Source organism: Haliotis rufescens, unplaced genomic scaffold (assembly GCF_023055435.1).
Source record: "Haliotis rufescens isolate VD_foot unplaced genomic scaffold, xgHalRufe1.0.p SCAF_18, whole genome shotgun sequence".
In the NCBI taxonomy this organism is placed as follows: Eukaryota; Metazoa; Mollusca; class Gastropoda; order Lepetellida; family Haliotidae; genus Haliotis; species Haliotis rufescens.
In genome coordinates this window covers 28,572,259-28,713,868 of record NW_025963868.1, presented here as the reverse complement: position 1 = coordinate 28,713,868, position 141,610 = coordinate 28,572,259, and the positions used below count along the sequence as shown (strand labels likewise).

General features: G+C 44.2%; 7 protein-coding genes and 2 long non-coding RNA genes across 11 annotated transcripts; 3 read left to right on the top strand and 6 right to left on the bottom strand.

Moving 5' to 3' along the window:
- Positions 1-1,334: 1,334 nt before the first annotated feature.
- Positions 1,335-13,224, bottom strand: LOC124148906 (protein Flattop homolog). Its single transcript, XM_046520160.2, has 5 exons — positions 13,069-13,224; positions 10,345-10,401; positions 7,375-7,510; positions 3,990-4,099; positions 1,335-2,838 (listed from the first exon to the last, which is right to left on the bottom strand). The coding sequence occupies exons 1-5, from the start codon at positions 13,093-13,095 to the stop codon at positions 2,401-2,403; spliced, it is 768 nt and encodes a 255-aa protein (XP_046376116.2). The 5' UTR covers positions 13,096-13,224; the 3' UTR covers positions 1,335-2,400.
- A 175-nt stretch (positions 13,225-13,399) lies between these two features.
- On the top strand, positions 13,400-29,009 carry LOC124148907 (transmembrane protein 147-like). Its single transcript, XM_048398552.1, has 6 exons — positions 13,400-13,559; positions 16,929-17,064; positions 20,272-20,408; positions 22,833-22,917; positions 23,919-24,040; positions 28,020-29,009. The coding sequence occupies exons 1-6, from the start codon at positions 13,483-13,485 to the stop codon at positions 28,153-28,155; spliced, it is 693 nt and encodes a 230-aa protein (XP_048254509.1). The 5' UTR covers positions 13,400-13,482; the 3' UTR covers positions 28,156-29,009.
- A 100-nt stretch (positions 29,010-29,109) lies between these two features.
- LOC125381557 lies at positions 29,110-31,935 on the top strand. Its single transcript, XR_007221899.1, has 2 exons — positions 29,110-29,363; positions 29,511-31,935. It is a non-coding gene; the product is annotated as an uncharacterized LOC125381557 (long non-coding RNA).
- Positions 31,936-43,391: 11,456 nt separating this feature from the next.
- On the bottom strand, positions 43,392-47,854 carry LOC124148909 (GPI-linked NAD(P)(+)--arginine ADP-ribosyltransferase 1-like). The gene is made up of 4 exons (XM_046520165.2): positions 47,771-47,854; positions 45,314-45,370; positions 44,867-44,892; positions 43,392-44,358 (listed from the first exon to the last, which is right to left on the bottom strand). The coding sequence occupies exons 2-4, from the start codon at positions 45,357-45,359 to the stop codon at positions 43,552-43,554; spliced, it is 879 nt and encodes a 292-aa protein (XP_046376121.2). The 5' UTR covers positions 45,360-45,370; positions 47,771-47,854; the 3' UTR covers positions 43,392-43,551.
- A 6,079-nt stretch (positions 47,855-53,933) lies between these two features.
- On the bottom strand, positions 53,934-62,312 carry LOC124148908 (GPI-linked NAD(P)(+)--arginine ADP-ribosyltransferase 1-like). 2 transcript variants are annotated; one of them, XM_046520163.2, is made up of 4 exons: positions 62,060-62,312; positions 59,165-59,221; positions 58,460-58,485; positions 53,934-55,140 (listed from the first exon to the last, which is right to left on the bottom strand). In XM_046520163.2, the coding sequence occupies exons 2-4, from the start codon at positions 59,208-59,210 to the stop codon at positions 54,319-54,321; spliced, it is 894 nt and encodes a 297-aa protein (XP_046376119.2). In that variant the 5' UTR covers positions 59,211-59,221; positions 62,060-62,312; the 3' UTR covers positions 53,934-54,318. The 2 variants fall into 2 exon arrangements, with proteins under 2 accessions (XP_046376119.2, XP_048254508.1); XM_048398551.1 differs by lacking the exon at positions 62,060-62,312 and adding an exon at positions 61,878-61,902.
- A 4,815-nt stretch (positions 62,313-67,127) lies between these two features.
- Positions 67,128-113,472, top strand: LOC124148910. 2 transcript variants are annotated; one of them, XM_046520167.2, is made up of 6 exons: positions 67,128-67,270; positions 100,598-100,735; positions 101,456-101,482; positions 101,808-104,180; positions 109,614-109,640; positions 109,954-113,472. In XM_046520167.2, the coding sequence occupies exons 2-6, from the start codon at positions 100,648-100,650 to the stop codon at positions 112,881-112,883; spliced, it is 5,445 nt and encodes a 1,814-aa protein (XP_046376123.2). In that variant the 5' UTR covers positions 67,128-67,270; positions 100,598-100,647; the 3' UTR covers positions 112,884-113,472. The 2 variants fall into 2 exon arrangements, with proteins under 2 accessions (XP_046376123.2, XP_046376124.2); XM_046520168.2 differs by lacking the exons at positions 67,128-67,270; positions 100,598-100,735; positions 101,456-101,482 and having other exon boundaries at positions 102,181-102,316; positions 102,592-104,180.
- Positions 113,473-118,910: 5,438 nt separating this feature from the next.
- On the bottom strand, positions 118,911-134,891 carry LOC124148911. The gene is made up of 2 exons (XM_048398550.1): positions 134,380-134,891; positions 118,911-119,422 (listed from the first exon to the last, which is right to left on the bottom strand). The coding sequence occupies exons 1-2, from the start codon at positions 134,867-134,869 to the stop codon at positions 118,914-118,916; spliced, it is 999 nt and encodes a 332-aa protein (XP_048254507.1). The 5' UTR covers positions 134,870-134,891; the 3' UTR covers positions 118,911-118,913.
- On the bottom strand, positions 130,843-132,819 carry LOC124148912. The gene has a single exon (XM_046520170.2). The coding sequence runs from the start codon at positions 132,128-132,130 to the stop codon at positions 131,066-131,068; it is 1,065 nt and encodes a 354-aa protein (XP_046376126.2). The 5' UTR covers positions 132,131-132,819; the 3' UTR covers positions 130,843-131,065.
- Positions 132,906-134,063, bottom strand: LOC125381556. Its single transcript, XR_007221898.1, has 2 exons — positions 133,361-134,063; positions 132,906-132,967 (listed from the first exon to the last, which is right to left on the bottom strand). It is a non-coding gene; the product is annotated as an uncharacterized LOC125381556 (long non-coding RNA).
- Positions 134,892-141,610: the final 6,719 nt, after the last annotated feature.

Here is a 141,610-nt window from a genome sequence, read left to right as displayed (position 1 = left end):
GGACTATAAATCGGCATCAGTCTGGACTAGTACAAGCAGCCACACACACGTACACGTGCATGCACGTCGCTATATAAGTGCAATAATCTTGGACGCAATGTTAAACCCCATTTCACCTCATCTATCTCTCGTCTCTCACAACATGGGCTGTTCAACCAAAGGCATAGGGTCGACAGGATCTGAGTGTACAACCCAACTTCAGGGGAACAGGTTTTGAACATAGCTAGCTATGATCATCTGAGAGTTCGTGGGTTTGTTTCCATGTAAATGCTATACAATGTTAACAATCCCGCCACATCCCACAAGCAGCAAGCACCATTTCAACAGAAGGTAGGGGCGGTCGGGTAGCCTAGTGGTTAAAGCGTTCGCTCGTCATGCCAAAGACCCGGGTTCGAATCCCGACATGGGTACAATGTGTGAAGCCCATTTCTGGTGTCCCCCGCCGTGATATTGCTGGAATATTGCTAAAAGCGGCGTAAAATCAAACTCACTCACTCAACAGAAGATACCAACATGAGGGAACAAGAGATTTTTCCCCGAATCATTTTCTTATCTTTCACCAATGTTATTTTAATCCCAGATTGAAAAGTACAATTTAAGCATTGAATAATTTACTGAATTTAAATGAAGTGTATCTGGTATTGTAGAAATTAATATTGTGGTGTTCTTTTGAATAGCTTTGGTCATCCTGGCAGCAGTAAACTTGTATTGTGAATAGTATGTAGAGACAAATATTGTGGTACACTTGTGAATAGCTTTGGTCATCCTGGCAGCAGTAGACTTGTATTGTGAATAGAATGCAGAGAGAAATATTGCGGTACACTTGTGAATACATGTAGGTTTGGTCATCGTGGCGGCAGGAGACTTGTACTGTGAATAGTGAGTGAGTGAGTGAATTGGGTTTAACGCCGCTTTAACAGTATTCCAGTTATATCGGGGCGTGTCAGCTTAATGTGGGAGGAAAGCCCGATGTGATGCAGGTCTCAGGCGTTTACCACTTCGGTGAAACCCACGAGCACGGGTATGGTGCTGACAAACCTAGAAACATAATCGGGGCGAACCGGGATTTGAACCCACAATCATAGGTTTCTGGCGTGCCCAAGGACGCAACTCTGCACAGCGAATCGCGGCGCCTTAGACGACTGGCCCACCCGTGCCCCAGTACTGTGAATAGAATGTAGAGAAAAATATTGAGGTACACTTGTGAATAGCTTTGGTCATCCTTGCAGAAGGAGACTTGTATTGTGAATAGAATGTAGAGAAAAATATTGCGGTACACTTGTGAATAGCATTGGTCATCCTGGCAGCAAAGGTTGTTCAGAATGCAACACAAATTTGTTTTAACAGTTTTATTAACAAAGCTTGAGGTAAAAGAAGTTTGGACAAGACGAGAACACAGAACATGTGACGTGCCGAGTACAGAACATTCTAAAATGTTGACAGCTGAAATGATTCAGTCTGGCTAACTAATGAGACGTACCTACTCCAATAAGGGAAATAGTCAGGGAAAAAACATGGAGAAATTATTCTTTTTTCAGTGATGGTAACATTTCATTTACCTCAAAATAATAATTATACCATTGTTCTTGGTAATATTCATACAAAATTTATCCTTATACAATCAGATTATTTTCAAACATTTACATACTTTCGTTTGTGACTCATTACGAAGAAACAAAGGGATTGCTGTATTGCTATATCACAGTGTGAAGCCTTGAAGAGAGCAGCACGATGTTCAAATTCAAAGTTATTTGACGGACACAATGTGCTGCCTATACCATCCCCACAACTCAACCCCACCAGCCCACATTAACCATAAATATATCTTCAACTTTAAAGCATCATGACTCAAGATGTCATCTTTTATATACAGAGATCTTGTCACATGCACATTTAAACATTGAATCATAATTCTGATTTTACAAAATCTTTCTCAACTTTCAGAATGATATTAGTAAGACATCACTAAACTTGCACAGTTTGTTGTTAGAACAAAAAAACACTGGTTAAAACTCACATGCTTACAAAAATAAAAACAGATCGTAAAAGAAACAGAATATCACATGTGCTTTTGTAAGATCTTAAACATTCAAACTGCTTTCTAAAGGTTTAAGGGCTTATTTCAAGAGAGGATATAAATGTCTTTAATCTAACAACAATCTGATGTGAAAGTAAATATTTTCATGATTGAATTACAAATAGCACTGACAATGTATTTCCATGTAAGTCAATTAAAAAATCTTTCAGAGTTCCTTTATATCTGAGTCAAAATAACTATCAGAGAAAATTTACAAATCATAATTTATCAATTTGAGGACATTTGGGAACATTTTAATTTAGATTGAGTTCAAAGTTGAAAACTACTTCCCAAATTTTAAATTCCCCTGAAGTCTTGAACCACTAAACTTGGGGTGGTTCCGTAGATTTGGGCATATGCCATGTCACCATTCCTGCAGGGGAGATACCTCTCTGCAGAGCCTGGAGTTCCGGTTCTGGGGTTCCGACCATGTTCGCTGCAAAACCTGCCGCCGCAATCTCCGCAGGACATGTGGGCACAGAGGGGGATGGTGGTTTGGATGTATGGGATGATGGCCGCTGTGCTCTCTCCATGCGCGATTCTCCCGGACGTGGCCAGTCGATGGACTTGAGTGAATTGTTACAGCCCGGGATAGGGTTCATTGCTCCAGATCGGATCCGGGACTCCACGGCGGGCTCCCCGGCACCTGATAATCTCCCTGAGGCGAATTTGGGCGTGGCTGATTTGGGCGTGGCTGGTTTCAGAGTTGTGGCTGCTAAGATGGTTTCAACATCATCCTGAACCCGCTGTGGTGGAGGGATCTGTACAAGTAGAATAAGATGACATTATTATTTAAATCAACACTCTACAAATACATTTTTCACCTACATTTAAGCCTGTCTCTAAAACAATTGCGAACCAACTGATCATTTCCCAAGTTTATTAACATATATCATAGGCTCAGTACACTAGTGATTCACTGAGTGAGTGAGTGAGATGGGTTTAACAACGCTTTGATGTATTCCAGTTATATCATGGTGTGTCCGCTTCATGTATGGTCTGGAAGGTAATTTAAGGTACCGACGTTTACTACAATATCTGAAAAACTATCGGATCTACTCCAGTCAAAGTTGGTATGAGATTATTAAACAGTCATACATAACTGGATATTACATTTAAAGACAATCGGTGCATGAATAAAAAATCTGTCTATTTAGCTATCACTATATTTCATCAACAACCAGACCTGTTTGTCACGGGTGGAACGAGCATTCATTGAAACAGCCATCTGCATAATGCTACCCCTGCGTCACAGGGCCATATGACACAGTTGAACCAATCAACTCAACTCGAAAGGGTGCACGGGAATCACGCACGTTGAGACGCCCAATGCTAACACTGTATTCGTGCGTGCGTGATTCCCGTGCACCCTTTCGAGTTGAGTTGTAGTATTGTAGTAAACGTCGGTACCTTAAATTACCTTCCAGACTATAGGAGGAGGGCCTCAAGTGATGCAGGTATGAGGTGTTTACTTCGATGAAACACACAAGGACTTGGTCCTACAACTTTGCCATCCGACAAAATCAACTTATCTGATTTTTTTTGTTAACTTACCTAAGAAAAACTCTGATCCTATTTATATTCATATGCTGTTAGTTGTCATTAAATACATCCGGCCTTGCCAAGTGGTAGGGTAAGCCCTTCTAGTGCAGTGCGTAATATAGAAAGGCATTTTTGATAAAAAAAAACAACCTACAAATGATTTTCAACACCAAGTAAATAAACCTAAGTCAATAATCGTTCTGAACCAGCAGAGCTCAAGAATTCCACATTTTCAGAATTAAATGTTTGGGGGTTGGGGAATGTCTAAAACTTAAGGATACAGTTTTTTTTATCAGACATAAAACTTTTGAATGGTCCCTTATCTTGCAATGATGGGCTGCTTCATTATGTTGAGAGTTGTCTCCCTTACCCTGCACCTCTTGAGATGCCCATTCAGGATAATCTCCCCATCTGTCTTCATCCTGTCCAACTTCGTAATGGCTTGTCCAGACCGGGCAGTGCTGTTGGTGATGTTGTTTCCTAGAAACAAGGGAGGGAACTCTGTCAGTTATACATCTGGGGATAAATCTAAGTTAAATGTCAGGCAAGGAAATTACTCACAAGCGGAAGCCTTTTATGGCCAGGTGTTTTTTCATTTTTTTCGATACTATCTTGAAATTTCAAGATAATAAGTTGAAATTTCAAGATACTATCTCGAAATTTCAAGATACAGAAGTTGAAATTTCAAGATACTAAGTTGAAATTACAAGATACTATACTTCTATTTCAAGAAGTTTAAATTTCAAGATACAGAAGTTGAAAATTTTATTATAAATTGTATATTTATATACTTATCCTATCTCACACTTATTATCTTATTATCTTGAGGGGGGCATGGGTGGCCCAGTCTTCTAAGACCCTGCGATTCGCTATGCAAAGTTGCGTCCCTTGGGCACGCCAGAAACCTATGATTGTTGGTTCGAAACCTGGTTCGCCACAATTATGTTTCAAGGTTTGTCAGCACCATACCCGTGCTCGTGGGTTTCACCGAAGTGGTAAACGTCTGAGACCTGCATCACTTTGGGCTTTCCTCCCACATAAAGCTGACACGCCCTGATATAACTGGAATACTGTTAAAAGCTGCGTTAAACCAAAACTCACTCACTCACTATTATCTTGAAATTTCAACTTAGTATCTCGAAATTTCAACTTAATATCTTAGATAGTATCGAAAAAAACAAATGGCCCTAAAAGGCTTCCGAAGGAATGGACTACAACATTGCAGCAAGGAATCTTCAGATTAACAATACTGGGTTTCTGACATGAAATGAAAAATGCAGACCAGCATTTCAGAGCAAGACAGGTGTTCTAATAATAATCGGGGCGGTCGGGTAGCCTTGTGGTTAAAGCGTTCGCTCATCACGCCGAAGACCCGGGTTCAATTCCCGACATGGGTACAATGTGTGAAGCCCATTTCTGGTGTCCCCCGCCGTGATATTGCTGGAATATTGCTAAAAGCGGCGTAAAACCAAAATCACCCACTCACACACTCTAATAATAATCACAAATCCACTTTCAGTAAGCGATCCATGTTTTTATGTGTACCCCCTTCCGGATTTTGTATTCGCCCACCACATGGCTACAGTAAACAAGGTCACTCTATCTTATGACATGCCTTGTACTTTATGATGTACACGACATTATAACAACAGGTACCCTTGTCCTATATTTCCAGTCCTGAGTGCTGTTCCACCCGTAATAGCACTATGACCTAAACCATGTTGTAGGGCCACTTCGAAGAGGTCATAGCAACAACACACTTTCATCAAGTGGCACCCAGTGTTTAACAGGTTACTGGACAGTTGATCCAAAAGTAGGAGTGTTGGGTGTGTTGTCTGCATTACTAAAGACGAAATAATAACTTTCAATGCCAGGCTTGCCTTGACAAACCCAATCTTATTAATATCAGTTCTTGCCAAGGCTGCAAGGGTCATGTCAGAACGACCCTTCATGCACATTGACTGACCAATGAAATGAGCAACAAGAAGTCGACATAAGCCAATCAGAAAGCAGCTTCTCGAGCTACCGGTATACGGCACTAGTTTCAAACTGGTAACTCACTCTTTGAAAAATATTTGACATACCGTATCCGACGTAATAAGCGCCCCGCTCTAATAAGCGCCCATGGCGATATCTGCTAATATAATGGCTAGTGAACAATCCCAATTAGCACCCTTTCCGATTGATCAATGTACAAATGACTTACTTATTCGCATACAATACGCACTCGTGTGTTATATGAACCCATAGTTATGGGCAATTAAGTTCTGGAAAAATATATCTGTCTATATAAACATTTCAGGCTGTCAGCATAAACCACGGAATTTATCTTTCAACTCTGTTTTTTTTTCACCAAAATAATATTCTAATAAGAGCCCCCTGTTTCTAATTTTGAGAGCACCCTGGGCGCTTATGACGTCGAATACGGTAGTTCTTAATGCAAAATTTGAAAAGTGAACAAAATAACATGCTGGAATAGCTAAGGCTTCAAGTGATAAAAGGATTGGTTCTCTGGCAATAGCTTTTGAAAATGGCGATGTTTTTTTGTTGTTGTTCAAACTAGTATGTAACCAAATAAACAGTTGTGTAACCAAATAAACAGTTGTGTACAATCAACCTGGGAAAGGGCCTCTCTACATGTATTCCTTGATGAGTAAAATACTTGAATACAGTATTTGACTACTGATGGATATTTAAGGATTTTTCTGGGTTTTTTTGAAAGGAAATAAAACAAAACATGCAGTGAACTTTATGATGATGCGGGCAGTGCCCGAGAAACAAGACTTTTATTTTTTTTAGCCTAATAGGTTGCCTAGATCGCATGGCAGTACTTTGCACGGGTAATGCAAAGTCTCTTCGTTCAAATGTTGATCCCATTGAAGCGAAGTCCGTGACTGTCGTTCAGAATACACTGTGTTAAACTTTTCGGGGTTGCATGATTGAAAACATGTTCTGATTGTCACTTTCCTGATCTGGTAAGCGGTCTGATTGGTCAGATGAAGGTCGTGACGTGACCTGTGATGGGAAGTCCTCAGATCTTCGTTTAGCAGTAGCAAGAACAAACATCTTATTTTAATGAGATCGCACCAAACCAGTGGTTGATAGCATGAGTAATGACTCATGCCGATGGTCACGGAAGTCGAAGCTTACAGTAACATGGGTTACTGTCAGCATAAACCACGAAATTTATCTTTCAACTCTGTTTTTTTCACCAAAATAATATTCTAATAAGAGCCCCCATATTTCTAATTTTGAGAGTGCCCTGGGCGCTTATTACGTCGAATACGGTAAGTTGGACATTTTCAGGACGTGGAAATTCGGATATCACACAAAACGCAAAGCCCGGTAACAATATCCAAAGAAAATTTTCTTTTTGGTTATTTATGGAACAACCACCTTATCATTTTTAGTCAAAACAAATCATTTTCAACTTTAGAAATAATAACTATCCACCAAAAGCCCAATTTATCCGTAAGGAGCTCACTGAATTAACAAAGTTAACAAAGTATACGTCCATCATTAATTGAAATAGAGATTACTTCAATAAGCTTTAATTAGCTTTGGTCAAGCTGACATGCCTTATTTCTTTAAATATATTGTTATGCAAACCATGTTAATGCTCTAGAAAAATAAACAAATTATTAAATTTAAAAAAAATAAATAAATAAAAAAAATAAATAAATAAAAAAATAATAATTAAATTTTAAAAAAAATAAATTAAAAAGATAATTAAAAAATCGGTATGTGTTCCTCACCTGGTACTTTGGTGGGCATGTCCCAAGTGCCAACGAATGCGCCCCATGGCGATGACCGGTCTCTTGTCACGCCAGGTCGCAGGTGCCCTCTGTCTGAAGCGATGATCTGAGTAAATCCCTCACGAGACGATGGGTACTGAAAACACACACAAACTGTGATAACAGATTATTTTTTCTTTCTTTGACAATTTTTGGCATATTCTGATAAAGAAGAATTTCATAAACACTGTACGTCTGCAAAGTTACGTTCAAGCTGAACACATCCACTCTCATCCACTGACAACCTCATCCCTGTTTTTGTCAATCTCATTAAAATCGTATCTTAGTTCTTGCTAAACAAAGATCTGAGGACATCCCATTACGGGTCACGTCAGAATGACCTTTCGCAAATTTTGACCGACCAATGAAATGACTGACAAGAAATCGACATTAGCCAATCAGAAGGCAGCTTTCTCGAGCTTTACGACACTAGTTGCAAACTGGCGACTACGCTTCGAAACATATTTTGACGTATTCTCGTCTACATGGTCTAATGGTAGAGTATGTATGTACAAAGTTCAGTGTCGGCGTACCCATCTGTTTGTGTTTGTATGTACAAAGTTCAGTGTCCCCGTACCCATCTGTTTGTGTTTGTATGTACAAAGTTCAGTGTCGGCGTACCCATCTGTTTGTGTCTGTATGTACATAGTTCAGTGTCGGCGTACCCCTCTGTTTGTGTTTGTATGTACAAAGTTCACTGTCAGCGTACCCATCTGTTTGTGTTTGTATGTACAAAGTTCAGTTTCGGCGTACCCATCTGTTTGTGTCTGTATGTACAATGTTCAGTGTCGGCGTACCCATCTGTTTGTGTCTGTATGTACAAAGTTCAGTGTCGGCGTACCCATCTGTTTGTGTCTGTATGTACAAAGTTCAGTGTCGGCGTACCCGTCTGTGTTTGTATGTACAAAGTTCAGTGTCGGCGTACCCATCTGTTTGTGTTTGTATGTACACAGTTCAGTGTCGGCGTACCCATCTGTTTGTGTTTGTATGTACAAAGTTCAGTGTCGGCGTACCCATCTGTTTGTGTTTGTATGTACAAAGTTCAGTGTCGGCGTACCCATCTGTTTGTGTTTGTATGTACAAAGTTCAGTTTCGGCGTACCCATCTGTTTGTGTCTGTATGTACAATGTTCAGTGTCGGCGTACCCATCTGTTTGTGTCTGTATGTACAAAGTTCAGTGTCGGCGTACCCATCTGTTTGTGTCTGTATGTACAAAGTTCAGTGTCGGCGTACCCGTCTGTGTTTGTATGTACAAAGTTCAGTGTCGGCGTACCCATCTGTTTGTGTTTGTATGTACACAGTTCAGTGTCGGCGTACCCATCTGTTTGTGTTTGTATGTACACAGTTCAGTGTCGGCGTACCCATCTGTTTGTGTTTGTATGTACAAAGTTCAGTGTCGGCGTACCCATCTGTTTGTGTCTGTATGTACAAAGTTCAGTGTCGGCGTACCCATCTGTTTGTGTTTGTATGTACACAGTTCAGTGTCGGCGTACCCATCTGTTTGTGTTTGTATGTACAAAGTTCAGTGTCGGCGTACCCATCTGTTTGTGTTTGTATGTACACAGTTCAGTGTCGGCGTACCCATCTGTTTGTGTTTGTATGTACAAAGTTCAGTGTCGGCGTACGCATCTGTTTGTGTTTGTATGTACAAAGTTCAGTGTCGGCGTACCCATCTGTTTGTGTTTGTATGTACATAGTTCAGTGTCGGCGTACCCATCTGTTTGTGTTTGTATGTACAAAGTTCAGTGTCGGCGTACCCATCTGTTTGTGTTTGTATGTACAAAGTTCAGTGTCGGCGTACCCATCTGTTTGTGTTTGTATGTACACAGTTCAGTGTCGGTGTACCCATCTGTTTGTGTTTGTATGTACAAAGTTCAGTATCCCCGTACCCATCTGTTTGTGTTTGTATGTACAAAGTTCAGTATCCCCATACCCATCTGTTTGTGTTTGTATGTACAAAGTTCAGTGTCGGCGTACCCATCTGTTTGTGTTTGTATGTACAAAGTTCAGTGTCAGCGTACCCATCTGTTTGTGTTTGTATGTACAAAGTTCAGTGTCGGCGTACCCATCTGTTTGTGTCTGTATGTACAAAGTTCAGTGTCGGCGTACCCATCTGTTTGTGTTTGTATGTACAAAGTTCAGTGTCGGCGTACCCATCTGTTTGTGTCTGTATGTACAAAGTTCAGTGTCAGTGTACCCATCTGTTTGTGTTTGTATGTACAAAGTTCAGTGTCGGCGTACCCATCTGTTTGTGTCTGTATGTACAAAGTTCAGTGTCAGCGTACACATCTGTTTGTGTTTGTATGTACAAAGTTCAGTGTCGGCGTACCCATCTGTTTGTGTTTGTATGTACATAGTTCAGTGTCGGCGTACCCATCTGTTTGTGTCTGTATGTACAAAGTTCAGTGTCAGCGTACTCATCTGTTTGTGTCTGTATGTACAAAGTTCAGTGTCGGCGTACCCATCTGTTTGTGTTTGTATGTACATAGTTCAGTGACGGCGTACCCATCTGTTTGTGTTTGTATGTACAAAGTTCAGTGTCGGCGTACCCATCTGTTTGTGTTTGTATGTACAAAGTTCAGTGTCGGCGTACCCATCTGTTTGTGTTTGTATGTACATAGTTCAGTGTTGGTGTACCCATCTGTTTGTGTTTGTATGTACATAGTTCAGTGTCGGCGTACCCATCTGTTTGTGTTTGTATGTACAAAGTTCAGTGTCGGCGTACCCATCTGTTTGTGTTTGTATGTACAAAGTTCAGTGTCGGCGTACCCATCTGTTTGTGTTTGTATGTACATAGTTCAGTGTCGGCGTACCCATCTGTTTGTGTCTGTATGTACATAGTTCAGTGTCGGCGTACCCATCTGTTTGTGTCTGTATGTACAAAGTTCAGTTATCGGCGTACACAGCCGAGAGGGAAAGAGTATTACTCACGCGACCAAACCCTGTTGGCACTTCCCAGTTCTTCAAAGTCTTGAATGCATTTTCATACTGAAAAGAAAAGAAAGATATTTAGAAAAAATAACAAAATGATAACAGAGCCAGTGCATCAAGTAAGATGTAAAATACTTACCATTCGAAACATATATCCAGTTGTCCCATTAGGGTTTTCGGGTACTCGGGTCGGGTGGGTCCTGGGTAGGACCTGGGAACCCACAGTACTTCCCGGACCCGTGGTTATTCACTTGACTATGAGTCGCTAATGTTCGCATTTCTTTCTGACGATGCACACATTCCTTTTGACTTATATATGTTTGAGTAAAGATAAAGCTTCAGTCAACTTCTGTGTACGCATGATCTGATCGTTTGAAACATGTATCTAAATAGTTTGGCCAGGGCTATGGTCAGACATTATGTGCCCAGCTCTTGAGACCTACAGTGGGTGCCCGGGTAGGGCTGGGCTGTGGTCAAACATTCCCAATCAGATATTATGTGCCCAGCTCTTGAGACCTACAGTGGGTGCCCGGGTAGGGCTGGGCTGTGGTCAAACATTCCCAATCAGACATTATGTGCCCAGCTCTTGACACCTACAGTGGGTGCCCGGGTAGGGCTGGGCTGTGGTCAAACATTCCCAATCAGACATTATGTGCCCAGCTCTTGAGACCTACAGTGGGTGCTCGGGTAGGGCTGGGCTGTGGTCAAACGATCACCAATCAGACATTATGTGCCCAGCTCTTGAGACCTACAGTGGATGCCCGGGTAGGGCTGGGTAATAGGGGGTTGGGCACCCGGGTAGTAAATTTACCATCACACAACCTGCTTGAAATAGGACAACCTGGATCCACCACATACTGCTTGTTTATCAACAATGTGTTGATCCCCCACCCCTATCAAATAATTTATATTCCTAAACAATTTTGGGGGAGATTGAAGCATTTTGGCAATAAGTAAATTAAAGTCAACAAATACCTGACTAGAGTCTGTATGTGATTGTGAATTACATTTCTCATTCAAACATCAGGCTGAGCACCAGACAGGGTAACAACAAGTACCATCTTTTAACGTCTTTTGGTATGACGCGGCCGGGGATCGAGCCCCCGACATTCCGCTCTCCGGGCGGACGCTCTACCACTAGACCACAGAGGCGGTCTCAAAATGCATGAGAGTAATTTGGGTGTATCCATAGTTGAGTAACCATTCTTTTAAGGCAAATGATGGATTAGTTTGTGTGTTTATGAGGAGCAGACAGAAAAGAGTAGTCTCTCCTACAAAACTTGAAATAAAATTATTTGAAAACTCCCAAGCAAGTCAACAATATTTTCAAAAGTCTATTTTTCTTCATAATCTGAAAAGGAAGAGATTACCTAGGCTCATAAATATTAAATGTTAAAAGATTTGGTTCACTTGCACAGATTTTTGATGCACTAACATACTGAAAATATTGACCCTCCCCTAATGCTTGTCTTATTTTTAAATGACGCTCCCCATATCTTTGTACATTTCTTTCATAACCCTTCCTGAAATGACATAATACATGTATCATATATTTTATTATAAAATGTCAATTTTTATTATCCTCAGCAAACCTGTATTTTATTATGACACTCCCCTAGAGACTGTCAATTTTGTTTTGTGACCCTCCGCTTATTCCTCTCACCGGGTTATAGCTAAAACAGCACCTCAGCAAAATATGTCACCAGCGAAAACGTCACCTATAAGTGAAAACGTCACCTCGCCTCAAGCGAAAAACGGCTACTGTTGCCTGGGGAAAACGGCACCTTATTCTTTTGTTTTACCTTTGTAAAATAAATGAAATTAAACTTACATGGTCACTTGCAAACACCAATAATTGTGAAATGTTAAATCAAGTTTACATTAGAAATTAGCCCCCTACTCCAATTTACAGTATGATCTTCTCAAAGCATGAGACAATACATAAAATAAATTTTGTCTAAAGTAATAAAAATAATTAGTTTTAGCAGGTACACTTTATCAAGAACAAAACAGTATTATTTTTTTATTATTTATCACGAAAATTTGCTAAAATAATTATTTTTGGAAAAGTTCTAAATCCATTGTTGTCATAATGGGTAAACGTGTAAATACATCAAATACATAAAATAACCTGTAAATAAACCATATATATACTACGTTATTAAAAATAGAGGTGCCATTTTCGCTCGACACATAGTAGTCATTTTCGTCAATTGCATGCCGTTTTCGCATAGAAATCGGTGACGTTTTGCTGAGGTGCTGTTTTAACCTGCACCCCTCTCACCCACCCCTATAATCCTATAATCAATGACCGGTCCCTCATAAAAGTATTTTCACCAGGAACCCAAACACCTTTATTTAGCAGGATGACTAAATGTCTTGGCAGATAAAAAAATTCGAAACCGTTTCTAAGAAAAGAGCTTGAGCATCTGCAATGTAGCCATAGATTTAACCAAAATATCTGTAAAATATACTTCACAGACGTTAATGTTAGTCCTGAGAAAGATGTTAATCTAATTATAGTATGCAACAACAACATATCCTGAGCCCACTCTTGACGTTTCACAAACCCAAATTGTAAAAAACGCGTTTAATTTACAACATATGATATTTGGGGCCCCATATATGAAAGCATACAGACATTACGAAGTGCAGAACTTCATTGTTCTTTAGAAGTCATTTTAACTGATTATGTACCAGTCACAAAATAATGTGATTGTTTACCTGGTTTGCACTGAAATTGATGCTCATCTTGTCCGGTCGCTGGGTAAGAAGCGGTCCCCTAAATTGCCAGATTCACTTTTCCCAGGAAGTGACAGTGAACTTCTCCCCGCTTACCCGCTGCTTACCACGTTGTCAAAACAACCATTCCCGTCTCCAAGTACTCCGCAGTAAATGAATATCAACTTCCGTTTTGAAATATATGTGCTTTTTTCACATTCAAACACTCATGATTTGAAAGTAAAGGGGCCACGTAAAGTAACGAATAGATTATGATGAAATATAATAAGTATTTTTAAATACCTAAATCACATTATAATTATATTTTATGCTGAACTACAATTGACAACCCCACGCGTTTCCGGTTTGGACGAAGCCAGAAAGTGATCGGATAATTTGAGGAAATATTTACCGAAAATGACATTTTTTCACTTTGGAAATTGTGTTGCTCTTGCTTACATTCCATATGTAATCCTGTACAAGTGTTCTGGACTGTAAGTTGGAAGAATTTGTCATCAATGCGATACATATTAACGAGTTAATCGAACCATTTCTAACCGGCTCACACGGTAATGGCTTGTAGTATTGTTGACAACATCTGAACATTACTTGCATTCCCTGAAATCGGCTGGTCCATTTATTCTGATCGGAAAAGACGACAACTGTAAACTGATATGAGCCTGAAAAATGGAATCATTAATATATTTGTAAAATTATACGGAGACCATTATGAAATGTCGACTAGTTGTTGCTGAAACTAAAGCCTATTTGTCAACTTTTTGTCATCTCTGAGCAGTAGCAGAACATCTCCAGAAAATAATCAGTGTAGTGCGGGATTCATTTTTTTAACTTCTCAGTTATGGTTCTGAATTTCTGGGGCAGAATTACTCATGATTACTTAGAAGTTGTGGAATTTTGCTGTGGACTGCTCTGCTTTTACTTTCTGATGTAACCCCACACATTTCCAGAAAGTGATCGGATAATTGCTTGCTGTAAAAGGCGACTTACTTGTCGTAAGAGGTGACGACTAACGGGATCGGGTGGTCAGGCTCGCTGACTTGGTTGATGCATGTCATCGATCCAAATTGCAGAAAGTGATTGGATAATTGCTTGCTGTAAAAGGCGACTTACTTGTCGTAAGAGGTAACTAACGGGATCGGGTGGTCAGACTCGCTGACTTTGTTGATGCATGTCATTGTATCCCATTTGTGTGGATCGATGCTCATCATGTCAATCACTCGAATATTGCTGACCACCCGATCCCGTTAGTCGCCTCTTACCATGCCTACGATAAGGATAGTTGCCTGTTTCGGCAAACATGGGTTGCTGAAGACCTGTTCTACCCTGGATCTTCACGGGTCAACTGGTTGATGTCAACATATTGGGTTCAAATGTTTAATCGTGTAGCATTTTGGCAGGGGTGTCTTTGATGGGAAAGTTTAGTATCGATTGTATCAACTCAAAAGTATCACAGTTTATCAGTATATTGATTTATGACAAAATACATTACTCTGTACGTGTTAGAATAATAACTTCAAACTTAATCATGTTAATCAGTAGAGGACGTAATGTGTAGGCGAGACGGCTCTCCCGTCTCGCGTACAAGTGACCACCTGTGAGGGGGTCACTCGTATGCGTGACGGCCTGTCAGTGGACCATGGATTTCTGCATGTTGCACAAAAATGTCTCTACAAGCGTTATTTGTGAAAATAATAAAACAAAATTAAGTACAGTTATTGATCATTCTACTAGTTATCGAATGACATGAGAAAAATGTCATAAGAAAAATAATAAACGGTCAAATTGGGAGAAAAATGTGCAAAAATCGAGCAAAATGTTCTGTTTTTGACAGCGATTTTCTCCTATGTACATATTTTTCAGAAACTAACAGATAGTATTTTCTAAAAGCTTATTCATCGTAGAGTTACAAAATATATAATGCTCAATATGAACTAGGCTGATCCATCAGATGTTCAAAATTTATCTTTTGGCCTTTTACTATCCATCTTAACCATGGTAATCTTAGCAAATGTAGACCCGTGAAGATTCCGGGGTAGAATAGGTCTTCAGCAACCCATGCTTGCCGTAAAAGGTGACTATGCTTGTCGTAAAAGGCGACTAACGGGATCGGGTGGTCAGGCTCGCTTACTTGGTTAATGCATGTCATCGATCCCAATTGCGTGGATCAATGCTCATGATAATAATCACTGGATTGTCTGGTCCAGACTCGATTATTTACAGACCGCCACCATATAGCTGTAATATTGCTGAGCGCGGCGTTAAACAACAAACCAACCAGCCAACCTAGCAAATGTAAACGTTTCTTTGGCAGTGAATTATTAACTTAGTATTGATATTCATAAATTTGTATCACTGTAGCATTCACATTAACAACTGATTGATACATCAATATTGAGATATTCGACGAAATCCCTACATTTTGGAATCAGTTCAATATGCCATATGTTATGATGGTTATAGACCATGTAGACTTGACAGATTATTAATAAGTATATTTGTTGAACCTGATCTCAACATGCTCATAGTTAACCGGGGGCACGGGTGGCCCAGTCGTCTAAGGCGCCGCGAATTGCTGTGCAGAGTTGCGTCCCTGGACACGCCAGAAACCTATGATTGTGGGTTCGAATCCCGGTTCGCCCCGATTATGTTTCTAGGTTTGTCAGCACCATACCCGTGCTCGTGGGTTTCACCGAAGTGGTAAACGTCTGAGACCTGCATCAGTTCGGGCTTTCCTCCCACATTAAGCTGACACGCCGAGATATAACTTGAATACTGTTTAAAGCGGCGTTAAACCCAGCTCACTCACTCACTCACTCACTCATAGTTAACCATCCATATTGATTTCTGGCAGCCTTTTAATATGTTGAATACTGTTACTGATTGGGTTTATAACTATTAGAAGCCATGTGATTTCTTTGAAATAAATAAATTTGGAGTCCAAATTTGTCCAGTTTCCTTTGCAGGTTGATGTGATATTTTATGCAGAAAGGCCAACATGCTCCAAAAAACACTATATTTCAGGGCAGAGTACAGTGCGTTCAACGAAATCCCTACATTTTAGAATCAGTTCAATATGCCATGTGTTATGATGGTTATACACCATGTAGACTTGACAGATTATTATAGCATTAATTAGTATATTTGTTGAGCCTGATTTCTGGCAGCCTTTTGATATGTTGAATACTATTACTGATTGGGTTTATAACTATTAGAAGCCATGTGACTTCTCAATCTCATTAAAATCAGATCTTAGTTCTCGCTATCGCTAAACAAAGATCCGAGGACATCCAATTACGGGTCACGTCAGACCGACCTTTCGCGAACTTTGACCAACCAATGGAATGACCAATCAGAAGGCAGCTTTCTCATGCTTTACGGCACTAATTTCAAATTGGCGACTACGTTTCGAAACATATTGTGACAAATTCTCGATTAAAAATTTGAATCCTGAACAAACAAACATTCTGGAATCGCTAAGCATGCTAAGAGATGGTTTAGGTTGTATGGATTCAGAAGTTAAACCCGTAGCTATTGTTCGGAATACCCTGTGTTAAAGTTTTCGAGGATGCATGATTAGAAAACACATTCCGTCCATCACTTTAATGATCTGGTAAGCAACGCTCTGATTGGTCGGATGAAAGGTCGTTCTGATGTGACCCGTAATGGGATGTCCTCAGATCTTTGTTTAGCGATAGCGAGAACTTAGATATGATTTTAATGAGATTGTGTGACTTCTTTGAAAGTAAGAAATTTGGAGTCCAAATTTGTCCCGTTTCCTTTGCATGTTGATGTGATATTTTATGCAGAAAGGCTAACATGCTCCACAAAACACTATATTTCAGGGCAGAGTACAGTGCGTTCTGGAAATGTGTGCAGGCAGGTGGAGCGTACATGTTCACTCAGCTGGTGAAGATGTTGATCCTTGCCACATTCTTCCCAGCATCAGAAGTGCCGATTGGCGGGCTGGACGTCACAGGGGTAAGTCAATTACACAGAGACCGCCTCCGTGGTCTAGTGGTAGATCGTTCGCCCGCAGAGTGGAAGGTCTGGGGTGTAATTCCCGGGCGCATCATACCAAAAGATGTTAAAAGATGGTACTTGTTGTTACCCTGTCTGGCGCTCGGCATTAAGGGGCTAAAACAAGGACTGGTCGGCTCGGAGTCAATATACTGTGTCTGAGTGGGGTATTCATGTTAAACTGCGGCATGGTATCTCAGCATGCTCAGTGGGCTAGCACTATAAATCAGCATCAGTCCGGACTAGTACAAGCAGCCACACACACATACACATATGCACACATGCAATCACATCGCTATATAAGTGCAATAATCTTGGATGCGATGTTAAACCCCATTACAACTCACCTCACCTCAATTGCCTACAATTACCTCCTGTAAAGTACATTTTGTATTGAGCACTGAGATAAAACTAGCAAATCCAGACTAGTACTTTTCCAGTTGTTTTGTTATTTCGTATTTACATCTATGTAATGCTTTGTGTCGATTATTAAATCCAGCAAAACAGTTTTTTTCCATTTCCATGAGTACTTTAGTTTCAAATTGCCGACTTGCATTCCCAACTATGCCTTATAAAGTATTTTAAGTCAGACATACAGTCCGTATCAGTAGTTTTTGAAAACGTATTCCGCTAACATTGTAACATAACAATATGATTATTTCCTTTTTTATTACGAGTTTGAATCGTTATCGATCGTGTAGTTGTCCGATTTTCGATCACGAACGTTAAAGTGAGTGAGTGAGTATGGTTTTACGCCGCTTTTAGCAATATTCCAGCAATATCACGGCGGGGGACACCAGAAATGGGCTTCACACATTGTACCCATGTCGGGAATCGAACCCGGGTCTTCGGCGTGACGAGCGAACGCTTTAACCACTAGGCTACCCGACCGCCCCCACGAACGTTAAAACAACCTAATTTCGTTTATAATAAATAACGGTAGAAACGATGAAACATACATGTAAACACGCGCGCGCACTGAATATCACAGGCAACATTGTGTGTAGAAAAACATACTGTCCAAGTTAGCCAATGGAATTTATGCCCGGGTAAAAATATTTGCATAAAGCGAATTCCGACCTGTCGACAACGGACAAGTACGTAAACCATCTGTCTTGTCATTGAATAAGATCATGTTTTCTTCCCCATTTATATTTATACTTAATGTTATTATTCTTGCAATTGCTATAGTGTAAATTATAGCTTATTCAACATATTGTTGCCATAACACGCGCAATTGAACTTGCAACAAACACCCGCCTGAAACACGTGGTGCTCTTTGTGATGCTGATGTATCCCATAATTATTATTGTTCGTGTTCACTAATAAATGGAGCTGTTGATGACATCTGAACACGATTTCAGAATGAACATATATATTTGGTGGGACTAAATATTTCATAAAGCAAAGAAACAAGACAACAGGCGTACGGATTTCTTCTGTTGACTTTTATTTCTAACATCCTCAAATAAACGATCAAAACGATATGCCTTAACTGTTCCATGACGGATGAAATAACTAATCAGCTGCTACCGTATTTTCTTGAGTATAGTGCGCAATATTTGTCCAAAAAACATAGCTGTGTAGAAGAGGGTGCGCAATATACACGAAATAATGACTTTTGATGATTTTTTTCCCCCATGGAAAGATATTGCCGTGGGCACGTAACACCGGAAATACCATGTCAACAATTCCATACTAAAGTACGCAAATTAATAATGTAATTACACTGTCTGGCTATAAAAAGTGTTGTTTTTTTATATCTGGACTTATGTATGTAACTTATTTCATTAATTCTATTCAAAATTCCTTTAAATATTGTTTTAATTAATTTCGGCGAAATCGCGTGCGAAGCGAGCGAAAGATTGCGCAACTCACCTTTTATTAACAGCGACCACGGTCAGATTACCGCTATTGACGCCTTGAAACGAACTTTAATTGACAGAGAATGGATACATATATCATAAATGCCATACTTTGACTCGTTAAAAGTCATATTTGTTATAGTTTGACGATTCTATGTCAACACGTAGTTCTGGCGATCACGTGCGCGAGAGCCTTGACGGTGACTGGTCAGACTGGTTCCATGTGAAAAATTATTACCCGGCAATAGCGATCAGCTGCTTCGCTTAGGGTTATTATTATTTAAAATATGTTTAGTAAAAGCTGCAACTAAATTAACAAGATATTGGGATATATTATTACTGATAAAAAATAGTTTCAGATACAATTTTTGCCGATCCTTGCATTAAAATACTGTAAAGTTATATATCATTGGGTGTGTCTTGACCGTATCACCGGTAGATTCCAAGAAAACGTGTGTAAAGCTGATAGCTGTGTCCGGCTTGGTTTACGAGAAAATACACAAGGTAATCTTAATCCCTGGATGTAAAACAATGCCTGGCAGAACAAAAAATACAATTTAAACGGTAAATAAATTTGTCTGGTGATTTTTTATCTCAAATTTTGAATTTGTACTGACCAAGTTTCTCATCACCCGTTCGTTTACCGGAATTCGCTGAAGGGGTAGATCTACAGTGTAATTTATTTCTGCACTTGACATTCGATTTTTCCCCCTAAAATACTGAATCCGCTAGAGGGGGTTGCGCACTATACTCAAGAAAATACTGGTAATTGATATAGGAAATACCCACACACTTGTGTGAACATCTACTGAATGTCGTATTGAATCGTAGACCATTCATTGTGTGCTATGATGAATAGATAAACCACTAAACTCGTGAAGTTCACGTAATAATTTTCAAACAATCCTGATAGTGCAACAAGTTAATTTTAAATCACACACATTCAAGTACACACACGTCTTTCCATGTATCCACATTCACCCGCTAACCGCACAGGCCGCAGACACCTAAACGAGCCTCCTGGTGGTAATGAAGGCCGGGAATCAACCAAGCGCTAACGGTGAAGTGACACCAATACACAGGACATTCAAAGTCCTTTTACACGCGCTTCAGTGACTTTGCCCACGCACGCGAAAAACCGGGTCCTGCAGTAGGAATTGAAAATCCACATCCCAGAGAGGCCACCCTGACTGATTACACAGAAAACATTTTTTTCAAGTTTAACGCACCAGCCAGCCAGAGATACACACATGGTACAAAACAGAGGCTGGTAGATGAAAAGCTTTCCAATGTTTTGCTTCAGGAGTTCCTCAAGTGCACCGTTGACTTGGCCGACCTGGTGGGCATCCACTTCGTCATGTCCCGGATTGCAGGGAAGGGTCAGCTCAAGTTCATGATAGCAGGCATGGGGTGGGCAACCGCAGAACTCGTCATGACCAGGTACTGTCCCCAGTTGGGGTTCCGGGTGGCAGTCAGACCCCGGAGACCGATGCTGGTTGTAATAGGCAGGGATGAGAATCTTCCACAGATCAGCAAATTTTAGTGACCACAAAATTTGTAAAATATGATGGCTTCCCTCAGATTATGTACCTTGCTCCATTGCAACATGTTGCAAAGATGTTTAAGCTGAAAGGGAAAATATCCATTCTCATCCCTGAATAGGTGACTTGTATGATGACATGGATGTCATACTACCCCGATTGTGTCCGTGTGAAGATCCAGGTTAGATGAGGTCCTCAGCAACCCATGCTTGCTGTAAAAGGTGACTATGCTTGTCGTAAAAGGCGACCAACAGGATCGGGTGGTCAGGCTCGCTGACTTGGTTGATGCATGTCATCGATCCCAATTGCGTGGATCGATGCTCATGATATTAATCACTGGATTGTCTGGTCATCATGTTACAGTTGCATGTCAGTCACTTGACTGATGGTCCGGGCTCGATTATTTACAGACCATCCTGCCCGACAGGTAGCACCCGTCACAAACACATGCAAAGGCCGTGATGTAGCTGGAATATTGCAACAAACAGACAAAACCCTGATCGTGTGGATTGTTGCTCACAATATCAATCATTAGACTCTATTATTTACCTTGTTTCCATATAGCTGCGATGTTGCAAACTGTGGTGTTAAACAACACATGCACTACCATATGCACTAACACTGGTCTGCTGGTCCGAGTCTAGCATATTAAGGACCAGTAAAATTAAATAAATGCTGGTCTGATGGTCTAGTGTTATTTTGGGGACAAACAAATAATTTCAGTTTGTACGACTTTGAATCTGAGAATGATCGACTCTAAATTCTGAGCGAAACCAGCAATGGAAACATCCCTGCGTGGTACAGTGGTATCTTCTTGGGTAGTTTCTCACTCTATTTGCACAAAGAAGTAAAACCTTTTAAAACCTTTTTAGTCGGATCCATTGTGTCCAGTAGATATACACCAGGACCAGTAGATTTTTCTATGTGCTGGTCCTTTGGGCCACTGAGGTATTTTGGTCAGTGTCCAACAATGACACATACATACACTACAAGGTACTAGCTGGCCATCATTAAAATCAGATTCAAGATGTCGCAACCGGTGAACAAAGGTAGGGGTCACGTCAGAACGACCTTTCATCTGACCAATCAGTGCATCCATTACCAGATTAAGAAAGTGACAGTCGGAATGTGTTTTCTAATCATGCAACCTTGAAAATGTTAACACAGGGTATTCTGAATAACCGTTATGGTCTGTATCACTTATTCCGTCAAATCATCTCTCGATTCAGTTGGATAAACATTTGAACGGAAGAGACGATGCATAGTACGTGAGAAGTACTGCCATTGTCTATTTTAGGCATTCCAGAATGTTCTTTTGTTCAGTTTTCAAATGTTTAATCGAGAATTTTGTCAACAAATGTTTAAACATAGTCTGAAATGGATATCACCAGTTTGAAACTAGCTCAAGAAAGCTGCTTTCAATGTCGACTTCTTGTTAGTCATTTCATTGGTCGATCAAAGTTTGCGAAAGATCATTCTGACATGGCCTGTAATGGGATGTCCTCAGATCTTTGCTAAGCGGCAGTGAGAAATATGATCTGTTTTCAATGAGATTGGCCATCCTGAACAATTTAAACAGTGTATTTCCAGACTTTCTTGTAGTAAGAGTTATTGTCATTGCTTATTCATTATTTATTGGGGGCACAGGTGGCCCAGTTGTCTAAGGCCCCACGATTAGCTGTGAAGAGTTGGGTCCCTTGGGCATGCCAGAAACCTATGATTGTGGGTTTGAATCCGATGTTTCTATGTTTGTCAGCACCATACCCGTGCTCGTGGGTTTCACCGAAGTGGTAAACACCTGAGACCTGCATCACGTCGGGCTTTCCTCCCACATTAAGCGGCGTTAAACCCAACTCACTCACTCACTCACTCACTCACTCACTCACTCACTCACTCACTGATTGTGGGTTTGAATCCGATGTTTCTAGGTTTGTTAGCACCATACCCGTGCTCGTGGGTTTCACCGAAGTGGTAAACACCTGAGACCTGCATCACGTCGGGCTTTCCTCCCACATTAAGCGGCGTTAAACCCAACTCACTCACTCACTCACTCACTCACTCAATCACTCACCCACCCACCCACCCACCCACTCACTCACTCACTCACTCACTCACTCACTCACCCACCCACCCACCCACCCACCCACTCACTCACTCACTCACTCACTCACTCACTCACTATTGAAATTGTTATGAAAAGTCTCCCTTTGTATTTTGTTCTAGTCTGTGTATTTAAGTCTTTGATTGCTATTTGGAATTATGAGGACTATGTAGAAACTCATCCACTGGCCCTGCTGACATATTCTTTAATGTTTGTGTACAGGTTTCTGCCCCTCTGGGTCGGAGCAAGAGGAGTGGAGTTCGACTGGAAGTATGTGCAGATGAGCTTTGATTCCAACGTCAGTCTGGTGAGTGTACCATCACACTGGAAAATGGCTCACATCATGAAGTTGAAGATCAAATGATCAAAATTTCCAGAATGCAATTTTTTTCTTTCAACACTGTTCATTGAACGAGAGAAGTTCCTTAGCGTTCTTGTGTTGGCGTCTAATGTACTGTAAATCTTGATATTAATGTGTCTAAAAATCAATACGACTGCCGACCCCTAGCCCAAAATGCGACTCCCCTCATCCAATCCCTAGTGGAATGATACATATCCTTATCTTAATCCAACCTTAAATTAATCCAATCAAACACAAATAGCACCGCTGAGAAAAGCATTCCATAAAAACAATTAGGTGTTTTCCTAAAAACAACACACAGTTTATATGTTTATTCGGTCAATATTCGGCTCAATAAACCATGTTTGTGTTTATATTCAAGTTGGTATTTCCGCTATCCAAAGTGTGCAGTGCGACCGTCTTATTGTTGATTGTCATGTTGAAAGAGATTAATGCGAAGTTTCATTAATGCGAACAAAGACCAATCGCATTTTTCGCATTTAATTCACGCTCGCGTTAATTTCAAAATTTACAGTATTTAAACTGATGTGAAAGCAGTATTGTTTAAATCATTAAATAGGAGCAGTATCTTATTTTATCTATCCTCCCCTCGTGACCAAATCCTTGAAATGTTTTCTTGGAATTTATTATTGTCAGTCAGTCTCCATCTACATCATTGTAACTCACAATTTTGAGTGCTTGAGAGAGGTGGTACATTTTGCTGTACAGAGTTCCGTCCCTTAGCTGTTCCAGGATCTGGATTTGAATCCTAGATTCTCCTTGACATGACCCTTGGTCTGTCAGCACCGTTGCCTCATTCATGGATTTCACCGAAGTTGTAACCATCAACAAGTTGTGTCCCTTCGGAGTAATGGGCCTTGATAGAACTGAAACACTCTTCAAATAGAGTAACACTCACTCACACTTGCAATATTCCATTTTGACTGTCATTAATTTGTTTGTTTCAGATCCACCACATCAGTATGGCCATGTTGGTTTGGCTGTACTGCCGTAGTGACCTGCAGAAGTCACTCGTCCCCATCGTCATGTCCCTGCTGGCCCTCGGATGTTACAGACCCCTCATTGTAGAGTGAGTACTGGTGTTATAGTGGGGTAGTCTGGCTGTTACAGGCCCCTCATTGTAGAGTGAGTACCGGTGTTATAGTGGGATAGTCTGGCTGTTACAGGCCCCTCATTGTTGAGTGAGTATCGGTGTTATAGTGGGGTGGTCTGGCTGTTACAGGCCCCTCATTGTAGAGTGAGTACCAGTGTTATAGTTCGGTGGTCTGGCTGTTACAGGCCCCTCATTGTAGAGTGTGTACCGGTGTTATAGTTTTGTGGTCTGGCTGTTACAGGCCCCTCATTGTAGAGTGAGTACCGGTGTTATAGTGGGATAGTCTAGCTGTTACAGGCCCTGATTGTTGAGTGAGTACCGGTGATATAGTGGGATAGTCTGACTGTTACAGGCCCCTCATTGTAGAGTGAGTACCGGTGTTATAGTGGGGTAGTCTGACTGTTACAGGCCCCTCATTGTAGAGTGAGTACCGGTGATATAGTGGGGTAGTCTGGCTGTTACAGGCCCTGATTGTTGAGTGAGTACCGGTGTTATAGTGGGGTAGTCTGACTGTTACAGGCCCCTCATTGTAGAGTGAGTACCGGTGTTATAGTGGGGTAGTCTGGCTGTTACAGGCCCCTCATTGTAGAGTGTGTACCGGTGTTATAGTGGGATAGTCGGGCTGTTACAGGCCCTTCATTGTTGAGTGAGTACCAGTGTTAAAGTGGGATGGTCTGGCTGTTACAGACCCCTCATTGTTGAGTGAGTACCGGTGTTATAGTGGGGTAGTCTGACTGTTACAGGCCCCTCATTGTAGAGTGAGTACCGGTGATATAGTGGGGTAGTCTGGCTGTTACAGGCCCTGATTGTTGAGTGAGTACCGGTGTTATAGTGGGGTAGTCTGACTGTTACAGGCCCCTCATTGTAGAGTGAGTACCGGTGTTATAGTGGGGTAGTCTGGCTGTTACAGGCCCCTCATTGTAGAGTGTGTACCGGTGTTATAGTGGGATAGTCGGGCTGTTACAGGCCCTTCATTGTAGAGTGTGTACCGGTGTTAAAGTGGGATGGTCTGGCTGTTACAGACCCCTCATTGTTGAGTGAGTACCGGTGTTATAGTGGGATAGTCTGGCTGTTACAGGCCCCTCATTGTTGAGTGAGTACCAGTGTTAAAGTGGGATGGTCTGGCTGTTACAGGCCCCTCATTGTAGAGTGAGTACCGGTGTTATAGTGGGGTAGTCTGACTGTTACAGGCCCCTCATTGTAGAGTGAGTACCGGTGTTATAGTGGGGTAGTCTGGCTGTTACAGGCCCTGATTGTTGAGTGAGTACCGGTGTTATAGTGGGGTAGTCTGACTGTTACAGGCCCCTCATTGTAGAGTGAGTACCGGTGTTATAGTGGGGTAGTCTGGCTGTTACAGGCCCCTCATTGTAGAGTGTGTACCGGTGTTATAGTGGGGTAGTCTGGCTGTTACAGGCCCCTCATTGTAGAGTGTGTACCGGTGTTATAGTGGGATAGTCAGGCTGTTACAGGCCCCTCATTGTTGAGTGAGTACCGGTGTTATAGTGGGATAGTCAGGCTGTTACAGGCCCCTCATTGTTGAGTGAGTACCGGTGTTATAGTGGGGTGGTCTGGCTGTTACAGGCCCCTGATTGTAGAGTGAGTACCGGTGTTATAGTGGGATAGTCTGGCTGTTACAGACCCTGATTGTTGAGTGAGTACCGGTGCTATAGTGGGGTAGTCTGGCTGTTACAGACCCTGATTGTTGAGTGAGTACCGGTGATATAGTGGGGTAGTCTGGCTGTTACAGACTCCTCATTGTAGAGTGAGTACCTGTGCTATAGTGGGGTAGTCTAGCTGTTACAGGCCCTCATTGTAGAGTGAGTACCAGTGTTATAGTTGGGTAGTCTGACTGTTACAGGCCCTCATTGTAGAGTGAGTACCGGTATTATAGTGGGGTAGTCTAGCTGTTACAGGGCCTCATTGTAGAGTGAGTACCAGTGTTATAGTGGGGTAGTCTGACTGATACAGGCCCTCATTGTAGAGTGAGTACCGATGTTATAGTGGGGTAGTCTAGCTGTTACAGGGCCTCATTGTAGAGTGAGTACCGGTGTTATAGTGGGGTAGTATGACTGTTACAGGCCCTCATTGTAGCGTGAGTACCGGTGATATAGTGGGATAGTCTGACTGTTAAAGGCCCTCATTGTAGAGTGAGTACCGGTGTTATAGTGGGGTAGTCTGACTGTTACAGGCCCCTCATTGTAGAGTGAGTGCCGGTGTTATAGTGGGGTAGTCTGACTGTTACAGGCCCCTCATTGTAGAGTGAGTACTGGTGTTATAGTGGGGAAGTCTGGCTGTTACAGACCCCTCATTGTTGAGTGAGTACCAGTGTTATAGTGGGATAGTCGGGCTGTTACAGACCCTCATTGTTGAGTGAGTACCAGTGTTAAAGTGGGATGGTCTGGCTGTTGCCATGGTTACAGACCCCTGATTGTAAAATACCCCTGAATGTACAGATATAAGGACTTTTCACATCAGTATGGCCATGTTGGTTTGGCTGTACTGCCGTAGTGACCTGCAGAAGTCACTGGTCCCCATCGTCATGTCCCTGCTGGCCCTCGGATGTTACAGACCCCTCATTGTAGAGTGAGTACCGGTGTTATAGTGGGGTAGTCTGGCTGTTACAGGCCCTGATTGTTGAGTGAGTACTGGTGCTATAGTGGGGTAGTCTGGCTGTTACAGGCCCTGATTGTTGAGTGAGTACCAGTATTAAAGTGGGATGGTCTGGCTGTAACAGACCCCTCATTGTAGAGTGTGTACTGGTGTTATAGTGGGATAGTCGGGCTGTTACAGACCCCTCATTGTTGAGTGAGTATCGGTGTTATAGTGGGATGGTCTGGCTGTTACAGGCCCCTCATCGTTGAGTGAGTACCGGTGTTATAGTGGGGTGGTCTGGCTGTTACAGGCCCTGATTGTTGAGTGAGTACCAGTATTAAAGTGGGATGGTCTGGCTGTAACAGACCCCTCATTGTAGAGTGTGTACTGGTGTTATAGTGGGATAGTCGGGCTGTTACAGACCCCTCATTGTTGAGTGAGTATCGGTGTTATAGTGGGATGGTCTGGCTGTTACAGGCCCCTCATCGTTGAGTGAGTACCGGTGTTATAGTGGGGTGGTCTGGCTGTTACAGGCCCCTAATTGTAGAGTGAGTACCAGTGTTACAGTAATAAGGACTTTTCAGAAGTTCCCAAATTTTGAAATTTTTTAATTTGTTACCAATTGTCTGCAAAAGGCACATAGTATGGAATCCTAGATAAATCCCTGACATATCTTGTAAAATACAAAGAATAAATGACTGTACCCCAAAACACATGAAACAAAACAGCAACACTAGTACAACAACACCGTGCATGATTACCAAGTGTAGCCTGCTCACCGTGGACTCAACAGCATTAGGGGCGGTCGGGTAGCCTAGTGGTTAAAGCGTCAGTTCGTCACGCCGAAGATCCAGGTTCGATTCCTGACATGGGCACAATGTGTGAAGCCCATTTCCGGTGACCCCCGCCGTGATATTGCTGGAATATTGCTAAAAGCGGTGTAAAACCATACTCACTCACTTACTCCACAGCATTGACTAAGAATTCAGACACGTACATCACTGCAGTGAACTTCTGTAGCATGCAACACACTTGGGCAGCACACACTTCTAGCATGCAGCTTACCATGCTTGCGGTAAAAGGCGACTATGCTTGTAGTAAGAGGCGAATAACAGGATCGGGTGGTCAGGCTCGCTGACTTGGTTGATGCATGTCATCGTACCTGAACTGCGTGAATCGATGCTCGTGATGTCAATCACTGGATTGTCTTGTCCAGATTTGATATTCACAGACTGTCGTCATACAGCTGGACTATTGCTGAGTGCGGCGTTAAACATCAAACAAATAAACAAACAAACAAACAAGGTGTCACCTCCAGTTATTTAATGTGTATGATACTGAAGATTTTTTTCGTCTCTTTCAGAATTCTCATCCATGCTGTTGGGTTCGGATCATGGACATTGCTGATATCTAAAGCCGTTTTCACAGCCTGTGTTTCCATGGTTTCGCTGCAGATGTATCTCGGAATCCCATCTCAACTCCAGAATTCCTTCTATTGAGCTATACCAACACAACAGTTATCTCCCTTGTACAATGATGTAGTCGGCCAGTATGAACAAGATGGTAGGGTAGAACTTTCCACCAGCCTACAGACCAGGGCAGTTTGCCTCATGTTAATGGTATCCCAAAGTCCAGTCAAACTGGTATCAAGTCTATATTTCTGTTTGTTTTTGGAATATTTATAACATTTCAAGACTACAAGCTAAGTGCTTGCCTGTTACTTGTTTCACTGGCTTGGAACAAAAAACAGAATCTGATAAATATTTTAATGATACAAATAAGAATAATGTTTTGGTTGAGGGATTTTTAGAATGTTTATTTGCATGGCTTTTTTTGTATTTCCACGTAATTTCATTCCTAAAAGACATGATTAGTAGGAGTGAATATCAAGGGTTGTTTCTCACTATCATGAAAGTTTGTGTACTATCTCATACCTATATGATTATGCAAAACAATATGTAAATGCTCAAAAAGGCTTGCATTAGGCCAATCTGTTCTGATTTCAGAACAAGCATGTTTGTTTACAAACGAGAGAAAAGTCTTGTTTGATAGGCTTACTTAGAAGCTGACGGATGACAAAGTAGACACAATTTATGGATAACAATTTCTTTAATATTGTAAAGGCGACGTTTCGGTATAGATCCTTATACCGTTCTATTACAAAACGTCGCCTTGGATCAGGGTATGAAACTCCCAAAACTTTCAGCCAGTCCACAGGACTGGCTACCTGAAATACTTGCCAGCCCTGACCAAAACCTGCCTGCCCACTATAATCATGTGTTTCTCAGGATAAGCTTACGGGGTTTCTTTTTGGTTACATTTTATCATTCATCTTTACATGTGAATTAATGATTATCATCGGGAAATATTTAGAATATTTTCACATATGAAATATAACCCGACCGTCGGGCAGGGGGATTTGAAAATCTGGCAGCCCGAGTTGAAATCAACCCGTCTCGGATGGTCGGGCAGGCAGGTATTTCGAACACTGCTTGGATAAATTGTATCTACTTTGTCGAGAAAAGTCTGGTCACGTGACAAGCAAATTAGCCTGTGGTGTTATGCTTAGTCACCATTGCGCCGGAGTGGGACCTCATGCATGGAGGCAGCCATTGTGGTCAACTACAAAAGTGAAACTGGCTACTGGTTGTTTGTAAAACCAGGACTGATCTGACTGCAACAAATGAAATGAACTAGGCATTATCAGGTGTGAGAAGTTACAGTGGAGTGTTATAGAATAGTCTATACAACCCAACATGGGGCGTCTGTTCATGATCCATAACATGCTGGCTACTGGTTGTTTGTAAAACTAAGACTGATCTGACAAATGAAATGAACTAGGCACTTCTATCAGGTGTGAGAAGTTACAGTGGAGTGTTATAGAATAGTCTATACAACCCAACATGGGGCGTCTGTACATGATCCATAACATGATGACTACTGGTTGTTTGTAAAACTAGGACTGATCTGACTGCAACAAATGAAATGAACTAGGCACTATCAGGTGTGAGAAGTAACAGTGGAGTGTTATAGAATAGTCTATACAACCCAACATGTACATAATCCATAACATGCTGGCTACTGGTTGTTTGTAAAACTAGGACTGATCTGACTGCAACAAATGAAATGAACTAGGCACTATCAGGTGACATGGGGCGTCTGTACATAATCCATAACATGCTGGCTAGCGTCGGCAGCAGGCTTGGTGGAAACTGGTTTCCACACAACATCCTATTCATATCTGTGCTCTATGTTGTATTCCAGACAACTGTGTATATATATATGATGAGGCTGCAAGTCAGGAGAGGGTAAGATGATGTATGTGTTAATGTGTCTGACTGGATGTGTACATCATAGGTTTGTTGAAACTTCTGTTTGAGAGAGAATGAAAGTCACAAATTCATACATTTATGTCATAAAATCATGCAAGAGACAATTTGTGTATCATCCAAAGTACTCATTTCAAGAGCCAAAAATGTTGAAGTGTATTGATATATTTATCTAAAGTTTAGGCAAGTTAAATGTCACAGTCATAAGTGGCATCTTTTGATAACAAAAAAAAAGAAAGTATTTTCAACTTTAGGATGCCTTATAAGGATAGTACCTGTTTATTAGTTTGTAGTGAATCTCTTACAAGAAGACTAAATAACTTAGGTGTGAGCACTTTTTTAGCCATTGACGTCACTCTCACTCTGGGTGGACACACCTTGCTGAGTTATCTCCCTTTAGGTGCCAGGATCTGATGATTATGGATCCCTGTCTGACCCAAATCCTTGGCACAAGCGGGATTGGGTGGTCAGGCTCGCTGACTTGGTTGATACATGTCATTGTATCCCAATTGCGTGGATCGACGCTCTTGATGTCAATCACTGGATTATCTGCACCAGACTTGATTATTTACAGACTGCGGTTCATAGCTAGAATAGTCCTGAGTGTGGTGTTAATAAACAAACAAACAAATTATGGATCCCTGGACACCATGTGTGGCGGTGTCAACCTGTATGATTTAAAGCATTGCTTCCAAATTAAGCTGACACAGCAAATATATGAAGCAGCATTAACGATACACTGCATGCTTCCTTGATTCAAGGAAGGATACATTATTTTATATGGTACAGTCTGTGCCAAAACACTTTGTATCCGCCAGCCCTATTAAGGGTCCAAGCATCAGTAGAGGTCAGTGGTATTTGGGCTGTCATTACAAGACCTTACTATACTGAACAAAATTGTACTTGACTCGGGCAGGTGACTAACAGACTGTTCTAGGTAGTTTGTACTCTACTCTTCTCAAAGTCCAATTGTGCTGAGCCCCCTTGGTGTGTAGAAAGTCCTCTCTAGCCTAAATACTGTTACTATCACCCCCTACGCCAAACATTATTTCTGTGCACGCCACAAACCTACGAGCCAGAAACCTACAATCGTTGGTTCAAATCCCAGTTGGGGCACTGGTGGCCCAGTTGTCTAAGGCATGCAAGAAACCTATGATCGTGGGTTCGAATCCCGGTTCGTCCCGATTGTGTTTCTAGGTTTGTCAGGACCATATTTGGGTTTCACCGAAGTGAAGACCTTCACGTCTGAGGCCTGAGGCCTGCATCACTTCGGGCTTTCCTCTCAAATTAAACTGACATGCTGCGATGTAACTGTAATACTGTTAAAAGCGGAGTTAATCCCAACTCACTCACTCACTCACTTGAATCCCGGTTCACCCATGTTATGTTACTAGGTTTGTCCACACCATACCCGTGCTGATGGGTTACACCAAAACCTGCATCATTTCGGTCTTTCCACCACATTAGGCTGATAGGCCAGATATAACAGGAATACTGTTAAAAGCTGCATTAAACCCAACTCATTCAGTCAGGTCATAGTACAATACAATGAAGTGTGTAAGTATACAGGTCACCAAGGTGTGCTTCAAACGAAACTGGAGTAGCATCTGAAACTGAAAGGAAGGGAGATAACTCCGAAGTTATTTAACCCAACTTAGCTGAGGCACCCCATGCTCTGTACCTAGGTCCTATAACCTTATAGTAATGACTAGCTGTGAGACTGTAACCAGATGTGTATATTGTGTGCTTGTGCCGAAGTGTTTGTTCTTATATTTATATTATTATCATCACGATGATCTCATGGTCATTGTTTGCACTGGATTGTTAAAAGTCCACTTTGACTGTCGGTTAATTCCCTTGCCTCGGGAAGATGAGCCAACTCCGCATGTCTAGTGGACTGTGTGTGTATGGTCGGTTATGTCATGTAATAAATGTTTTATGTAAACAGAATTGAAGTGTTTCTGATTTTTTAAACTGGACTGGTTTGAGGACTGCTACATAAGGGGGTGAGGTGTTTGTCATAATCAGGTTTGGGTTGGACAAACCTGTGATTGATATTATGACCACAATCGCTCTCCATCGGGATACCACCGTGATTTAATTGGAATAATGTTCATAGCCTGTTGTATGAGGTGACTAACGGGATCAGGTGGTCAGGCTCGCTGACTTGGTTAATGCATGTCATCGGTCCCAATTGCGTGGACCGTGAAGATCCAGGGTAGAATAGGTCTTCAGCAACCCATGCTTGCCGTTAAAGGTGACTATGCTTGTCGTAAGAGCCGACTAACGGGATTGGGTGGTCAGGCTCGCTGACTTGGTTGATGCATGTCATCGGTCCCAATTGCGTGGATCCATGCTCATGATATTAATCACTGGATTGTCTGGTCCAGACTCGATTATTTACAGACCGCCGTCATATAGCTGGAATATTGCTGAGTGCGGCGTACAACAACAAACCAACCAAACCAATCGTGTGGATTGATGCTCATGATATTGATCACTGGATTGTCTGGTCCAGACTCGATTATTTACAGACCGCCGTCATATAGCTGGAATATTGCTGAGTGCACCTTTAAACAACAAACCAACCAAACCAATCATAGTGTGTTAAAACAACTCAATCACTCACCCCTCTACGATGTCCACCATCCAAGGTAATGAGCTTGACCATATTTGCCTTGTGGTATATAGTAACAGGAAGAATGCTGATGCGTGTTAAGCAATGCCCATTGAGTGATACAAGAAACAAAATGGGACGACAATCGACCTGGTGCTTTAACTGTAATAGCTCAGGGAAAATGTACTTGTTTACACTGAACTTTGGGGTAGGGCGAGCGTTCTTTCAAGATCAAGGGCACCCAGTGTACTTTAACCTGCGACAAAGTACATGTACACTATATGATTTTCGTCATAATTGGCTGGCACCAGGACACTGTTCAAAAGTTCACCCCCAACCCCACCACCACCATTATATGGCCAAATATTGTCAACCATCTCTCGTACTGTGGGCTTCACCAAAATATATCAAGCACCCATGATTGTTCTAGGGCGTTGGTGGATTCGGAATTGTGTTTGTCTCTGAACACAGGCATGAACAATCCCAATCTCATTAAAATCAGATCTTCGTTTTCGCTACCGCTAAACACGTCAGAACGAACTTTCGCGAATTTTGACGGACCAATGAAATGACTGACAAGAAATCGACATTAGCCAATAAGAAGGCAGCTTTCTCGAGCTTTACGACACTAGTTTCAAACTGGCGACTACGCTTCGAAACAAATTGACGTATTCTCGATTAAAAAAAAAAAAAATGATAAGAAGAACATTCTGGAATGGCTTTTGGATGGCCTAGATTGTATGGATAAAATCATAAAACCCGTAACTGTCGTTTGGAATACCGTGTAACTGTTAAATATTTCGTGGTTGCATGATTAGAAAACACATTCCGACTGTCATTCTCATGATCTGGTAAGCGACGCTCTGATTGGTTGGATGAAAGGTCTTTCTGACCTGACCCTTAATGGGATGTCCTCTGATCTTGTTAGCATTGCGAGAACTAAGATCTGATTTTAATGAGATTGGAACAATCCTTGCAAAGTTAATAAAGGTAAATAAAACCGACGGCTGTTGTTCTTCCTCCACCATGGTCGTCCCACGGCGACGCCATATCGCTTGCCAGAACGTCGAGTCACGTTAACGTTGGTTTGCATGTCTTGTATGGCAAACAACTTGGTAAACACAGTACTTCCTGGCTTGCAAGTGCTGCAGTCTGCTACCACGAGTGACTGAAGACACTCAACTCACAATAACCAGCTACACTTCTGGAATGTTTCGAGCCATGTAATAACTGAAGCAAATTATTATCAATTCATACAAAAACTTCACATGTTTTTAAAATTTCTTTTTATAGCAGTATGGATTCATGGATAATCACACACTGAACAGATAACAAAATGTTACTTAGCCATAACCATAAACACCAATCTTTCTGTTTTTTTAAATATTTTAACATGTCTGAAAGTACGTCTCTTAACAAAAGGGGGCAGACAATTAGGTGGAACAGCCACCGTCAATTGACCCTCATCAGGGATTTTGATTTTATTACCCACTTGGTGAAGACACAAGTGTAGTGGTAAGATACTTAATCCGTACGTAACACGTGTGTAGTACAAGGTTGACATCGTTTTATTCGCTTTGATTGGATAACCGCGTGACCTCTGTCACACCGGGACGACTTTTTTCATTCATAAAAAACACGAGACGTCATTCATTTTGCAAGGCAGAACTGAGACAATCTCATAAAAGCGAGAGATATGTCTACATATCCATTTACAATGTAAGATCATCTTATTTTGAGGGTCCCCATGAGCGTGACGCACCCGACCACTTTCCCATCTTTCAACGTAAAAAGATAAGCGTGGTGAAATGAAGTCAGTTTAGATATCTAGACTTACTTGGGATGTTCCGGTTGTGCCATCGGTGTCCCCTTTGAAGCGTATTTTCCGGCGCTGTTTCGGGAGTCGTTCGTTCACGACTGCTCGACCAGATCACTAAACGTGAACATTTCCGATACAAATCATTCGAAAACTCCGTAGAAGTGTGCCTGACTTCTGATTATGTGGCCAAAAACATCCCAAATGTGAACAATAACATTCCCTATCTCTAGCGTAAAGCGCTGTGAGAAGATGACGGTTGTCTTTTCTTATTCCGGTGGTAACCTTGCCCTTCGATCGTTCGAAGCTGTCACTGACATGCAAGCAGACTTGAGATTGTTGATTTTCACGTCTTCAGTATAGGGTGTAGGGCTGGGACGAGTCCAAATTTACTACCCGGGTACCCATCCCCCTATTACCCGACCCTACCCGGGTACCCATTGTATACGTAGGTCTCAAGAGATACAAAATGTCCGACTGGGAAATTGTTTTTACCACAGCAATTGCAAAACATATTTAGATACATGTATTAAACAATCTGGTCATTCATACACTGAAGTTGAATTAAGTTATATCTTTATTCAACCATATGAAAAATCAGAAGGAATGGGTGCATAGTCAGAAAGAAATGCGAACATTAGTGACATGTAGTGTAACCATAGAGTTCTAGATATTTTTTGGGCTAACCACGGGTCCGGGTAGTCCTGTAGGTACCCGGGTCCTACTTAGTACCCATCCGACCCGAGTACCCGAGTAACCCGTCCCAGCCCAAATAGGGTACGTGGTACAGTTAAGATGAATATCATTGGCGAACCCTCTTCCAAAATGGTACGGACATGATATAAATTCAGCTGATAGATCAAGAAACCCGAACCATTATGATATCACAGTCGGGACCCCGGCAGTGCGAGTGACCGGCTGTTGGTCCGATATTCAAAGCGCGGCGCTGATATATGTGACTTTTCAAATTTTCTTATAAGTGTCCTGCGTACCAACAACATGGTGCTTGGATTACCATATAAGTTGAAGAATGTCTTCCAAAAGGACCTTTAGCGTCGGTCCTGTTACGTTTGCAAACACAACTGCAGGCGCATGTTATTAATGCGTATGCATAGAAATGTCAACAATGCCCATATTTGGGCATATATCAATATTCATGCACAACCAGATTTTGCAACCGGTTTCAGTTTGGTCTGACAACGAACGAAAATTGTTATGTATTTACACTTAAATATATATTTAACGTGGCTAATAAATAAAATACCACACTCATTCTCGTATTGTATTATTTTTACGATGCCATAGAAAGTCCGCTCGTTTCGTAAAAACGGTATCCAACGAGAATGAATGTAGTATTCTCTATTTGCAGCACATTTAACTTTTTAAGAATTAATGCAATGCCTTATTTCAGATTTTATTCTGAACCCATCTCCAATAAAACACAAGGTTAATCTTACATTCTGCATCGTAGAAAAGTAACAGTCTGCTCTAGCCCACTTTCAGATAGGGGTAGTCGAAAACAAGGTGCTTTTCAGCGTGAAAACGGCATTAGTAAATTATTCATTCTAGAGTGCTTTTGTGTCCATTTTATCTTACGTCGCCTGGCGCCGTGCTTTACTTGTTATGGGGTTGAGAATGAGTGAGTGAGTTGGGTTTAACGCCGCTTTTAGCAGTATTCCAGTTATATCGCGGCGTGTCAGCTTAATGTGGGAGGAAAGCCCGAAGTGATGTATGTCTCAGACGTTTACCACTTCGGTGAAACCCAAGAGCACGGGTATGGTGCTGACAAACCTAGAAACATAATCGGTGCGAACCGGGTTTCGAACCAACAATCATAGGTTTCTGGCGTATCCAAGGGACGCAACTCTGCACAGCGAATCGCGGCGCCTTAGACGACTTGGCCACCCAGGCCCCCTATGGGGTTGAGGAAAGTGCATGGGCCATGGGGATGAGTAATCGTTGGAAAGATATGTAACCAAACTTTTAAAAGAAACTTTATCTTTGCCTCAATGTGTTAATTGATATGCGTACATGGAAATATTTGTTAACAAAGCAACAATCATAACAGGGAGCCACGTCCTGTCCTAGACTGGTTTATCTGCTCTAGAGCGCATGCGCTCCACGCCTGCAGCCGCGAGGAGGCGATCGGCAGGGTACCAGTCTAGCTCTGTCGGACGTATTTCCACATGCAGCATTTCACGCGGTGAAACGTTGACCCATTTCCGTGAAGCGGGTCTGTCTGTCGAGAGGGACAGAAACAGGCCCACAGCATATCGCTATGCTGGAAACGCTGAAAACTGAAATGAAGCATCTTCTCGTACCTGATTCTGAAGGTACCCCAAGCAAATTAAAAATACAACTTGTTTTACCATAAATTCTGGGTTACGCTTTTCGATTTATGACAGTATAGGTACTTGAATCAACAGGTAGGTATGCTACAATAATTCTTTGCCCCGTGTTAATCATGTGGATCAAAGTTATCTTGTTAGGCTATTTTAGGATTTGTATCAGGTGAGGTGAAATGGGGTTTAACGTCGCGTCAAAGATTATTGCACTTATATAGCGACGTGCATGTACGTGTGTGTTTGTGTGGCTGCTTTTACTAGTCCGGACTGATGCCGATTTATAGTACTAGCACACTGCGATACCATGCCGCATTTTAACATGAATACCCCACTAAGAGACAGTATAATGACTCCGAGCCGACCAGTCCTTGTTTTAGCCCCTTAACGCCGAGCGCCAGACAGGGTAACAACAAGTACCATCTTTTAACGTCTTTTGGTATGACGCGGTCGGGGATCGAACCCGGGACCTATACGCTCTCCGGGCGGACGCTCTACCACTAGATTACGGTGGCTGTCGGCTATTTTAGGATTTGTATCAATGTATCACCTTTGTGTGATGAATATGTTCTGAACTATTACTACGTCAATGCGCATGCACTCGGACGCATGCGTCTTCGTGCTTTAACTATACAACATGGCAGGGCAACATATACTTCATAACACATCTTATTTCTGAAGTACTAGTAACTCGTAGGATAATCGATTCTTAACTATGTCATAGAAATGATCGAAAGCAACCATATCGATCTTGAAAAGGCTCGACTGGTATATGAAAAGAAGAAACTTGATGTGAGGCCTCTAAACACGATTTTGAACTTAAGAAAATGGACAGGAAAGTGGAACTAAAATCAGCCGACCGAGACCACCAGATCAGAATGTTTCAAATGATCCTAGACAAGCGCCCTTAGTTTCCCCGTCCAGGGCCAAATGCATTTGATGGCCCAGGTGCACCCACACAGAAAAGTTGCCAACCTTACAACTCACACAGTCAACAGGGTATGCAGACAGCTCCAAGAAGAAACATAGACGACTCAGTGGAGGATGAAACAAACAAACAAACAAACTATACTGTAGCATTGGTGTCTGATGTTTGTTTCCCATCGTATGTTTAAAACAGATGCTATATTTGCGAAGATAACATTTTTCTATTTGAAAATTTCAGATTAAATTTCAATCTAATTGTCCACCTGTTGTCTGTGTTCATTGAACACCCTGTGATATATGGCTTCGCAGACGTTGATACACACTGTTGACCTGACTATTCCAAACAGGTTACCGATAGTTGGGTACTCCACTGCTGTGGCCAAGAAGGACACAGCTACTGCAATGCAATGTTCAAGGTGGTCAAAGTTTCTCTGACGTTTAATGAACGGCGCAAATCTGGCTCCAATTGTAGGCAGATGACTTGGAACATGGCTTGAGACATCCTGAAATCTTCAAGCCATTGATCTTCATCAAATGTTTTTAAAACAATATCGAACCACCGACTTCTGCTTCTTTCTTTCATCCTGATTAATCTTTCTCGTAGAAAAGACGAGCTTATTGCAAGAGCATTAAACGTTGCCTCTCTATAGTTAAACTAATCAAACCAAACCATTTGTTAACGGTCTAGACAAAAACTTACCACGCTCTATGGAAACGCTGTTTTGTTACAGATCCTTGGCGTTTGGTCTCTTACAATGCCTTATTCATTAGGTTCGTGGGTTTGTTGTTTTACGCAGCGCTCAGCAATATTCTAGCTATATGACGGCGGTCTGTAAATAATCGAGTCTGGACCAGACAATCCAGCATCGATCCACGCGATTGGGATACCATGACATGTATCAACCAAGTCAGCGAGTTTGACCACCCGTCCCGTTAGTCTCCTCTTACGAAAAGCATAGTCACCTTTTACAGCAAGCATGGGCTGCAGCAGATCTATTCTAAGCCGGATCGTCACGGGCCAGACAGGGTAACAACAAGTACCATCTTTAACGTCTTTTGGTATGACACGGCCGGGGATCGAACCCCGGAGCTTCCGCTCTCTGGGCGGACGCTGTACCACTAGACCACGGAGGCGATCCCCAGCTTGTATAGGGTGTTGTCATATTGAAAGGTAATGCCTGGGCCATGACGACGCAAAAACGATAGAACAACAGGGCAGATAATCTCGTCGCGGTAGCGCTGTCCTTTGACATTTCCTTCTACCACTATCAAACGGGTCCTCTGTCATGCTGTAATCCCACCCCATACCATAACGCTGCCGCCCCCGAACCGATCTTCTTCCATGACACAATGATTTACGTAACGTTCACCTCGACGTCGATACATTCGAATCCGTCCATCGCTGTGGCTGAGGTGAAACCGAGACTCGTCAGAGAATAGTCAGTTTAACATGAATACCCCACTCAGGCACAGTATACTGACTCCCAGCCGACCAGTCCTTGTTTTAGCCCCTTAATGCCGAGCGCCAGACAGGGTAACAACAAGTACCATCCTTAACGTCTTTTGGTATGACGCGGCCGGGGATCGAACCCCGCAGCTTCCGCTCTCCGGGCAGACGCTCTACCACTAGGCCACGGAGGCGGTCCACAACTTGTATATGGTGGGTGATTTGGGGTTAACAGTATTCCAGTTATATCACGGCGTGTCAGCTTAATGTAGCAGGAAAGCCCGAAGTGATGCAGGTCTCAGACGTTTACCACTTCGGTGAAACCCAAGAGCACGGATATGGTGCTGACAAACCTAGGAACATAATCGGGGCGAACCGGGATTCGAACCCACAATCATAGGTTTCTGGCGTGCCCAAGGGACGCAACTCGGCACAGCGAATCGCGGCGCTTAGACGCGAACTTGTATAGAGGTTGAATTTTGATTTAAGGGAAGCATATATCCCACAGAAATACCTGCGTTTGCCAAATTTGTATTCATGTAAATCCCTGTTGAATTCTAATGATGGAAAAATAATTCTTAGGTTAGCACTATTTGTTCCATGAACTTTGCCGGAGCAAGGACTTTTTGTATCGTGACGTCACTTTGTAAAATAATTGTGAACATTATCTGAACTGATGTATTGTACTCACTGATATTATATCTTAGTTCTCTTGTTTGGTAAATGGCCCGGGGCGGTCGGGTAGCCTAGTTGTTAAAGCGTTCGCACGCCACGCTGAAGACCCGGGTTCGATTCCCGACATGTGTGAAGCCCATTTCTGGTGTCCCCCGCCGTGATATTGCTGGAATATTGCTAAAAACGGCGTAAAACCACACTCACTCACTCATTGTATGTGGGCCGAAGACCTTTAGTCCAAAAACCAACTTAATGACCTTGAAGGGGCGGTCGGGTAGCCTAGTGGTTTAAGCGTTAGCTCGTCACGCCGAAGACCCGGGTTCGATTCCCGACATGGGTACAATGTGTGAAGCCCACTTCTGGTGTCCCCCGCCGTGATATTGCTGGAATATTGCTAAAAACGGCGTAAAACCACACTCACTCATTGTAGGCCTTTAGTACAACAAAACAACTTAATGACCTTGAACAAGCGACTTGATCTTACATAGCGCAGTTCTGATTCTCGGGGAAAGATGTGTGCAATACCGAGCCTGTCGGGGCCTGTTTACTGACTGATAAGACGTAACTAAGGCTCGATAGGCATAACAGAAGCTTGATAGATTACGAGGGGTGGGCCTGCTTACAGTCTGCATTTGAACCAGATACACGACCAGGCAGTACATTTCTGCAGGCGTCTCTAGGCACACAGCAGGTGCAATTGACATAACTTTAGTATTCAATCTTACACGAGATTAAACCCTAATTTAAACTGTCTACACCGCACATGGCCACATACACGTGTGCACATCACTGTGTTCACCACACATGACCACATACACGTGTGCACATCACTGTGTTTACCAAATATGACCACATACACGTGTACACATCGCTGTGTTACCACAAATGACCACATACACGTGTACACATCACTGTGTTCACCACATATGACCACATACACGTGTACACATCACTGTGTTCACCTCACATGCCCACATACACGTGTACACATCGCTGTGTTAACCTCACATGACCACATACACGTGTACACATCACTGTGTTCACCTCACATGACCACATACACGTGTACACATCACTGTGTTCACCTCACATGACCACATACACGTGTACACATCACTGTGTTCACCTCACATGACCACATACACGTGTGCACATCACTGTGTTCACCTCACTTGGCCACATACACGTGTACACATCACTGTGTTCACTACACATGGCCACATACACATGTACACATCACTGTGTTCACCTCACATGACCACATACACGTGTACACATCACTGTGTTCAACAATTATGACCACATACACGTGTACACATCACTGTGTTACCACAAATGACCACATACACGTGTTCACATCACTGTGTTAACCTCACATGGCCACATACACGTGTACACATCACTGTGTTCACCTCACATGGCCACATACACGTGTACACATCACTGTGTTCACCTCACATGGCCACATACACGTGTACACATCACTGTGTTCACCTCACATGGCCACATACACATGTACATATCACAGCGTTCAACACACATGACAAATACACGTGTACACATCACTGTGTTCACCTCACATGGCCACATACACGTGTAAACATCACTGTGTTCACCTCACATGGCCACATACATGTGTACACATCACTGTGTTCACCACACATGACCACATACACGTGTACACATCGCTGTGTTCACCTCACATGGCCACATACACGTGTACACATCACTGTGTTAACCTCACATGGCCACATACACTTGTACACATCACTGTGTTCACCTCACATGACCACATACACGTGTACACATCACTGTGTTCACCACACATGACCACATACACGTGTACACATCACTGTGTTCACCTCACATGACCACATACACTTGTACACATCACTGTGTTCACCACACATGACCACATAAACGTGTTCACATCACTGTGTTCACCTCACATCGCCACATACATGTGTACACATCATTGTGTTCACCTCACATCGCCACATACATGTGTACACATCACTGTGTTCACCTCACATCGCCACATACATGTGTACACATCACTTTGATGATCTCACATGGCCACATACATGTGTACACATAACTTTGATCATCTCACATGGCCACATACATGTGTACACATAACTTTGATCATCTCACATGTCCACATACATGTGTACACATCACCTTGATCATCTCACATGGCCACATACACGCGTAAACATCACTGTGTTCACCTCTCGTGGCCACACACACGTGTACACACCAATGTGTTATTATGCCACGAAAATGATGAACAAGCTGAACAAGATGATATTGATGATGCAGATTTTATTTCTCTGAATAGGTATGGTTATATATATCGATAATCACAATAATCAACAAAGCAATGATTGGTTCTACTTAAGTGAGTGAGTATGTTTTTACGCCGCTTTTAGCAATATTCCAGCAATATGACGGCAAATGTGAACGAAGACTGGATGGCGTTAGCTCGTTATCAACACTCGAGTGCGTGAATTCACATTTCTTTCATTGACCAAACAGCTTTGAGAATAGAGAATAGAGAATTCTATGCACATGTAGAAAAAATGGTATTTAAAAAATCATAACAATTGATAACTCGAACCTTGTCGGTAATTTCTGCTCATTGTATAACGGTTTTAGAAGCACAATACCCGTTATTATTGTGTGTTGTATGTTCTGTAGAGTAAGAATCCTGCATTCCCTTCACGAAATCCAGAACTGTCTTGACAATCATGTGCTTCGTTGTCACAGTTGATTTGTCAATCACATTTGCTGTTAATGTTTGCTGGAACTAAATTCATATGAGCACAGTGACACAATTGAGCTCATGTCAAAATCAGTTCTTAACAAGGACATAGACTACAGGATAGACACCAAGGACAGTCCAGTGCATCAGCAGCGGCATGCCTCCATTAAATCCCTGCCTGCAGCACTGACACAACCCCCATGTGTCAACGCTTCCACACTTCTCCCCGATACTTTCCAGGTCGATGAGCAGACCTTTGTCATCTATTCTGACAGTGGTGACTTTGAAACTTTCATGAGGGGGAATAAGAACATCAGCTTCCGAAGTATACAATGAAAAGCCCGAGATGTCAGCTCCAAACGTAACTCCCCTCAGACGAATCAATGTTCCTTTGGCGCCTCTAAAACTTTCAGCTACCGAAGGTCTGGTAGAGGTTGAGGTGTTCCCTGGAAGACGCAGAGCAGTCCTTTGTTTTGCCGAGAAAATCTTCCCAGCACCTCTATACAGATATACCGCGAGGGTTTGCTTCACGCGAATCTTCCCGATGGCGGAAATCAAGAGGAAGTGAAACACTTGGAAAGATGTGTCATATTTGGAGGTATCGCTCTCTCTCAGTATTCTGTTGAATTCGCTATACACAGGTGTTGTGTATACCATTGCTGCTAGAGAGTCCTCATCCGTCAGGCCGAATGTTTCCCCCGCTAGGACTTTGTTATGTGGTGAACGCAGTGATCTGTGCACATGTGGAACTGGTGGTATTGGAAAGTCAGAACAATCGACACCTCGGACCTTGTCGGTCATTCATGCACATAATTAACATTGTAATTTCTGTAGACATATAAGAAAATTTCAGAATTGTCTTGACAATCATTTGCTTCGTGTACACGGTGAATTATCCATCGCATTTAGTATCAATTATGTGCTGCTACTTAATTTAAATCAGCACAGTGCCATAATGCGAAGTAATGCACCTGAAAATCAATTAACAATGACAAAGACTGCAAGAGGGACGACAAGGACAACCCAGCCCATCTGCAGTGGCACGTCTCCATTAAGTGGCTGTCTGCAGCACCGGCACGGCCCTCCTGTGTAGCGACGTCTACGGAGGTCATGGTTGACGGCTCCACACTTCTGCCCGATACTTTCCAGGTAGATGAGCGGGCCTTTGCCATCTGTGCTGACATTAGTGACTTTGAAACTTTCATAAGGGGGAATCAGGATTTCAGATTCTTTCGTAAGTACTGAGAAGCCCGAAATATCAGCTCCAAACATAACGCCCTTTAAACGAATCAATGTTCCCTTGTTGCCTCTAAAGATAGTACTATTAGCTACCGAAATGTTGGTTGAGGTTGATGTATACCCTGGAAGACGAAGCTCAGTCCCCTGTGCTGCGAAAAAAATAATGTTGACACCTCTGTACAGATATTCCGCGAGGGTTTGCTTCACGCGAATCTTCTCAATGGCGGAAATCAAGAGGAAGTGAAACACTTGGAAAGATGTGACGTATTTAGAGGTATCGCCCTCTCTCAGTATTCTGTTGAATTCTCCATACACAGCGTTTGTCGTGTATATCATTACAGCCAGGGATTCCTCATCAGTCATTCCGAAAGTTTTCCCCCGTGCAAGGACTGTAGCACGTTTCCTGGAAGTTTGTTGGTAAGCGTGTTTAAAGTTACTGTACTTGTTGACGACGTCCATCAGGGTCGTATTGAGCTGCCTGTATTCTGCTTCAGTAATAGAAGCATATATGCTTTTACTTGTTGCGGCTAGAGGAAGTCCTGACTCCTGAAAGAATATTGAATTAATGTTTGAATTTGAATATTTCATATCTGCTTAATGTACTTATTCAGGTCGAATAACACCTTTGATGAGAATATCTGCTAAACGTGCTCACGACAAAACTAGGGCGGAATCCCATCAGTGGCCTCCTCCCCCTATACCACATATATAGCAACGTGCATGCACGTGTGTGTGTGTGCGTGTGTGCGTGTGTGTGCGTGTGTGCGTGTGTGTGTGTGTGTGATAGTGCTCGCTCACTGAGATACCATGTCGCGGTTTATCATGAATACCTGACTCAGACACAGTATACTGAGTGCGAAGGGACTAGACAAGGTAACAAGAAGAACCATCTTTTGGTATGACGCGACGGCGGATCGAACCCCGGACCTTCCGCTCTCCAGGCGGACGCTCTACCACTAGACCACAGAGGCGGTCTTTATCTTTATAGATAAATAAGACGTAATATAGGACACACATGTTTCACTCATCTTCAACTTTATACACAAATACTTACAGCAGTGGAACACAGATGAAATCCACCTGAAGATAAAACAATGAAATCCTTGTAAGTACTTGCAGTTTTACGAATCTAAACCACAATCACTCCAACACAAAACTTCTGTACACATTAACCGATTAAGGGTCCAAGTGAAACAGTCAATGAAAACCTTTATTTCTTAAATGTTTCGATGTAGATCCTTGTACCCCCAACCCGGAGGACAATGTACAGACACCCTCCCAAGCCTTTCCCCACCTAACTCCGCTTTTATTGCATGGACAATTTACAGCCATTCCCCACCACTACTCCAAAACCTAAGGAATTCTGATTTTAATCTGACATCGAACTTTTGAACTGTTTCCTGGCTATGATTTGGTATTTAGTGTCCAGTCAAATGTTTCTCCTTAAAAACGAAGCGTTCGGGTTTAACGGGTAGCGCGGAGAGAGTCAGAGGCATCTTACCAATGAGAACCAGAAGCACGTGGGTGGCATGGAAGTCATTGGCCATGATGATCACTTCTGAAATAACAAAAGCATCAGGATCAATGTCACATATATTTCGTTAATAACACCATTGAATTTAACTTGCCGCATAAAGCTTAAGAACTAAGTAATAATGTTTTGTAGGTAGGAAGGGGTATAAATCTACATGCCACAAAGGCAACAGCAGATCCAAAATGGACGACTAAACGAAGGTGCCACAATAATTCGTTGTGCAAAAAAGACGTTGGCTGTTGAATACAGATTTTGTTGGAATATATAATGTCTGAAACTTGTTCACTTCGTTCAGGGCGGTGGGGTAGCCTAGTGGTTTAAGCCTCCGCTCGTCACGCCGAAGACCCAGGTTCGATTCCTGACATGGGTACAATGTGTGAAGCCCATTACTGGTGTCCCCCGCCGTGATATTGCTGGAATATTGCTAAAAGCTGCGTAAAACCATACTCACTGACTGATTTCGTTCAGGGCTTTGTAAACGGAAATATGGTTAATTTGAAACTAAATAGAAGCATGACATGAGGTTTGGTATCCCCTTTCTACATACAGTCAACATCTCAATGACGGACACAATATAGCTGGAATACTGACGATGTGACAGCAATATTTAACTCACTCACTCACTCAAGGGCTGCAAGGGCTGATATGGACTGACCACATTGCGATGCGTTCCTTTTATTATAGTCCTGGGCCCCGTTTCACAAAGCGATCTTAGTTCTACGTTGATCGTAAGCCTATAATAAAGAATGGGAGTTACGACCAACTTAGCGCTCAGTTCGCTTTGTGAAACAAGTTCCAACATCCATGACTGTGGAATATATATTTTTAGGTGATATTTTTTTACTAAAACCCTAGTCAAATCAAGATCCAATTAACAAAGTCTAGTTTGCTTTGGTATCTCCTTTCTATATACAGTCAACGTCTCAATGCCGGTACCAATTTAGCCGGAATATTGACAATGTGACAGCAATATTTAACTCACTCACTCAATGTTGGGTTAGCAAGGGCTTCAAGGGCTGATATGGATTGACCACATTGCGATTCGTTCCTTTTATTATGGTCCTGCACCATGACTGTGGAATTTATATTTTTTAAGTGATATTTTTTTACTAAGACCCTAGACAAATCTAGATAAAATTAACCAAGTCCAGTTTATTTGATTCCACATATGAAACAGCAGAAGAGGAAAGGTTCTTTCGAAAATATATTTTGATTATTTTAAAGACATGTTTTCACTGACTTAGTGTTAGTCTTTGAAAACAGCAGAAGAGGAAAGGTTCTTTCGAAATTATTTTATTATTATTTTAAAGACATGTTTTCATTGACTAAGTGTTAGTCTACTTTTATTACTGATTAATAATGTTTAATGCGACGACACACAATACTCACTTACTAGATCACTCATGATTCACGCAATGAGTGAGTGAGTATGGTTTTACGCCGCTTTTAGCATTATTCCAGCAATATTCACGCAATGCATGAACTGATGAACGCCGCTTTGCAGTTAAAATTCATAGCTTGTTTCATTCTTAAAGTACTTCCAGCCACACACATGAGGACATTCATCAATGCATCAAAATTAATATGTTTCTTATCATGTTATTAAATGGACATGAAATAATAAATGATTGTGTTTGTTGTTGTGTTAAGGAACGCTCGTTCCAGCCATAATACGACGGCATTCTGAATACAAGCGCTAGTTCAGAGCTGAAGAAACAGACATTGTTCCCTATTTCAATTCTCCAAATCATAATGCCGCCAGTTCTAAATTTGCTCATTTGGGTCATAAAAGGCTGTTTACTGAGACGGTGTTTATCTCTTAGTGATGTTGACCATATGGCTTCCAGTATACGATAAACACATAGGGTAGTAGATGTTATGTTGGGCTTTATTCCTTTTCTTTTGTACTTCATGCACGTCAAATAGAATAAATGGCAAGACTGGTTACCCATGTCAAATTATGTTCTCTACACCAGATGCATGTTTGTTGTTTAACGCTGTACTCAGCAATATTCCAACTATATGACGGCAGTCTGTAAATAGTCTGGCCAGACAATTCAGTGATTGATATCATGACCAAAGATCCAAGCAATGGGGGACACGATGACCTGCATCAACCAAGTCAGCGAGCCTTACAGAATCATACTCAGAAAATATGGTATGAACTCAAAGTTGTTTGCTCTCATAGATATTAAAGAAGAATATATATGATGTGAACAGTTCATATGGTGTGCTCATTTAATGATACCTGCAATTGAATGTGTTTGACCATGTAGGCCAGTCAAACCAGAATAACAGTAAGTGTCAAGACAGGGATGTGATCAGCAAAACAACTGATCATATCACATCACCAAATAGTTATAGACCTGTCTTCTCCCGGGTAAGTTAGCTCATAAGAAATAATGTATAGAAACATATATTTACCTCACTGAAATGTTTTGTGTGGACACCGAATCGTTCCCAGAGAGTGGCCTGTTGAACAAGCGACGAGAGATTATATAGTGAAGGGCCCACTTGCACAAAGCGATCTTAGCGCTAAGACTACCGTAAGCCTATGTTAACGTTTGGGAGTTACAATCATCTTAGCGCTAAGATCGCTTTGTGCAAGTAGGCCCAGGTCTGTTTCCTGGGGAAAGGCCTTCATTTTTTTCTCCGAATGACGTGCACACACACTTAGATTTCGACACTGTTTACTGTTATCAATGACCAATGATATACAGTAAACTACGGTTATAACGAACACGCTTATAACGAACTGACGGATATAACGAACTTACTTTTTGGTCCCGACTATTTGCTGTAGTTATGCTGTATATATGCTTATAACGAACTACGGTTATAACGAACTAAAATTAGTAGTCCCTTTGAGTTTCGTTATAACCGTACTTTACTGTAACTGGATCTTGAATTCATGAAATTGATTAACAGTTACAAAGGTTAATGGTTGATTGATAAAGTAAACAAGAGAAAGAGGCCAACTGTACATTGTGGGGTATAAATATACAGTGCTGATAGGATTCATTACATGGTACAGATGATAGCAGGAGGGATGAGTGTTTTATCAGGATGATGAGATGAGGTATCCTCAATCTCTGAAAGAAGGCTTTTGTCGGCAGATTTGAACTGATTCTGCTAGTTTTCGTTTGGTGAAATCATGGGCATTGTTTGAAAAACATGGAAAACATTTGAAAACATGAATAATTCAATGGCTAAATGTGACGGGGTTCAGATTGTGGCAATCCCCTGGCATATTTCTGGCTTATGTATGTCAAAAGGTTAATTCCCTTGGGTGTTAAGTTACTTTTTTAGGCGGTAACCAAATAACCCATTGGGCCTTTATTGTACGATGAATCTCATCATGAAGGTACTGTCACCCGCTATAGTTTTAATGCTAATGCTCACGTGGTTTTTAAGGTGAACAATTGGTAGTTTTTAAGGTGAACAATTGACTTGCCAGGTCATGTGTTTGTGACGCGTGAGGCAGGATAAGCTTACCTTTACGCGAGGTGAGGTGAGGTGAAATTGGGTTTAACGTCGCGTCCAAGATTATCGCACTTATATAGCGACGTGCATGCACGTGTATGTGTGTGTGTGGCAGCTTGTACTAGTCCGGACTGATGCCGATTTATAGTGCTAGCTCACTGAGATACCATGCCGCAGTTTAACATGAATACCCCACTCAGACACAGTATACTGACTCCGAGCCGACCAGTCCTTGTTTTAGCCCCTTAATGCCGAGCGCCAGACAGGGTAACAACAAGTACAATCTTTTAACGTCTTTTTGTATGACGCGGCCCGGGATCGAACCCCGGACCTTCCGCTCTCCGGGCGGACGCTCTACCACTAGACCACGGAGGCGGTCACCTTTACGCGAACACCTGGTACCATTACAATTTGATAGTGATTCATAAACACATTCTCGTGATGAAGTATGAATTGATTTCTTAAGGAGTCTTGTCGCTTCTATTGTCATAAAGCCTAAATAGTTTGTTTCTTGAATTAATTTGCTTTCTTAAATAATCCCAGCCACCACTGATATCAGGGTTGGACATAACAATGGAAAGGTACTGAACCATGTGAATCAAATCTCTTATTATATGTATCAAATGTCATATTTGTGATAACACTTTCTGAGTAAAGTGCAGATTCTTGTACCCCTCTGACAAGTGTAATCCCGAACGGAAAGTAGGAGAATCTGTACTTTACTCAGAAAGTGTTATCCCAAATATGATATTTGTTACATTTGACCACTTTCCAAATTGCATTGTGTGGTCATAGCTTTCGGCCATGGGAGCCGTGCCAATTTACACTTGTCAGAGGGGTACACAAAGTACGTGATCTAGACTACCAGTTGTCGGACTTTCATTTTGTGGAAGCCTTGGTGGCTGAGTGGGTTAGATCCTGACTTTGTGTGCTGACGGTGATGCAACCCCAAAAAGTACGGGAATCTGTTCTAACCCTAACCCTCACCCTAACCCTGCTTCAGCGGATAACCGAGACCAATTTTTCACTGGCGTTTTTATTTATGACCCTAATCCTATCCCTAACCCTGTTTCAGCAGATAACCGAGACCGATTTTTCTCTGGCGTTCTGATTTATTACTCTAACCCTTACCCTTACCCTAACCCTAACTCTAACCCTAACCCTAACTCTAACCCTAACCCTAACCCTAACCCTAACCCAACCCTAACCCTAACCCTAACTCTTACCCTAACCCTAACCCTAAACCTAACCCTAAACCTAAACCTAACAGCATGAGCAACCACCTGTCAGGAGATGCACTGAACTGCAGGTACTTGGTTCAAAAAGGACAATATAAGATACTTTTAAGATAAACATACTAAATGAGGCCGATGACGTCTCACATGTTTTCACCTCTTCAATTTCACCACTTCTCTCTTTAATTTGTCCTCCAGTTCAGATAATGATTTGATCAACGGAGGCATTGTGAAGCCACCCCGCCTGCGTTAACACAAACAGTAAGTCATAATATTCCCCGAGAATCAGCCACAACTGTGACTTGTCATGAATTGCATCTCATTTGATTTGCAAGTCACGCGACAGCAAGGTTCATAATGTCAAACCAGTCTCCGTATGATTATACGCCGCTTGTATCAATATTCCAACTAATTTACAGCAGGGACACCAGATATGCCCTTAATAAATATGTTGAATCGGATGTCTTTAGCATTGACAAATTATGCAACGAGGGTCTAGGTATGTGTTTGTAAAAATGTGGTGTACTTAAGAAATAAACGACGAGTGGGAGTTGTTCATCGTACTTATAGCTTTGAATAACCTGTAAAATATATTAAAGCACAAACAGTCAGCTGTTAAATAGCCATAGGGCGATGGGCAGTATAAAATATTTGTATTAATGTTTGACACTCACCAGCTTACATAACCAAGATCATACCTGATAATCACACCATTTTTCACAAAGTAGGTATTCCGAATGTTGGTAAAAACACTTAAGCACAATTTGTTGACACGCGAGTAGTACAAAATAATATGTAACATTCAAGAAAAAACAACAAGCATACCTTGTTTGTGAGGAAGTGTCAACTTGCCAAATATTCAGATACAATACTGAGATATACCTTGAATTGAAAAGAGATTGTTGCTCTTTTATGCAAAAGTGGTAACATATGATGCATATTTGAATCCCAACTATCAAGCTTAATTAATATTTTGGCTGCAAAATATAACGAAGAAAATTCACGTTTTCTGGCCATTGTCATGGCAAAACAATCTAATGTCAAATAGAAAGCTTAAAGCAAATAATGCCACGTCAAGACAGTACAACTGCATGATGAAAAAAATACATATGACCTTCTTTTCATCCTGTAAGTGCTTATCACAAGCTTGTCTAAAAATATGACTCCTGATTGTGACCAGACCGACAATAAAACACTGCGGGGAGAATAAACCATGAGGGCGCAACCCCGAGTGGTTTATTCTCCATTCAGTGTTTTATTGAACGATAAACAACGACCACGAGTCGTTTATTTCTTACATGAGAGATCAACGTTCTGTACAGCATTCTTAAGGATGATGATACAATGTACAAGCTTTAGAAATATTTACCCATATTTTAATAATGACGACTCCCTCAATAGAATCCGACATCGGCAATGTCGGACAAGTCCATTTCATGCACAGGTGGGTATTTTCCGCACATTCTCACAATCCTCACGTTGATGACCTGTACCTTTTCTCCCAATACCTAGTGTCACATCTCTCCCGCCTTCGGATGCGATCGTTCGGCCATCGCCGCTATCAGCGTAGCCATCTACATCTATGGGGATTAACTCACGAAACACTCTCCTCTCAAATATAACGTCGTCCACTTTACGACGTCAGCAAGCTGCGCCCCTCGTGGTTTATTCTCCCTGCAGTGTTTTATTGAACGATGAACATCTCACACTCGTCCTTTATTTCATAAATACAAAATACATCTCTGTCATTGTCACGCCAATAATATAACTAGGTCTGTGGAAGCGGTACGGATATTTTCATGATATTGTTAGCAAGACACGTGACGTCCGTATCACTTGTAAATGTGTGTCTTCAGAAATCATGTGTGAATGAGGGGCGATTAACACTGATTTTCGTTATTTAAAGGAAGCATCTCAGCTTAATCGAGGGAATAGCCAAAAGAAACTTTTGCCACGTGGATTAAACCCAGGGACACGGTGCAGACAAACCAACAAAAGAGGTCGAACCTTGGCTTCGAACCAACAATCAACCTGCTGGCAAATTATGGATTTTGTTTCTTTGTTTGTTTTTTGTTTAACGCGACAATCAGCAATATTCCAGCGATATGACGATGGTCTGTAAATAATAGAGTCTGGAAAGACAATCCAGTGATTGACATCATGAGCATCGATTTACGCAATTGGGATACGATGACATGCATCAACCAAGTCTGACCACCCGATCCCGCTTCGTCGACCCCATGAGCGCCCTGTCTCACATAACTCATTATTTGTGCGGGGCGGCCGGGTAGCCTAGTGGTTAAAGCGTTCGCGCGTCCCGCCGAAGACCCGGGTTCGATTCCCGACATGGGTACAATGTGTGAAGCCCATTTCTGGTGTCCCCCGCCGTGATATTGCTGGAATATTGCTAAAAGCGGCGTAAATCCACTCACTTACTCACAGGTTATTCCAACAACTCCCACTCCTCGTCTTTTCTTAAGTAAATCACATTTTTACAAACACATACATAGACCATCGTTGCATAATTTCACTCACTCACTCACTCATTATTTGTGTACACGTCGATTCAGTGCAAGGCTGCGGTGTGCCCAGCAGCAGATGGAAACACGACACTTTCTGAATGACAAACTCTTTAATTGTGATAAAAAGACAACAAGGCATACATTGTCATCAAGAAGTAAAAAAACACACAATAATGAATGAAGCAAACTGGAACACAAAGTCAAATATACTGATTGTCTTTTTCAACGACTGACAATGCTGCAGGTCTATGTGTAGGTCTCGCCACTGAAATGATGTCAAAACACTTGGATTGACAGAAAATATTTGCAGTCTGAAATTTGGGTAAATGGAATACTCTCTTGAAACGGGCCAAAACTTGCTAATTCAACGAAAATCTGTATACACACATGAAAATGTTTATTAAGTGGTACTGTACTGTATTGTTTGAACTGCTTGCTGTGGGATGAGATCACTATATACCGACCGTATGAACCATCACACAGATGCTGATGACATTCCAGTTCATCTGTTGCGGGACACGTTCATTCGGGGCTGCCCGGAATACAGGTAGTGGCTTTCTACAGCATCGGCACCGCTTCCTCCGTCGACGACCTCCACACTTGTCCCCAAAACTCTACAGGTCGATGAGGCGTCCTTTGAAATCGATGCTGATGTTGACGTCTTCTCCCCGATACTTTCCAGGTAGATGAGTGGGCCTTTGCTATCTGTGCTGACAGTAGTGACTTTGAAACTTCCATAAGGGGGAATCAGGATTTCGGATTCACCCGGAAATACTGAGAAGCGCGAGATATCAGCTCCAAACTTGACGCCCTTAAAGGGCAAGTTCACACGGAAATTAACCTATTTTTCTTGTACTTTTTCCACATTAAAAGTGTTAACCTAGAAGTGTCATAGACAAAAATATAAAAATATCACAATTAATTAACATATTTTTCGTATTAAAACGATTTATATTTTTCACATTTACCAAGTGTTCTATTTCCACACCAAAACTACCATGGCTTATGCCCCTTGCAATATGACGTCATTGGTGCCAATTGATAAACATTATGACGTCATCATGCTTTGTTAGAGCCGCTTCACGTGGTGTAGGTCTAGGTGTGTGATTCTAGCGTCTCAGATGCCAGCCAGCATAGTGTTATGCTGAGTCACCACTGCGCCGGAGTGTGTCGTAGGCCATGTTGTTTTACCGCAAACTGGTACTTGATATCTTTTGCGTTGAGGATAGACAGGGACCCAGTTGAATTGGCACCAATTACGTCATAATCTAAGGGGGATAACTCAGGCCTGTTTAGCTCGAAAAACGAAGGCCTCATAACGGCATATCATTTTCACACTATTGTGAGCTTCCTACTTTCACTGTGAAAAAAATGAGTGTATATTTTCAAACACAGATACTAATTAATTCTAAAATTGCGTTTTGTTTAGAAAAAGAAAGAAAGTCATTTTTGCGTGTACACTTCCCCTTTAAACGTATCAATGTCCCCTTGTTGCCCACTTTTATATATATGGAAACGTCATAGAACAAACCAGATGACGACACTATTGAACGTGACGTCACCTATCCCTGTCCTATGACGTCACTTAACAACGGGCGTGATAATGGCCCGTCGTCAAGTAATATGAGGGCATTATCAAGTTACAGTGGCCCGCGCATTCCTGATAACATGCGGGCGTTTTAATGATAATTCTATCCATTTTAGTTATAATGCAAAGTAATGCACCTGAAAATCAATTAACAATGAGATAGACTGCAAGAGGGACGGCAAGGACAGCCCAGCCCGTCTGCAGTGGCACGTCTCCATTAAGCGGCTCGTTAAGTGCCTTAAGTGGCTGTCTGCAGCACCGGCACGGCCCTCCTGTGTAGCGACGTCTACGGAGGTCATCGTGACCGGCTCCGCATTTCTCCCCGATACTTTCCAGGTAGATGAGTGGGCCTTTACTATCTGTGCTGACAGTAGCGACTTTGAAACTTTCATAAGGGGGAATCAGGATTTCAGCTTCTCCCGGAAATACTGAGAAGCCCGAGATATCAGCTCCAAACTTAACGCCCTTTAAACGAATCAATGTCCCCTTGTTGCCTCTAAAACCTTCAGCCACCCCCTTTTTGGTTGAGGTTGAGGTGTACCCCGGAAGACGCAGCGCAGCCCCTTGTGTTGCCGAGAAAATCTTCCCAGCACCTCTGTACAGATATACCGCGAGGGTCTGCTTCACGCGAATCTTCTCGATGGCGGAAATCAAGAGGAAGTGAAACACTTGGAAAGATGTGTCGTATTTGGAGGTATCGCCCTCTCTCAGTATTCTGTTGAATTCGCTATGCACAGCTGTTGTCGTGTATATCATTGCTGCTAGAGATTCCTCATCCGTCAAGCCTAACTTTTTCCCCATCGCTAGGACTGAAGCACGTTTACTGGAAGTTTGTTGGTAAGCCTGTTTAAAGTTACTGTACTTGTTGACGACGTCCATCAGGGTCGTATTGAGCTGCCTGTATTCTGCTTCAGTAATAGAAGCAGAGATGCTTTTACTGGTTGCTGCTAGAGGAATTGCTGACTCCTGAAAAAGTCATTGAATGAGTGTCTGTTACAACTTTGAACAGTATTCAAGCCTCATAATGTAAGAGACCGCCTCCGTGGTCTAGTGGTAGAGCGTCCGCCCGGAGGGCGGAAGGTCCGGGGTTCGATCCCCGGCCGCGTCATACCAAAAGACGTTAAAAGATGGTACTTGATGTTACCCTGTCTGGCGCTCGGCATTAAGGGGCTAAAACAAGGACTGGTCGGCTCGGAGTCAGCATACTGTGTCTGAGTGGGGTATTCACGTTAAACTGCGGCATGGTATCTCAGTGTGCTAGCACTATAAATCGGCATCAGTCCGGACTAGTACAAGCAGCCACACACACACACACACACACACACACGTGCATGCACGTCGCTATATAAGTGCAATAATCTTGGACGCGACGTTAAACCCAATTACCCTCACCTCACCTCACCTCATATTGTAAGAGATGGGTTTGTTGGTTGGTTGTTGTTTAACGCGCACTCAGCAATATTCCAGCTATATGACAGCGGTCTGTAAAATAATCGAGTATGGACCAGATAATCCAGTGATTAATATCATGAGCATCGATCCACGCACTTGGGGTCGATGACATGCATCAACAAAGTCAGTGAGCCTGACCGCCCGATCTGGTTGGTCGCCTTTTACGACAAGTGTAGTCGCCTTTTACGGCAAGCATGGGTTGCTGAAGACCTGTTCTACCCCGGATCTTTACGGGTCATAATGCAAGAGAGAATTGATGCATGGACCCCCAACTTGGGGTCATCTCCAATGGCCTGCATAATGCAAGAGAAAATTTATGCATGGACCCCTAGCTTTGGGTCTTCTCCAATGGTCTGCATAATGCAAGAGAGAATTTATGCATGGACCCCCAACTTGGGGTCATCTCCAATGGCCTGCATAATGCAAGAGAGAATTTATGCATGGACCCCTAGCTTTGGGTTATCTCCAATGGTCTGCATAATGCAAGAGAGAATTTATGCATGGACCCCTAGCTTTGGGTTTTATCAAATGGCCTGCATAATGCAAGAGAGAATTTATGCATGGACCCCTAGCTTTGGGTTATCTCCAATGGCCTGCATCATGCAAGAGAGAATTTATGCATGGACCCCTAGCTTTGGGTTTTATCAAATGGCCTGCATAATGCAAGAGAGAATTTATGCATGGATCCCTAGCTTTGGGTTATCTCCAATGGCCTGCATCATGCAAGAGAGAATTTATGCATGGACCCCTAGCTTTGGGTTTTATCAAATGGTCTCCATAATGCAAGAGAGAATTTATGCATGGACCCCTAGCTTTGGGTTTTCTCCAATGGCCTGCATAATGCAAGAGAGAATTTATGTATGGATCCCTAGCTTTGGGTTTTCTCCAATGGCCTGCATCATGCAAGAGAGAATTTATGCATGGACCCCTAGCTTTGGGTTTTATCCAATGGCCTGCATCATGCAAGAGAGAATTTATGCATGGACCCCTAGCTTTGGGTTTTCTCCAATGGCCTGCATCATGCAAGAGAGAATTTATGCATGGACCCCTAGCTTTGGGTTTTCTCCAATGGCCTGCATCATGCAAGAGAGAATTTATGCATGGACCCCTAGCTTTGGGTTTTATCCAATGGCCTGCATAATGCAAGAGAGAATTTATGCATGGACCCCTAGCTTTAGGTTATCTCCAATGGCCTGCATAATGCAAGAGAGAATTTATGCATGGATCCCTAGCTTTGGGTTTTATCCAATGGCCTGCATAATGCAAGAGAGAATTTATGCATGGACCCCTAGCTTTGGGTTATCTCCAATGGCCTGCATCATGCAAGAGAGAATTTATGCATGGACCCCTAGCTTTGGGTTTTATCAAATGGTCTCCATAATGCAAGAGAGAATTTATGCATGGACCCCTAGCTTTGGGTTATCTCCAATGGTCTGCATAATGCAAGAGAGAATTTATGCATGGACCCCTAGCTTTGGGTTTTATCCAATGGCCTGCATAATGCAAGAGAGAATTTATGCATGGACCCCTAGCTTTAGGTTATCTCCAATGGCCTGCATAATGCAAGAGAGAATTTATGCATGGACCCCTAGCTTTGGGTTTTATCCAATGGCCTGCATAATGCAAGAGAGAATTTATGCATGGACCCCTAGCTTTAGGTTATCTCCAATGGCCTGCATAATGCAAGAGAGAATTTATGCATGGACCCCTAGCTTTGGGTTTTATCAAATGGTCTGCATAATGCAAGAGAGAATTTATGCATGGACCCCTAGCTTTGGGTTTTCTCCAATGGCCTGCATCATGCAAGAGAGAATTTATGCATGGACCCCTAGCTTTGGGTTTTATCCAATGGCCTGCATAATGCAAGAGAGAATTTATGCATGGACCCCTAGCTTTGGGTTTTCTCCAATGGCCTGCATCATGCAAGAGAGAATTTATGCATGGACCCCTAGCTTTGGGTTTTATCCAATGGCCTGCATCATGCAAGAGAGAATTTATGCATGGATCCCTAGCTTTGGGTTATCTCCAATGGCCTGCATAATTCAAGAGAGAATTTATGCATGGACCCCTAGCTTTGGGTTATCTCCAATGGCCTGCATAATTCAAGAGAGAATTTATGCATGGACCCCTAGCTTTGGGTTTTATCCAATGGCCTGCATAATGCAAGAGAGAATTTATGCATGGATCCCTAGCTTTGGGTTATCTCCAATGGCCTGCATAATGCAAGAGAGAATTTATGCATGGACCCCTAGCTTTGGGTTATCTCCAATGGCCTGCATAATTCAAGAGAGAATTTATGCATGGACCCCTAGCTTTGGGTTTTATCCAATGGCCTGCATAATGCAAGAGAGAATTTATGCATGGATCCCTAGCTTTGGGTTTTCTCCAATGGCCTGCATAATGCAAGAGAGAATTTATGCATGGATCCCTAGCTTTGGGTTATCTCCAATGGCCTGCATAATTCAAGAGAGAATTTATGCAGGTCATTGGACGTAACCCAAAGCTAGGGGTCCATAGATGTAGATGATGATATAATTTAGGATAAGGTACGGAGAAATAGTGTTCAACATCGAGTTCAAGATTACTGCACTTATATAGCGACGTGCATGCTTGTATGTGTATGGCTTCTTGTAGAAGTCCAGAATAATGTTTCATAGTTCTTGCCATTTTTTAACGTCTTTTGTTATGGCACGACCAGGGATCGAACCAGAGAACTTTAGCACTCCGGGCAGACGCCCTCTCCTCTGGACCAGAAGGTGGTCGATTTAAGAATGGTCAGCCTCACTTCACTTCTATTCTACGTTATATCAGAACTTAATTAGCAAATACTTACAGCAGTGAAGCACAGACGTAGTCCACCTGAATGAAGGGAAATAAAAAAACGTATGTAGGAACTTTATAGTATTCGCCCAGCTCATGTAAACCACAATCACTCCAAGCCAAATCTTTATTGTCTGAGGGGCGGTCAGGTAGCCTAGTGGTTAAAGCGTTCGCTCGTCACGCCGAAGACCGGGTTCGATTTCCGACATGGGTACAATGTGTGAAGCCCATTTCTGGTGTCCCCCGCCGTGATATTGTTGTAAAATCCTTTAAAACGGCGTAAAACCATACTCATTCACCCACTCACTCAAAGTTTTAATGTACGTCAGTTTAATCTAACTAGGTTTCCCGACTCACTCAGGCACTCAATCACTCACTCACTCACTCACTCACTCACTCACTCACTCACTCACTCACTCACTCACTCACTCAATCAATCAACCAATCAATCAATCAATCAATCAAAGTTCAATGTAAATCAGTTCAATCTAACCAGATGTCCCGAGGTTAGGTCAAATGCAGCAGGCACCTCTCGAAGGTGAAAGTTTCTGGTCATATGTAAATTTCATTTACAAGATAATTATTTTACTGCGTTTTATCCTTGGAGGTGGTCAATTACACTGCATTTTTACAGGAACCATTTATGTATGTAGTATTTCGTGTAAATGATTCTCCAAACACGCCTTAAATACCCTACTTAAGACAGGTGCAGACTTACCGCAGAGTATCAGGAGCAGATGGGCGACTAGGAATGTGTTGGCCATTACTACACTCTCTGAAATAACAAAAGTATCAGAATTAGGATCATCAATATCACAATGCCTAATAATAACAATATCTAGCTAAATGTAAGTGAGCGAGTGAGTTGGGTTCAACGCCGCTTTTAACAGTGTTCCAGTGTATTCTAAAGTAAACCACATTTTTACAAACAGATACATAGACCATCGTTGCATCATTTGTCAACACTAAAGACATTCGATTCAACATATTTATTAAGGGCATCTCTGGTGTGTCCATTGTGAAATAGGTCATACTATGACTGGTTTGACATTATGAACCCTGCTGTCACGTGACTTGCATATCAAGTGAGATTCAATTCATGAGAATTCACAGTTGCGGCTGATTCTCGGGGAATATTATGACTCACTGTTTGTGTAAATACAGGCAGGGTCGCTACATGATGCCCCCAGTAATCAAACAATTATCTGAACTTTTGTTCTCATTGAAGTGGTGAGTGAGTTAGTGAGTGAGTAAGTGAGTGAAGGAGAGTTCAACTTTTGTTCTCATTGAAGTGGTTAGTGAGTGAGTGAGTGAGACCCCTACCGCAATGTGATAAATGATAGGAAATAATAAATCTCAAGAACATGATTTAAACAACAAAACACATAAAATACATGGTACAATATTCAAATGTCATTTACAAGTACTTTCTCTGATAAAACCGGCTAAGGCATTAATGTATTATACATTAGTTTAAGCACGATAATATGGTGTACTTCGGAAACTTCTATTTCTCAAACAACCATCTATTTCTTTATTTTATGCAGATCTATGATACACACATTTCACAAATAGACCTTCTCACGTTGACAAGTTCTGCTTTATGTCCATTTTACAACATTTAACACCTTTGCTACATATTCTTAGTAACCTTTGGCTTTACGTTCAAGCCTCTTGTAATATTCTAATAGCCAAATCTCTACATAATGGTGTCACTACACATATCTGTGTACACCGAAGTACTGAGCATTGCTTGTCCACTTTTTTTGTATATGAGACCGCGATATATTCAAAGAAGAACTTGATTGATGTGTTGTTCTACATTTGTAAACTGTATGGCATTCGCAGACTGTATGACATCCACAAACTGTATGACATTCACAGACTGTATGACATTCGCAGACTGTATGACATTAACAGAAAGTATGACATTCGCAGACTCTATGACATTCACAGACTGAATGATATTCGCAGACTGTATGACATTCGCAGACTGTATGACATTAACAGACAGTATGACATTCGCAGACTCTATGAAATTCACAGACTGAATGATATTCGCAGACAGTATGACATTAACAGACTCTAAGGCATCCACAGACTGTATGACATTCACAGACTGTATGACATTCGCAGACTGTATGACATTCGCAGACTGTATGACATTCACAGACTGTATGACATCCACATACTGTATGACATTAACAGATTGTATGACATTCGCAGACTGTACGACATTCGCAGAATCTATGACATCCAGTCTGTATGACATTCGCAGACTGTATGACATTAACAGACGGTATGATATTCACAGACTGTATGACATTCGCAGACTGTATGACATCCACAGATTGTATGATATTCACAGACTGTATGACATCCACAGGCTGTATGACATCCACAGACTGTATGACATTACCGAGACTGTATGACATTCGCAGACTGTATGATATTCACATACTGTATGACATTCACCGCCTGTATGATATTCACAGCCTGTATGACATTAATAGATGATATGATATTCACAGACTGTATGACATTCACAGACTGTATGATATTCACAGACTGTATGACATCCACAGGCTGTATGACATCCACAGACTGTATGACATTCGCAGACTGTATGACATCCACAGACTGTATGACATTAATAGATGATATGATATTCACAGACTGTATGACATTCACAGACTACAATATTCACAGACTGTATGACATCCACAGGCTGAATGACATCCACAGACTGTATGACATTCGCGGACTGTATGACATTAACAGACTGTATGACATCCACAGACTGTATGACATTCGCAGACTGTATGACATTAACAGACGGTATGATATTCACAGACTGTATGACATCCACAGACTGTATGATATTCACAGACTGTATGACATCCACAGGCTGTATGACATCTACAGACTGTATGACATTAACAGACTGTATGATATTCGCAAACTGTATGATATTCACAGACTGTATGACATTAACAGCCTGTATGACATTAATAGATGATATGATATTCACAGACTGTATGACATTCACAGACTGTATGATATTCACAGACTGTATGACATCCACAGGCTGTATGACATCCACAGACTGTATGACATTCGCAGACTGTATGACATTAACAGACGGTATGATATTCACAGACTGTATGACATTCACAGACTGTATGACATTCACAGCCTGTATGACATTAATGGATGATATGATATTCACAGACTGTATGACATTTACACCCTGTATGATATTCACAGCCTGTATGGCATTAATAGACGATATGATATTCACTGACTGTATGACATTCGCAGACTGTATGATATTCGCAGGCTGTATGACATTCACAGACTGTATGACATGCACAGCCTGTATGATATTCACAGCCTGTATGACATTAATAGACGATATGATATTCACTGACTGTATGACATTCGCAGACTGTATGATATTCGCAGGCTGTATGACATTCACAGCCTGTATGCCATTTGCAGACGTAATGTTGAAACCTTGCGCCTTCCTACATTGGACGCCTAGGGTGGGATACGACAACACAATGTTCTCTACTTTTGAATGACATGGAAATAATAAAGATAAGACATGTACCTTGCTGGCGGTCTGTCTGTTAGAGCTGTATCACCGAATCACTGTGTCCCAGGAATGATGCAGGCAAATGAGCGAGGAGGACATTTTTAAACGATATACATTCCCAGTAAAAACGTTTCAATTTCTCGAGAATAGGACGGAAAAATAACACTTACTGGTTGGACAAGCTTCATGATCTAAATATATAATACAAAAGTACTTGGTTCTACTTTCTGTTTGTTTCTACGTCGTAACATATTACTGGCAACGTTGTCTCATTAAAATTGTGACCCGGATCTTCACGGAGGGCGTCGTTATCGACCATTGTGTGTGAAAAAGGGTGTCTTCTTTTTTAACACCGCACTCAGCAATATTCCAGCTATATGACGGCGGTCGTTAATAAGTCTGGACCTGTAAATAGTCGAGTCTGGAACAGACAATCCTGTGACTGACATCATGAGCATCGATCCACGCAACTGGGATACGATGACATGCATCAACAAAGTCAGCGAGCCTGACCACCCAATCCCGTTAGTCGCCTCTCATGACAAGCCAAGTCGTTTTTTTACGGCAAGCATGTCACTTATTCTAACCCTCCAATACATATACACGAAGGTCTTTCGAGCAATTTTGAGATATAAAATATACCCCATAAACTTTGTGTATGTTATTGAAGACACATTAAACAAACAAATTAAAAAAATAACTCAGTGGTATTTTATGTTGATCATATTTGTTATCAATGAGACGGGTTTCCCTTTGACTACCTTTGACTAATTACTGAGTTTGCTTGCGTGACACCATACAAGCAAGAATATGCTTAAATTAAGTGTCATTTCAATTAGCCTTCAGCAATCCATGCTTGCCGTAAAAGGCGACAATGCTTGTCTTAAGAGGCGACTAACGGGATCGGGTGGTCAGGCTCAGTGACTTGGTTTATGCATTTTATCGATCGTGGATCGATGCTCATGATATCAATCACTGGATTGTCTTGTCCAGACTCGATTATTTACAGACCGCTGTCATATAGCTGGAATATTGCCGAGTGCGGCGTTAAACAACAAACAGACAAACAAACATTAGATTTGGAACATTTGAAAGCAACGGTAAACTTTCCCGGGTCCTAAAAATCAACCTGTTATATATCTGTGCGGAGTCCATGGCCGAACAGGTCCTCTGTTACGCATGCTGTAAGAACGGAACAGGGTGACTGCGTGTGTGTCACAACAACCTGACTGCTTGGAGCGTTACGCAAGCTTTCATTCATTGTTGCCCGACCCAGGTTAGATAATGAACAGACTGCTAACTTGCTAACTCATCCTCCTCAGGAATAGACTCTTCTCCCGAACGCATAATCCCCCATTCTGCGTCGTTCACATGACTACATAGCTTTTGAGTCAATTTCTGAAGTGAAATTTAACCCTTTTCACTTCCGAGAATGTTTGACAATAATGTCTGAGGATTAATAAATGACAAAACCCTTTCCCCAATTTTAAGAAATCAGGGGGCACGGGTGGCCCAGTCGTCTAAGGCGACGCGATTCGCTGTGCAGAATTGCGTCCCTTGGGCACGCCAGAAACCTATGATTGTGGGTTCGAATACCGGTTCGCCGCGATTATGTTTCTAGGTTTGTCAGCACCATACCCGTGCTCGTGGGTTTCACCGAAGTGGTAAACGTCTGAGACCCGCATCACTTCGGGCCAGCCTCCCACATTAAGCTGACACGCCGCGATATAACTGTAATATTGTTAAAAGCGGCGTTAAACCAAACTCACTCACTCACTCATTTAAGAAATCCATTGTACTAATCTGACTGCATCAATCACAACAATTTAATTCTTTAGGTGTGGACACCCAAATGACTATACCGTTGAATGTGCTATACACCGTTGAATGTGCTATACACCGTTGAATGTGCTATACACCGTTGAATGTGCTATACACCGTTGAAGGTGCTATACACCGTTGAATGTGCTATACACCGTTGAAGGTGCTATACACCGTTGAATGTGCTATACACCGTTGAATGTGCTATACACCGTTGAAGGTGCTATACACCGTTGAAGGTGCTATACACCGTTGAATGTGCTATACACCGTTGAAGGTGCTATACACCGCTGAATGTGCTATACACCGTTGAATGTGCTATACACCGTTGAAGGTGCTATACACCGTTGAATGTGCTATACACCGTTGAAGGTGCTATACACCGTTGAATGTGCTATACACCGTTGAATGTGCTATACACCGTTGAATGTGCCAGCTGACTCTACTTCGCCTGAACACAGTCCATCGATTGACACGCATCTTATATATTGGTTGGCTGACTTTTTGAGGGGCGTCGGGTAGCCTAGTGGTTAAAGCGTTCGCTCGTCACGCCGAAGACCGGGTTCGATTCCTCGGTACAATGTGTGAAGCCCATTTCTGGTGTCCCCCGCCGTGATATTGCTGGAATATTGCTAAAAGCGGCGTTAAACCAAACTCACTCACTCATTCATTTAAGAAATCCATTGTACTAATCTGACTGCATCAATCACAACAATTTAATTCTTTAGGTGTGGACACCCAAATGACTATACCGTTGAATGTGCTATACACCGTTGAATGTGCTATACACCGTTGAATGTGTCATACACCGTTTGAAGGTGCTATACACCGTTGAATGTGCTATACACCGTTGAAGGTGCTATACACCGCTGAATGTGCTATACACCGTTGAATGTGCTATACACCGTTGAAGGTGCTATACACCGTTGAATGTACTATACACCGTTGAAGGTGCTATACACCGTTGAATGTGCTATACACCGTTGAAGGTGCTATACACCGTTGAAGGTGCTATACACCGTTGAATGTGCTATACACCGTTGAATGTGCTATACACCGTTGAATGTGCTATACACCGTTGAATGTGCTATACACCATTGAATGTGCCAGCTGACTCTACTTCGTCTGAACACTGTCCATCGATTGACACGCATCTTATATATTGGTTGGCTGACTTTTTGAGGGGCGGTCGGGTAGCCTAGTGGTTAAAGCGTTCGCTCGTCACGCTGAAGACCGGGTTCGATTCCCGACATGGGTACAATGTGTGAAGCCCATTTCTGGTGTCCCCCGCCGTGATATTGCTGGAATATTGCTAAAAGCGGCGTAAAACCATACTCACTCACTCACTGATTTTTTGAAAGTCTCAACAGATCACTGTTCTGCGTCCTTCACATGACTACATAGTTTTCGAGTCAGTTTCTGAAGTGTAAGGTAACTTTTTTCATTTCCTCGAATATACCCAATGAGTAATAAAGGTGTCAAAACCTTTTTCATAATCATCAAAAAATTCTGTTAAAAACGTCGTCCATTGTACGACTACATCAACCAATTAACACTACAAACGTGGACATCCAAATGACTCTATCCAAGGGCTGGGACGTGTCCAAATTTACTACCCGGATACCCACACCCCTATTACCCGACCCTACCCGGGTACCCGCTATTGGTGTCAAGAGATAGGTACAAAATGTCCGATTTGGGAATAGTTTGTCGGTAGCTCTGGCAAAATGTGTTTAGAGACATGTTTTCAACGATGTGGTCATGCATACGCTGAAGTTGACTGTGGTTTTAGCTTTGTTCAAACACACATAAGTCATGAAGAAATGCGAACATTAAAGACTTAAAATGGTCGTGTAACCATGTAGTTATATAGTGAATTTGTGTCATGAAGCAAAATATCACGTGACTAACCACGGGTCCGGGTAGTCCTGTGGGTACCCGGGTCCTACTCAGTACCAACCCGACCCGAGTACCCGAGTTACCCGTCCCAGCCCTACACTCTACCCCTTTAAGTATGCGAGCTGTATCTCAAATACAGAGAGCAGCGAAAAAGATGAAGTTGGCTTCATCATATGATGTTGATGCTCAGCGACATTTATGGCGTATATTTTACATCGAAGAGTGAGTGAGTGAGTTGGGTTTAACGCCACTTTGAATAGTATTTCAGTCACCTGTTAGCTTTATGTGGGAGATAACAGATGAAGCTCTCAGACGAAAGAGATCGCTGATGGACCGGGTGGTGAGTGAGTGAGTTGGGTTTAACACCACTATTAACAGTATTCCAGTTATATCAGGCGTGTCAGCTTGATGTGGGAGGAAAGCCCGAAGTGATGCAGGTCTCAGACGTTTACCACTTTGGTGAAACCCACGAGCACGGGTATGGTCTGACAAACCTTGAAATATATACAGGGAGAACCGGGATTTAAACCCACGATCAAAGGTTTCTGGCACATCTAAGGGACGCAACTCTGCACAGTGACGACTGGGCCCCCTATGCCCGCTATATACATAGAAGATGGCGTCATACTCTAGTTATTGTGTGTGTTGATCTAGTTTGTGTTGAATTCATTTATTTGACTGCATTATTTTGTGAAGATACAACTGCATCTGGCAATTAGAGTTGTGAAAAAATGTCAAAATGATAGAACGACGTTAATCATATAACTGATAGTATTATCGATCAGTTTGTTTGTTTTGTTTATTTGTTGTTTAACGCCGCACTCAGCAATATTCCAGCTATATGACGGCGGTCTGTAAATAATCGAGTCTGGACCAGACAATCCAGTGATTGATATCATGAGCATTGACCCAAGCAATTTGGATACGATGACATGCATCAACATAGTCAGCGAGCCTGACCACCCGATCCCGTTAGTCGCCTTTTACAACAAGCATAGTCGCCTTTTACGGCAAGCATGGGTTGCTGAAGACCTATTCTTCCCCGGACCTTCACGGGTCTATCATAGATGAGAAAAACCAATCTGATAAATGTTTTCTGAACATAAAACACTATCCTGGATATATTATGTCATTGTGTGGCTGAAATGAATGGCAACAATCGACCAGACAGATCTTCACAATACACCTTTCACAAAGCTGATATACAATACGCAGTAAGCTCTACACACAGATCTTTAATTTTAAGGCTTGTGTAGAGCAACCTACATTTCCTATCCATGTTACCATGACCTAGAACATGGTAGCTGCCCAACCTCACTAAAATCAGATCTTAGTTCTCGCTATCGCTAAACATAGATCTGAGGACATCCGGTCACGAGTCAAGTCAGAACGACCTGCCCGGAGCGCCAACAAACGGCCGAGTTCCGGCCTACAACTGAAACTGTTCACTTCAACGTAACGGCGGGCATTTTGTGAACCCGTTTTCATCACTTCTGGATACAAACGGTTGGTGACTTCGTGAACTCTCTATACTCAGGTCGTACGAATGAATTTAAATGGTTGTGCACTATAGCATCATATTTATGTCGCACTGTCGTATTAATTACGACCTGTCGGATAGTTCGTACATGATCAGTACTTTCATGTCATCCTTGTAGCTTTGTCCCTTGATTTAGGGACCGGGAGAAGGTTGCTACATGCTATTGAATTATGAACTTCTTGGATTTCACTTCTAGTGACACACTCCAACATGTCGTGTGCGGAAATTCAGGTCACACGTGCATTTGTGTGTTGGGGTCTACAGATACAGGCTTGGTTAACACACGATATCCGAGATTTCAGCGTACACTCTATAGTTATTCAACAGCCCTTGAGAGAGGTCGGGGTTCACTGACGTTCCAAAGCTCCTGTGAAGCTGCGGACAGACTTAGTCTTGCGTTGCATCTAGAGTTACCTCAGGGCAGCAGGGAGGCACATAGCTTCAGGGGATGTTGAGGACTGGGTGAGTCAACAGGTGCAATGTGTACATTGAACAGAGTAGAAGCGGGTCCAGGATTAGGAACCGAGGGGCGAGGATGTAAGTGGGGGTGGGGGTGGGGTGGAGGTGGAGGTGGAGGTGGAGGTGGGGCGGCTGGTTGCTGCTCTCTATTTCCAAGTCTCGGGGTGTGGTGGGCTGTGTCACGGGGTGTTAAGCGTGTGTGTGTGTGGTGTTGTGGGGGTGTGGGGTGGTGTTGCTGCACATTATCCCCAAGTCCCGGAGTGTGGGGTGGGGCGGGGCGGGGGCGGTGGTTGATGCACACTGTTCACTTTACCTAACTATCGGGTTGGTGAGTTAGGGGGGGGGGGGGGGGGGGGGGGAGAGGGGGGGGGGGGAGCCGGGGGGGGGGGGGGGGGGGGGCATTGGCTGCACAATATATTCAAGTAGGTGGGGCTGGGGTGGTGGTGGATGCCACTTCACAAAAGTCTATAGGTGGGGACGGAGTGGTGGTGGATGCACACTTTACCCAAGTCTATAGGTGGGGACGGAGTGGTGATGGATGCACACTTTACCCAAGTCTATAGGTGGGGACGGAGTGGTGGTGGATGCACACTTTACCCAAGTCTATAGGTGGGGGCCGAGTGGTGATGGATGCACACTTTACCCAAGTCTATAGGTGGGGACGGAGTGGTGGTGGATGCACACTTTACCCAAGTCTATAGGTGGGGGCCGAGTGGTGATGGATGCACACTTTACCCAAGTCTATAGGTGGGGACGGAGTGGTGGTGGATGCACACTTTACCCAAGTCTATAGGTGGGGGCCGAGTGGTGATGGATGCACACTTTACCCAAGTCTATAGGTGGGGACGGAGTGGTGATGGATGCACACTTTACCCAAGTCTATAGGTGGGGACGGAGTGGTGGTGGATGCACACTTTACCCAAGTCTATAGGTGGGGGCGGAGTGTTGATGGATGCACACTTTACCCAAGTCTATAGGTGGGGACGGAGTGGTGGTGGATGCACACTTTACCCAAGTCTATAGGTGGGGGCGGAGTGTTGATGGATGCACACTTTACCCAAGTCTATAGGTGGGGCCGAGTGGTGATGGATGCACACTTTACCCAAGTCTATAGGTGGGGTTGGAGCGGTGATGGATGCACACTTTTCCCAAGTCTATAAGTGGGGGTGGAGTGGTGATGGATGCACACTTTACCCAAGTTTATAGGTAGGGGTAGAGCTGTAGTGGATGCACACTATACCCAAGTCTATAGGTGGGGGCGGAGTGGTGATGGATGCACACTTTACCGAAGTCTATAGGTGGGGGCGGAGTGGTGGTGGATGCACACTTTACCCAAGTCTATATTTGGGGCCGAGTGGTGATGGATGCACACTTTACCCAAGTCTATAGGTGGGGGCGGAGTGGTGGTGGATGCACACTTTACCCAAGTCTATAGGTGGGACCGAGTGGCGATGGATGCACACTTTACCCAAGTCTATAGGTGGGGTTGGAGTGGTGATGGATGCACACTTTACCGAAGTCTATAGGTGGGGCCGAGTGGTGATGGATGCACACTTTACCCAATTGTATAGGTGGAGACGGAGTGGTGATGGATGCACACTATACCCAAGTCTATAGGTGGGGCCGAGTAGTGGTGGATGCACACTATACCCAAGTCTATAGGTGGGGACGGAGTGGTGATGGATGCACACTTTACCCGAGTCTATAGGTGGGGACGGAGTGGTGATGGATGCACACTTTACCCAAGTCTATAGGCGGGGGCGGAGTGGTGGTGGATGCACACTTTACCCAAGTCTATATTTGGGGACGGAGTGGTGATGGATGCACACTTTACCCAAGTCTATAGGTGGGGGCGGAGTGGTGATGGATGCACACTATACCCAAGTCTAAAGGTGGGGCCGAGTGGTAGTGAATGCACACTTTACCCAAGTCTATAGGTGGGGCCGAGTGGTGATGGATGCACACTTTACCCAAGTCTATAGGTGGGGCTGAGTTGTGATGGATGCACACTTTATCCAAGTCTATAGGTGGGGGCGGAGTGGTGATGGATGCACACTATACCCAAGTCTAAAGGTGGGGCCGAGTGGTAGTGAATGCACACTTTACCCAAGTCTATAGGTGGGGCCGAGTGGTGATGGATGCACACTTTACCCAAGTCTATAGGTGGGGCCCAGTGGTGATGGATGCACACTTTACCCAAGTCTATAGGTGGGGACGGAGTGGTGGTGGATGCACACTTTACTCAAGTCTATAGCTGGGGCCGAGTGGTGGTGGATGCACACTTTACCCAAGTCTATAGGTGGGGACGTAGTGGTGATGGATGCACACTTTACCCAAGTCTATAGGTGGGGACGGAGTGGTGATGGATGCACACTTTACCGAAGTCTATACGTGGGGGCGGAGTGGTGGTGGATGCACACTTTACCCAAGTTTATATTTGGGGCCGAGTGGTGATGGATGCACACTTTACCCAAGTCTATAGGTGGGGCCGAGTGGTGGTGGATGGACACTATACCCAAGTCTATAGCTGGGGCCGAGTGGTGGTGGATGCACACTTTACCCAAGTCTATAGGTGGGGGAGGAGTGGTGATGGATGCACACTTTACCAAAGTCTATAGGTGGGGGCGGAGTGGTGGTTTGATGCACACTTTACCCAAGTCTATAGGTGGGGCCGAGTTGTGATGGATGCACACTTTACCAAAGTCTATAGGTGGTGGCGGAGTGGTGATGGATGCACACTTTACCCAAGTCTATAGGTGGGGGCGGAGTGGTGATGGATGCCCACTATACCCAAGTCTATAGGTGGGGCCGAGTGGTGGTGGATGCACACTTTACCCAAGTCTATAGGTGGGGTGGAGTGGTGATGGCTGCACACTATACCCAAGTCTATAGGTGGGGACGGAGTGGTGATGGATGCAAACTATACCCAAGTCTATGGGTGGTGACGGAGTGGTGATGGATGCACACTTTATCCAAGTCTATAGGTGTGGGCGGAGTGGTGATGGATGCACACTTTACCCAAGTCTATAGGTGGGGACGGAGTGGTAGTGAATGCACACTTTACCCGAGTCTATAGGTGGGGCCGAGTGGTGATGGATGTACACTATACCCAAGTCTATAGGTGGGGACGTAGTGGTGATGGATGCACACTTTACCCGAGTCTATAGGTGGGGACGGAATGGTAGTGGATGCATACTATACCGAAGTCTATAGGTGGGGCCGAGTGGTAGTAGGTGCACACTTTACCCAAGTCTATAGGTGGGGCCGAGTGGTGATGGATGTACACTATACCCAAGTCTATGGATGGGGACGGAGTGGTGAAGGATGCACACTTTACCCAAGTCTATAGGTGGGGCCGAGTGGTAGTGGATGCACACTTTACCCAAGTCTATAGGTGGGGCCGAGTGGTGATGGATGCACACTTTACCCAAGTCTATAGGTGGGGGCGGAGTGGTGATGGATGTACACTATACCCAAGTCTATAGGTGGGGGCGGAGTGGTGAAGGATGCACACTTTACCCAAGTCTATAGGTGGGGCCGAGTGGTGATGGATGTACACTATACCCAAGTCTATGGATGGGGACGGAGTGGTGAAGGATGCACACTTTACCCAAGTCTATAGGTGGGGCCGAGTGGTAGTGGATGCACACTTTACCCGAGTCTATAGGTGGGGACGGAATGGTAGTGGATGCATACTATACCGAAGTCTATAGGTGGGGCCGAGTGGTAGAAGATGCACACTTTACCCAAGTCTATAGGTGGGGCCGAGTGGTGATGGATGTACACTATACCCAAGTCTATGGATGGGGACGGAGTGGTGATGGATGCACACTTTACCGAAGTCTATAGGTGGGGCCGAGTGATGATGGATGCACACTTTACCAAAGTCTATAGGTGGGGCCGAGTGGTGATGGATGCACAGTATACCCAAGTCTAAAGTTGGGGCCGAGTGGTAGTGGATGCACACTTTACCCAAGTCTATAGGTGGGGGCCGAGTGGTGATGGATGCACACTTTACCCAAGTCTATAGGTGGGGTGGAGTGGTGATGGCTGCACACTATACCCAAGTCTATAGGTGGGGACGGAATGGTGATGGATGCAAACTATACCCAAGTCTATGGGTGGTGACGGAGTGGTGATGGATGCACACTTTATCCAAGTCTATAGGTGTGGGCGGAGTGGTGATGGATGCACACTTTACCAAAGTCTATAGGTGGTGGCGGAGTGGTGATGGATGCACACTTTACCCAAGTGTATAGGTGGGACCGAGTGGTGATGGATGCACACTTTACCCAAGTCTATAGGTGGGGGCGGAGTGGTGATGGATGCCCACTATACCCAAGTCTATAGGTGGGGCCGAGTGGTGATGGATGCACACTTTACCAAAGTCTATAGGTGGGGTGGAGTGGTGATGGCTGCACACTATACCCAAGTCTATAGGTGGGGACGGAGTGGTGATGGATGATAACTATACCCAAGTCTATGGGTGGTGACGGAGTGGTGGTGGATGCACACTTTATCCAAGTCTATAGGTGGGGCCAGGTGGTGATGGATGCACACTTAACAAAAGTCTATAGGTGGGGTGGAGTGGTGATGGCTGCACACTATACCCAAGTCTATAGGTGGGGACGGAGTGGTGATGGATGCAAACTATACCCAAGTCTATGGGTGGTGACGGAGTGGTGATGGATGCACACTTTATCCAAGTCTATAGGTGGGGCGGAGTGGTGATGGATGCACACTTTACCCAAGTCTATAGCTGGGGACGGAGTGGTGGTGGATGCACACTTTACCCAAGTCTATAGGTGGGGCCGAGTGGTGGTGGATGCACACTTTACCCAAGTCTATAGCTGGGGACGTAGTGGTGATGGATGCACACTTTACCCAAGTCCATAGGTGGGGACGGAGTGGTGATGGATGCACACTTTACCGAAGTCTATAGGTGGGGGCGGAGTGGTGGTGGATGCACACTTTACCCAAGTCTATATTTGGGGCCGAGTGGTGATGGATGCACACTTTACCCAAGTCTATAGGTGGGGCCGAGTGGTGGTGGATGGACACTATACCCAAGTCTATAGGTGGGGCCGAGTGGTGGTGGATGCACACTTTACCCAAGTCTATAGGTGGGGGAGGAGTGGTGATGGATGCACACTTTACCAAAGTCTATAGGTGGGGGCGGAGTGGTGGTGGATGCACACTTTACCCAAGTCTATAGGTGGGGCCGAGTTGTGATGGATGCACATTTTACCAAAGTCTATAGGTGGTGGCGGAGTGGTGATGGATGCACACTTTACCCAAGTGTATAGGTGGGACCGAGTGGTGATGGATGCACACTTTACCCAAGTCTATAGGTCGGGGCGGAGTGGTGATGGATGCCCACTCTGCCCAAGTCTATAGGTGGGGCCGAGTGGTGATGGATGCACACTTTACCAAAGTCTATAGGTGGGGTGGAGTGGTGATGGCTGCACACTATACCCAAGTCTATAGGTGGGGACGGAGTGGTGATGGATGCAAACTATACCCAAGTCTATGGGTGGTGACGGAGTGGTGATGGATGCACACTTTATCCAAGTCTATAGGTGGGGCCAGGTGGTGATGGATGCACACTTTACCCAAGTCTATAGCTGGGACCGAGTGGTGATGGATGCACACTTTACCAAAGTCTATAGGTGGGGTTGGAGTGGTGATGGATGCACACTTTACCAAAGTCTATAGGTGGGGCCGAGTGGTGATGGATGCACAGTATACCCAAGTCTAAAGGTGGGGCCGAGTGGTAGTGGATGCACACTTTACCCAAGTCTATAGGTGGGGCCGAGTGGTGGTGGATGCACACTTTACACAAGTCTATAGGTGGGGACGGAGTGGTGATGGATGTACACTATACCCAAGTCTATAGGTGGGGACGGAATGGTAGTGGATGCATACTATACCGAAGTCTATAGGTGGGGCCGAGTGGTAGAAGATGCACACTTTACCCAAGTCTATAGGTGGGGCCGAGTGGTGATGGATGTACACTATACCCAAGTCTATGGATGGGGACGGAGTGGTGATGGATGCACACTTTACCGAAGTCTATAGGTGGGGCCGAGTGATGATGGATGCACACTTTACCAAAGTCTATAGGTGGGGCCGAGTGGTGATGGATGCACAGTATACCCAAGTCTAAAGTTGGGGCCGAGTGGTAGTGGATGCACACTTTACCCAAGTCTATAGGTGGGGGCCGAGTGGTGATGGATGCACACTTTACCCAAGTCTATAGGTGGGGTGGAGTGGTGATGGCTGCACACTATACCCAAGTCTATAGGTGGGGACGGAATGGTGATGGATGCAAACTATACCCAAGTCTATGGGTGGTGACGGAGTGGTGATGGATGCACACTTTATCCAAGTCTATAGGTGTGGGCGGAGTGGTGATGGATGCACACTTTACCAAAGTCTATAGGTGGTGGCGGAGTGGTGATGGATGCACACTTTACCCAAGTGTATAGGTGGGACCGAGTGGTGATGGATGCACACTTTACCCAAGTCTATAGGTGGGGGCGGAGTGGTGATGGATGCCCACTATACCCAAGTCTATAGGTGGGGCCGAGTGGTGATGGATGCACACTTTACCAAAGTCTATAGGTGGGGTGGAGTGGTGATGGCTGCACACTATACCCAAGTCTATAGGTGGGGACGGAGTGGTGATGGATGATAACTATACCCAAGTCTATGGGTGGTGACGGAGTGGTGGTGGATGCACACTTTATCCAAGTCTATAGGTGGGGCCAGGTGGTGATGGATGCACACTTAACACAAGTCTATAGGTGGGGTGGAGTGGTGATGGCTGCACACTATACCCAAGTCTATAGGTGGGGACGGAGTGGTGATGGATGCAAACTATACCCAAGTCTATGGGTGGTGACGGAGTGGTGATGGATGCACACTTTATCCAAGTCTATAGGTGGGGCGGAGTGGTGATGGATGCACACTTTACCCAAGTCTATAGCTGGGGACGGAGTGGTGGTGGATGCACACTTTACCCAAGTCTATAGGTGGGGCCGAGTGGTGGTGGATGCACACTTTACCCAAGTCTATAGCTGGGGACGTAGTGGTGATGGATGCACACTTTACCCAAGTCCATAGGTGGGGACGGAGTGGTGATGGATGCACACTTTACCGAAGTCTATAGGTGGGGGCGGAGTGGTGGTGGATGCACACTTTACCCAAGTCTATATTTGGGGCCGAGTGGTGATGGATGCACACTTTACCCAAGTCTATAGGTGGGGCCGAGTGGTGGTGGATGGACACTATACCCAAGTCTATAGGTGGGGCCGAGTGGTGGTGGATGCACACTTTACCCAAGTCTATAGGTGGGGGAGGAGTGGTGATGGATGCACACTTTACCAAAGTCTATAGGTGGGGGCGGAGTGGTGGTGGATGCACACTTTACCCAAGTCTATAGGTGGGGCCGAGTTGTGATGGATGCACATTTTACCAAAGTCTATAGGTGGTGGCGGAGTGGTGATGGATGCACACTTTACCCAAGTGTATAGGTGGGACCGAGTGGTGATGGATGCACACTTTACCCAAGTCTATAGGTCGGGGCGGAGTGGTGATGGATGCCCACTCTACCCAAGTCTATAGGTGGGGCCGAGTGGTGATGGATGCACACTTTACCAAAGTCTATAGGTGGGGTGGAGTGGTGATGGCTGCACACTATACCCAAGTCTATAGGTGGGGACGGAGTGGTGATGGATGCAAACTATACCCAAGTCTATGGGTGGTGACGGAGTGGTGATGGATGCACACTTTATCCAAGTCTATAGGTGGGGCCAGGTGGTGATGGATGCACACTTTACCAAAGTCTATAGGTGGGGCCGAGTGGTGATGGATGCACAGTATACCCAAGTCTAAAGTTGGGGCCGAGTGGTAGTGGATGCACACTTTACCCAAGTCTATAGGTGGGGGCCGAGTGGTGATGGATGCACACTTTACCCAAGTCTATAGGTGGGGTGGAGTGGTGATGGCTGCACACTATACCCAAGTCTATAGGTGGGGACGGAATGGTGATGGATGCAAACTATACCCAAGTCTATGGGTGGTGACGGAGTGGTGATGGATGCACACTTTATCCAAGTCTATAGGTGTGGGCGGAGTGGTGATGGATGCACACTTTACCAAAGTCTATAGGTGGTGGCGGAGTGGTGATGGATGCACACTTTACCCAAGTGTATAGGTGGGACCGAGTGGTGATGGATGCACACTTTACCCAAGTCTATAGGTGGGGGCGGAGTGGTGATGGATGCCCACTATACCCAAGTCTATAGGTGGGGCCGAGTGGTGATGGATGCACACTTTACCAAAGTCTATAGGTGGGGTGGAGTGGTGATGGCTGCACACTATACCCAAGTCTATAGGTGGGGACGGAGTGGTGATGGATGATAACTATACCCAAGTCTATGGGTGGTGACGGAGTGGTGGTGGATGCACACTTTATCCAAGTCTATAGGTGGGGCCAGGTGGTGATGGATGCACACTTAACAAAAGTCTATAGGTGGGGTGGAGTGGTGATGGCTGCACAATATACCCAAGTCTATAGGTGGGGACGGAGTGGTGATGGATGCAAACTATACCCAAGTCTATGGGTGGTGACGGAGTGGTGATGGATGCACACTTTATCCAAGTCTATAGGTGGGGCGGAGTGGTGATGGATGCACACTTTACCCAAGTCTATAGCTGGGGACGGAGTGGTGGATGATGCACACTTTACCCAAGTCTATAGGTGGGGCCGAGTGGTGGTGGATGCACACTTTACCCAAGTCTATAGCTGGGGACGTAGTGGTGATGGATGCACACTTTACCCAAGTCCATAGGTGGGGACGGAGTGGTGATGGATGCACACTTTACCGAAGTCTATAGGTGGGGGCGGAGTGGTGGTGGATGCACACTTTACCCAAGTCTATAGGTGGGGCGGAGTGGTGATGGATGCACACTTTACCCAAGTCTATAGCTGGGGACGGAGTGGTGGTGGATGCACACTTTACCCAAGTCTATAGGTGGGGCCGAGTGGTGGTGGATGCACACTTTACCCAAGTCTATAGCTGGGGACGTAGTGGTGATGGATGCACACTTTACCCAAGTCCATAGGTGGGGACGGAGTGGTGATGGATGCACACTTTACCGAAGTCTATAGGTGGGGGCGGAGTGGTGGTGGATGCACACTTTACCCAAGTCTATATTTGGGGCCGAGTGGTGATGGATGCACACTTTACCCAAGTCTATAGGTGGGGCCGAGTGGTGGTGGATGGACACTATACCCAAGTCTATAGGTGGGGCCGAGTGGTGGTGGATGCACACTTTACCCAAGTCTATAGGTGGGGGAGGAGTGGTGATGGATGCACACTTTACCAAAGTCTATAGGTGGGGGCGGAGTGGTGGTGGATGCACACTTTACCCAAGTCTATAGGTGGGGCCGAGTTGTGATGGATGCACATTTTACCAAAGTCTATAGGTGGTGGCGGAGTGGTGATGGATGCACACTTTACCCAAGTGTATAGGTGGGACCGAGTGGTGATGGATGCACACTTTACCCAAGTCTATAGGTCGGGGCGGAGTGGTGATGGATGCCCACTCTACCCAAGTCTATAGGTGGGGCCGAGTGGTGATGGATGCACACTTTACCAAAGTCTATAGGTGGGGTGGAGTGGTGATGGCTGCACACTATACCCAAGTCTATAGGTGGGGACGGAGTGGTGATGGATGCAAACTATACCCAAGTCTATGGGTGGTGACGGAGTGGTGATGGATGCACACTTTATCCAAGTCTATAGGTGGGGCCAGGTGGTGATGGATGCACACTTTACCAAAGTCTATAGGTGGGGCCGAGTGGTGATGGATGCACAGTATACCCAAGTCTAAAGTTGGGGCCGAGTGGTAGTGGATGCACACTTTACCCAAGTCTATAGGTGGGGGCCGAGTGGTGATGGATGCACACTTTACCCAAGTCTATAGGTGGGGTGGAGTGGTGATGGCTGCACACTATACCCAAGTCTATAGGTGGGGACGGAATGGTGATGGATGCAAACTATACCCAAGTCTATGGGTGGTGACGGAGTGGTGATGGATGCACACTTTATCCAAGTCTATAGGTGTGGGCGGAGTGGTGATGGATGCACACTTTACCAAAGTCTATAGGTGGTGGCGGAGTGGTGATGGATGCACACTTTACCCAAGTGTATAGGTGGGACCGAGTGGTGATGGATGCACACTTTACCCAAGTCTATAGGTGGGGGCGGAGTGGTGATGGATGCCCACTATACCCAAGTCTATAGGTGGGGCCGAGTGGTGATGGATGCACACTTTACCAAAGTCTATAGGTGGGGTGGAGTGGTGATGGCTGCACACTATACCCAAGTCTATAGGTGGGGACGGAGTGGTGATGGATGATAACTATACCCAAGTCTATGGGTGGTGACGGAGTGGTGGTGGATGCACACTTTATCCAAGTCTATAGGTGGGGCCAGGTGGTGATGGATGCACACTTAACAAAAGTCTATAGGTGGGGTGGAGTGGTGATGGCTGCACACTATACCCAAGTCTATAGGTGGGGACGGAGTGGTGATGGATGCAAACTATACCCAAGTCTATGGGTGGTGACGGAGTGGTGATGGATGCACACTTTATCCAAGTCTATAGGTGGGGCGGAGTGGTGATGGATGCACACTTTACCCAAGTCTATAGCTGGGGACGGAGTGGTGGATGATGCACACTTTACCCAAGTCTATAGGTGGGGCCGAGTGGTGGTGGATGCACACTTTACCCAAGTCTATAGCTGGGGACGTAGTGGTGATGGATGCACACTTTACCCAAGTCCATAGGTGGGGACGGAGTGGTGATGGATGCACACTTTACCGAAGTCTATAGGTGGGGGCGGAGTGGTGGTGGATGCACACTTTACCCAAGTCTATATTTGGGGCCGAGTGGTGATGGATGCACACTTTACCCAAGTCTATAGGTGGGGCCGAGTGGTGGTGGATGGACACTATACCCAAGTCTATAGGTGGGGCCGAGTGGTGGTGGATGCACACTTTACCCAAGTCTATAGGTGGGGGAGGAGTGGTGATGGATGCACACTTTACCAAAGTCTATAGGTGGGGGCGGAGTTGTGGTGGATGCACACTTTACCCAAGTCTATAGGTGGGGCCGAGTTGTGATGGATGCACATTTTACCAAAGTCTATAGGTGGTGGCGGAGTGGTGATGGATGCACACTTTACCCAAGTGTATAGGTGGGACCGAGTGGTGATGGATGCACACTTTACCCAAGTCTATAGGTCGGGGCGGAGTGGTGATGGATGCCCACTCTACCCAAGTCTATAGGTGGGGCCGAGTGGTGATGGATGCACACTTTACCAAAGTCTATAGGTGGGGTGGAGTGGTGATGGCTGCACACTATACCCAAGTCTATAGGTGGGGACGGAGTGGTGATGGATGCAAACTATACCCAAGTCTATGGGTGGTGACGGAGTGGTGATGGATGCACACTTTATCCAAGTCTATAGGTGGGGCCAGGTGGTGATGGATGCACACTTTACCAAAGTCTATAGGTGGGGCCGAGTGGTGATGGATGCACAGTATACCCAAGTCTAAAGTTGGGGCCGAGTGGTAGTGGATGCACACTTTACCCAAGTCTATAGGTGGGGGCCGAGTGGTGATGGATGCACACTTTACCCAAGTCTATAGGTGGGGTGGAGTGGTGATGGCTGCACACTATACCCAAGTCTATAGGTGGGGACGGAATGGTGATGGATGCAAACTATACCCAAGTCTATGGGTGGTGACGGAGTGGTGATGGATGCACACTTTATCCAAGTCTATAGGTGTGGGCGGAGTGGTGATGGATGCACACTTTACCAAAGTCTATAGGTGGTGGCGGAGTGGTGATGGATGCACACTTTACCCAAGTGTATAGGTGGGACCGAGTGGTGATGGATGCACACTTTACCCAAGTCTATAGGTGGGGGCGGAGTGGTGATGGATGCCCACTATACCCAAGTCTATAGGTGGGGCCGAGTGGTGATGGATGCACACTTTACCAAAGTCTATAGGTGGGGTGGAGTGGTGATGGCTGCACACTATACCCAAGTCTATAGGTGGGGACGGAGTGGTGATGGATGATAACTATACCCAAGTCTATGGGTGGTGACGGAGTGGTGATGGATGCACACTTTATCCAAGTCTATAGGTGGGGCCAGGTGGTGATGGATGCACACTTAACACAAGTCTATAGGTGGGGTGGAGTGGTGATGGCTGCACACTATACCCAAGTCTATAGGTGGGGACGGAGTGGTGATGGATGCAAACTATACCCAAGTCTATGGGTGGTGACGGAGTGGTGATGGATGCACACTTTATCCAAGTCTATAGGTGGGGCGGAGTGGTGATGGATGCACACTTTACCCAAGTCTATAGCTGGGGACGGAGTGGTGGTGGATGCACACTTTACCCAAGTCTATAGGTGGGGCCGAGTGGCGGTGGATGCACACTTTACCCAAGTCTATAGCTGGGGACGTAGTGGTGATGGATGCACACTTTACCAAAGTCCATAGGTGGGGACGGAGTGGTGATGGATGCACACTTTACCGAAGTCTATAGGTGGGGGCGGAGTGGTGGTGGATGCACACTTTACCCAAGTCTATATTTGGGGCCGAGTGGTGATGGATGCACACTTTACCCAAGTCTATAGGTGGGGCCGAGTGGTGGTGGATGGACACTATACCCAAGTCTATAGGTGGGGCCGAGTGGTGGTGGATGCACACTTTACCCAAGTCTATAGGTGGGGGAGGAGTGGTGATGGATGCACACTTTACCAAAGTCTATAGGTGGGGGCGGAGTGGTGGTGGATGCACACTTTACCCAAGTCTATAGGTGGGGCCGAGTTGTGATGGATGCACATTTTACCAAAGTCTATAGGTGGTGGCGGAGTGGTGATGGATGCACACTTTACCCAAGTGTATAGGTGGGACCGAGTGGTGATGGATGCACACTTTACCCAAGTCTATAGGTCGGGGCGGAGTGGTGATGGATGCCCACTCTACCCAAGTCTATAGGTGGGGCCGAGTGGTGATGGATGCACACTTTACCAAAGTCTATAGGTGGGGTGGAGTGGTGATGGCTGCACACTATACCCAAGTCTATAGGTGGGGACGGAGTGGTGATGGATGCAAACTATACCCAAGTCTATGGGTGGTGACGGAGTGGTGATGGATGCACACTTTATCCAAGTCTATAGGTGGGGCCAGGTGGTGATGGATGCACACTTAACCCAAGTCTATAGGTGGGGTGGAGTGGTGATGGCTGCACACTATACCCAAGTCTATAGGTGGGGACGGAGTGGTGATGGATGCAAACTATACCCAAGTCTATGGGTGGTGACGGAGTGGTGATGGATGCACACTTTATCCAAGTCTATAGGTGGGGCCCAGTGGTGATGGATGCACACTTTACCCAAGTCTATAGCTGGGGACGGAGTGGTGGTGGATGCACACTTTACCCAAGTCTATAGGTGGGGCCGAGTGGTGGTGGATGCACACTTTACCCAAGTCTATAGCTGGGGACGTAGTGGTGATGGATGCACACTTTACCCAAGTCCATAGGTGGGGACGGAGTGGTGATGGATGCACACTTTACCGAAGTCTATAGGTGGGGGCGGAGTGGTGGTGAATGCATACTTTACCCAAGTCTATAGGTGGGGACGGAGTGGTAGTGAATGCACACTTTACCCAAGTCTATAGGTGTGGGCGGAGTGGTAGTGGATGAAAACTACACCCAAGTCTATAGGTGGGGACGGAGTGGTAGTGGATCCATACTATACCAATGTCTATAGGTGGGGACGGAGTTGTAGTGGATGCATACTATACCCAAGTCTATAGGTGAGGGTGGAGTGGTAGTGGATGCACACTTTACCCAAGTCTATAGGTGGGGTTGGAGCGGTGATGGATGCACACTTTACCCAAGTCTATAGGTGAGGGTGGAGTGGTAGTGGATGCACACTTTACCCAAGTCTATAGGTGGGGCAGAGTGGTAGTGGATGCACACTATACCCAAGTCTATAGGTGGGCTTGGAGTGGTGATGGATGCACACTTTACCCAAGTCTATAGCTGGGACCGAGTGGTGATGGATGCACACTTTACCCAAGTCTATAGGTGGGGTTGGAGTGGTGATGGATGCACACTTTACCGAAGTCTATAGGTGGGGCCGAGTGGTGATGGATGCACACTTTACCAAAGTCTATAGGTGGGGCCGAGTGGTGATGGATGCACAGTATACCCAAGTCTAAAGGTGGGGCCGAGTGGTAGTGGATGCACACTTTACCCAAGTCTATAGGTGGGGCCGAGTGGTGGTGGATGCACACTTTACACAAGTCTATAGGTGGGGACGTAGTGGTGATGGATGCACACTTTACCCAAGTCTATAGGTGGGGACGGAGTGGTGATGGATGCACACTTTACCCAAGTCTATAGGTGGGGGCGGAGTGGTGGTGGATGCACACTTTACCCAAATCTATATTTGGATCCGAGTTGTGGATGCACACTTTACCCAAGTCTATAGGTTGGGCCGAGTGGTGGTGGATGGACACTATACCCAAGTCTATAGCTGGGGCCGAGTGGTGGTGGATGCACACTTTACCCAAGTCTATAGGTGGGGGAGGGGTGGTGATGGATGCACACTTTACCAAAGTCTATAGGTGGGGGCGGAGTGGTGGTGGATGCACACTTTACCCAAGTCTATAGGTGGGGCCGAGTTGTGATGGATGCACACTTTACCAAAGTCTATAGGTGGTGGCGGAGTGGTGATGGATGCACACTTTACCCAAGTGTATAGGTGGGACCGAGTGGTGATGGATGCACACTTTACCCAAGTCTATAGGTGGGGGCGGAGTGGTGATGGATGCCCACTATACCCAAGTCTATAGGTGGGGCCGAGTGGTGATGGATGCACACTTTACCCAAGTCTATAGGTGGGGTGGAGTGGTGATGGCTGCACACTATACCCAAGTCTATAGGTGGGGACGGAGTGGTGATGGATGCACACTATACCGAAGTCTATAGGTGGGGCCGAGTGGTGATGGATGCACATTTTAACCAAGTCTATAGGTGGGGGCGGAGTGGTGATGGATGCACACTATACCGAAGTCTATAGGTGGGGGCGGAGTGGTGATGGATGCACACTTTACCCAAGTCTATAGGTGGGGACCGAGTGGTGATGGATGCACACTTTACCCAAGTCCATATTTGGGGCCGAGTGGTGATGGATGCACACTTTACCCAATTCTATAGGTGGGGCCGAGTGGTGGTGGATGCACACTATACCCAAGTCTATAGGTGGGGGCGGAGTGGTGATGGATGCACACTTTACCCAAGTCTAAAGGTGGGGCCGAGTGTTGATGGATGCACACTTTACCCAAGTCTATAGGTGGGGACGGAGTGGTGGTGGATGCACACTTTACCAAAGTCTATAGGTGGGGACGGAGTGGTGATGGATGCACACTTTACCCAAGTCTATAGGTGGGGGCGGAGTGGTGGTGGATGCCCCCTTTAATCAAGTCTATATTTGGGGACGGATTGGTGATGGATGCACACTTTACCCAAGTCTATAGGTGGGGGCGGAGTGGTGATGGATGCACACTTTACCCAAGTCTATAGGTGGGGACGGAGTGGTGGTGGATGCACACTTTAACCAAGTCTATAGGTGGGGACGGAGTGGTGGTGGATGCACACTTTACCCAAGTCTATAGGTGGGGACGGAGTGGTGATGGATGCACACTTTACCCAAGTCTATAGGTGGGGACGGAGTGGTGGTGGATGCACACTTTACCCAAGTCTATAGGTGGGGGCGGAGTGGTGATGGATGCACACTTTACCCAAGTCTATAGGTGGGGGCGGAGTGGTGATGGATGCACACTTTACCCAAGTCTATAGGTGGGGACGGAGTGGTGGTGGATGCACACTTTACCCAAGTCTATTGGTGGGGCCCAGTGGTGATGGATGCACACTTTACCCAAGTCTATAGGTGGGGCCCAGTGGTGATGGATGCACACTTTACCCAAGTCTATAGGTGGGGCCGAGTTGTGATGGATGCACACTTTACCAAAGTCTATAGGTGGTGGCGGAGTGGTGATGGATGCACACTTTACCCAAGTGTATAGGTGGGACCGAGTGGTGATGGATGCACACTTTACCCAAGTCTATAGGTGGGGGCGGAGTGGTGATGGATGCCCACTATACCCAAGTCTATAGGTGGGGCCGAGTGGTGATGGATGCACACTTTACCCAAGTCTATAGGTGGGGTGGAGTGGTGATGGCTGCACACTATACCCAAGTCTATAGGTGGGGACGGAGTGGTGATGGATGCACACTATACCGAAGTCTATAGGTGGGGCCGAGTGGTGATGGATGCACATTTTAACCAAGTCTATAGGTGGGGGCGGAGTGGTGATGGATGCACACTATACCGAAGTCTATAGGTGGGGGCGGAGTGGTGATGGATGCACACTTTACCCAAGTCTATAGGTGGGGACGGAGTGGTGATGGATGCACACTTTACCCAAGTCCATATTTGGGGCCGAGTGGTGATGGATGCACACTTTACCCAAGTCTATAGGTGGGGCCGAGTGGTGGTGGATGCACACTATACCCAAGTCTATAGGTGGGGGCGGAGTGGTGATGGATGCACACTTTACCCAAGTCTAAAGGTGGGGCCGAGTGTTGATGGATGCACACTTTACCCAAGTCTATAGGTGGGGACGGAGTGGTGGTGGATGCACACTTTACCCAAGTCTATAGGTGGGGACGGAGTGGTGATGGATGCACACTTTACCCAAGTCTATAGGTGGGGGCGGAGTGGTGGTGGATGCCCCCTTTAATCAAGTCTATATTTGGGGACGGATTGGTGATGGATGCACACTTTACCCAAGTCTATAGGTGGGGGCGGAGTGGTGATGGATGCACACTTTACCCAAGTCTATAGGTGGGGACGGAGTGGTGGTGGATGCACACTTTACCCAAGTCTATATTTGGGGACGGAGTGGTGGTGGATGCACACTTTACCCAAGTCTATAGGTGGGGACGGAGTGGTGATGGATGCACACTTTACCCAAGTCTATAGGTGGGGACGGAGTGGTGGTGGATGCACACTTTACCCAAGTCTATAGGTGGGGGCGGAGTGGTGATGGATGCACACTTTACCCAAGTCTATAGGTGGGGGCGGAGTGGTGATGGATGCACACTTTACCCAAGTCTATAGGTGGGGACGGAGTGGTGGTGGATGCACACTTTACCCAAGTCTATTGGTGGGGCCCAGTGGTGATGGATGCACACTTTACCCAAGTCTATAGGTGGGGCCCAGTGGTGATGGATGCACACTTTACCCAAGTCTATAGCTGGGGACGGAGTGGTGATGGATGCACACTTTACCCAAGTCTATAGGTTGGGACGGAGTGGTGATGGATGCACACTTTACCCTAGTCTATAAGCGGGGGCGGAGTGGTGGTTGATGCACACTTTACACAAGTCTATAGGTGGGGCCCAGTGGTGATGGATGCACACTTTACCCAAGTCTATAGGTGGGGCCCAGTGGTGATGGATGCACACTTTACCCAAGTCTATAGCTGGGGACGGAGTGGTGATGGATGCACACTTTACCCAAGTCTATAGGTTGGGACGGAGTGGTGATGGATGCACATTTACCCTAGTCTATAAGCGGGGGCGGAGTGGTGGTTGATGCACACTTTACCCAAGTCTATATTTGGGGACAGAGTGGTGATGGATGCACACTTTACCCATGTCTAAAGGTGGGGCCGAGTGGTGATGGATGCACACTATACCCAAGTCTAAAGGTGGGGCCGAGTGGTGATGGATGCACACTTTACCCAAGTCTATAGGTGGGGGCGGAGTAGTGATGGATGCACACTATACCCAAGTCTAAAGGTGGGGCCGAGTGGTAGTGGATGCACACTTTACCCAAGTCTATAGGTGGGGCCGAGTGGTGATGGATGCACACTTTACCCAAGTCTATAGGTGGGGCTGAGTTGTGATGGATGCACACTTTATCCAAGTCTATAGGTGGGGGCGGAGTGGTGATGGATGCACACTATACCCAAGTCTATAGGTGGGGCCGAATGGTGATGGATGCACATTTTAACCAAGTCTATAGGTGGGGGCGGAGTGGTGATGGATGCACACTATACCGAAGTCTATAGGTGGGGGCGGAGTGGTGATGGATGCACACTTTACCCAAGTCTATAGGTGGGGACGGAGTGGTGATGGATGCACACTTTACCCAAGTCCATATTTGGGGCCGAGTGGTGATGGATGCACACTTTACCCAAGTCTATAGGTGGGGCCGAGTGGTGGTGGATGCACACTATACCCAAGTCTATAGGTGGGGACGGAGTGGTGATGGATGCACACTTTTCCCAAGTGTAAAGGTGGGGCCGAGTGTTGATGGATGCACACTTTACCCAAGTCTATAGGTGGGGACGGAGTGGTGGTGGATGCACACTTTACCCAAGTCTATAGGTGGGGGCGGAGTGGTGGTGGGTGCACACTTTACCCAAGTCTATATTTGGGGACGGATTGGTGATGGATGCACACTTTACCCAAGTCTATAGGTGGGGGCGGAGTGGTGATGGATGCACACTTTACCCAAGTCTATAGGTTGGGACGGAGTGGTGGTGGATGCACACTATACCGAAGTCTATAGGTGGGGGCCGAGTGGTGGTGGATGCACACTTTACCCAAGTCTATAGGTGGGGACGGAGAGGTGATGGATGCACACTTTACCCAAGTCTATAGGTGGGGGCGGAGTGATGGTGGATGCACACTTTACCCAAGTCTATAGGTGGGGCCGAGTGGTGGTGGATGCACACTTTACCCAAGTCTATAGGTGGGGCCGAGTGGTGGTGGATGCACACTTTACCCAAGTCTATAGCTGGGGACGTAGTGGTGATGGATGCACACTATACCCAAGTCTAAAGGTGGGGCCCAGTGGTGATGGATGCACACTTTACCCAAGTCTATAGGTGGGGCCCAGTGGTGATGGATGCACACTTTACCCAAGTCTTTAGGTGGGGACGGAGTGGGGATGGATGCACACTTTACCCAAGTCTATAGCTGGGGACGTAGTGGTGATGGATGCACACTATACCCAAGTCTAAAGGTGGGGCCCAGTGGTGATGGATGCACACTTTACCCAAGTCTATAGGTGGGGCCCAGTGGTGATGGATGCACACTTTACCCAAGTCTATATTTGGGGGCGGAGTGGTGATGGATGCACACTATACCCAAGTCTAAAGGTGGGGCCGAGTGGTAGTGGATGCACACTTTACCCAAGTCTATAGGTGGGGCCGAGTGGTGATGGATGCACACTTTACCCAAGTCTATAGGTGGGGCTGAGTTGTGATGGATGCACACTTTATCCAAGTCTATAGGTGGGGGCGGAGTGGTGATGGATGCACACTATACCGAAGTCTATAGGTGGGGCCGAGTGGTGATGGATGCACACTATACCCAAGTCTAAAGGTGGGGCCGAGTGGCAGTGGATGCACACTTTACCCAAGTCTATAGGTGGGACCGAGTGGTGATGGATGCACACTTTACCCAAGTCTATAGGTGGGGCTGAGTTGTGATGGATGCACACTTTATCCAAGTCTATAGGTGGGGGCGGAGTGGTGATGGATGCACACTATATCGAAGTCTATAGGTGGGGCCGAGTGGTGATGGATGCACATTTTAACCAAGTCTATAGGTGGGGGCGGAGTGGTGATGGATGCCCACTATACCGAAGTCTATAGGTGGGGGCGGAGTGGTGATGGATGCACACTTTACCCAAGTCTATAGGTGGGGACGGAGTGGTGATGGATGCACACTTTACCCAAGTCTATAGGTGGGGACGGAGTGGTGGTGGATGCACACTTTACCCAAGTCTATAGGTGGGGACGGAGTGGTGATGGATGCACACTATATCGAAGTCTATAGGTGGGGCCGAGTGGTGATGGATGCACATTTTAACCAAGTCTATAGGTGGGGGCGGAGTGGTGATGGATGCCCACTATACCGAAGTCTATAGGTGGGGGCGGAGTGGTGATGGATGCACACTTTACCCAAGTCTATAGGTGGGGACGGAGTGGTGATGGATGCACACTTTACCCAAGTCTATAGGTGGGGACGGAGTGGTGGTGGATGCACACTTTACCCAAGTCTATAGGTGGGGACGGAGTGGTGATGGATGCACACTTTACCCAAGTCTATAGGTGGGGGCGGAGTGGTGGTGGATGCACACTTTACCCAAGTCCATAGGTGGGGGCCGAGTGGTGGTGGATGCACACTTTACCCAAGTCTATAGGTGGGGACGGAGTGGTGGTGGATGCACACTATACCGAAGTCTATAGGTGGGGCCGAGTGGTGATGGATGCACACTTTACCCAAGTCTATAGGTGGGGGCGGAGTGGTGATGGATGCACACTTTACCCAAGTCTATAGGTGGGGACGGAGTGGTGGTGGATGCACACTTTACCCAAGTCTATAGGTGGGGACGGAGTGGTGGTGGATGCACACTATACCGAAGTCTATAGGTGGGGCCGAGTGGTGATGGATGCACACTTTACCCAAGTCTATAGGTGGGGGCGGAGTGGTGATGGATGCACACTTTACCCAAGTCTATAGGTGGGGACGGAGTGGTGGTGGATGCACACTTTACCCAAGTCTATAGGTGGGGACCCAGTGGTGATGGATGCACACTTTACCCAAGTCTATAGGTGGGGACGGAGTGGTGATGGATGCACACTTTACCCAAGTCTATAGGTGGGGACGGAGTGGTGATGGATGCACACTTTACTCAAGTCTATAGGTGGGGACCCAGTGGTGATGGATGCACACTTTACCCAAGTCTATAGGTGGGGACGGAGTGGTGGTGGATGCACACTTTACCCAAGTCTATAGGTGGGGGCGGAGTGGTGGTGGATGCACACTTTACCAAAGTCTATAGGTGGGGACGGAGTGGTGATGGATGCACACTTTACCCAAGTCTATAGGTGGGGGTGGAGTGGTGATGGATGCACACTTTACCCAAGTCTATAGGTGGGGGTGGAGTGGTGATGGATGCACACTTTACCCAAGTCTATAGGTGGGGATGGAGTGGTGATGGATGCACACTTTACCCAAGTCTATAGGTGGGGACGGAGTGGTGATGGATGCACACTTTACCCAAGTCTATAGGTGGGGGTGGAGTGGTGATGGATGCACACTTTACCCAAGTCTATAGGTGGGGGTGGAGTGGTGATGGATGCACACTTTACCCAAGTCTATAGGTGGGGCCGAGTTGTGGTGGATGCACACTTTACCCAAGTCTATAGGTGGGGACGGAGTGGTGGTGGATGCACACTTTACCCAAGTCTATAGGTGGGGACGGAGTGGTGGTGGATGCACACTTTACCCAAGTCTATAGGTGGGGACGGAGTGGTGGTGGTTGCACACTTTACCCAAGTCTATAGGTGGGGCCGAGTGGTGGTGGATGCACACTTTACCCAAGTCTATAGGTGGGGACGGAGTGGTGGTGGATGCACACTTTACCCAAGTCTATAGGTGGGGCCGAGTGGTGGTGGATGCACACTTTACCCAAGTCTATAGGTGGGGACGTAGTGGTGATGGATGCACACTATACCCAAGTCTAAAGGTGGGGCCGAGTGGTAGTGGATGCACACTTTACACAAGTCTATAGGTGGGGCCCAGTGGTGATGGATGCACACTTTACCCAAGTCCATATTTGGGGCCGAGTGGTGATGGATGCACACTTTACCCAAGTCTATAGGTGGGGCCGAGTGGTGGTGGATGCACACTATACCCAAGTCTATAGGTGGGGGCGGAGTGGTGATGGATGCACACTTTACCCAAGTCTAAAGGTGGGGCCGAGTGTTGATGGATGCACACTTTACCCAAGTCTATAGGTGGGGACGGAGTGGTGGTGGATGCACACTTTACCCAAGTCTATAGGTGGGGACGGAGTGGTGATGGATGCACACTTTACCCAAGTCTATAGGTGGGGGCGGAGTGGTGGTGGATGCCCCCTTTAATCAAGTCTATATTTGGGGACGGATTGGTGATGGATGCACACTTTACCCAAGTCTATAGGTGGGGGCGGAGTGGTGATGGATGCACACTTTACCCAAGTCTATAGGTGGGGACGGAGTGGTGGTGGATGCACACTTTACCCAAGTCTATATTTGGGGACGGAGTGGTGGTGGATGCACACTTTACCCAAGTCTATAGGTGGGGACGGAGTGGTGATGGATGCACACTTTACCCAAGTCTATAGGTGGGGACGGAGTGGTGGTGGATGCACACTTTACCCAAGTCTATAGGTGGGGGCGGAGTGGTGATGGATGCACACTTTACCCAAGTCTATAGGTGGGGGCGGAGTGGTGATGGATGCACACTTTACCCAAGTCTATAGGTGGGGACGGAGTGGTGGTGGATGCACACTTTACCCAAGTCTATTGGTGGGGCCCAGTGGTGATGGATGCACACTTTACCCAAGTCTATAGGTGGGGCCCAGTGGTGATGGATGCACACTTTACCCAAGTCTATAGCTGGGGACGGAGTGGTGATGGATGCACACTTTACCCAAGTCTATAGGTTGGGACGGAGTGGTGATGGATGCACACTTTACCCTAGTCTATAAGCGGGGGCGGAGTGGTGGTTGATGCACACTTTACACAAGTCTATAGGTGGGGCCCAGTGGTGATGGATGCACACTTTACCCAAGTCTATAGGTGGGGCCCAGTGGTGATGGATGCACACTTTACCCAAGTCTATAGCTGGGGACGGAGTGGTGATGGATGCACACTTTACCCAAGTCTATAGGTTGGGACGGAGTGGTGATGGATGCACATTTACCCTAGTCTATAAGCGGGGGCGGAGTGGTGGTTGATGCACACTTTACCCAAGTCTATATTTGGGGACAGAGTGGTGATGGATGCACACTTTACCCATGTCTAAAGGTGGGGCCGAGTGGTGATGGATGCACACTATACCCAAGTCTAAAGGTGGGGCCGAGTGGTGATGGATGCACACTTTACCCAAGTCTATAGGTGGGGGCGGAGTAGTGATGGATGCACACTATACCCAAGTCTAAAGGTGGGGCCGAGTGGTAGTGGATGCACACTTTACCCAAGTCTATAGGTGGGGCCGAGTGGTGATGGATGCACACTTTACCCAAGTCTATAGGTGGGGCTGAGTTGTGATGGATGCACACTTTATCCAAGTCTATAGGTGGGGGCGGAGTGGTGATGGATGCACACTATACCCAAGTCTATAGGTGGGGCCGAATGGTGATGGATGCACATTTTAACCAAGTCTATAGGTGGGGGCGGAGTGGTGATGGATGCACACTATACCGAAGTCTATAGGTGGGGGCGGAGTGGTGATGGATGCACACTTTACCCAAGTCTATAGGTGGGGACGGAGTGGTGATGGATGCACACTTTACCCAAGTCCATATTTGGGGCCGAGTGGTGATGGATGCACACTTTACCCAAGTCTATAGGTGGGGCCGAGTGGTGGTGGATGCACACTATACCCAAGTCTATAGGTGGGGACGGAGTGGTGATGGATGCACACTTTTCCCAAGTGTAAAGGTGGGGCCGAGTGTTGATGGATGCACACTTTACCCAAGTCTATAGGTGGGGACGGAGTGGTGGTGGATGCACACTTTACCCAAGTCTATAGGTGGGGGCGGAGTGGTGGTGGGTGCACACTTTACCCAAGTCTATATTTGGGGACGGATTGGTGATGGATGCACACTTTACCCAAGTCTATAGGTGGGGGCGGAGTGGTGATGGATGCACACTTTACCCAAGTCTATAGGTTGGGACGGAGTGGTGGTGGATGCACACTATACCGAAGTCTATAGGTGGGGGCCGAGTGGTGGTGGATGCACACTTTACCCAAGTCTATAGGTGGGGACGGAGAGGTGATGGATGCACACTTTACCCAAGTCTATAGGTGGGGGCGGAGTGATGGTGGATGCACACTTTACCCAAGTCTATAGGTGGGGCCGAGTGGTGGTGGATGCACACTTTACCCAAGTCTATAGGTGGGGCCGAGTGGTGGTGGATGCACACTTTACCCAAGTCTATAGCTGGGGACGTAGTGGTGATGGATGCACACTATACCCAAGTCTAAAGGTGGGGCCCAGTGGTGATGGATGCACACTTTACCCAAGTCTATAGGTGGGGCCCAGTGGTGATGGATGCACACTTTACCCAAGTCTTTAGGTGGGGACGGAGTGGGGATGGATGCACACTTTACCCAAGTCTATAGCTGGGGACGTAGTGGTGATGGATGCACACTATACCCAAGTCTAAAGGTGGGGCCCAGTGGTGATGGATGCACACTTTACCCAAGTCTATAGGTGGGGCCCAGTGGTGATGGATGCACACTTTACCCAAGTCTATATTTGGGGGCGGAGTGGTGATGGATGCACACTATACCCAAGTCTAAAGGTGGGGCCGAGTGGTAGTGGATGCACACTTTACCCAAGTCTATAGGTGGGGCCGAGTGGTGATGGATGCACACTTTACCCAAGTCTATAGGTGGGGCTGAGTTGTGATGGATGCACACTTTATCCAAGTCTATAGGTGGGGGCGGAGTGGTGATGGATGCACACTATACCGAAGTCTATAGGTGGGGCCGAGTGGTGATGGATGCACACTATACCCAAGTCTAAAGGTGGGGCCGAGTGGCAGTGGATGCACACTTTACCCAAGTCTATAGGTGGGACCGAGTGGTGATGGATGCACACTTTACCCAAGTCTATAGGTGGGGCTGAGTTGTGATGGATGCACACTTTATCCAAGTCTATAGGTGGGGGCGGAGTGGTGATGGATGCACACTATATCGAAGTCTATAGGTGGGGCCGAGTGGTGATGGATGCACATTTTAACCAAGTCTATAGGTGGGGGCGGAGTGGTGATGGATGCCCACTATACCGAAGTCTATAGGTGGGGGCGGAGTGGTGATGGATGCACACTTTACCCAAGTCTATAGGTGGGGACGGAGTGGTGATGGATGCACACTTTACCCAAGTCTATAGGTGGGGACGGAGTGGTGGTGGATGCACACTTTACCCAAGTCTATAGGTGGGGACGGAGTGGTGATGGATGCACACTATATCGAAGTCTATAGGTGGGGCCGAGTGGTGATGGATGCACATTTTAACCAAGTCTATAGGTGGGGGCGGAGTGGTGATGGATGCCCACTATACCGAAGTCTATAGGTGGGGGCGGAGTGGTGATGGATGCACACTTTACCCAAGTCTATAGGTGGGGACGGAGTGGTGATGGATGCACACTTTACCCAAGTCTATAGGTGGGGACGGAGTGGTGGTGGATGCACACTTTACCCAAGTCTATAGGTGGGGACGGAGTGGTGATGGATGCACACTTTACCCAAGTCTATAGGTGGGGGCGGAGTGGTGGTGGATGCACACTTTACCCAAGTCCATAGGTGGGGGCCGAGTGGTGGTGGATGCACACTTTACCCAAGTCTATAGGTGGGGACGGAGTGGTGGTGGATGCACACTATACCGAAGTCTATAGGTGGGGCCGAGTGGTGATGGATGCACACTTTACCCAAGTCTATAGGTGGGGGCGGAGTGGTGATGGATGCACACTTTACCCAAGTCTATAGGTGGGGACGGAGTGGTGGTGGATGCACACTTTACCCAAGTCTATAGGTGGGGACGGAGTGGTGGTGGATGCACACTATACCGAAGTCTATAGGTGGGGCCGAGTGGTGATGGATGCACACTTTACCCAAGTCTATAGGTGGGGGCGGAGTGGTGATGGATGCACACTTTACCCAAGTCTATAGGTGGGGACGGAGTGGTGGTGGATGCACACTTTACCCAAGTCTATAGGTGGGGACCCAGTGGTGATGGATGCACACTTTACCCAAGTCTATAGGTGGGGACGGAGTGGTGATGGATGCACACTTTACCCAAGTCTATAGGTGGGGACGGAGTGGTGATGGATGCACACTTTACTCAAGTCTATAGGTGGGGACCCAGTGGTGATGGATGCACACTTTACCCAAGTCTATAGGTGGGGACGGAGTGGTGGTGGATGCACACTTTACCCAAGTCTATAGGTGGGGGCGGAGTGGTGGTGGATGCACACTTTACCCAAGTCTATAGGTGGGGACGGAGTGGTGATGGATGCACACTTTACCCAAGTCTATAGGTGGGGGTGGAGTGGTGATGGATGCACACTTTACCCAAGTCTATAGGTGGGGGTGGAGTGGTGATGGATGCACACTTTACCCAAGTCTATAGGTGGGGATGGAGTGGTGATGGATGCACACTTTACCCAAGTCTATAGGTGGGGACGGAGTGGTGATGGATGCACACTTTACCCAAGTCTATAGGTGGGGGTGGAGTGGTGATGGATGCACACTTTACCCAAGTCTATAGGTGGGGGTGGAGTGGTGATGGATGCACACTTTACCCAAGTCTATAGGTGGGGCCGAGTTGTGGTGGATGCACACTTTACCCAAGTCTATAGGTGGGGACGGAGTGGTGGTGGATGCACACTTTACCCAAGTCTATAGGTGGGGACGGAGTGGTGGTGGATGCACACTTTACCCAAGTCTATAGGTGGGGACGGAGTGGTGGTGGTTGCACACTTTACCCAAGTCTATAGGTGGGGCCGAGTGGTGGTGGATGCACACTTTACCCAAGTCTATAGGTGGGGACGGAGTGGTGGTGGATGCACACTTTACCCAAGTCTATAGGTGGGGCCGAGTGGTGGTGGATGCACACTTTACCCAAGTCTATAGGTGGGGACGTAGTGGTGATGGATGCACACTATACCCAAGTCTAAAGGTGGGGCCGAGTGGTAGTGGATGCACACTTTACACAAGTCTATAGGTGGGGCCCAGTGGTGATGGATGCACACTTTACCCAAGTCTATAGGTGGGGCTGAGTTGTGATGGATGCACACTTTATCCAAGTCTATAGGTGGGGGCTGAGTGGTGATGGATGCACACTATACCGAAGTCTATAGGTGGGGCCGAGTGGTGATGGATGCACATTTTAACCAAGTCTATAGGTGGGGGCGGAGTGGTGATGGATGCACACTTTACCCAAGTCTATAGGTGGGGACGGAGTGGTGATGGATGCACACTTTACCCAAGTCTATAGGTGGGGGCGGAGTGGTGGTGGATGCACACTTTACCCAAGTCTATATTTGGGGACGGATTGGTGATGGATGCACACTTTACCCAAGTCTATAGGTGGGGGCGGAGTGGTGATGGATGCACACTATACCCAAGTCTATAGGTGGGGCCCAGTGGTGATGGATGCACACTTTACCCAAGTCTATAGGTGGGGCCCAGTGGTGATGGATGCACACTTTACCCAAGTCTATAGCTGGGGACGGAGTGGTGGTGGATGCACACTTTACCCAAGTCTATAGGTGGGGGTGGAGTGGTGGTGGATGCACACTTTACCCAAGTCTATAGGTGGGGACGGAGTGGTGGTGGATGCACACTTTACCCAAGTCTATAGGTGGGGCCGAGTGGTGGTGGATGCACACTTTACCCAAGTCTATAGGTGGGGACGTAGTGGTGATGGATGCACACTATACCCAAGTCTAAAGGTGGGGCCGAGTGGTAGTGGATGCACACTTTACCCAAGTCTATAGGTGGGGACGGAGTGGTGATGGATGCACACTTTACCCAAGTCTATAGGTGGGGGCGAGTGGTGGTGGATGCACACTTTACCCAAGTCTATAGGTGGGGCCCAGTGGTGATGGATGCACACTTTACCCAAGTCTATAGGTGGGGCCCAGTGGTGATGGATGCACACTTTACCCAAGTCTATAGCTGGGGACGGAGTGGTGGTGGATGCACACTTTACCCAAGTCTATAGGTGGGGCCCAGTGGTGGTGGATGCACACTTTACCCAAGTCTATATTTGGGGACGGATTGGTGATGGATGCACACTTTACCCAAGTCTATAGGTGGGGGCGGAGTGGTGATGGATGCACACTTTACCCAAGTCTATAGGTGGGGACGGAGTGGTGATGGATGCACACTTTACCCAAGTCTATAGGTGGGGACGGAGTGGTGATGGATGCACACTTTACCCAAGTCTATAGGTGGGGACGGAGTGGTGGTGGATGCACACTTTACCCAAGTCTATAGGTGGGGCCCAGTGGTGATGGATGCACACTTTACCCAAGTCTATAGGTGGGGCCCAGTGGTGATGGATGCACACTTTACCCAAGTCTATAGCTGGGGACGGAGTGGTGGTGGATGCACACTTTACCCAAGTCTATAGGTGGGGACGGAGTGGTGGTGGATGCACACTTTACCCAAGTCTATAGGTGGGGACGGAGTGGTGGTGGATGCACACTTTACCCAAGTCTATAGGTGGGGCCGAGTGGTGGTGGATGCACACTTTACCCAAGTCTATAGCTGGGGACGTAGTGGTGATGGATGCACACTATACCCAAGTCTAAAGGTGGGGCCGAGTGGTAGTGGATGCACACTTTACCCAAGTCTATAGGTGGGGCCGAGTGGTGATGGATGCACACTTTACCCAAGTCTATAGGTGGGGCTGAGTTGTGATGGATGCACACTTTATCCAAGTCTATAGGTGGGGGCGGAGTGGTGATGGATGCACACTATACCGAAGTCTATAGGTGGGGCCGAGTGGTGATGGATGCACATTTTAACCAAGTCTATAGGTGGGGGCGGAGTGGTGATGGATGCACACTATACCGAAGTCTATAGGTGGGGGCGGAGTGGTGATGGATGCACACTTTACCCAAGTCTATAGGTGGGGACGGAGTGGTGATGGATGCACACTTTACCCAAGTCCATATTTGGGGCCGAGTGGTGATGGATGCACACTTTACCCAAGTCTATAGGTGGGGCCGAGTGGTGGTGGATGCACACTATACCCAAGTCTATAGGTGGGGGTGGAGTGGTGGTGGATGCACACTTTACCCAAGTCTAAAGGTGGGGGCGGAGTGGTGATGGATGCACACTTTACCCAAGTCTATAGGTGGGGCCGAGTGTTGATGGATGCACACTTTACCCAAGTCTATAGGTGGGGCCGAGTGTTGATGGATGCACACTTTACCCAAGTCTATAGGTGGGGGCGGAGTGGTGGTGGATGCACACTTTACCCAAGTCTATAGGTGGGGACGGAGTGGTGATGGATGCACACTTTACCCAAGTCTATAGGTGGGGGTGGAGTGGTGGTGGATGCACACTTTACCCAAGTCTATAGGTGGGGACGGAGTGGTGATGGATGCACACTTTACCCAAGTCTATAGGTGGGGGTGGAGTGGTGGTGGATGCACACTATACCGAAGTCTATAGGTGGGGACGGAGTGGTGATGGATGCACACTTTACCCAAGTCTATAGGTGGGGGCGGAGTGGTGGTGGATGCACACTTTACCCAAGTCTATAGGTGGGGACGGAGTGGTGATGGATGCACACTTTACCCAAGTCTATAGGTGGGGGTGGAGTGGTGGTGGATGCACACTTTACCCAAGTCTATAGGTGGGGGCGGAGTGGTGGTGGATGCACACTTTACCCAAGTCTATAGGTGGGGGTGGAGTGGTGGTGGATGCACACTTTACTCAAGTCTATAGGTGGGGACGGAGTGGTGATGGATGCACACTATACCCAAGTCTAAAGGTGGGGACGGAGTGGTGATGGATGCACATTTTAACCAAGTCTATAGGTGGGGGCGGAGTGGTGATGGATGCACACTATACCGAAGTCTATAGGTGGGGGCGGAGTGGTGATGGATGCACACTTTACCCAAGTCTATAGGTGGGGACGGAGTGGTGATGGATGCACACTTTACCCAAGTCCATATTTGGGGCCGAGTGGTGATGGATGCACACTTTACCCAAGTCTATAGGTGGGGCCGAGTGGTGGTGGATGCACACTATACCCAAGTCTATAGGTGGGGGTGGAGTGGTGGTGGATGCACACTTTACCCAAGTCTAAAGGTGGGGGCGGAGTGGTGATGGATGCACACTTTACCCAAGTCTATAGGTGGGGCCGAGTGTTGATGGATGCACACTTTACCCAAGTCTATAGGTGGGGCCGAGTGTTGATGGATGCACACTTTACCCAAGTCTATAGGTGGGGGCGGAGTGGTGGTGGATGCACACTTTACCCAAGTCTATAGGTGGGGACGGAGTGGTGATGGATGCACACTTTACCCAAGTCTATAGGTGGGGGTGGAGTGGTGGTGGATGCACACTTTACCCAAGTCTATAGGTGGGGACGGAGTGGTGATGGATGCACACTTTACCCAAGTCTATAGGTGGGGGTGGAGTGGTGGTGGATGCACACTATACCGAAGTCTATAGGTGGGGACGGAGTGGTGATGGATGCACACTTTACCCAAGTCTATAGGTGGGGGCGGAGTGGTGGTGGATGCACACTTTACCCAAGTCTATAGGTGGGGACGGAGTGGTGATGGATGCACACTTTACCCAAGTCTATAGGTGGGGGTGGAGTGGTGGTGGATGCACACTTTACCCAAGTCTATAGGTGGGGGCGGAGTGGTGGTGGATGCACACTTTACCCAAGTCTATAGGTGGGGGTGGAGTGGTGGTGGATGCACACTTTACTCAAGTCTATAGGTGGGGACGGAGTGGTGATGGATGCACACTATACCCAAGTCTAAAGGTGGGGACGGAGTGGTGATGGATGCACACTTTATCCAAGTCTATAGGTGGGGACGGAGTGGTGATGGATGCACACTTTACCCAAGTCTATAGGTGGGGGTGGAGTGGTGGTGGATGCACACTTTACTCAAGTCTATAGGTGGGGACGGAGTGGTGATGGATGCACACTTTACCGAAGTCTATAGGTGGGGGCGGAGTGGTGGTGGATGCACACTTTACCCAAGTCTATAGGTGGGGGTGGAGTGGTGGTGGATGCACACTTTATCCAAGTCTATAGGTGGGGACGGAGTGGTGATGGATGCACACTATACCCAAGTCTATAGGTGGGGACGGAGTGGTGATGGATGCACACTTTACCCAAGTCTATAGCTGGGGGTGGAATGGTGATGGATGCACACTTTACCCAAGTCTATAGGTGGGGACGGAGTGGTGATGGATGCACACTTTACCCAAGTCTATAGGTGGGGGCGGAGTGGTGGTGGTGGATGCACACTTTACCCAAGTCTATAGGTGGGGGTGGAGTGGTGGTGGATGCACACTTTATCCAAGTCTATAGGTGGGGACGGAGTGGTGATGGATGCACACTATACCCAAGTCTATAGGTGGGGACGGAGTGGTGATGGATGCACACTTTACCCAAGTCTATAGGTGGGGGTGGAGTGGTGATGGATGCACACTTTACCCAAGTCTATAGGTGGGGACGGAGTGGTGATGGATGCACACTTTACCCAAGTCTATAGCTGGGGGCGGAGTGGTGGTGGATGCACACTTTACCCAAGTCTATAGGTGGGGACGGAGTGGTGGTGGATGCACACTTTACCCAAGTCTATAGGTGGGGCCCAGTGGTGATGGATGCACACTTTACCCAAGTCTATAGCTGGGGACGGAGTGGTGATGGATGCACACTATACCCAAGTCTATAGGTGGGGACGGAGTGGTGATGGATGCACACTTTACCCAAGTCTATAGGTGGGGACGGAGTGGTGATGGATGCACACTATACCCAAGTCTATAGGTGGGGACGGAGTGGTGATGGATGCACACTTTACCCAAGTCTATAGGTGGGGGTGGAGTGGTGATGGATGCACACTTTACCCAAGTCTATAGGTGGGGACGGAGTGGTGATGGATGCACACTTTACCCAAGTCTATAGGTGGGGGCGGAGTGGTGATGGATGCACACTTTACCCAAGTCTATAGGTGGGGACGGAGTGGTGGTGGATGCACACTTTACTCAAGTCTATAGGTGGGGGCCGAGTGGTAGTGGATGCACACTTTACCCAAGTCTATAGGTGGGGACGGAGTGGTGTTGGATGCACACTTTACCCAAGTCTATAGGTGGGGGTGGAGTGGTGATGGATGCACACTTTACTCAAGTCTATAGGTGGGGACGGAGTGGTGATGGATGCACACTTTACCCAAGTCTATAGGTGGGGGCGGAGTGGTGGTGGATGCACACTTTACCCAAGTCTATAGGTGGGGGTGGAGTGGTGGTGGATGCACACTTTACCCAAGTCTATAGGTGGGGGCCGAGTGGTAGTGGATGCACACTTTACTCAAGTCTATAGGTAGGGGTGGAGTGGTAGTGGATGCACACTTTACCCAAGTCTATAGGTGGGGACGGAGTGGTGGTGGATGCACACTTTACTCAAGTCTATAGGTGGGGGTGGAATGGTAGTGGATGCACCTATACCCAAGTCTATAGGTGGGGGTGGAGTGGTAGTGGATGCACACTATACCCAAGGCTATAGGTTGGGGCGGAGTGGTAGTGGATGCACACTGCACTAAGACTCACATTAGGGGTAGAGGACGGAGAGTGTATGGGGGCACGATGCTTCAACCAATGAGAACATTTGTCAAGTTGCCCCGTTGCAGCGGTAGCTTTAGTTTTGTTTCAGAATCCGATTACAGAGTGTGTGATTTTATCGCTTTCACTTGGATATTTGAGTACTTTCTAAAAAAGTTATGAATTATTCTCTCTCGGGTATTGAGTTAATGTATCTAGGAAAATTGACAAATCGCAATCAATTTTTTATGCTCGGATTTCAAGTTTGTAAGTATGTTCAATCTTTCTCTTTAGGTGAACTGACGAAAGTACCAGGGACATTCTGACTGATAATCCAAGCCACCATGGCCGGCAAATATGTGACAACCGTGACGGGAATGTCTGGAGGCCAAGCCATCTATTCCAACATTGTAGGAATAGGCAACATATATGGTCAGTCAAACAAGGAAGTCCCAAAACGCGAATGTTTACGAACTGACTTAAATACCCTTTTTATGAAACAAGTGGACTGTTGATTGTATCTGACCGAGCTAAAGCTAGCGGTCTTGCATTTATTACCCACGTTTAATATGTATTTAACTGAACAGATGAAAGTTTAATAAAGATTTCCAGATACTGTCTGAGAATATGACACCAGGAACGCTCAAACCCCTATAATTAATAATTTATTCAAACAATGGTAATTCAAGGAAATAATTGCTAGTACGCCGAAAAACTGAAAGAACACTTCAAAACCCAAACAGAGGTGGGGTTGTTGTGGTGATGGATGCACGCTATACCCAAGTCTATAGGTGGGGGTTGAGTGGTGGTGGATGCACTCTAAATCCAAGTCTATAGGTGAGGGTGGAGTGGTGGTGGATGCACTTCAAAACCCAAACAGCGCCTCTCCCTGAAACTTGTATCAACAGTAGGTCACTGTCACGCCATCTCGCTGTGCAATCTACATTTTGTTTTTTTAGTTGAATTTTAAGTGTACGCCTCTGAAGCAGTGAAAATCGACAGATTTAAGTCTCTCTCTCATTCGCGTCATCAAAATTGTAAATGACATCATTCAGCACATGTATCCATATTTGCATCAGGTGATAATGTTCATCTTTATTGGGATATAATCAGAATGCCATAATTTACGTTGCTTTTTTTTTTTTTTTTCAGTCAACGCCCAGGCTAAGAGAATTAAAGGTATGTTGCATCTAATGACGTGTGGCACGAGTCCAATTAACAGCTGCATGCTGCTCAAAGGGTGGCGTACGACTTCTGCTCAAAAGTTGTATGATCAAGTTACAGTATTGAAGACCTTAGTAAAGCTTTTTAAATGTTTTATAGTAGGCATGTGGAGGGCGTTTCCAAGTATATCATGAGTGTTTTAGGTCCTCAGTCTGGTGTGAGCCAGGCACTTCGGTGAAGATGGCATACAGACATCCAAATCACTGAAACTGAGAACGTAATCCCCAATTTGGACTAAAAGTAGAACGATGCATTCAGCTTTCACTTTATTTGTTTCCAGATCGAACAATTCGCCAGATTGCTCACTTGACCAAAGGGAAGGCAAAGACAAAGGGGTTGGAATCAGTCCTGAAGAAAATCAACTCGGGAACATCCTGGGTAACTATTTCCGGTCCTGCTGGTGAGGGAAAGACAACAACAGCATACATGGTGCTGGGAGAACTGTTGAATAACGGGAGGCATGTGTACAAAGTTTCCACACCAGATGAGTTTGCAGACGTGGTGTGTGACTTTAACCCAGTCATCATGGTTGATGACATATTTGGTGACATCGAGTTTGAATACCAACGCTGGAATAACTGGTACTCAGTGATTTCGGATGTCTTGAGTGTTGAAGAAGACCAAGAAGAAATATTGAACAACAAATCAAACAGTAAACCAACAGTGATATTTGTGGGGCGAGACAATGTTATACACTCATCGCTACGGCATATGGACAGGTGGTCTACTTTCTTCACAGATTCCCAATTTGTTGTAAGCATTTCAAGTGACAGAGATATTCAAGAGAAGGTAATAATTTGGAATGCTGTTGTGGTGAGGAGCGGCCCTACAATTGAAGAAAGTAGAATCCATCAAATATGCCAACTAACATGTCCCCATGGCTTCCCACATATGTGCAAATTATTCGTAACCATGTTCAAGGAAGATCCGCATATACCTCTGGAAGAATTCTTCAGGACTCCACTTAAATTTTTAAATCAAACAATGACGAAGTTAATGCTAGATGATTTTAAAGTATGTCTTTTCAAGGAAATGATAAAGGGGGATGGACTTGTCTATTTCAGGACACTGAGCAAATTGGATCAAGGTGAAAACATCATTAGGGCTGCATATGATCTGGTTGGATCGTATTTATACGAAGAAGAGGACAGTTTCATGTTTGACCATGCTTCTATATATGACAGCATCGCATCTCTTTTCTGTATCGAAGATCCAGCATTTGTTATTGAACATTGTAGCCTTTCGTTCATTCACCAAAGACTCCGTCTCAAAGTTTCAAACAACTCGTTTCTAGATGAATCATCTACTAAGTCCGCCCAGACTGTATTTATAGCATTTGACTATTCTCCCGCTCTTGCTAAACGCTTTGCATATGAAATTGGCTTGGGACAATTGTATCTTGTTCTTTCTCATGCTGCATGCAAAATATCACAGTTTGTTGTAACTTTCATGGAATATCTGACAAAATCCAACATAGACCTCTTTGCATCAAAAGACGACACATTGGGTTATTCCTTTTTGTTTCTGATTCCAAGTAGCAACTCTGTGCACATGTTAGCAAACCTTCTGGAACAAAAAGCAGATTTGGATGCACGTCAGACTGTGGAGGTATTGTTTGGTGCATGCTGGTTTGTCGCAGCGGATGTCTTGAACTATCTAACTGAACATTTTGAAATAGATATTAATTCACGAGGAGAAATTAAACCTCCTCAAGGAGAGAACTTGTTGCATTGTACACCTATCATGATTGCAACACAAAGCAAAGATGAACAGTTTGTACAACAGGTTATCTCACTGAACCCGGATGTAAATGCAGCTGACGTTAATGGCAAAACAGTCCTTCATTACTTGTGTGAGAATGGCCTTACATCTATTGTGAAAGATGTAATTGACAGAATAGATGTTCTTGATTGTAGAGACATCCATGGGTGTTCGCCTCTGTGGTATTCATGTAAGAACAAACACACAGACCTAGTGAGGCTTTTGGTAGCAAAAGGTGCTGCACTTGATGATGACGTTCTCCAAGTGGCATGTAAGCATTCTAATTTGGATATTGTGAATGTGTTCCTTGATGATGACATAGTAGCAGCAGAAAAAACAGTTCAATACGCATTTCATTCCGCTTGTGAAGGTGGAAACATGTCAGTCATTCAACGTTTGTTGAAGCTTGGCGTTTCAGTCCATAACAAGAATACAGATGGTTTCACCCCACTCCATTCAGCTTGTAAAGGTGGCCACGTTGAGGCGGTTAAGTTTCTGTGCGAGAGACAAGCTGATATCAACGCTGTTGCAGGGAATGGATACACACCTCTTCATGTAGCCCATGAGAACAGTAATGTAGGAGAGATAAGCTATCTGATGGAGAAAGGGGTATCGTTGGTAGGAGATATTGCAAAACCAACGTCTACACCACCACTAACAGCCTCTACTGCGTGTGAAGTAGGTGAACGCCACGACAATGAAAGAAATGATGTCAAGGATCATGAGTTCCCTACACTCGTCAAGCAACCCTCCAACTCTGGTGCATTCATCAGGCTCACACTTCCTGATCCTGTGGACTATTCATGTCCAAAGGAGTCGGCTGCCATCATGACAGGAATGTCTGGAGGCCATGTCCAGAGATCCAGCATTGCAGGAAAGGGTAACATAGTTGGTAAGTATAGTTGTGTTTTCTGAACTAAATGATAATCAGCCTTTTTTTCTGATTTCATTCACCTCATTGAACATTTTGTCAATTGCAGAGTCACTTGTGTTGTGTTGCCAAAATATGAGAATGTTGATGTCCTCCATTACAGTCTCGCCTGATGTAACATATTCTACCGTGACATTGTAGAATACTTGATTCTGATTGGTTAAAAAAATCTCCTTTTTGCAACAGAAACCTCTTTTAAACACATTAAGTCTTTTCACACAAAAATACATGAGTATAAATACATTGATAGCCTACACATCAATCCTAAAAAAAAATATCTGCCAATTACCAATAGGGACTGTATACCAGATCAATATTTCCTCTGTTAGACACTGGGTCTCTAATACAAGCCGGGTCTCTTATATACGCTGGGTCAACAGCTCTCACAAAATTAAAAGACGTCCGAGAGTCTGATAGAGGAAATACGGTACGTTTGATATGGGATGTTCTTGACAACGGCTTTGACGTTCTAGGACGTAACCCTGACTGCTTCGGTGATGAGATTACAAGACTTAACAAAGGCCCTTTTTTTGCATACAAATGATAACGTTTATGAAACGGTTACAGACATGTACCGTGGCGAAACAAACGATAATGAAAGTAAAATATCACATTTTGAAAAAAATGATTTTAGAAACTTTATTCATCATGACAACATGTTGTTTACAAACCTTTATTACTTGTCACACTGATTTCCAAGTAATGAATTGGTAAGTCCAAACAATGCACAGCAGGTTAAAATTAAAACATATATCTTTGGACTAAGTTAAGAGGGGTATTTGTCAACTTCTTTTTGAAAAACTATGTGTTTTGAAAAGTTATTTTGAACTAGTCAAGACTATGGGTATCTTTGGTAGTACTTGTTACGTATATAACTACTTGTGTCCCGTTTTTGGAATGTTCTAAGAGGGCGGACCTGTGTACCTGTGTCGTTACACGTTGCAAGAGAGCACCGTTTTCAAAGCGCTGTTGCTGCCACGGTAGAATGGAGATAAACCTACTGTGTTTTTTAATTTGATGTTGTCCCACTGTAGATACATCTTATTTATACATAAAGCACTCGTTTCAAAATCGGGTTGGGTTGGGGTGCAAGAATAACATGGGGTCTGCTCTAAGGTTCAAAACTTGGATCACAACCTTCCTACCTCAGAACTTACCATTGACCACCTTTCCCATTTCTCTTGTCACTCTTGACTACATTTCCATATTTTGGCGATTTCTGTGTTTTTTAGGCAATGGGAACTCAATTCCCAGAACTGTCTATTGTTCTGGTCGACATTGAAATTGAAACAATAAGTTAACTCAGAAATCTATACGTAAAATAACCAACAAAGAACACAGAAATGGTGTACACTTAACAATTGTATTATAAATAAACCAGGTTTACAAATCAATACAAATTACTGCACAGCAATTACAATGACAGTACACAATAGCGTGGCAGTACAAAATTCAATAACAGTACAATTACGACAGCAGTATGAGATATATTCAATTAGCAGCTTCCAAAATAAGCCTAGACTGGATATCCAGGCTGAAAACAATGATGTCACACATCCGCTGGTGTGATGTAATGTGAGAAGTAATGTGAGATAAGATAGACACACATTTGCCCAGTTATACATAGTATATATACCTTCTAGAAACTTCCATATCATTCTGGATTAGTCTATAGCTGATCTAGAAACTTCCAGACCGTGCTGGATTAGTTCATAGCTTTACTAGAATATTCCAGATTGCACTTGCCTCTAAATATAGTAACTTCCACACCACTGCTAGCATTAATTAGAAATACATTCCTGACAACTAGTCAAAACACAATGCTGTGAACTTCTACTGAATCTCAACTGAAAGATTGTAATACAAGTACAACTATGAACAATTAGTTGAAAGTATCTGACTAGAAGTAGCCTATTTTCTGACAGTTCTGATGCTGTTCTAAACCTTTGTACTCTCACCATGCAATTTTATACTCCTGTTGGCCGGTGTTGTTGACTTCAGTATTCATCTACACTCATATTTCAAGACAGTTTCCCTCATAACACTGCATACATACTGCAAGTAATGTTGCAACAGCTTGTGCAGGGAATGAAACTCCCAAAAATTTCAGCCAGACCACAGGACTGGCTAGCTCAAATACTTGCCAGCCCTGACGAAAAACCTACCTGCCCACTATAATCATATGTTTCTCAGGATAATTTAATTAAAACTTTAAATAGAATTAATTGAACATGAAGTAATGCAAGAAAAGAAATAGCAAACACTTTTTAGGTCAGATTTGTATTTAATATCCTAGAATACATCATGTAAATATCCTTATTCCTAAATAGGGCCTAAATTTTAGGTTGTCTAAAAGCTAAAGGGGTTTCTTTGTGGTTACATTTTATCATTCATCTTTACATGTGAATTAATGCTTATCATTGGGTAATATTTAGAATATTTCACATATGAAATATAACCCGACCGTCGGGCAGGGGGATTTGAAAATCTGCCAGCCCGAGTTGAAATCAACCCGTCTCGGACGGTCGGGCAGGCAGGTATTTCGAACCCTGGCTTGAGTGTACTTCATAATATATACCCTTATTACATGAATTTATACTATAATTCAAAAATAATTGTATGTGAACAAATACTGCATTGTCATGCAGATGATAACGGTCCAAAGGTGTAATGGCGTTCCATCACCACATATGATCACTGAACCACCTCCACACCTATCACGGTGGCATACACAGACGTTGGCATTATGTTCAATCAATTGCACCTCTTCAAACAATGCCACGCCATCAAAGAATTGTAATTGTGAATGTGGATTCGTCTGAGAACATCACACATCACACCATCTTTTCCTCCTCTGTCTGCGTTGTCTGCAACATTGCTGTCAGTCTGCATTGTGGTGATCAGTCGAACTTTGTGAGTTACATTACACAGATATGTTGCATGAGGTTCAGTGATTGGCCTGTGAAGATGGTTGACAATTTGATTTGATTGGCTATTTGTCCTGGTCGAACCTAGGTTCTGATGAGGAGATCCTGGATGGGTCTCCTGGTCGTCGCTGATCATCAACAATTTCACGGAATATGTTCTGGTCTCCTACGGGACCGACAATTTGCTTGAAAATAGTTGTTCACTGGCGGAAATAAAAATATTATGTCTTGAAGCAGTCTCTAACAAACATTCCAGAAGGACCTGACGCACATACAGGGAAGGGGTGCGTTTAAGCCCTTAGAACCTTACTATACATTTAGTAGTATTTGTATTATTTTTAACATTGTACAAAGCAACCGAAATCTGAACTGGCAGGGATTCTGATTTCAACAGAAAGGACACATGGCTAATTTATGGCTCTTTCTAAACAACTCATAAATGTCATTTGCTACATATACACATGCATTAAAAGTACAGTACCTTTCATTATTTGAATTATGCGAGACAAAAGATGAAAAAGAAATATTTCAAAGCAATTTAAAAAATTCAACATGCGTAATGTTTATAAATAGGTATTCTTTGGTTAAATATTTTAAAGCAGGTTTGGGCAAAATGGAAACAAACATCTGTGTGTAGAAGGATGGACATTTTAAAACTTGCAAACAGTTAGTAGAAATCCGGATAATTGACACCACAGAAACTATAATTTGTTTCTCTGATGTTACCGTATAAAGTACTATAAAACAACACATGTGCTACGTCTTTGGCATGGGATAAACAATTAGAGCACTTTCTCTTATCCATCGCTATCCATGTTCTATACTGACGGGATTTACTCTACTAATAAACTTTTTCATCGGTGCATTCCTTGTGAAAGTCGATTCAGCATAATAATCCTGTTTAAAAGTTCTGAATGTTCTGACTTGTTAAAACCTTATCGAGATTTGTAATTTAGTACATAGTCGTACATACACTTTCTTTCCTTTTTCATACAATCTTTTTATAAGTATCAGGCGTGTTTGACCGCTGCTCCAATCAATCACATTGCCGTATGATGTTATTGTTGACCTGCATTCAAACGTAAACAAACATGGCGTCTGACTGTATCAAAACGGCTCTATCGACTCGTTTGATTGACCGAGTGCATCTTGAGTCAGTCGACGATCTTCCGTGCATATATTTAGGAAAAAACAATAGCAACTAAGATGAGTAAACACTCGACAGATTCAGATGAGGTGAGGTGAGGTGAGGTGAGGTGAGGTGAGGTGAGGTGAGGTGAGGTGAGGTGAGGTGAAATTGTGTTTAAACGTCGCGTCCAAGATTATTGCATTGATATAGCGATGTGCATTCACAAAGTGTGTATATGTGTGGCTGCTTGTTCTAGTCCGGACTGATGCCGATTTATGGTGCTAGCTCACTGAGATACCATGCCGCAGTTTAACATGAATACCCCACTCAGACACAGTATACTCACAACCGACCAGTCCTTGTTTTAGCCCCTTAATGCCGAGCGCCAGACAGGGTAACAACAAATAACATCTTTTAACGTCTTTTCGTGTGACGCGATCCGGAATCGAACCCCGGACCTTCCACTCTCCGGGCGGACACTCTACCACTAGACCAAGGAGGCGGTCAGATTCAGATGAATGGTAATGCAACGTTTTGGCAGTATTCTAATACTCTGAACTTCTTGCAGCTGCCGGTATCTATCATGACACTGTTCTGTCGTTTTCCATATCAGTTATTGTCAATGTCCATCAGACCCTGTACCTTTCCTATAGATTTGCACACAAAACTGCTTTTCTTGTTGGCGGAATTTAAAGCCAAGGAGAATGACGTCACACAACTTATATCGACGCAATCCAGTGTGGATGACATGTTTCTAGCCCAGTGTCACTCTAACCTCTATTGTGTTTTTCGTGTGATGAACACAGTTCCATGTTAAGGACACATTCTCTCCATTACAGCTATCATAATAAAAGAGAAAAACTTAAACCAAAAAGTAAAACATTTTTCCAAAATCTTAACAAATCTCACTCTTCTTTCAGGAGTTAACGGCAATCCTCGGGCATCTGTAAATGATGATGCCCTAAAAAATAGTATTACCCTTATAATAGTCATATCCTATGAACACTCTCATACTAGTTAGAAGCACAAGTCTGTTATGTTCTAGTTGGTTCTTTTTGTTAATCATTGACTGGTTATATATAAATTATTCAAGTCACAACATGGCTGAAATACTACCGACGTGACTTTCCACTTTATATATCAGTGTTCAGAATGATATAATTACATTTTGGAAAGTATTCTTTTGGACAATATCTTAATAATATTCCATATTCCATGTTCAATTGAATTAACACCAACTTTTATATCAGTCTTGTATCAGTTGAAGGGTCTGCAACAGTTTATTATGTTCATGATACTGTCAATTTAATCATTAACACTGTTTCTAATTATTTACAGAGAATGTCAGAGCTCAGAGAATTAAAGGTATAGTAATTTTCACTGTGCAAAGATTGTTTAAGTATTTATTTAAGCGTACATTAAAAACTGCATTAATATTAACATCAACATACAGAAAACCATCTGAGTTACTTACTATGATTAATGTTTGCAATTGAGATCAAACAGTTTTCATAGGTTTCACAGCCTCAGGTACCACATTTAGATGTCCTTGACCCCATTGAAGTCTTAACGCAGAACGATTTTACATGATGAACATGCAGTTCTGTGAGTAATTGTAAACGATTTTTCCTAACTTAATGCCTGCATCTCTTTAATATGCCTCTAAATTTGTTTCCAGATCGGACACTTCGTCGGATTGCTCACTTGACCAAAGGGAAGGCAAAGACAAAGGGGTTGGAATCAGTCCTGAAGAAAATCAACTCGGGAACATCCTGGGTGACTATTTCCGGTCCTGCTGGTGAGGGAAAGACAACAACAGCATACATGGTGCTGGGAGAACTGTTGAATAACGGGAGGCATGTGTACAAAGTTTCCACACCAGATGAGTTTGCAGACGTGGCGTGTGACTTTAACCCAGTCATCATGGTTGATGACATATTTGGTGACATCGAGTTTGAATACCAACGCTGGAATAACTGGTACCCAGTGATTTCCGATGTCTTGAGTGTTGAAGAAGGCCAAGAAGATTTTTTTGATGACGAATCAAACAGTAAACCAACAGTGATATTTGTGGGGCGAGACAATGTTATACACTCATCACTACGACATATGAAAATGTGGTCCACTTTCTTCACAGCTTCCCAATTTGTTGTTAGCATTTCAAGTGACAGAGCTGTTCAAGAGAAGGTAGACATTTGGAATGCTGTAGTGATGAGAGGTGGTCCAGAGCTAGATAAAGACGAAATCTACCGCATTTGTCAGCTAAAATGTCCCCATGGCTTCCCACATGTGTGTAAATTATTCACTACAATGTTTAAGGGAGGAAGCAATGTTTCAGTTGAAGAATTCTTCAGAGCACCACTCAAGTTTCTGAATCAAACAATGAAGAAGTTAATGCTAGACGATTTTAAATTACGCCTTTTCAAGGAAATAATAAAGGGGGATGGACTTGTCTATGTCAGGACGCTGAGAAAAATGGATAAAGGTGAGAACATCATTAGGGCTGCATATGATCTGGTTGGATCGTACTTATACGAGGAAGAGGAGGGTTTCATGTTTGACCATGCTTCTATATATGACAGTGTCGCATCTCTTCTCTGTACAGAAAATCCATTGTTTGTTATTGAACATTGTAGCCTTTCGTTCATTCATCAAAGACTCCGTCTCAAGGTTTCAAACAACTCGTTTCTGGGTGAATCATCTGCAAAGTCCACCCAGATTGTATTTATAGCATTTGCTTATGCCTCTGATCTTGCTAAACGATTTGCAGATGAAATTGGCTTGGGGCATTTGTATCTTGTTCTTTCTCATGCTGCATGCAAATTGTCACAGTTTGTCAGCACCTTCATGGAATATCTGACAAAATCCAACATAGACCTCTTTGCATCAAAAGACGACACATTGGGTTATTCCTTTTTGTTTCTGATTCCAAGTGGCAACTCTGTGCACATGTTAGCAAACCTTCTGGAACAAAAAACAGATTTGGATGCACGTCAGACTGTGGAGGTATTGTTTGGTGCATGTTGGTTTGTCGCAGCGGATGTCTTGAACTATCTAACTGAACATTTTGAAATAGACATTAATTCACGAGGAGACATTAAACCTCCCCGAGGAGATATCTTTTCATACTGTACACCTATCATGATTGCAACACAAAGCAAAGATGAACAGTTTGTACAACAGATTATTTCACTGAACCCGGATGTAAATGCAGCTGACATTAGTGGCAAAACAGTCCTTCATTACTTGTGTGAGAATGGCCTTACATCTATTGTGAAAGATGTAATTGATAGAATAGATGTTCTTGATTGTAGAGATATCTCTGGTGCTTCGCCTCTGTTATATTCATGTAAGAATAATCAGCAGGATATAGCAAAGCTTTTGATGAACAGAGGAGCCAAATTTGATGCACAGATATTCAGGGTTGCTTGTAAGCATTCTGATCTAGACATTGTGCACATGTTCCTTGAAAATGGAGCGGCTGGAACTATCATGAAAGAGGATCATTTTGGAAACTCGGCCTTCCATTCAGCCTGTCAAGGTGGGGATATAGCAATTATCAAGTGTCTATCTAAAGCTGGGTTTTCAGTACATGATACGAATAAAGATGGCTTCACCCCACTCCACTCAGCTTGTAAAGGTAATCACATCGACGTGGTGAAGTTCCTGTGTGACAGAGAAGCCAATGTCAACGCTGCTGCAGAGAAAGGATACACACCTCTACACGTAGCCTGTCAGGAAAGCAGTGTGGAAGTAATATCCTATCTGTTAGAGAAAGAAGCAGATGTACATGCTTATGGAGGCAGATATGGTGCGAAGCAAACATGTCCAATCCACGTGGCTTGCTTCTGGCATTTGCCAGAGAACATCACATGTCTTCTTCAGAACGGAGCAAATGTTAACTCTCGTGATGGAGAAGGTCAAACTCCACTACATCTTGCAGTTGGGATCACAGCCGACCAGGACAAGGAATACCCTTTATTCAGGCAGGATTCGCTCACATGTGAAACAGTGGACATTCTCATGGCAGCTGGAGCTGGTGTCAACATCAAAGACCATGCACATAAGACACCTCTTCACTACATTCACTCATCAAATTTGAAAGTGCTCGGGAAACTTATTGAAGCAGGTGCAGACATTAATTTGAAAAGTAAGAGTGGGTATACACCTCTCCTAGAAATAAGTAGAAAGTCATTTACCCTGAACGACCCTTCATCGATGATTTTGTTGATGGTTGAGCAAGGAGCTGATGTAAAAGCAGCTGATTTGTCGGGACAAACCTGCCTTCATAAAGTTCTGAGGATCTTCTCACATAACTTTAAGATGCAGCGTCAGTCATATATGTTCCTGATTGAACAGGGTGCTGATCTGAACAAACAAGATGCTGAAGGCAACACACCTCTCCATATGCTGTGCAGAGTAGAGGAAGACACTGATGTCATTACCCTTGACGGCAATCTCACAGAGGCTGAGATGTATAAAAATGACTTAAAGATGATATTGGAAGAACTTATCACGAAAGGAGCTGATATTAACATCCTAAACAAGAAAGGGACACCTGCTCTCCATGGCTGGTGCTCGACTCTTGTCAGCTGTGATTTGATCTGACTTTTTATGTTTACTTTTGTTACAGTATGGCCTTGACTGTGACCAATTAACCTTGACTCATGTTGTACAGATAATGTTATATTTCACAAATTGAGGGAGTGTGAGTGAGTCGGGTTTAACACCGCTTTTAACAGTAGTCCAGTTATATCGCAGCATATCAGCTTAATGTGGGAGGAAAGCCAGAAGTGATGCAGGTCTCAGACGTTTACCACTTCGGTGAAACCCACGAGCATGGGTATGGTGCTGACAAACTTCACAAATTGAACCAGAGAGTAGTTTGCATCACAGAAGCAGTCCCGTCACCACAATTTCCCGAATGATCCAAACTGCCCACCAGAAACAACATGAATCCGGAACCTTTATGATTTTACTTGAATTTGCAAATATGCTGGGACGGCTAAATTGCACGAACCCCATGGTATAAGAAAGTACTGATTTCAAAGATCACCTCACGACTCTTGCTCTGAAGTTGTTTGATCAAGGTTACAACATCCATTCACTGAAAACAAGAATATTGGCTATTACTATTCCTCTTAGAATAATCAGTTCATCAGCACAACACCTGATATTTCTTCAATAAACTGTGTTTAAATAATAAACATGATCCCTCCACTGTCCAAGTACTGGTTATATACTTTTGTGGAATTTCTAAATTGTTTCCGGTGAGCATTCAATGATCTAATCACATAATAGAGTGATTTATCTAAAATTGACTCAGTTCCTTACAGTTTTGAAGTAGCATATTGTAGTGACATTTGTTCTACATTTGTCATGATATCTTGCCTCTGGAGCATGAAGATCACTTATGGCACCATCTACTCACAGTCATACTTCATCATCCCCCTTATCCTTGCGTATATCACGTCCCAAGAATTATATTCTTGAATGCTCTTTGGCCATTATCAACAGTTCTGCAAAGAATGGATCTCTTCCATCGTCCAGGATTTCTAGAGTCTATTTTCAATTCCACATGGTTTCCCACAGAATAAGAAATGTTCTAGAAAGTCAGCGCCTGAAACTGAACGACGGCTTCTCTTCAGAAGAAGATTTATTTTCTTCAGTTACTAAATGTAGGTAATCCTGTCTTGTCTTTCCAGCATCAATAATAGATGTGATAGGTTGACTCGGTGAATTAGCTGTCAGCTTCTGATTTGGCATACAAAGACAGCCAACTAGCTTGAGTAAGCGTTCCTTAACCCCAGACTGAAATTGAAGAAAGAAAGAATTCATTTTTTCAAATTCAAATATGCAAAAAATATGAATAAAATATTGAAAGGTAGTTGAATAACAAAATATTAACATGTTTCAAAAAGTTTAAAATTCAAATAAATATGAAATTGAATTATGAAGTATTAGCCTCTGATATGGACATATATCAATTATTTAACATATTTGCACTGCAGATATTGCGTTTGATATGAAAATTATATACCATTTCATTTGCTTCTCTGTATATTACGTTTGGGGCTCATATCGCCAAATATATCTTGTCATTTGAAGGTTGATATCAAACATTATAGTTCACATGAATCTACAAATCAGATCCTTGCAATGTACTTTAGTGATCAATCTAGAGACAAAAATCAAATCAAATCTCTGCTTTACTTGAATAGTCAATAGAGACTCTATGGCAGTATGATTAGCGGTTTGGAAGATCCGGGGTAGAATAGGTCTTCAGCAACCCATGCATGCTTGCCGTAAAAGGCGACTATGCTTGTCGTAAGACTGGTCAGACTCGCTGACTTTGTTGATGCATGTCATCGTATCCCAATCATGATGTCAATCACTGGATTGTCTGGTCCAGACTCGATTATTTACAGACCGCTGTCACATGGCTGTACTATCGCTGAGTGCGGCGTTAAACAACAAACAACAATGTGGTTTGGGTAAGTAGTATATAAAGTTTTCATCAAACTATCAATTCATGTGAATAAAGATATTTTTCCCTGAGATGTTTTGCATATTGTTTGCAAACATGAATATTTTAATGCATATGTAGATAGTTGTTATAAGTGCAGCTTTTGATATCATTGGTATGCTTAGCCTAGCAGACGACACTTTACTAGTTTGCATTTTGATCTGAATTATTTTCCCACTTATCTATCATCCAATTACTGTGGACTACTGCAATGCATATGTCATAAATCAGTTGGACAACAAAATGACGTACCGTTGTTCCATATTATTTGTGCAAATGAGGTAGGAAATAAGTAACTTATATCAACAGTCACTACAGGAAGTACTCCGTTTTGTGCTACGTACCGAACAACCTATTTTCCTCCATACGGACTTCTGCTAGAGCTTGAGGTTCCAAAGGTATATTTTAAAACATATTTTAATCCATTTGCTCAAGGGTGCCAAGTTGGCATCCAGTTTTATTTTTTTTGTATCTACATGTCTTAAACAAATAAAATCAGCAATAAAAACATTGTGGGACCTCAAATGCAAGGTGAGCATTGGAAATTCCTTTAAGCTACCAGACTGTAGATATATATGCTCTGAGGTTTGCAAGAGAGACCACCCCTGTGGTTACAACACATTAACCGACTTATTGCATTATGAGAACAATGCATTGTTAATGCAACTCCCTAACAGATGTTTTAAGAGCGTCACGTGTCTGATAAGTACTTAACGGTATCGCCATCAGAAGGACCCAGTTAATCACCTGATCTTTTGACGAGCTGGTAGTGAGTGAGTGAGTGAGTTGGGTTTAACGCCGCTTTTAACAATATTCCAGTTATATCGCGGCGGGTCAGCTTAATGTGGGAGGAAAGCCCGAAGTGATGCAGGTCTCAGACGTTTACCACTTCGGTGAAACCAACGAGCACGGGTATGGTGCTGACAAACCTAGAAACATAATCGGGGCGAACCGGGATTCGAACCCACAATCATAGGTTTCTGGCGTGCCCAAGGGATGCAACTCTACACCATTTTAAGGAAGAATGATAAGTCCACTATTCTTAATCTTACATGGGACACGATACCGTAGTAAGTGAATGGTAAACAAAGGCTTCTTGTTTTGTTCTTTTTGGAGATTTTTATCTCAAATCCAGCTCTCCAGACAAACAAATTAAAGGATGCTTAGTCCCTCATTCCTGGCCACGTAACAGCTGGTTCGAAGTTTAAATCGCTGTACACTCAGCAACTGAGACTGGTGCACAATGGTGAAAATCAGCAGGATTCAACATCTCACAATGAGTCCATGTTGGCAGAATGATGAGGCTAGAAGAGTGGGTCTGTTTGTTCTACTAATGTCCAAAGTATGCATACGGTCTCCTTGGAACACAGACAAAGGCATATGCTCTCCTGTCTGTTGATCCCTCTGGTGATATTCTAGACTAACACTTAGTCTCTGAAATCTTACATTACACAAGATCCTTCTTGACTCTAAAAAAAATAAAAAATTCCCTATGCTGATTTGAGCTGGCTAGACTTGCTTTTGTATGCATTTCTAGATTATGTTTTTTTCATAAAATAAATATATTCCACGGTCATGGTGCAGGACTAGTGATATTCTTAAACTTGTAGAACAATTCCATGCCTATGAATCTCTATTCAATGAGGCAGAAAGTCACTGCCACAGAGAATTCAAGAACATGAGGATCCACTGTCCTCACTATGAGTGACATCCAAAATTGGACTTCAGAAAGTCTAAAAGTCTTCAATAGCCGCACATGACATCTGAACCTTTCAGTGTCACGTGGCTGAAACGAGACTCTGTTGCAATGAATGACTCGTGATCTTCATGTTCTGAGTCAAAGTGAGATGATGAGCTATCACTCGAGTCAAGGGAAGTCTTGTACAACTCAAGAATATCACATCTACATTCACGGCATGGCGTATTGCATGTACATGATTCAATGCAGTCACAGAGACACTTTCAAGATCTAGCACAGTTGTCACAGCACTTAAGCAAAGGATGAATTTCTTGAGGGTTCTGGTCAAATGACTTCAGTAGCTCGTCGACATACTTTGGTTCTGACATACTGTTTCATTTCATCCGAAATATTCCGCCTGCCACTGAGACACTGTCTAAATTTCACGAGAAGAGCATGTGCCTGCTTTTCTGGATCCTGCTCGTCCTGTCTCTTGAACATAATCCTCATCATTAGTGGCTGGACCATAATGGATGACGGTTTCCACACTTTGTAAGTCGAGCCCGATGCTGAATGATGTTGAACAAAGGATGATCCTCTTGAGGTGAGGTTAAATTGGGTTTAACGTCGCGTCCAAGATTATTGCACTTATATAGCGACGTGCATGTACGTGTATGTGTTTGTGTGGCTGCTTGTACTAGTCCGGACTGATGCCGATTTATAGTGCTAGCACACTGAGATACCTTGCCGCAGTTTAACATGGATACCCCACTCAGACACAGTATACTGACTCCGAGCCGACCAGTCCTTGTTTTAGCCCCTTAATGCCGAGCGCCAGACAGGGTAACAACAAGTACCATCTTTTAACGTCTTTTGATATACTCTCCGGGCGCACGCTCTACCACTAGACCACGGAGGCGGTCCCAGTACTGTACAGAGTTGCTCCCCTTACTCGTGGATCTGGTGATCATGGGTTTCGATCCCATCGTTATGGACCAAGGACCATCGCGACGAACCTTAATACACATCTAGTCAGTAGTGACGGCCCCACAAATCTGTACACTGGGGATTGACGTTTTGACCTATTATCGTGTGTTCGAATCCCATATTCGACTGAAACCTGCTTTTTACAACGCACCTGCATTTCCTCTTACATAAACCAGTCGTCTAAGGCGCCGCGATTCGCTGTGCAGAGTTGCGCGTCCCTTGGGTAAGCCAGAAACCTATGATTGTGGGTTCCAATCCCGGTTCGCCCCGATTATGTTTCAAGGTTTGTCAGCACCATACCCGTGCTCGTGGGTTTCACCGAAGTGGTAAACGCCTTAGACCTGCATCACTTCGGGCTTTCCTCCCACATTAAGCTTACACGCCGTGATATAACTGGAATAATGTAAAAAGCGACGTTAAGCCAAACTCACTCACTCACTCACTCTTACATAAAGTTGACACACTGCGATAAAACTGAAATAATGTTCAAAATGGCTTCCAACCTAACTCACTTTGCATTAATCTGCATGATATGTCTTATCCACATTCATTCAGTCTTGGGGTGGTCGGGTAGCCTAGTGGTTAAAGCGTTCGCTCGTCACGCCGAAGACCTGGGTTCGATTCCCAACATGGGTACAAGGTGTGAAGCCATTTCTGGTGTCCCCCGCCGTGATATTGCTGGAATATTGCTAAAAGCGGCGTAAAATCATAGTCACTCACTCACTCCTTCAGTCTTTGGCTGCTTTAATATAAACAGTCGGGATTCCAGGTTAGAACTGGTTCCCAGCATGTCCGGGGCATCATAATGAATCAGGTGGTCTGTCTCAGCCAAAGACTCAGTTCGTATGTAGATTGTTGACATTGTGATAACATTTTCCATGTTATCTAAATGAGGACTTGGTGTGTTAGACATGCAACATACATTAAGAGTTTTATCGGCGGGTCATTTTGAGCTCAGTGTCACGCGAGGTTTGCGGCCGAGGTCCTTGTTGTGAATAGAGCCTTCGTTATTGAAGACAAATCTCATGTTGTGTGTAGTCCCTTCGTTATTGAAGGGGGCACAGGTGGCCCAGTCGTCTAAGGCGACGCGATTCGCTGTGCTGAGTTGTGTCCCTTGGGCATGCCAGAAACCTATGATTGTGGGTTCGATTATGTTTCTAGGTTTGTCAGCACCATTCCCGTGCTCGCGGGTTTCACTGATATGTTTATTTGTGTGTTTGTTTCACGCCACACTCAGCAATATTCCAAGACCGCGACCTGTAAATAATTTTGCCAACCCAGTGGTTGATACTATGAGCACGCTATCAACCATGTCATCGATCCTTACCATCCGATCCATTAAGAAGCCAAGGTTGCTGAGGAACAATTCTGACCCGGGATTCCACGTCAAGAAAATATGTAGAATTGACCATTCACATTCACATTCACATTTATTGATATATTAACCTCATACATCTTTCTTCCACAGCACATCCCCTGGCCATTGCCCGGATCCGTTCAAGGCCAGCATATGTTCGTTCACCGGGTGTACGGGTACCATGTTGTGTTTGGTGAGGAAGTCAATGATATGCCTAGCCTCCGGTTTGTTGATGTGTGTGTTCCATTCCATCAATAGATACCTGACATCCACCTTGGCGAAGAATGTCTCCGCACCCAGAAGAGCTTCATCCTCGTGGCCTTCAATGTCCATCTTCATGGCAACCTTGCGGAGCTGAAACACCTCCAGTAGATCACCAAGCAGCAACGACTGTGCTGTCTCCCGGCTCTCTGACATGACAGGCTTTACGTACGTGCCACCGACGTTGTTGGCGTAGCTCCCAAATTCGACCTTGACCCTTGTGTTGGAGACGGCGTTATGTACGATGTAGACGTGTGAGTAATTGCCGTCACGGATGGAGTGACACAGCTTCTTCACGTTCTTCAGAAGCGGTTCGACTAGTACAGCCTTTCTCCCCATTCTAGCTATCGTTAGGCCGTACACGCCGATATTTCCGCCGATGTCGACCAATACAAGTTCGTCATCTTGTTTGAAGTAGTTGTAGAACTTGGTCACCAAGTCGCCTTCCCACACTTGCCCCTTTATAATTGTTGCCGACACCCATATATCCTCCGACATGGGGTGAACGTAGATTGGCGTATCTCCAGCCGGCGAGTGTAAAACTGTCTTCACGAAACTAGTATCCCCCTTGCACGCGCTATCGTCACGTGACCATGACGTATTTGATCTTGAAATAACAGTTGCACCGATCAGTGACGTCTCCCGGAGAATGTGTTTGTCTTGTACGAGTCTGCTTGAGTCGTAGGCGCTATCTCGATTTGAAACACTTACATGACCTTGGTTTGATACACTTCCGTGACCTTGACCTCCTTTGCTCGTGATACTTTGTGCTTGGTTATGAGGCATGACGTCATCAACGTCTTTATAGTAGTGAAGAGTAATGCGCATGACCGCTAACAAAATGGCCACAACTAACAGAGACGTCCACAGGCGTTTCCGTCTGTAACCCAACATTTGGCACGACGCGAGTTCAAAGGATTACCTCTGACTGAATTATTGATCAAAACAGCCTCAATGTTGCCATATTAAAATATGAGGAAGTTATCTAACAACACTCAATAGATATGGCTGATCCAAGATTAGACACTCTTCAAATGGCGACGACGTGCATATTGCTTCTGCTGTGTTCACATACACCAAGTGTCAACATTCCTATGTCAAATAAACAGGTGGCCGTCACCACGACAACCATGTGATCAGTTTGAAGAACAATACTCCAGAATTCTTTAACAGCGACGATCAATGCTCGTCACCAGTCTCGAATCAAACGAAAATCTTTGTCCTCAGTGCTGTTCTGTGTCCTTTCAATGGCCGTCAAATCCACATTGTAGATAAGAGATTTCAGTAGGATGTCGACGACAAAACATGTATTGCTCCACCCTGAATCTAAACAACACGCAATGGTAACACAGAGTCGCTCGGCTGTTGGTGTTGAGTTACCAAGACGGATCAGAAAGCCATGTCACGTGACCACATCCGGGCAATATCGACTGAGAACACGGGCCATTGTTGTTGAAGGGTTTTACCTTGGTAACTAACCAGCATGTGCACGTGATGACTTTATTTTGTGAAAAAAAAACACATGGGTGTAATTACAAGCTCGTATAAACGCTGCAAATGAGCGGCCCAGGTGTAATAGAAGTTTCAGAAATTAGGTGTAGCGTTGCTTGTCAAGCCCATGTTTACGAAGGTTCGCGAACCACCCTTCAGACACATGCGGCTGACCCGTGAACATCCGAGGAAGAATAGGTTTTCAGCAACACATGCACATGCTTGCCGTAAGAGGCGACTTTGCTTGTCGTAAGAGTCGACTAACTGGATCGGGTGGTCAGACTCGTTGACTTGGTTGATGCATGTCATCGATCCCAACTGCGTGGATCGATGCACATGATGTCAATCACTGCATTGTCTGGTCCAGATTCGATTATGTACAGACCGCTGTCAAATAGCTGGAATATTGCTGAATGCGGCGTTAAACCACAAATAAACAAACAAACAAACACACAAACAAACACATGGGAATAACCCTTGGTTCAGAACATTATATTCATGTACCACCCTCACGGAAATCGTTAATCTATACACAACATACAAGAAAACGTTTGATGCGCTGCATCAACACGACGGCAAACTCTTTGTTCATCAGATTAAATTAACATATGAATAATTACCTAAACTATTTAGTCAACACTGGCATGTTTAAAACAATATGAACAATTTTGCTCAGTGTTCGAAATAGACATCGGCATGTAGGTCCTAGGCCGACAGATTTGATCTTGGGCTGAAAGTTTTAAATTTCAGAAGGCACTTACGTCCTTCAGTTTATTTTAAACTGTAAACATGGTTGTGAATCATAACACTGAGATTGCTTGGTGAAACAGGGTCAAGATTCAGAGTACTCCGCTCGCTAACTCTTTCAACAGCGCGGGCATGTGTACAGCCACACCGTAGCCACGTCAAAATAATATATAGTTTCATGAACAGTAGGATTTGACCTCTTCTAATGGTGTATGATATGTAGTGGTCAGGCTCGCTGACTTGGTTGATGCATGTCATCGTATCCCAGCTGTGTGGATCGATGATCATGTTGTCAAGCACTGGATTGTCTGGTCCAGACGTGATTATGTACAGACCGCCGTCACATAGCTGGAATATTGTTGAGTGTGGCGTTAAACAACAAACACCGGAGGGTTTGTTCATTACAACAGGCTCTACAGCCAAAGACCCAGTTCGTATGTAGATTGTTGGCATTGTGATAACATTTTCCATGTTATCTAAAGGAGGACTTGATCTGTTAGACACTAATTTATTAGATTTATAGGACTTATCTGACATGCAACATACATTAAGAGTTTTATCGGCGGGTCATGTTGGCATCAGTGTCACGCGTGGTGTGCGGCAGAGGTCCTTGTTGTGTATAGAGCCTTCGTTATTGAAGACAAATCTCATGTTGTGTGTAGAGCCTTCGTTTTTGAAGGGGGCACGGGTGGCCCAGTCGTCTAAGGCGACGCGATTCGCTGTGCAGAGTTGTTTCCCTTGGGCATGCCAGAAACCTATGATTGTGGGTTCGATTATGTTTCTAGGTTTGTCAGCACCATATCCGTGCTCGCGGGTTTCACTGATATGTTTATTTGTGTGTTTGTTTCACGCCACACTCAGCAATATTCCAAGACAATCCTGTAAATAATTTTGCCAACCCAGTGATTGATACTATGAGCACGCTATCAACCATATCATCGATCCTTACCATCCGATCCATTAAGAAGCCTGGGTTGCAGAGGAACAATTGTGACCCGGAATTCCACGTCCAGAAAATATGTAGAATGGACCATTCACATTTATTGATATATTAACCTCATACATCTTTCTTCCACAGCACATCGCCTGGCCATTGCCCGGATCCGTTCAAGGCCAGCATATGTTCGTTCACCGGGTGTACGGGTACCATGTTGTGTTTGGTGAGGAAGTCAATGATATGCCTAGCCTCTGGTTTGTTGATGTGTGTGTTCCATTCCAACAATAGATACCTGACATCCACCTTGGCGAAGAATGTCTCCGCACCCAGAAGAGCTTCATCCTCGTGGCCTTCAATGTCCATCTTCATGGCAACCTTGCGGAGCTGAAACACCTCCAGGAGATCACCAAGCAACAAAGACTGTGCTGTCTCCCGGCTCTCTGACGTAACAGGCTTTACGTACGTGCCACCGACGTTGTTGGCGTAGCTCCCAAATTCGACCTTGACCCTTGTGTTGGAGACGGCGTTATGTACGATGTAGACATGTGAGTAATTGCCGTCACGGATAGAGTGACACAGCTTCTTCACGTTCTTCAGAAGCGGTTCGACAAGTACAGCCTTTCTCCCCATTCTAGCTATCGTTAGGCCGTACACGCCGATGTTTCCGCCGATGTCGACCAATACAAGTTCATCGTCTTGTTTGAAGTATTTGTAGAACTTGGTCACCAAGTCGCCTTCCCACACTTGCCCCTTTATAATTGTTGCCGACACCCATATATCCTCCGACATGGGGTGAACGTAGATTGGCGTATCTCCAGCCGGCGAGTGTAAAACTGTCTTCACGAAGCTAGTATCCCCATTGCACGCGCCATCGTCACGTGACCATGACGTATTTGATCTTGAAATAACAGTTGCACCGATCAGTGACGTCTCCCGGAGAATGTGTTTGTCTTGTACGAGTCTGCTTGAGTCGTAGGCGCTATCTCGATTTGAAACACTTACATGACCTTGGTTTGTAACACTTCCGTGACCTTGACCTCCTTTGCTCGTGAAACTTTGTGCTTGGTTATGAGGCATGACGTCATCAACGTCTTTATAGTAGTGAAGAGTAATGCGCATGACCGCTAACAAAATGGCCACAACTAACAGAGACGTCCACAGGCGTTTCCGTCTGCAACCCAACATTTGGCACGACGCGAGTTCAAAGGATTACCTCTGACTGAATTATTGATCAAAACAGCCTCAATGTTGCCATATTTAAAAATGAGGAAGTTATCTAACAACACTCAATAGATATGGCTGATCCAAGATTTAGACACTCTTCAAATGGCGACGACGTGCATATTGATGTTGCTGTGTTCACATACACCAAGTGGCAACATTCCTATGTCAAATAAACAGGTGGCCGTCACCACGACAACCATGTGATCAATTTGAAGAACAATACTCCAGAATCCTTTACCGGCGACGATCAATGCTCGTCACCAGTCTCGAATCAAAGGAAAAACTTTGTCCTCAGTGCTGTTCAGTGTCCTTTCAATGGCCGCCAAACCCACAGTGTAGAAAAGAGATTTCAGTAGGCTGTCGACGACAAAACATGTATTGCTTCTCTCTGAATCTAAACAACACGCAATGGTAACACAGAGTCGCTCGGCTGTTGGTGTTGAGTTACCAAGACGGATCAGAAAGACATGTCACGTGACCACATCCGGGCAATATCGACTGAGAACACGGGCCATTGTTGTTGAAGGGTTTTACCTTGGTAACTAACCAGCATGTGCGCGTGATGACTTTATTTTGTGAAAAAAAAACACATGGGTGTAATTACAAGCTCGTATAAACGCTGCAAATGAGCGGCCCAGGTGTAATAGAAGTTTCAGAAACTAGGTGTAGCGTTGCTTGTCAAGCCAATGTTTACGACAGTTCGAGAACTTCCCTTCAGACACATGCGGCTGACCCGTGAACATCCGAGGTAGAATAGGTTTTCAGCAACACATGCACATGCTTGCCGTGAGAGGCGACTATGCTTGTCGTAAGAGTCGACTAACAGGATCGGGTGGTCAGGCTCGTTGACTTGGTTGATGCATGTCATCGATCCCAACTGCGTGGATCGATGCACATGATGTCAATCACTGGATTGTCTGGTCCAGACTCAATTCTGTACAGACCGCCGTCAAATAGCTGGAATATTGCTGAATGCGGCGTTAAACCACAAATAAACAAACAAACACACAAACAAACACATGGGAATAACCCTTGGTTCAGAACATTATATTCATGTACCACCCTCAGGGAAATCGTTAATCTATACACAACATACAAGAAAACGTTTGATGCGCTGCATCAACACGACGGCAAACTCTTTGTTCATCAGATTAAATTAACATTTGAATAATTACCTAAAATATTTAGTCAACACTGGCATGTGTAAAACAATATGAACAATTTTGCTCAGTGTTCGAAATAGACATCGGCATGTAGGTCCGAGGCCGACAGATTTGATCTTGGGCTGATAGTTTTAAATTTCAGAAGGCACTTACGTCCTTCAGTTTATTTTAAACTGTAAACATGGTATGTGAATCATAACACTGAGATTGCTTGGTGAAACAGGGTCAAGATTCAAAGTACTCCGCTCGCTAACTCTTTCAACAGCGCGGGCCTGTGTACAGCCACACCGTAGCCACGTCAAAATAATATATAGTTTCATGAACAGTAGGATTTGACCTCTTCTAATGGTGTATGATATGTAGTGGTCAGGCTCGCTGACTTGGTTGATGCATGTCATCGTATCCCAGCTGTGTGGATCGATGATCATGTTGTCAAGCACTGGATTGTCTGGTCCAGACGTGATTATGTACAGACCGCCGTCACATAGCTGGAATATTGTTGAGTGTGGCGTTAAACAACAAACACCGGAGGGTTTGTTCATTACAACAGGCTCTACAGCCAAAGACCCAGTTCGTATGTAGATTGTTGGCATTGTGATAACATTTTCCATGTTATCTAAAGGAGGACTTGATCTGTTAGACACTAATTTATTAGATTTATAGGACTTATCTGACATGCAACATACATTAAGAGTTTTATCGGCGGGTCATGTTGGCATCAGTGTCACGCGTGGTGTGCGGCAGAGGTCCTTGTTGTGTATAGAGCCTTCGTTATTGAAGACAAATCTCATGTTGTGTGTAGAGCCTTCGTTTTTGAAGGGGGCACGGGTGGCCCAGTCGTCTAAGGCGACGCGATTCGCTGTGCAGAGTTGTTTCCCTTGGGCATGCCAGAAACCTATGATTGTGGGTTCGATTATGTTTCTAGGTTTGTCAGCACCATACCCGTGCTCGCGGGTTTCACTGATATGTTTATTTGTGTGTTTGTTTCACGCCACACTCAGCAATATTCCAAGACAATCCTGTAAATAATTTTGCCAACCCAGTGATTGATACTATGAGCACGCTATCAACCATATCATCGATCCTTACCATCCGATCCATTAAGAAGCCTGGGTTGCAGAGGAACAATTGTGACCCGGAATTCCACGTCCAGAAAATATGTAGAATGGACCATTCACATTTATTGATATATTAACCTCATACATCTTTCTTCCACAGCACATCGCCTGGCCATTGCCCGGATCCGTTCAAGGCCAGCATATGTTCGTTCACCGGGTGTACGGGTACCATGTTGTGTTTGGTGAGGAAGTCAATGATATGCCTAGCCTCTGGTTTGTTGATGTGTGTGTTCCATTCCAACAATAGATACCTGACATCCACCTTGGCGAAGAATGTCTCCGCACCCAGAAGAGCTTCATCCTCGTGGCCTTCAATGTCCATCTTCATGGCAACCTTGCGGAGCTGAAACACCTCCAGTAGATCACCAAGCAACAAAGACTGTGCTGTCTCCCGGCTCTCTGACGTAACAGGCTTTACGTACGTGCCACCGACGTTGTTGGCGTAGCTCCCAAATTCGACCTTGACCCTTGTGTTGGAGACGGCGTTATGTACGATGTAGACATGTGAGTAATTGCCGTCACGGATAGAGTGACACAGCTTCTTCACGTTCTTCAGAAGCGGTTCCACTAGTACAGCCTTTCTCCCCATTCTAGCTATCGTTAGGCCGTACACGCCGATGTTTCCGCCGATGTCGACCAATACAAGTTCGTCATCTTGTTTGAAGTAGTTGTAGAACTTGGTCACCAAGTCGCCTTCCCACACTTGCCCCTTTATAATTGTTGCCGACACCCATATATCCTCCGATATGGGGTGAACGTAGATTGGCGTATCTCCAGCCGGCGAGTGTAAAACTGTCTTCACGAAACTAGTATCCCCATTGCACGCGCCATCGTCACGTGACCATGACGTATTTGATCTTGAAATAACAGTTGCACCGATCAATGACGTCTCTCGGAGAAAGTATTTGTCTTGTACGAGTCTGCTTGAGTCGTACGCGCCATCTCGATTTAAAACACTTACATGACCTTGGTTTGAAACACTTTCGTGACCTTGACCTCCTTTGCTCGTGAAACTTTGTGCTTGGTTATGAGGCATGACGTCATCAACGTCTTTAAAGGAGTGAAGAGAACAGCGCATGACCGCTAACAAAATGGCCACAACTAACAGAGACGTCCACAGGCGTTTTCGTCTGCAACCCAACATTTGGCACGATGCGAGTTCAAAGGATTACCTCTGACAGAATTATTGATCAAAACAGCCTCAATGTTGCCATATTATAATATTAGTAAGTTATCTAACAACACTCAACAGATATGGCTGATCCAAGATTAGACACTCTTCAAATGGCGACGACGTGCATATTGATGTTGCTGTGTTCACATACACCAAGTGTCAACATTCCTATGTCAAATAAACAGGCGGCCGTCACCACGACAACCATGTAATCAATTTGAAGAACAATACTCCAGAATTCTTTAACAGCGACGATCAATGCTCGTCACCAGTCTCGAATCAAACGAAAAACTTTGTCCTCAGTGCTGTTCAGTGTCCTTTCAATGGCCGCCAAACCCACAGTGTAGAAAGTAGATTTCAGTAGGATGTCGACGACAAAACATGTATTACTCCTCTCTGAATTGAAACAACACCCAAAGGTAACACAGACTCGCTCGGCTGTTGGTGTTGAGTTACCAGGACGGATCAGATAGACCTGTCCTTTCAATGGCCGCCAAACCAACAGTGTAGAAAAGAGATTTCAATCGGCTGTCCGTTGACAAAACGTGTAATACTCCACCCTCTATTCAGAGAACACACAAAGGTAACACTGAGGCACTCGGCTGACTCGGCCTGATAGACCTGTCACGTGAGCACATCCGGGCAATATCGACATTTCTACAACGCGGGCCATTGCCCTTATTTTGTGAACAAATCGGTATTATTACAAGCTCGTATTACCAAAACGCTGTACTTGAGCGGCCCAGAGGTGTACTGAGGTTTCAAACCTAGGTGTGGCGTTCCGTGTCAAGCCCATGTTTGGTCGCGAATTTGCCTTCTGACACATGGGGCTTACCCTTGGTTTTGAATCTGATATACATGTACCACCCTCACGGAAATCGTTAATCTATACATAGCATGCACGAAAACGTTTGATGCGCTGCTTCAACACGACGTCAAACCCTTTGTCCACCAGTTTAAATTCATATTTGAATAATTACACTGGCATGTGTAAAACAATATGAACAATTTTGCTCAGTGTTCGAAATAGACATCGGCATGTAGGTCCGTGGCCGACAGATTTGATCTTGGGCTGATAGTTTTAAATTTCAGAAGTCCCTTACGGCCTACAGTTCATTTTTAGCTGTAGACATGGTATGTGAATAATAACACTGAGCCTGCTTGGTGAAACAGGGTCAAGGTTTAAAGTTCTCCGCCTACTAAATTTTTCAACAGCGCGGGTCTGTGTACGGGCCACACCGTAGCCACGTCAAAAATTATTTATAGTTTCATGAACAGTAGGATTTGACCTTTCCAATGGTGTATGGCAGGTAGTAGCAAAGATGTTTTACAGAATGATAATTTCATTGATAAATGTAGACTTCATCCATCACCACAGAGTCTCTGGGAACTCGGTGTGATAGCTGTAAAGTTTCTGGTTGACTGCTCTGTAATTCATAATAGAAGAGCATGTCTCCCTGCTTCAGTTAAAATGTTTAGGCCCGCAGTCTTTTCGCTGGGCCTACAGTGGGCTCGCTAGTGCACATACATGGTCTATCAAACAACGTCACATAGCAGAGTTGTAACAAATAACAGTCATCAGTGTAAAAAATGGGGCGTCAAACCAGGTCACTACAGGTTACACACAACCAAATGTTTTCCCATAGACTTCTATAGTAACGTTTTATTTATTTTTTAAATAACTAAGCATTCAACAGCTATTACCTGTACGTGTGTGCACAGTTTGGCCTTAGAGCAGCAATAAAAACATAATAAATGACTAGCTTAGCCAGCTCCTTTTCCGAGTACAGGAAGCTAAACACACCACCCCGAGTTTCGCACCAAATGTCACCTACTTGAAAAAAGCTGTGGTCACATTCAGCATAAGTCATCATGTTGAAAAAGACAGTACTAAATATAGAAAAAACATGGTCAGTTTTAATAACTGGATGGATGTACATTTGAAAGACATAAAAATCTTACAGAATATCCTCCAATCACAGCCTGCAGATATCTCTCGATCTGCACTGAAGGCTCCCTACGAAAACCGGACTGTCCAAACTGGTTCTGATTTGGTGTAGTAGAACCTATAGCGAGTCTCAGCACGTCTTGTTAAAGAGTTCAAACAAAATTAATGCTGAGCTGAATGGACCGGTAAAGGCGAGTCTATTATTTTGAGGATGAGTTATTCATAACCCCACCAGGGGCTCATTCTAAAATGTTGATGGAGACTTCACCCGTCACCCCTAGCATTGTTGACCCTTCTAATCCTCTGTTTTCAAAAACCAATGCAAAGATACTCGGAAAGATGGTACATGAGTTTGGAGATTGCGTTTTGGAATCTTTTGTGGAACATAGACCCAAACTTTATTCCCTTTCTTATGATGGAAAAGAGAAACAGACAGCCAAGGGAGTGAGCAAAACAGTGATAAAGAAACAATTGAGGCAACAGAGCCTGTTTATGTGGTCAAAAACAAGTAAGACAAAACATGAAACAAATTCATAGTCAAAACCATCAGCTGAAAACTGTTGGGATAAACAAAATCAGTTTAAGCCCTTATGATGATAAACGTTGGGTATTGGAAGATAAGATCCATACATCAGCTCATGGACACTATAAAACCCAGTCTCATTCTGCCTGATCTAGAAACCATTCTATACCTATCATTGACTATATACTTGTGTATGTGTATATTTTCCTATGATCTTGTCTTGTATCCTGACACAATTTTATTGCAAGTGTATACTAGAGTGTTGCAAATATGTACATAGGTGAAAATACTTCAATATCTTGTCATGGACTACATATCCTTGATAAATGTATTGGACATGACTTGTTTGTGTGTAATTCTTTGTTAATGAGCTTAGCTGAGTGAGTGAATTGTTACTTAATGCAGCATGAGTAACTTTGCACCTATTCGGGGTGAAGTAATACCATCCTTTATTACCCACGTGTGTCGTACAAGGATGATCTCGTTTTATTAGTTTTGATTGGATAACCGTGACCTCTGTCACACTGGGACTACTTTTTTCATTCATAAAAAATCGCGAGACGTCATTATTTTTACAACTACAAGGCAGAACTGAAGCAATCTCATGACAGCGAGATATATTAACAAACACTTTATTAAACCAAACAAGATAGTCACACGCATTAAATTCGGTTTGCATCCTATATAAGTTAAACATTGAGCTTCTACATCCATTATATAATCGAGCTATATCCATTTACGATGTACGACTAGATCTAACGTTCAATAGATCGAGGGTCCCAATGAGCGAGACGCACCCGACCCCATCGCAACTTCCAATTTGATTTAACGTAAAAGGATAAGCGTGGTGAAATGAAGTCAGGTTAAACTATCTGGACAGATATTTAGACTTACTTGGGATAATCTGGTTGTGCCATCAGTGTCCCCTTCGAAGTGTATTTTGTGTCATTGTTTCATTGTTGAGTGTGGCGTTAAACAACAAACACCAGACGGTTTGTTCATTACAACAGGCTATACAGTCAGAGGCCAAGTTCGTATGTAGACTGTTGACATTGTGATAACATTTTCCATGTTATCTATAGGAGGACTCGATGTGTTAGACACTAATATATTAGATTTATCGGACTCTGCCATGCAACATACATTAAGAGTTTTATCGGCGGGTCATTTTGAGCTCAGTGTCAAGCGCGGTATGCGGCCGAGGTCCTTGTTGTGTATAGAGCCTTCGTTATCGAAGACAAATCTCATGTTGTGTGTAGAGCCTTCGTTATTGAAGGGGGCACGGGAGGCCCAGTCGTCTAAGGCGACGCGATTCGCTGTGCAGAGTTGTTTCCCTTGGGCATGCCAGAAACCTATGATTGTGGGTTCGATTATCTTTCTAGGTTTGTCAGCACCATACCCGTGCTCGCGGGTTTTACTGATATGTTTATTTGTGTGTTTGTTTTACGCCACACTCAGCAATATTCCAAGACCGCGACCTGTAAATAATTTTGCCAACCCAGTGATTGATACTATGAGCACGCTATCAACCATGTCATCGATCCTTACCATCCGATCCATTAAGAAGCCTAGGTTGCTGAGGAACAATTCTGACCCGGAATTCCACGTCCAGAAAATATGTAGAATGGACCATTCACATTTGTTGATATATTAACCTCATACATCTTTCTTCCACAGCACATCCCATGGCCATTGCCCGGATCCGTTCAAGGCCAGCATATGTTCGTTCACCGGGTGTACGGGTACCATGTTGTGTTTGGTGAGGAAGTCAATGATATGCCTAGCCTCCGGTTTGTTGATGTGTGTGTTCCATTCCATCAATAGATACCTGACATCCACCTTGGCGAAGAACGTCTCCGCACCCAGAAGAGCTTCATCCTCGTGGCCTTCAATGTCCATCTTCATGGCAACCTTGCGGAGCTGAAACACCTCCAGTAGATCACCAAGCAACAAAGACTGTGCTGTCTCCCGGCTCTCTGACGTAACAGGCTTTACGTACGTGCCACCGACGTTGTTGGCGTAGCTCCCAAATTCGACCTTGACCCTTGTGTTGGAGACGGCGTTATGTACGATGTAGACGTGTGAGTAATTGCCGTCATGGATAGAGTTACACAGCTTCTTCACGTTCTTCAGAAGCGGTTCGACTAGTACAGCCTGTCTCCCCATTCTAGCTATCGTAAGGCCGTACACGCCGATGTTTCCGCCGATGTCGACCAATACAAGTTCGTCATCTTGTTTGAAGTAGTTGTAGAACTTGGTCACCAAGTCGCCTTCCCACACTTGCCCCTTTATAATTGTTGCCGACACCCATATATCCTCCGACATGGGGTGAACGTAGATTGGTGTATCTCCAGCCGGCGAGTGTAAAACTGTCTTCACGAAACTAGTATCCCCATTGCACGCGCCATCGTCACGTGACCATGACGTATTTGATCTTGAAATAACAGTTGCACCGATCAGTGACGTCTCCCGGAGAATGTGTTTGTCTTGTACGAGACTGCTTGGGTCGTAGGCGCTATCTCGATTTGAAACACTTACATGACCTTGGTTTGATACACTTTCGTGACCTTGACCTCCTTTGCTCGTGAAACTTTGTGCTTGGTTATGAGGCATGACGTCATCAACGTCTTTATAGTAGTGAAGAGTAATGCGCATGACCGCTAACAAAATGGCCACAACTAACAGAGACGTCCACAGGCGTTTCCGTCTGCAACCCAACATTTGGCACGACGCGAGTTCAAAGGATTACCTCTGACTGAATTATTGATCAAAACAGCCTCAATGTTGCCATATTAGAATATTAGTAAGTTATCTAACAACACTCAACAGATATGGCTGATCCAAGATTAGACACTCTTCAAATGGCGACGACGTGCATATTGATGTTGCTGTGTTCACATACACCAAGTGTCAACATTCCTATGTAAAATAAACAGGCGGCCGTCACCACGACAACCATGTAATCAATTTGAAGAACAATACTCCTGAATTCTTTAACAGTGACGATCAATGCTCGTCACCAGTCTCGAATCAAACGAAAAACTTTGTCCTCAGTGCTGTTCAGTGTCCTTTCAATGGCCGCCAAACCCACAGTGTAGAAAGTAGATTTCAGTAGGATGTCGACGACAAAACATGTATTGCTTCTCTCTGAATCTAAACAACACGCAATGGTAACACAGAGTCGCTCGGCTGTTGGTGTTGAGTTACCAAGACGGATCAGATAGACCTGTCCTTTCAGTGGCCGCCCAACCAACAGTGTAGAAAAGAAATTTCAATCGGCTGTCCTTTGACAAAACGTGTAATACTCCACCCTCTATTCAAAGAACACACAAAGGTAACACTGAGCTACTCGGCTGACTCGGCCAGATAGACCTGTCACGTGAGCACATCCGGGCAATATCGACATTTCTACACGCGGGCCATTGTTATTTTGTGAACACATCGGTATTATTGTAGCAGTTTAGTGAAGGTCTTTTTATAGCGAACAAACACATGCTACGGGGTTGAGGTCTTTATTGCGATGCGTCGAGTGTGATAAGGATCTATATATCATACACCCTGAAACACATAATAACACAATAAATACTAAGTAAAACATTATCATTAATGCTAGATACACAGCATAGGCTTATTACAAGTAATTAGTTACATATATTAGTCATCCATTAAACACAAGATAGACTGAACCTTAAACGATTATACTAGAACATATACAGTATGTACATGATCAACAATACCGACATTCAAGGGAGATAACTCCTTGACTTTCATTTGACTATAATATATACACAATATATATACATAATATAAATGCATAACGCTTACACATTCTGCATAAACATATACAATACTTTAAGACAGAAATTAATGATATGATATTACATTAAATGTGGTCATCACAATTAGATTACATTGTAAGTCTTAGACAAATATAAATAACACAATGCATACCCTGTGGGTGATACAAGGGTGTGGATCCCAACTGCCTATATAGCAACACCATAGATTATCTGAATAAACAATACATAGACTAAAACACTATTTAACATTTAATATATTGAACAAAGTAATACACACATTTTCTTTACAATGATTTGCATTGTATCACATCTGAATCTCTACATTACAAAGCTTATTAAAACACTCTTGAGGTAAAACACTTTCACACATATTTCATTGAAGTGATAGAATACATTTTAGTGATAAAGTATGGATGTTTAGCTTATCCTATGCAGATTTAAATATTTAGACATAAATCAACATTTATGTTAGATTACATACATTTAGTTTACTTCATATAACACTTTGAACATACTGTATTATTTAAATACAACACAAGATATAGATTATAACTATTTAACTCACCTGATTTAATATTCTCTCTTTACACTTTGCTGGTCTGAGCAGTTCTGTCAGTTTATGTGCTGAGAGAGTATGCAGTGTAATCAAAGCATGCAGTTTAACAATAGGTGTTAGCTTGGCCAATCAGCAAATGAAGCTTCTGGCCATGGGGCAGTTAGTAGGTAAGACAGGTCAGATACACTTTGTTATAGCTGACTGAAACGGACAACTAGTTATATATGATAAATATACGTAAAAACCTAAAATGAAATTAAAACAAATATATACAAAAACTACATCGGCCACATTATTACAAGCTTGCATTGCCAAAACGCTGCACTTGAGCGGTGTACAGAGGTTTCAAACCTAGGTGTCGCGTTCCGTGTCAAGCCCATGTTTGGTCGCGAACTTCCCTTCTGACACATGGGGCTTACCCTTGGTTTTGAATCTGATATACATGTACCACCCTCAGGGAAATCGTTAATCTATACATAACATGCACGAAAACATTTGATGCATTGCTTCAACACAACGTCAAACCCTTTGTTCACCAGTTTAAATTCATATTTGAATAATTACCCAAAATATTTAGTCAACACTGGCATGTTTAAAGCAATATGATTTCATACTTCTAGCTATCGTTAGGCCGTACACGCCGATGTTTCCGCCGATGTCGACCAATACAAGTTCGTCATCTTGTTTGAAGTAGTTGTAGAACTTGGGCACCAAGTCGCCTTCCCACACTTGCCCCTTTATAATTGTTCCCGACACCCATATATCCTCCGACATGGGGTGAACGTAGATTGTTGTATCTCCAGCCGGCGAGTGTAAAACTGTCTTCACGAAACTAGTATCCCCATTGCACGCGCCATCGTCACGTGACCATGACGTATTTGATCTTGAAATAACAGTTGCACCGATCAGTGACGTCTCCCGGAGAATGTGTTTGTCTTGTACGAGACTGCTTGGGTCGTAGGCGCTATCTCGATTTGAAACACTTACATGACCTTGGTTTGATACACTTCCGTGACCTTGACCTCCTTTGCTCGTGAAACTTTGTGCTTGGTTATGAGGCATGACGTCATCAACGTCTTTATAGTAGTGAAGAGTAATGCGCATGACCGCTAACAAAATGGCCACAACTAACGGGGCGTCCACATGCGTTTCCGTCTGCAACCCAACATTTGGCACGACGCGAGTTCAAAGGATTACCTCTGACTGAATTATTGATCAAAACAGCCTCAATGTACAGAGGTTTCAAACCTAGGTGTGGCGTTCCGTGTCAAGCCCATGTTTGGTCGCGAACTTCCCTTCTGACACATGGGGCTTACCCTTGGTTTTGAATCTGATATACATGTACCACCCTCAGGGAAATCGTTAATCTATACATAACATGCACGAAAACATTTGATGCATTGCTTCAACACAACGTCAAACCCTTTGTTCACCAGTTTAAATTCATATTTGAATAATTACCCAAAATATTTAGTCAACACTGGCATGTTTAAAGCAATATGATTTCATACTTTGAAGTTTACACTGTTTCTTTCATGCTGATTGGCTGAATGGGTAGTCACGTGATCTGATATTTGGATTTCACACACCTATGAACGGACAAAAAAGGTTCACACAATGTGATTTTTTTGTTGTGAAATTGATCGTGTGAACTTTTGCCGGAACTACTTTCTGCGATTTCCCCGAATTCTCGATCGGTGTTTACGATCAACTCGTTTTTCTATTTTCTTTTTAATACCTGCATTTATCAGCAAGATAATTAATTTAGTATGTTTCCTGGTCTTGTAGGCCTAACATTTCATCTGACTTATAAATAAATAAATGCTTTGGTTCTGGTGATTGATGTCGTCTGGCTGCTACATGAAGCAAAATGGATTGTTCTTGCGATGATTTGGATATGGAATGGCTATTTTTCAATACTAATAACGCAAGTGAAGAAAATTAATTCTGTAAAATTACTGAGGTGAACGAAATTGATTTACTGAGCGATATTGACTTTAATGCCTTGTTTTCGGAAATAACAGGAATCTTGCACCAATGAAAAAATGTCGTACCCTGCTCAGATGTGGCCGGTGTCAGAGCAAACGTACGCGACTGCTCCTGATCAATCCCAAACTAAAATCCAATTTACTATCGTATCGGGGAAAAAATCTAAGATTTTGAGAAACCATAAAAAGGTAAGGAAAGAAACTTAAATTTAAAAAAAACAAAAAAACTTGCCCACCTGTTTTATCGATTGGTCATCGGTGTCGAGAAAATATCCGTAGACGGAATTAGAAATCTACTATTCCGGTTTCTCAGTTGGCCGACCTACTCTGTGCATTCTAGGCCGAGAAGCGGCGTCACAGGAGGAATGACGGGGCGCAGAAATGAAGCTGGCATCATGTCATACAGTAGGTCCATCTCAGGTGACAAGAAACACCAGCTAAGCAAAGTATTACAGCACACACGACAAATCCCAAACTCCAAATATAACACACCCTGACGTTGAAAATAAACACAAAAACACACAAGTTTCAGAGCACTCGGTTCAACCCCCACCAGTCCATTCCGCATCGTCCGAATAGGTTTGTGATTATCCAAACAAAAGCAACACATTCATAAATCGGTGATATTCCCAGTTACCCAGTGCCATGAGAGGGTTCACGCGTCGGGGTGTTTTCCATAACTGCTCCATGAACGTCATTTTCAACAGCAGTAAGCATAAATTTCATCCTCATGCTCCCGTTCGACTCGTAATACACCTCTTTACAAACTTATGTGACGTCATGTATAAATCCGCGCTTGAAAATTGACGGTGACGTCATGTTTATATTTTTGTTCAACTTCCTGTAACCTATTTTAAAGATTTGATTTATCCCAATTATTGTTTGTAAATTTGTTCAGAGATTGAAATTATGTTGACATATTTCTAGACTATGTTGTATATATTCAAAGAACTATTTTGCTTTGCGTAATTGAGTATGAGTGGGAAACGTTTGTGACCGAGAGCCGGCAAATACCGATAAAATAACATTGTTGTAATGTTCTTCGGCGAAACCAGAGGAGTTCAAATTTAAGAACTGCTTGACTAAATGTGACATTATGAACGATTGTTTAAAAGATAGAAATGCATGTAATTTCTATTCAGATAACCGTCAATCACATAGACTTCTTCTACTATTGCGGTAAACTTTCTAACAAATGTCCTGCATTTCATGGTTTAAATGTTATAAAGCTGCACAACTAACAGAAGATCGAGAACTTTAAGAACTACTTGACTAAATGTGACATATTATAAGCGATTGTTTAAAAGATAGAAATGCATGTACTTTCTATTCAATTACCCATATGGACATATTTCAATTAGCTACAAGTCCCACAGACTTTTCAGAAAACTAGACCACGGAATAATATCGGCATGAGATGTCAGATCAAATTGTACGAGTGTGCATGATAACTGAACAATGTTCAGAAACAACCGTGGTTTAGTGTATTTGATCTTGAGCCCTGTTTGCCTCAAGTGTTAATGTACACCACTCCCGTATGGGTGGACCCCTTGTGTTTGATTTATGACGTGGTTGTGGAAACGTTCACCACACACTGTCTGTAAAATAAGTAGATATCAGGTAGGAAACTAGATAGTTGAAATGTAAATTTGTCCAGGTGTATGTTTAACGCAGCTTTGTCGGAAATTGTTGGAAAAAAATATACAAGTAGCAGATTGAAAGAAACCTGGTCTTATTGAGTTGTATTTTTTTTAACATTTATAATCAATTAACATATTGACGCTCGGCTGAAGTATTGATTCTACCTCTACCTGAAGTGTTATTGTATTCCAGCGTCAATACCAACAGTGTCTTCTTCACCAGGCAACCATTTCAACCGCCTAAAGCGACTTGCTACGACCGACAGGTGTAACGGAAGTACAGGGATCTGAAACGAGCTGAAATGACATTGTATTTTCTGAAAGGAAGACTCGAACATATTTAATCATATCAAACATTTTATTTCAGGACACCCAGCGTGTTTCAGTGAGTGAGTGAGTGAGTGAGTGAGTGAGTGAGTGAGTGAGTGAGTGGGTGGTTGGGTGGGTGGGTGAGTGAGTGAGTGAGTGAGTGAGTGAGTGGTTGAGTGAGTGAGTGAGTGAGTGAGTGAGTGAGTGAGTTAAAGGCCGCTTTTAGAACTATTCTAGCAATATCCTGCTGACAGTTCTTGTGTGGGGTGGGGTGTGTGGTTACTCTAAACGATTTTAACTAAATGTGCCGTGCACACTGAAGAGGACGGTTTGGGCGTGTTCGATCCCGGCCAAAAGAACCTTTAAATAATTAAAGCATGCACATCTTATATCCATCTTTAACACTATACTTACTGAGACATAATGTAAACGCAGCACAATAAATAACGACGTAGATATAAGTATTGTGGAAATATTTGAAGATTGGTTAAACCTGTCATTAGCCTCTTTTACCATTTTACCAGGTTCTGGTAATCCTACGCTTCTTTGCAAGTGGAAGTTTTCACTTGTTCATCACTGGCGACACAATATGGATAGACAAATCAACAGCTTCACGAGTTGACAGGAAAGTTTCCCTTACCATTGCATCCCTTGTGCCCAAGTTTGTTACCTTGCCGTCCGGGATGGGTATAGCACTGCAAACACGAAAACGTCGTTTTTTTCCGTATATGGTCATTGGACGGAAAAACGACGTTATTTGGACGTTTTCAAACCATCGTTTTTCCGTCCAAATAACGTCGTTATTTGACATCGGAATTTACTGGGAGAGAACGATAGCGTTAAGCTCCTCCCTTTCTTGATTGACATTGTCAATCAAGCAACAGCGTCTACCGGTGTTTCTACTTCTCAGATTTCATTGGTCAGTCCCCGCGTGTTAGATTACAGGCCCGCGTTTGACGCTGCACTCGAAGCGCTTAGCGGAAGTACTGAAATCAATCGTTCTGCGCATGCGGATTACTTAATGCCTTGACCAAATTTTCCGTTCTGTGCATGCGCGATTTCGCGTATTGTTTCCTAGATTTAATGTCACCGCTATTTGACAATGTTTCATAAACACAGTCACGTGAAGGTTCGGAATCGTAACGAGTAACTCCATTTAAATTGAAGAGGATCCCCAGTGATATGGGAGATTCCAAGATGAAACTATTCTATGGCTATCTAGGCTGCCACCCAAACCGATCTAAACGGGACCCGATAGCTTATTGTATGCTATATAGTCATATGGAAGTGGACAAGAACTATACATTGTATTCCGGCCGATTGTTCTTGCATTTACTTATAAGTCAGGAAAATGGACTTAAAATGGGAGTTGTTGAATGTAATTATTTTAATTATTAAATGTTGCCTATACACTAATCTGGACGAACTTCTCATTGTTCTGTTTATGTCATCCTATATACTATTAGTATGTTACCGTTCTAAAGTCAACCTCGCACATATTGTTCATAGTATCAAAGTTTAATCAACAATATCAAGAGCAGCGATTTAAACCACTGAAACACCCAAACACAAGGCTGTTATCAAGCTCTAGTGCAGACGTGATGCATCGTAAAAACTGTATCGTGATGTCTTCAGAAATTCAATTATACTACGAGATAGTACGGCTAACGCTGACTCACCGGTGGAACAAAGACAATATCGCTAATACAGATATAACGTATTTGAATGTTAATACTAAAGACAAACAATCATTATTTTCGCAGTGACGATATAACACGTATACACGTTTATTGTTAACTTTCATCAGTTTTGCTCTTCATTTTAATAACTTTGTTTTCACATATATATGTAGCAATACCCGACAAGCATGTCATACATAATTATGGGGCAGTTTTCAATCTTGTACTGACTTACTCTGGTGTTAATGAGCGAAGTTTATTGGCTTGTGTGTGAAACCCCGTTTTTCTGGTAATCCTATTATTACTTAGTTTATTTCTATCTAATGACACCCTGTTCTCTGGATCATGGCTCCGTGACTATCCATAACAGTTAAGATGAACATTCAGTTCAAGTAAATGAATGAGTTTTTTTTGACGCTACAGTCAGTCAAAAAACCAATGATGTGAGGTTTGATAACACACTTCTACCAGGTCGAACATCGTGGATCCTCATTTTCTGCCTAAAGAGAATCATAGTTCATATGCTAATCCATCTGCGAATCCCACTCAAGATGACCTTACATGTTGCCTTTGCATCCAAGATGGCGGACAAGTGAAATCGTATGAAATTTGGCTATTTTAGGTCCTATCTCTTTTTTGATTACCCAATAAAGTCAATTCATAGTTACACGGTTGTGAAGAAGCTTACAACTTTATAAGACTTATTCATCTCATTCCAAAAAAGCTACTCGCACTCACATAAAGTTGTAGTTATTATGTCACTGTTTTATTTCTTTAAAAATATATTACATGTTCAACAATAACAATTAAGATGAACATTCAATTTCCGATATAAGTAAATGAATAAGTGTGTTTTACGCCACAATCAGTCAAAGACCAACGTTGTCCGGTCTGATGACACACAATCTACCAGGTAGCACATTGTGTACACCCTATCCCCATTGAAGTCTCCACTGTGGGTATTCCTGGGGACGAAAAGGCCCCATGTACCTAGGAATTTCATCAATACATTCATGCGCGGCATTCTCTGCCTAAAGAAGATCATATAGTTAACATGCTAATCCAACTCCACGCACGCACGCGCACACACATATTTGGATTTACCAATCCCTGAATTGAGAAGACGTGCGTTACGAAGCTCCTCGAAGTCATCATCAATATCCGTATATGTCTGTGATATCATTACCCATCCAAAGCCGAATATACATTTATTGTGTTTTCTTGACAACAAATGTTATAATTGGGATAACACTTTCTGAGTAAAGTACAGATTCTCGTACTTTCTTGGGTTGAGTCCCGTCCGGGATTTGAACCTACACTGTGAGTGAGGCACCCAATCGCCAGAACACAAAGTTGGCGATCTAACCCAGCCACCGAACCAAAAATGTTAGTCCAGATGACGTATACTTTGTGTACTCCTCTGACAAGAGAAAAATGGCACGGCTTCTATGACCGAAAGCTTTGAACCAACAATGCCTTTAAGAAAGTGGTCAACAGTAACACACATTATATTTGGATACCACTTTCTCAGTAAACTACATATTTTTAGGGTGGAGATAATAGACGTTGATGGTTAATTATCAATGGACAAATTAAAGCCAAAACTTAACTTAATAATGATTGGTAATGGGAAATGGACAATGGGCAAACGGGAGGCGGGGTAATCAGCCCCATGCCAGTTATCTGTTGGCTTCCCTTGTTGCGTTCCCTTCTTTGCTATCTTTTTACTTTTGTTGTTCTTACAGGTACAAATATATGTTCTCTGCCTCATAGCATTTAATAATATGCACCTGACGAAGGAGAAAGTATATGTTCCGAAACGCAGTGTTCCTCCGTTGACATCCATAAATAGTTTTCCTTGTGTGTATCAGTTCTTAATGCCCTTCAAAGACTCAATCTAGCTTTGTTTTTAAATGTGGTGATATTTGCGTAGAATATAATATGGTCATGCCTATATACATTTGGGTCTTTGTCTACATAAGCATTTAGACATACAATTTAGAGCTAAGGACATTGCTAATTCTGCAGGCATGAAGTACACGTCATAGCAAGCTGTGATCTTTATTCATACTTTAGATATTCGTAATGAAGATCTGTAACTGAAGTTTACCGTAATCTTCCGCAACTCTCACCCCCTGACCAGTTGAACGTCTTAGTGCATTTAGATGCCATTGTAACATTCCAGGCTGCCCCTCTTTCTGTGATGTTTTGACGGATGAAATCTATTGC

Bases quoted from the DNA above. Each gene is read 5' to 3' on its own strand.
- LOC124148912 (XM_046520170.2), bottom strand. From the start codon at position 132,130: ATGTTGGGTTGCAGACGGAAACGCCTGTGGACGTCTCTGTTAGTTGTG.
- LOC124148908 (XM_048398551.1), bottom strand. The intron at 58,486-59,164 runs GTAAGTCTGCAC...CCCTTCATTCAG, and splicing joins TCTGCTCCTGATACTCTGCG to GTGGACTACGTCTGTGCTTC. The intron at 55,141-58,459 runs GTAAGTATTTGC...TGACTTTTTCAG, and splicing joins TACGTCTGTGCTTCACTGCT to GAGTCAGCAATTCCTCTAGC.
- LOC124148909 (XM_046520165.2), bottom strand. From the start codon at position 45,359: ATGGCCAATGACTTCCATGCCACCCACGTGCTTCTGGTTCTCATTG. The intron at 44,893-45,313 runs GTAAGATGCCTC...TTTTATCTTCAG, and splicing joins CGTGCTTCTGGTTCTCATTG to GTGGATTTCATCTGTGTTCC. The intron at 44,359-44,866 runs GTAAGTATTTGT...ATATTCTTTCAG, and splicing joins TTCATCTGTGTTCCACTGCT to GAGTCAGGACTTCCTCTAGC.
- LOC124148907 (XM_048398552.1), top strand. From the start codon at position 13,483: ATGACATTTTTTCACTTTGGAAATTGTGTTGCTCTTGCTTACATTCCA. The intron at 20,409-22,832 runs GTACTGTCCCCA...GTTTGTGTACAG, and splicing joins GCAGAACTCGTCATGACCAG to GTTTCTGCCCCTCTGGGTCG. The intron at 24,041-28,019 runs GTGAGTACTGGT...CGTCTCTTTCAG, and splicing joins TACAGACCCCTCATTGTAGA to AATTCTCATCCATGCTGTTG.
- LOC124148906 (XM_046520160.2), bottom strand. From the start codon at position 13,095: ATGAGCATCAATTTCAGTGCAAACCAG. The intron at 7,511-10,344 runs GTGAGTAATACT...GTGTGTTTTCAG, and splicing joins TGCCAACAGGGTTTGGTCGC to TACCCATCGTCTCGTGAGGG. The intron at 4,100-7,374 runs GTGAGGAACACA...CCTTGTTTCTAG, and splicing joins CATGCCCACCAAAGTACCAG to GAAACAACATCACCAACAGC.
- LOC124148910 (XM_046520167.2), top strand. From the start codon at position 100,648: ATGGCCGGCAAATATGTGACAACCGTGACGGGAATGTCTGGAGGCCAA. The intron at 104,181-109,613 runs GTAAGTATAGTT...AATTATTTACAG, and splicing joins AGGAAAGGGTAACATAGTTG to AGAATGTCAGAGCTCAGAGA. The intron at 109,641-109,953 runs GTATAGTAATTT...ATTTGTTTCCAG, and splicing joins CAGAGCTCAGAGAATTAAAG to ATCGGACACTTCGTCGGATT.
- LOC124148911 (XM_048398550.1), bottom strand. From the start codon at position 134,869: ATGCGCATTACTCTTCACTACTATAAAGACGTTGATGACGTCATGCCT. The intron at 119,423-134,379 runs GTATGAAATCAT...CGATAGCTAGAA, and splicing joins CGGCCTAACGATAGCTAGAA to TGGGGAGAAAGGCTGTACTA.